The sequence below is a fragment of the Onychomys torridus genome, chromosome 5 (assembly GCF_903995425.1).
Source record: "Onychomys torridus chromosome 5, mOncTor1.1, whole genome shotgun sequence".
In the NCBI taxonomy this organism is placed as follows: domain Eukaryota; kingdom Metazoa; phylum Chordata; class Mammalia; order Rodentia; family Cricetidae; genus Onychomys; species Onychomys torridus.
The window spans coordinates 107,923,666-108,057,585 of NC_050447.1; the positions used below are offsets into that span (position 1 = coordinate 107,923,666).

Consider the following 133,920-nt stretch of genomic DNA (forward strand, 5'->3'; position numbering starts at 1 on the left):
AAATGCAATTAGATCTTTCTATAACTGCTTGTCCTCTAGGATTGTGCAGTATATCTGTAATATGCTTTATATTGTAATATGAAAAAAACATTTTCATTTTACTAAAGACATATCTGGAACAATGTCGGTCTTAATTTGTATGGGAATTCCCATGATGACCATAACTTCTAATAAATGTGTGAATACAGAGTCTGCCTTTTCAGAACAGTTACCCATGAAAATCCTGAACAAGTATCTATGGTATGGTGCACATACTTTAATATTCCAAACTCTGCAAAATGAAACACATCAGTCTTCACATGGAGATACTGCCATTTGGGGCAATGCAGATAAACCCAGGGGGACATTGTGCTCAGAGAAATAAGCCACATACAGAAAGGAAAACATTGCACAATTTCGCTTGCATGTGAAAATTAAAAAAAAAAAAAAAAAAAAAAAAGAGTCAAATTGGTCATGGTGGTGCATGCCTATGATTCTTCCATCATTCCCATAGAAAATGACTGCTTTGTTTGAAAGCTTTTGGCTTAGAATCCACTGATACCTTACTACTTTTTTTGAACTTAAAAAGCAATGGAAATGGACTTTAAAAACAATGAAAAGACAGTTCAGTTCTTAAGAGCATTTGCTGCTAGGCAAAGGACCCAGTTTCAGTTCTCAACACCCACATGGTGGTTTACAATTGTCTGTATCTCTAGTTCTAAAGGATCTGATGCCCTCTTATAGCTTCAGTGGGTACCAGGTATATATGTGCACATACATACATGATAACAACATTCTCATCTACATAAAATAAAAATAAATAAATCTTAAGGGAAAAAATGCCAGCAATGGGGATAAGAGATTAATCAGTGGGTAATGTGGACTGCAGTTTGGAGCTGAGGTAAAAGCCTGACAAGTATAGTAGCCCACCCATAATCACCCAGCTTGCCTTGAGGATCTGCTGTCTGTATGGGTGAAGAGACACCATGACCACAGCAACTCTTATAAAGGAAAACCTTTAATTGGGGTGGTAGCTTACAGTTTCAGAGGTTTGGTCCATCATCATCATGGAAGGGAGCATGGAATCTGTGCCCTCCCAGAACAATGCTGTTTCCTCCATGCCAACAACTCCCAACTAGTTTGAAATGGAGCCTAAACACACAGGGACCAGACAGAAATTCCTTTTGGTTCCCTCCCACCTATGGCTTCTCCCCTTGATCACTCCATTCCTCCTTATTATTTTCACATTTTCTTTTTAGTTTGTCTTTTAAATGTTTTACTTATTGAATTTCACTCTATACCCAAACAAAATGTTCCACACACACTCACATACAATTACTCAGTATCTAGGTCTGTGAAGTTAGTTAGTTAGTTAGTTAGCTAGCTACTTGGTTGGTTGGATAGTTGGTTAGTTACTTGTTACTTGGTTGGTTGGTTGGTTAGTAACTTGGTTGGTTGGTTAGTTAACTAGTTGGTTACTTAGCAATGTCTCATTCCTTTAACAAAACAACTTAAGGCTGGGCGGCAGTGGTGCACACCTTTAATCCCAGCACTCAGGAGGCAGAGGCAAGAAGATCTCTGTGAGTTTGAGGCCAACCTGGTCTACAGAGTAAGCTCTAGGATAACCAAAGCTACACAGAAAAACCCTGGCTTGGGAAAAAACAAAACAAAACAACTTAAGAAGGAAGAGTTTGTTTTGGGTACACAGGTTAAACATCTAATCTATTACTCCATTATGTCTGGGAAGCCATGGCAGCAGACCCTTGAGGCAGCTGGCCACATGTGTGCATCATCCCGAAGCAGAGAAGGTAAAAAAACTTACTTTTTTCTTTTTATTCAATCCAGGATCCCATCCCACTGACCAGTGCTACTCACCATTAAGGTGGGTTTTTCCTGGTTCAGTTAATCTAATCTACACAATCCCTCACAGTCATGCCAAGGTGCTTGTCTCCTAGCTGATCCTAGATCCTGCCAAGTTGATAATATTAACCATCATACACACATCCATATACATTAACATATACATATGCAGATATACATATGTGTTATACTTGTAAAGCAAGCACTTTACCACTGAGCTGCATCCCCAGCTCTCTTTTGATAAAATCAGAAACCATCTCATGAATGAAGCTGCTTTCCTGTCCTTCCCCTAGTAGCATCGTATTATGTTGATGTCACCTTAGCACCTGCTGAATGGACGAATGAAGCTGGCTTCCTTTTTCTGTCCCAAGAGTTTCTATGTTGTTGATTCACTGACATTGAGCTTGTTGCCATAGCTCTAAACTTTTGCCTAAGAGAGCTATCAAGCACATCTGTCAGGCATGCTGCAGCCTTCTTGTACTAGGAGACAACAGCCAGCATCTCAGCATGATGCTGGAGGCCCATTAGAAATTGTGGAATACTACAAGAAGAACACAAATGGAAAACATGGTACAGAACAGGATGCAGAAAGGACAGAGGTTCACAGTGAGAGCTGGAACAAGTGACAGCCATGTCACCCTGATTCAGCTCACCTAGGAGTTTGCATTGGGCAGCTCAAAGATTTGCCACTCTGCACGTGTCTGCAAATTACTGTAATGTACCAAGTACTGTTTTGGAGGTGTTGGGCTTAGGGTTCTCAGATGATCCTAGCTAACAAGATTTAGGCAAGAGGAATTCTGTGAATTTAAGACCAACCTAGTCTACACATGGAATTCCAGGCCAGCCAGAATTACAGAGTGAGACCTTCTCTCCAAACAAACAAACAAAAAACTAATTGTTTAAGAATCCCCAACCTCTGGGTGGTGGTGGTGCACACCTTTAATCCCAGTACTTGGGAGGCAGAGCCAGGTGGATCTCTGTGAGTTTGAGGCCAGCCTGGTCTACAGAGTGAGTTCCAGGACAGGAACCAAAACTACACAGAGAAACCCTGTCTTGAAAAACCAAAAAAAAAAAAAAAAAAAGAATCCCCATCTTGTTCAGATTTTGAACTTATACTGATTTCTATACATTTTCCACTATGCTATATGCCTACAAGTGACACAAAACAGTGTGTGTCATGTACTGTGATTAAGGCACTGGGAGTCTTGTCTGATTCTGATAAATAGGCATAAAGAGCTCAACACTGCCTCTAATGATTCCTTGTGGAGTAGCAAGGCTGTAGAAAATATGCTTATAGAACCAGAAATAGTACCATAGACACAAGGAAAATATTAAGGTCCCAACAAGTAAGAAATTGATTTAGAAAAATTGTTTGGGGGTGAGGAGATGGCTCAGTGGATAAGGTGCTTGCCTTGCAAGCATGAAGGCTGAAGTTTAGATCCCCAGAAGCCACATATGCTGGGTGGCTGAGGGATCCCATCTGTATGTAATCCTAGTGCTCAGAAGGCAGAGACATGGGATAACCAGGACAAACTGGTTAGATAAACTAGCCATGTCTACCACGAGTTCTAAGTTCAATTGAGAAATCCTGTCACAATGAATAAAGTGGAGAGCGATCAAAGAAGACATCCTGTGGTAGTTTGAATGTAATTGGCCCCCATAATCTCATAGAGATATTAGGAGTTATTACTTTGTTGCAGTGGGTATGGCCTTCTTGGAGGAAGTGTGTCACTCCAGGGGTGGGCTTTGAGGTTTCCTAAGCTCAGGATACCACCCATTGTCTCAGTTGACTTCCTGCTGCCTTCTGATAAAGATGTAGCCAGCACCTCATCTGCCTGCATAATATTGCCATGCTCCCTGTCATGATGATAATGGACTGAACTTCTAAAACTATAAATGAGCCACCCCAATTAAGTGTTTTCTTTATAAGAGTTTCTGTGGACATGGTGTCTCTTCACAGCAATAGAAACCCTAATTTAAGACACATCCAATGTCAACCTCAAGGCTTCCATATGCATGCCCACACATATGCACCTGCAGCCTCATACATATGTGCATACACATGCATACAGAAAATTTCCTTTGGAAAAACAAGACTTATTTTGCTAGTGAGATACCATATTTCATGGTGGTACATGTGAACATGCTCGTTCCAGGAAGGCTTCCTCTGAATCTAGCTGAGCTCTTTATACATTAGAAAGAAAATGGACACCTTTGTCAAATTTGCATGAAAATTCTACTGGACTGGTTGCAGTTCTTGAATCAATTTTCACTTAAAAGAAACAAAAGTATCTATTTCCTTTGAATAAAAAAAAACTAGTCATTCAATTTCTAATTTTTAATAATGTGTATTGTGTATGTGCACATAAATGCAGGTGCCAGTGAAGGCCAAAGGTTTTGAATCTCCCTGAAGCTGGTATCACAGGTGGTTGTGAGCTGCCTAAAATGAAAGAGGGAACTGAACTTTTATATGAGCAGTATGTACTCTTAACACTTAGATTAATATACGGCTTTTTATTTTTGATATGGTCTTACCACGTAGCCTTGGCTGGCCTGGAACTTACTATATAGATCCAACCAGATATCTGCCTGCCTCTGTATCCCCAGTGATGGAATGAAAATCATGAGTTATCATGCTAGCTATATGACCTTTTTAAAAATGGAATTATCAGCCAACCATGGTAGCACACACCAGTAACCCCGGCTCTCAAGGGGCAGAGACAGAATGACTAAGATTAAGGCAAGCCATAAGTAAATACAAAAATAGAATAGAGTTTAAAAAGAGATAGAACAGGAGATGTACCTCAGTGGTAAAGAGTTTGCAGGAGGTCACTTCTAAAATTAACTACTAAATATTTTGAGAGGATCAAAAGTGATCTAAAATGTTAATCTTCAATTTGCTGGATTACTGTGTTAGCTTCACCCTCCGAAGGCACACAGTATAGTGATATTTTATTTGTACTTATCCCATGTATATGTGTCATACAATATGCTTATTTAAAAATTGCACTCACAATTTTATAAAATACAAGAGTGACTCTGTTATGTCCATGTCATGAGCCCCCCAGAGACCATCAGGAGTCCAAGTTCATACACAAAAGCAAGGAGTCTTTATTGCAAGCTTGAGCTTGGGCTTCCCATCTGTTCTGAAACAGGGGTTGGATTAGGGAGAGCATTGAGCTTAGTTATGGCAGGGTTTTTAAGGAGTAAAGGATGGGGGTTAGGGGAATTCTAGATTTAGATGGGGGTTGAACTCCTGATTGTGCAGGAGTGAGGTAACAAAAGTCTTGTCAAACAGGGATTGGTACTGGCGTTGCTGTAAGGAAACTAGCAACCTATAAACAAGTGATGTAAGCTATCCTTTGTGTCTTGGAGCACCTAGTACTTGTTTGTCTCAATTCTGATTGGTCTCCCACAGGGTACAGTTTGTAGCTTTTCCTGGTTATTGTAATGGTAAGGCCTATTTCTAGCATTGCTAGTTTGCAGCCTGTCATGGCTACATAAATGTTAAGTTAGGCCTCTTCAGCTCTTCAAATTCAATGTTCCTCATCCTTTGGTCCTGAAGTTAAGCAACAAGGACAGCAGCCCAGAGTCTGGAGCTTGCCTGGTGCGATGATGCATGATGTCGACATCACAGCCCACTCTAAGCAGTGCAAGAGCCTCTCTCTGAACCAATCACTGACATTGATGCACCCCAGCAGCCTCCCCTCTCAGCATTTCCTTGTTTTTCTGTACTCTGTATGTTTTGTTGGGTTAAGCCCCAAATAAATGGTCTTTCCTTTGGAGGGGGATGCTATAAGAGAACAAAAAACAAAAAAGGATGAGAAGAAGAATTAGGGATACAATAAATAGAAGGGCTTTAGAGGCAACTGCTCTATATTTTATTCAGTGGACCACATCAAGGGGTAGAGATGTTGGTCATGAGATACATTTTAGTTGCATAACAGCTTAGAAAGTCTTCATTATTTACGGCCTCTGGCAAGAGATTATTAAACTCCAGTGGACATGGTGTATGCCTTTAATCCCATCAATTGGAAACAGAAGCAGGCTGATTTTTATGAGTTCCAGGCCAGTATGGTATATCCAGAAAGTTCCAGGCCAGCCAAGGGTACATAGCAAGAATTTGTCTCAAAAAAAAAAAAAAAAAAAAAAAAAAAAAAAAAATTAAAGGAAAAAGAAAAGAAAAGAAAAAGCAGAGGAAGGAGGGTTATTAAACATTGATAAGAATTAGGTCATATTGTATAGCAGTAGTTTTCCCTAATGTATCAAGAGTTTAAGGTTGAGACTGTCTGTATCTATGAAATTCATCCTGTTCATTAGCTTGTAAAATACTCACTGGTCTCTCTATTAAATTTTTTTTTTCCTTACTGAGTTTGTTGAAGTGAAATTCATACCCAATTAAAATGATGCTATTATACCTTTGAAAGGAAGCTAATTAAAGATCTTCTGTTCCTGGAAGTACAAACGTTACAGATGAATAGCGATGCTACTTTGTCAACATTGTAGAATTATAAATACACATAATCTATACATAACTTTTCTTCTCAATATCTTTCCTTTTTAATAGCCCAAGGACACAATATCACATTTTCTAAGGGAATAAATAATAGACCATATACAGAGCAGAAAATCCACATGGATTTTTATTCTTGTGGGCATTGTGATAAGCTAGCCTTAACTACCATGCAAAGATAAGAAATCATCCCCTCACAAACACACAATTTTAAATTTCATTGGAGACCTTAAATTAAATTTACAGTATTAAAATTGTTGACAGTGTTCACACTTGAGTCTAATGTCCCCATAGATTCATATGTTTGAATACTTGGTCCCCAGCTGTTGGGGCTCTTTGAGGGAAAGGAGCTTTACAGGAGAAAGTAGGCCAGTGGAGATGGGCCTGGAGGTTTACAGCTTGCTCCTGCTTTCTGTATGGTCTCTATTTTCTAATCTGCAAAGACATGAGGAGTGGGGAATCATAGCCACACCCTCTCACAGTCATGGAAATGATTGTTCCCATGCCTTCCCTCAAAATATGAACCAAGGCTGGGTATGAAGACACTGGCCTCTAATCCCAGCATTCAGGAGGCTGAGGCAGGTAGCTAGATCTCTATGAGTTTAAATTGAGCATGTTCTACACAGTGCATTGTAGGCAACCAGAGTTAAAAGGATGCAATTTTTCTCACTTATCTTTGCTTTAAGGTATATATATATATATATGTATATGTGTGTGTGTGTGTGTGTGTGTGTATATGTGTGTGTGTGTATTCCATATATATAGACTAAATATGTACATAAGACACACATATATAAATCTATATATCTATATTTATATGTAAACATATTATATATAACATATATCTCCCTACAGTTTAATATACTTATAATTTAATTTGATTTGTATATAATTTTAATATATAATGTATGTTATTTAATTTTTATATATACATGTGTAGAAGATATCTATTTTTTCTAAAATTTAATTTTAAAACTATTTCCTTGGTCACTCCTTTCCATGCAAATATTTGTTATCTCTTACCCCTAACCTATATTAAAATTAATCCATGAGTATAAACTCAAGAATATCTATACAAATGCTCTGTAATGCTCATGGAAGAAATGTATGAATTTGACTGTGTACACTATTCAACAAGACTTGGTAGACCAGCAGTAAACAACATTCAGAAGAAATGGTGAGTTTCACTGCTGTATTGGAATAAAAATGTACATGTTTACTTTAACAGTCTGACATGAAACTTTATATTTAAAATACTGAACCCTATTTTTAAATTCAGTATAGTTTTTCTGAACACACAATTAATTCTCTTGTGTTTGTTGCTTGGAGCTATAATTTAGTTCAGGTCCCCCAAACAATCTCTCCCTTCATATACCGTACCTCTAAATCTATCCTACACAAGTTCGGGCTATTTATATAACATAGACCATTCCCTGTTTAATTTGCCAATCTAAGCCTTGCTTCATTTAAAAGAAGCATTGGAGGGAATAAACTCGTGGAAATGGAACTTGCCCCAAAATTTTATGTGTGGGCAGATAGAAAGACATCTGTGTAGCCGTGATCCGGTAACTGGGGCATTCCACTTGCTTTTGTTTTTTCAAGGGTGAAAGAAGAGATGAGTGTAACCATGGAAATGTTCCCTCCAAAAACACAGATCTTAAACAAACCTCCAAAGCCTAGAAAACACAGGAAACCAGGAGCTCCTGCCTGCATACAGAGAACTCAGCATCATCGTGACAGGCAATAGCTGGCAGGGATTCCTTTCCAAAACAGAAAGAAACGTTTCTTTAAGCACAGTCTTTTGCTTTCAGTGTGGGCAAGATGCTTTTCTTCTATTAAATTAAATGTTTGTTAACAGCTGTGGAAATGAAACAAATGCCTACATTTTCCTTTTAAAATCATTATTATCATCATTATTATTGGGATGAGGGTGTGCTCATGCCATGGTACATGTGCAGAGGTCAGAGGTTAACTCTCAGGAGTTTTTTCTCCCCTTCTACTCTGGGATCTGGGGACCAAACTCAAGCCAGTAGGCTGCTGAGGCAAGCACCTTTTTAACCTGATGAGCCATCTTCTTGGCCCTCAAATTTTCATAAGGAGGATTATTCAGTGTGTAGATCTAGTCCCTGTCTGTTGGATACATTTAAATCCTAAATTAAGGCTAGATATGTCTTATGGTTGAAACAGGGGTAGTCCTACAATGGACATAGCTCTTTCTTGGTATAAATATAACTGAAAACAATTAAGATTTGGATAAATTCACAAAAACATAAAGCCTCTTTTGTCAGAGAAGCTAAAGTTATGAGCTCACAATGTTGAAATTAATAAAACAAATATTTATCCTATGCCTGTCATGCTAAGTACTGTCAGATGCTAGGAAAGCACCTGCCAATAAAAATAGACAAGATCCCCAATGTTTTAGCAGTTACATCTAATGTAGTGGTCAATGATTAAAATAAAAGAAAGAATTATACAGGGAAAGTGCATAATGACAGAAGTATGAAACTGTAATCGTAAAACCCATTCTTTTGTACAAATCTGTAAGAACTTAATGAAGCAATTATATACTGTGTAGTCTTAAGGGGTGAAAAGGAAATGAAACAGGACAACAGGATGTTTATCAGTTACGAGTTGGGAGTGACTTCAGACTGGATTGTAACACAAATTGCTAAACAGTCTTACTAATTTAAAAAAAAAAGAAAGAAGAAAAAATGGAGCCAGATATTGGGGTGAAAGCTGAAAGATCAGAGAAACAGAACAAGCCACAGCCAATCTCACCTCACCAACTCCTCAGCTGATCTTGTTTCCTCAGACTGAAAGCCTCTGAGTCCTCACCCGGGAGATAATCTCAGCTGAACTGCTTAAAAGCCTGTAAACCTGATCCTCACATCTCATATACCTTTCTGTTTCCTGCTCTCACTTCCTGGGATTAAAGGCATGTGTCCTTCCCAAGCAAAGACGTGAGATCTCAAGTGTTGGGATTAAAGGTGTGTGCCACAATGCCTGGCTCTGTTCCTGGTGTGTCCTTGAACTCAGAGATCCAGACAGATCTCTGCCTCCCAAGTGATAGGATTAAAGGTGTGTGCCACCACTCCCTGGCTTCTATGTCTAATCTAGTGGCTGGCTCTGTCCTCTGATCCCCAAATAAGTTTTTATTGGGGTGCACAAATAAAATATCATCACACTGGATGGTCCCTGAAAATGGGTCCTTGAGCTAAGCTTGAGTGCCAGAGGGGTAAACCATGTTGAAATAGAGGGCTCTGGGCAGAAGAACAGAAAACACAATAGGTTTTGGAATAGGAATAAGTTCCATGACTTTCTGGGAAAGATGGCACACAAAGCAGACCCCAAAGAAGGAAACAGTTCTATAAGCTATGAGGAACACAAAAGGAGAAAAAAATCACTTTCATTAGCATTTTATGATTTCCCATCTGTGATGGAGATGGTTGAACCAATTAATTTTCTAACTTACACTTATAAAACAGATGTCTTAGAATAGAAATAAATAGGGTTGGAGAGATTGCTCAGGGGTTAATAGTGTTTACTGTTCTTGTAGAGGCTTGGGTTCAGTTTGAAGCACCCAAATCAGGCACTCACAAGTGCCTATAACTCTAGCTCCAGGGAATTTGATGCCTCATCTGGCCTCCATGGGCTCCTGCTCACTTATGGTGCACATAAACTCATGCAGGCACACACACATACACATAAAAATAATAAGCTTTTAATAAAAAAGAATATGAAGATGGCCATCACAGCTGGGCGTAATGGTGCACCCCTATAATCCCAGTAATCCAGAGGCAAAGGATCATGAGTTCAAGACCAACCTGAACCACAAAGTGAGACCCTTCTGATGTATCACAGCATGGAAAGTAATCTGGTGAAAAGTTATCTTTGTATCTTACATCCATAACCAGGTTGAAATGGATTTGAACCAATGAACATCTCTAGTATGCTCAGTTATGTTCAGTGTACTGTGAAAAAGATAGTTAAGACCTTTTGAGTTGAACATAAGCACCAGTCTACATAAAGATTTGAAGTATTTTGTACAGGTACATGAGAGCCTGGAAATTTAAAAATCTTTATTTGTCAGATATTTTTGAACAAATGTTAGAACAAAAAGCAACTGTGAATTATTAATCAGGAAACTTCTTTAAATTTGGAATCACAATGCATATGAGTATGATCACAAAATGTAAATGAATTCTAGCTCCCCCATTTTATAATTAAGAAAGGCAGAAGTTATGGTGGTTTTAAGAACTATTTCAGTGATTGTAGACAAGATGCAGAGAGCATACACTAAATGCAAAAGGAATGGAAACAGAAGACTTCCAGGTCAAGCACCAGTGGATCATGGCAGACACAGAAGCTGCTGTTCTGGTTTGAATGTGACCCTCTCCAAAGCATATGTTGAAAGCTTACTCCCCGAGAAACAGAGTTGGAAGTTGGAACTAAAGGCGAAGTACTTTGGTCATGGTGGCTCTGCCCTTGTGAATGGATTAATGTTGGTTGAAACAGTGCTCCTGGCTGCCAGTTCAATCTCCTCCTGACTTCTTCTACCTTCTTGTTTTCTTTTTGTATTCATGGGCGAAACACAACAAGGAGGCTGTGGTCAAGTGTAGTCCCTTATCCTTGGACTTCCCAGTCTCTACACTGAACCTGTGTTCACTAGAAATTATCCAGTTGTGGTATTCTGTGATCACAGCACCAAAAAGACATACCCAGAAACACTGGTTTCAACCTGACTTGCTCAGGCCAACCCACACCTGTAACTGAGCAAGGGGTGAACTGAGCATGAAGGCAGGACCAGTTGAGCTGGCTAAAGGACAATAGTACCAAGCAATATAAACTCTAGAGAGACACTGTTGGGCCAGCATCATAGCTCCTCTTCTTGAACTCTACTTCTTCAACCTTCCTTTTAAAGTGTTGATCCCTAAAATCAGTATTATCTACCAAACTTAGTGTCTGCTTTGGAAACCCTGACTTGTATCAGTGATTCGTCTTATACTGCTAAATGAGAAATATACATCCTAGCTGGGAGTGGTGATGCACACCTTTAATCCCAGGACTCTGGAGACAAAAGCAGGTGGGTCTTTGTGAATTTGATTGAGGCTAGCCTCGACTACATAGTAAGTTCTAGGCCAGCCAGAGCTAGTGAGCTAAATCTCTCTCTCTCTCTCTCTCTCTCTCTCTCTCTCTCTCTCTCTCTCTCTCACTCACACACACACACACACACACACACTCACAAAAAAGAAATGTAAATTCTAAAGTAGTCATGATAAATTGTCTTCATAGAAAGGATATCAACAAGAACATAGCAAAAAGTGCTATATACTCAACACTAAATGTTAACTGTGGTTATCACTGCAAGAGCGGAGTCTTAAGGGAGCTTCTGTTGTCACCTTGTACTTTAGAAAAGGTCACCAAGTATAGGAGGTGACATGTAGGCATAGACAATCCTAGTCTAGATTTCTAGGGATAGACGCTAGCTCGATGAATTTATAGCACTGATAACCAGAACAACAACAACGTTGATCATTGTGTTAGTCAAACTTTGTTGCTGGAACAAAAACCTGACAGAAAGTTCTTAAAAGAGAAAGGATTTATTTTGGTTCCTAGGTTTCAGAAGGTATGGTCTGTGGTTATCTGGCTTCTTTGCAGAATATCACAGCAGTGTAAATGAGTGGAGAGGCTGCTTATATACTGGCAGCTGAAAACTGTACACTACCCTGGCTTTGAACCTATTACTGGATTAAACATTGCTCAGATCAGAGCCCTCATGATCTAGTGACCCTTGGAGATCCTCTTTTAGACACACTCAGAAGATGAGCTTCAATGCTTTCTTAGGTGTCTCAAAATCCATTCAAATTGACAATCAAGATTAACCATTGTTATTGTTGTTATTATTATTACCGCTCCTCCCCCTCCCCCGTCCCCTTGAGACAGCAGCCCACCAAGCCTGGAACTCACTATGTATCCCAGACTAGCTTCGAGCTCACAGCAATCTTCCTGCTTCAGTCCCCAAAGTGCTGGGGTTACTTTCGAGTTACAACACCCTTTTAATCATCATCATTATTAAAATTAAAACTTTGCTGTTTGTCAAAATACATTTACATGATTTTTTTAACGTTCCAAATAAAAACATATTTAGAATCCACAAGACTGATAATTAATATCAACATTCAAAGAATTCCAAATTAATAAAGAACAGACGAAAAAGAACAATAGGCAAAGAACAGAAATGGTCATTATAAGATGAGAATAAGCCTTGCTGGTGGCAAAAAAAGTGACATTGAAGACAGAAATAAGGTGATTTTTAACCTTCTTTCAAATGAGAGTATCAGATGGTACAGAAGATGTTGATTGTAGAATCTCTTATCCTTTCCAGGAGAGTCTAAAATGGTACCAACACTTCTGGAAAATATTTAGTACTATTTATACATACATATGAGCTAAACATACATGGACATTCTCTTCTGGCTTCAAGGCCAAAAGAAATTATCACCTAAGAATGCAGAAAGCTATAATAACCTAGAAATAATTTAAATGTCTTTTAGTAGAAGAATTGACAATAAATCCTGGCATATTCACACAATGGCATGGTGTGAATCACACAATCTTGAAAGATTATATATAGAATGATTTTTTTTAAAGAACAAAAGATTTAAACTAATAATATTTTAGGAAATAAAGATTAAAGTAAGTCCTGTAAATCAAAGGCATAAAGGATGTGGTAAGCACAGAACACTGAAGAGTGGTTGGCACTGTTGAATGGTACAGCAGTTTCACAGATAGTCAACGAGTGTTAAAGGGGAAGATAAGCAAAGGCCTTCATGGATTGTTAATGTGAGTGTGTGACAAAGGCCTGTGTGGACTGTTAATGTGAGTGTGTGACAAAGACCTGTGTGGACTGTTAATGTGAGTGTGTGACAAAGACCTGTGTGGACTGTTAATGTGAGTGTGTGACAAAGACCTGTGTGGACTGTTAATGTGAATGTGTGACAAAGGCCTGTGTGGACTGTTAATGTGAATGTGTGACAAAGACCTGTGTGGATTGTTAATGTGAGTGTATCAACAAAGGCCTGTATGGATCCTTAACAAGAAACTGTCCTGAACCTGAGATTATGAATATCTACTTCTGTGTACAACTTGAGATATGATTTTTTTAAAGGTGTAAACCAAAACTAATAACAATCTCAGATTAAAGCTTTCTTAAAATACAGGTTTATTATAGGAAAAGATAGAAAAATAAATCTGGCTACATTAAGCATCTTCTTTGCAAATTGGAGAAGATGAGATACCAATTAATTCCCATTATTGATTAAAAAAAAGTAAATGGCTGGTAAAAATATAAGCACAACAGACTGAAGAAGAGAATTGAGTCAATACAATTGTACAGGCAAAGGAAACAAAAGAAAGCTTAACAAAGGCATTGTAGCAACTGTCAGGAGAAATACAATTACCACAATCAATATGCGATAATTAAAAGAAGGTGAAACAAAGCTGGACATAGTGGTGGATGCTTTTAATGCCAGCATTTGGGAGGCAGAGGCAAAAGGATCTCTGTGAGTTCAAGGCCAGCCAGAGCTACATAGTGAGATCTTGTCTTGAAAAAACAAACAAAAAACAAAACAAAAGACAGTGAAACAAACTTTCAATATTATTATTTTTTACTTATTCATTTAGAAAGTTTTAAAATGTACCCAAATTAAGACATGCTATTTGAGATAATAACATTAATATAGTACTCACATGCATTTATTTTATGAGCTTTAGGAAGTATATGAACAAATTGGTCAGTATAGAAATGTATGTAACTTAGTAAAAAATGCAAGTTGCCACAGAGTAATGGCCTATTCTTTTCTTTATCAAATTCCTAGCAGAGACTTCCTAAGGTAAAAAGCATCTATTCAAGATTGACAGGTTCAGAGCGCACATGTCATCTCTCCACATTACAAAGCCCTTAAATCATTCTTCCAGAAATCAAACACTGACTACTGACTCAGAACCAAACATTTAATCAACAGTTTATCTCTGATATCTCAGTCCTCAGCAAATAATAAAAGTTACATTAGACCGTATAAGACAACCCAGGGATGAAGGAAAAGGGTAATTGTGTACCATGTTGCCACCTTCTCTTTGAATATTTCCATTCTTACAAGATATGCCAATGACTGCTGAGATTTCGTGATAAGAACAAAATCACACTGGTTCTTTACTGCCCTCTGATGGAAGACACACAGCAGTTTCAACCAGTAATTGTAGGCTCCTTTGCTGTAGCTGACATACTCTAGTTGTTCTCAGCTTACGTGTAGATGATGCTTTAGAACAATGCACTTAAGACATAAGAGGGTTACAATGAGTGTTTGTAGAACTGAGCTGCAAACTTTATTGACATTTAATATTTACTTAAATGAGTAACTACTCTATAAAATAATCATTGCAGGGCTGGTAAAATGGGTCAGCAGTTAAAAGCACTTGCTTCTCTTGCAGAGGACCCAGGTTGGGTTCCTAGCACCCATGTGGCAGCCCACGACCATTTCCAGGGGATCTAACACCCTCCTACATTCTCAACCAGCATTCCATGAGCATAACACAGACATACATGCAAGCAAATACTCATACATATAAAGTAGAAATAAATATTAAAAAATCTTTGTAGCATATAAAATCTTACATACCACACTTACTTGATATATTAAATTACATCATGCAGCCAGTTTATACACAGGAAAACAGAAGTTGATGATATTATCTAAAACTTCAATGTAATCTTTTGTTTTAAGCACCATGGCCTTTTTGAAAGCTGAAATCTAACAAATAGTGAAAATGAATGGTTGAGGGCTTTCCAATTGTCTTCTGTTTGGTTAGTCTGTTGGCTGTGCCAGTAATCTCTCTTAGGGAAGACCAAGTAACCTGAACTTTGAACTAAGCAGGCCTAACAAGTTTTAAAAAAAATCTATGAAGAATCTACATAGCAGGTAGTTATCACAAATGAAAAAAATAAATAAATAAAAAAGAAAGCAAAAACTTGCTGGGATAATCATCAAAAATATTTCTTGGATCCTGCCTCTGTTGCCACAACCCATGCTGACAAGTTTGTGCCAGCTTCTTCAAGGGCTCTGCTTACTACTTATATCTCCTTCCTACTTTTTTTCTTTTAATTAATTTTTTTATCCTTTTGAAGTTTCATATGTGTATATAATGAAATTTAGTCCTCCATGTTTTCAATGACATCATATAACCAAGGTTCTTATCTTCTTATATTTCTCACCAAATGTACTTTATAGATACCTATTGCTGTGTTCAATATTGTCAGGACCTAGGTACAGAATGATGGCAGATGTATGGTCTAATTGCAAAATCATCTGTAGTCTAATAAAACAGAAACAAACATACAAGTGAATACTGTTAGTTATTTAGTGGCGCTCTTACCCCGCAAGGAACACGTCCTGAACACGACAAATCCACAGAAGAGCTGCTTATTAATATAGGATAGGAAGAGACGTGACAGGCCTGTGAAGAGAAGAAGAGGAGAGAAGAGAGAGAAGAAAGAGAAGAGGAGAGAGAGAAGAGAGGAGAGAGGAGAAGAGAAGAGAGACCTGTACAAAATGGTGCCAGCTTTTTAAAGAGTGAGCTGCGCATGCGTACAGGACCGCATGTGGCTACTCCATGCATGCACGTAGATTCATGGCCGCATGCGCTTTACGCGACCACGTAAAGCCACGGAGTCCTAGTCATGCGAGATGTTCTGACCTGGAAATGACTATTTTGAACTGGAAATAAGTAGGCGGTCCGCCGGGAAAGCCCAACTGTGTGGACATGTTGTGATTTCCTACCAAATACAATGATGCTAAAGTGTCACCCTGAACCATGTGCAAAAGGCTTGTTTGCTAGCTGAGAATTTGGGGGAAGTGACTGGATCCTGAGGGCTCTCAACTCCATCAAATGATTAACCTATTGATGGGTTCACAATTAGATGGGCTGGTTTGGAGGCAATAGAAACTTAAGAGGGGGGGCCCAGGTGAGGGAAGGAGACTTGGGGACTAATCTTGTTCTTACTCATTTCTTGTCTGTCTCCCCCAACTCCCTTTCTCTCCTGCTTCTGACTACAGGGGGATAAACAGCTTTGTTCTAGCACGCTTCCTCCACCCTAATGTCTGCCTCACCATACACCCAGGAACAAGGAGCCAAAGACTGTGTCCTGAAATCCTTGAGACTGAGTCCAAATCAGTCTTTCCTACTGAATCAGTTTCTTTGTTTCTGTGGCAAAATATCTAACAACAGCAACTTAAGGAAGGCAGGCAGGCAGGGTTGATTGTGGGGAAGGGACAGCAGCAGGAGTCTGAGGCAGCCAGGAACCAGAGAGAAATGTCTGTATTCAGTTTGTTTCTTCATTTGTAGTCAGCCCAGGACCCCAGCTCATGGACAGGTGCCACTTACATTTAGGGTGGGTTTTCCTACCTTAATTAAACTTTACAATTTCTTATAGACATGTCTTGAGACCTGTTTCTATAGTGATTATAAATATTGTCCATTTGCCAATCAAAATACACACTTCCTTTAACTGGCTACCCTGGCTACAGGCCAGTGTTTTGTTCGGAAAATAATAGATTGTTTTAAGGAAAGTATAGTATATATATATATATATATATCAGGACCAGAGGAAGGCTACCATGGAACTCAAGTTTAAGACAGTGTCTGAAGAATGAGTTGTAGTAGTTGTGGTGATGAGAAATTAGTGCAAGGGAAGTAATAAAAACCGAGGGTTCCAGGGAAGAAAAGCACAGCATGTTTTAGGATTACCATGAGCACATGCTTGTACTTCACTGAATTCTGGGGCTAACTAAACCATCAAGGCCCTGACAAGGTATGTTAAAAAGTTTGACTTTATTTGAGTGTTATTGCTCTGGGTACATGGTTTGACTAGAGGATGACATGATCACATTGTGCTATGACAGTTGTGGTGATATTTTATTTGTGCTGAAATGTGTGATATTTTATTTGTGCTTTAATAAATAAAGCTTGCCTGGAGATCAGAGGAAAAACCAAGCCATTATAAGTAAACACAAAAGTCATGCAATGTAGCACACACCTTTAATCCTCACTTAGCAGGCAGGGATCTGTCCGGATCTCTGTGAGTTCAAGGCCACACTGGAAACAGCCAGGTGTGGTGGTACACCCTTAAATTCCAACACTAGTTAACCATGGAGGTCTGGAGGTCTGTACAGATAGGAAGTGACAGAGCTGGGCAGGAAGAGAAAGTGATGTAGCTGGACAGACAGAGCAAAGCATATGGCAGAACAGCAAGGCATATAGGCATGAGTAGACAGGAAGTTGCTCACATTTGGAAGCTTCAGAGTTGGTGAGGTGAGGTTAGCTCATGGCTGTTCCTATTCCTCTGATCTCTCTCAGGCTTAACCCCTATATCTGGCCCTGTGTTTTCTTATTTAATAAGACCATTTAGAAATTTGTCTACAGACAGTATACTCTGATTTCTAGGTGGAAAATAGTTTGGAGCAAAGCAAAGACAGAAGTAGAAAAGTCACAGAAGAGATAACTGCAGGAGTAGTATTCAGGTTGTCTGGAGGAGCAGAACAGATAATATGAATATATATGTATAATAATACATATATACATGTAAAGGAAATTTATTAGAGTGGCTTACACGTTATTGCCCAGCTAGTCTAACAATGGCTGCCTATCAAAGGAAAGTCTAAGAACCCAGTAGATGTTCAGTCCACAAGGCTGGATGTCCCTGCAGGTCTTCAGTATATGCCAGAATACTGAAGTAGTAGGCTCTACTGTCAGTGAAGGAATGGACTTGCCAGCAAGAGCAAAAGCAAGCAGGCAAAGAGCAAGTGCTTCCTTCTTTCAAGAGGCTGGTCAGGTAATGTCTCAATGCTAACACCTTCCTTCTTCCACATCCATCATAGGTTGTCACCAGAAGGGTGGATCTTCCCACCTCAAAAGATCTGGGATTTAGGGTAGGTCTTCTCACTTCAAATTATTCAATTGAGAAGAATCTCACAGGTGTACCCAGCCACTTGGGTTTTAGTTCATTCCAAATGTAGTAGAGTTGACAACCAAGAACAGCCACCACACCATCACAAACACTGTCCTGCAGGCATAGCACAGCCAGTAGCATCTTAACAGAGCTGTGACTACATGTATGAGGTTCTCAACAAACTTGGGCCTGTTAACTTTCTCTCACAGGGAGAATCATTGGACCTTCCACTGAGATCCCAGCCCCTCCTTCCCCAATTTCCCCCAGTTCTGCACAAAATTCAATCCAGAATTCCATGTTCTTGGAAGTGCTGGAGGACATAGAGGGTAGAAGGTAAATAATGAGGAAAGGACTCCAACTCTGCAGCTCTCCGGGAGACTGTCACCCACGCCCACATGGGGCTTTTCAGTGGTGCAGCACTTTGGGGGTCATCCACACTCCCTCACCTATGCACCAATTAATAAATCCAATAAACTTCATTGGTTTATGAGCTAGACTTGAGCGGAATCATTTCTTTGGTTGGTTGTTGGTGCTCTTTGTGGGGCAAACAGACACATTCATGTCTTAGGAAAAGTTACAAGACCAAGGCTTAGATTGAGACTGTGCTACTAAACTTTGGGGAGGTAGATGAGTTCACTGTTTTAGTGGTGAAATGAATAGTGCTTGCTGATGCTTGCTGATAATCCTGATGAACTTGATGATGACTTATTTAAACAGTCCATGAATGAAGCTGGAATGTACTAAGATAAGGAAAACAGGAGACAATTTACTAGAGAGAGGGAATAAGAATAAAGTTTTAGCCAAGTTCTGTGCAATCTTCCTTCCTTTCCCCTTCATTTATTTGATTTTTGAGACAGGGTTTCATGTAGCCCATGTTGGCCCCTAATTCACTTTGTAGCCAGGTGTTATCTTGAACTTCTGATTTTCCTGCCTCCTCCTACCAAGTGCTGGGATTAGTATGCGCCACTGCGCCAAGTTTCAGTGTAAGGTCTCTATAAGACAGTCAATAAATATATCAAGAATTCAGCACAGGCTGGGTGGTGGTGGCACATGCCTTTAGTCCCAGTACAGGCAGATCTCTGGGAGTTCAAGGCCAGCATGGTCTATAGAGTGAGTTCTAGGACAGGTTCTAAAGCTACACAGAGAAACTCTGTCTCGAAAAGACCAAAAACAAAACAACAACAAAGAACTCAGTGAATAATTGACAAAAATGGTGGAAGGCATGAGACTCTTTAAAAGAATGTGCAGAGTAAGTAAGCAGCTTGTGACTTAAGTGGCGTTTACAAGAGGAAGGGTCATTGAGGCCTAGGTCAGAGGGAAGCCGAAAGCACATCATGCTAGGTGCACACGCCTTCCCTTTTGTCATTATCCCGTAAACAATCAAGTTCTCTCTGGGCAGTGATTTCAGCAACAACTTCATGCTTTACTGCACATAGCTGTGGCCACTTAGCCAGTATGGCTTACTGGCCACCCAGATGCATGTATACCTGAGACTGCAATGCATTCTTTTATCCTTTAATCGTTTTCAAGGCATCTCCATATTCACATGGTTAATCCCATTCATCAAGCAGGTGTGCCACTCCATACCTCATAGAAGACAGCCCTCCATTCTCTATATGGACACCTCATTCTCAGCTCATCCATGGTTGTGTGTCCTATCACCCATTATAGGGGCACACAAACACTACCATAACAAAGGAGGCATACAATCCCAAGCCACAAAGGAAAAGATAGCCACACGGGGAATGTTCCCTGTAACACAAATCTTAGAAGGTCTTATTGATAAAAAACCCAGAGCCAGAGCTTGGGGTGAAAGCTGGAAAGATCAGAGAAGCAGAACAAGCCACATCCAACCTCATCTCGCCAATTCCTCAGCCAATCCTGTTTCCATGCATCCTCACTCAGACTGAAAGCCTCTGAGTCCTCACCCCTGAGGGTCTCAGTTGAACTGCTGCTTAGTTCCTGTCTCCTCAGGCCTTATATATTGTTCTCCACCTAGCCATGTTACTTCCAGGGATTAAAGGCCTGTGTTTGCTTTCCAAGCAAAGGCATGAGATCTCAAGTGCTAGGATTAAAGACGTGTGCCACCACTGCCTGACTCTGTTCCCAGTGTGGCCTTGAACTGAGAGATCCAGATGGATCTCTGCCTCCTAAATGATAGGATTAAGGGTGTGTGCTACCACTGTCTGGTCTCTATGTCTAATCTAGTGGTTGACTCTGTCCTCTGATCCCCAGACAAGTTTATTAGGGTACACAATATATCACCACAGTTCCCATGGGTACTCCACCCTCACACAGATCAGGCACTTGAGCATGTCTCAGGACCTATTGAATAATCATTTAATCATTCCTTTCCAAGTCACCTTTGGCTGTCAGTACTTATTAAGAATCTAGTTGTGTTGTGTGACTTTTCCCAAGGAGATATGAACAAATGTCTACTGGTCCCAGATAGGGAGCCAGTGACAGAGCAAAGAAACAATTCCATCACAACCCAACTCGGCAAACTAATCAGTTGACCTACGCCCCAGGCAGGCCAACAGGCTGGAGAATCTCCTTAGCAGTTAATACTGCTTGTTATGCCTTGGGTGGGCATGAACCTTAGGAGTCTTGTGAGGCGTTCACTTCCTGAATGTTAAGAAGACTTCCAAGTATTTCAATTTGGAACTTTCTGAGTCAGTCTCTCTCTCCTCTCTCTCTCTCTCTCTCTCTCTCTCTCTCTCTCTCTCTCTGTGTGTGTGTGTGTGTGTGTCTGTCTGTGTGTGTGTCTGTCTGTGTGTCTGTCTGTGTCTCTCTCTCTGTCTCTCTCTCTCTCTCTCTCTCTGAAACAAAAGTCTCACCATGCATCCTTGGCTGACCTGGAATTCATAAAGACCCTCCTGCCTCTGCCTCCTGAATATTGACATTAAGGGTCGTACCCCACACCAGGGACTTCCTTAGTCTTAAGGAACCTCCAACCAGGATGAAATCACTACACAGCAGAGCAAAGCTTTAGAAATGACCTCAGGTAGCAAATTGAATTCCACAAGAAAAAAAAAAAAAAAACAAAAACAGAATCTCGGAGGATAAAGTTAATGTAACAAAAGCCACAACTTCACATCGGACTTCTTCAGTTCTTCCATGTCTTTAAAAGACAAAAAAGCAGTAATTATAAAAAATATATTGGTGAGTTTAGTGTTTCTACCACACAAAATAAGGAAACAATAAACTATATTAGAGTAGGATTTCCATAGCACTGGAACTAAATTAGTGACTCCCGCTCTGGTGAGGGAAGATGTGCATGGGAAGCCCCAGAATGACTAAGCAGGAAGTCAGCTTTTAAAGAGTGAAGAAATATCACTAAAGAAATTGTAATGCTATGGCATGGTCATTGGATGCAAAAGAAAGTCATAAAAGCAGGCTAGAAGAACAAATAAAGTTAGAAAACAAAACATGGCAGATAAATCTAACTGCATAATAACCATGTTAAATATGATGGGATTAACCAATCAAGATGCACAGACTGTCACACTAGATTTTATTTCTTCTTAAAGAAACAAGATCCAATAAAATGTCTCTAGAGGAGACATTCCTTAGACTCACTGGCACTGCTTATATAAACATCAACCAGGATAAAGGCAACATCAGGCAAAAGAAACTTCAAAGTAAAATTGTTACTAGTGAAATGCAGAGTTTTAGTTTCATTCTGTGGCTATGATGAAAATACTCTGGCCAAAAGTAATCTAGGGGAAGAAAGGATTTACTTGGGTGATACTTCCAGGTCACAATCAATCATTAAGGGAAGTCAGGGCAAGAACTCAAGCATGAACTCAAAGACAGACCTGCCTCTAACCAGGAAACTCATTCTACATCGGAAGCCATGGAGGAATACTTCTTGGTGGCATGATCATTGGCTCATGCTTAGCTAGCTTTCCTGGAGTCCAGGGCTGCTTGCCCAGGGAATGGTGCTGCCAGCAGTGGGTTGGCCCTCCTACCTGAATTAACAACCATGGCATGCCCACAAGTCAATCTAATCTGAGGAATGGTGTGATTGAGACTCCTTTCTCTGATATCTCTAGGCTATATCAAGTTGACAGTTATAGCTAACTAGGACACACAGGTACATTTTTATAATGATAACAGGATTGAATTGTTATGCAGAGATAAGGCTGGCAAGTATCTCCACATTAAAAACAGAATCAAATACTGCATGTATGGTAAAATAAATGAAACGGAAAAGGCACCTCAACAACAGCTGAAGTCTTTGAAACCTGACTTTCTTTTTTGTTGGCTTGAGACCAGGTCTTCTGTAGCTGACCCCAAGCTCACCAAGAAGCAGGAGATGGCCTGGACACATGCCTCCATTGCTCAAGCACTGGGATCATCGGTGTGAACTACTCTATCTGGTTCTAAGATTCAATTGTCTTTCTTTCTTGCATGTCTTCCTTATTTTATTTTACTATGTGTGTGTCCCCATGCATGCTAAGCAAATGTTCTACCACTGAGTTATAGTATAGCTAATTGTCAATTAGACATTTAGCTTGAGATTAAACATAATTACTTATTTCATTTCTTATAATAATTTTATGCAATGAGAACTTTTCTTATGTTATTGATTTGTAAGATCAGTAAAGTAAAAACAACAACAACAACAACAACAACAAATAAACCTTAAAAGTCACACACAGTTACATGGTAAATGATGAAACTGAAGTCTGTCTTGGATGCCATGTTCTAAACACTGTTCTAGCTATTGCCTCATTAGTTATATAGACAGCACAGAGCTGGTATAAGCTAGACACCTTGTAACAAGGACAAAAATGCTTACTGAAACTAAAATTAAGGGGGCTGGAGAGATGGCTCAGAGGTTAAGAGCACTGACTGATTGATCTTCCAGGTCCTGAGTTCAATTCCCAGCAACCACATGATGGCTCACAACCATCTGTAATGAGATCTGGTGCCCTCTTCTGACCTGCAATCATACAGGCTGTATACATAGTAAATAAATCTTTAAAAAAGAAAGAAAGGAAGGAAGGAAGGAAGGAAGGAAGGAAGGAAGGAAGGAAGGAAGGAAGGAAGGAAGGAAGGAAGGAAGGAAGGAAGAAAGAAAGAAAGAAAGAAAGAAAGAAAGAAAGAAAGAAAGAAAGAAAGAAAGTGGGTTGGGGATTTAGCTTAGTGGTAGAGCGCTTGCCTAGCAAGCGTAAGGCCCTGAGTTCGATCCTCAGCTATAAAAAGAAAAAAAGAAACTAAAATTAAGTAAACATTACTGTTACATGAGAAAGCAAAACATCACAATGCATATATGTTCTATTCTGAGGATACAAAAAGACTAGTACTAAATTTTCACCCTCTCCATGCATCTAGAATCTGCTCTTCTTTTCTTATATTGCTGTTAACTGCTAAGAGCACCTGAAGCACTATCCTAATTAGTCTGAACAATAAAGCCTGGAGTCAGATATTGAGGGTGAAAGCTGAAAGACCAGAGAAGCAGAGCAGCATCCACAGTCACTTCTTACCTCTACAAAATCTCAGACTGAATGGGGGCATCCTGTCTCTACAAATCCTTAGACGAACGGGGGATGAGATCCTGTCTCCAGATGCCACCCTCCCTAGTGCTGGGTGGCATGCACCACCATCTGGCTCTGTTTCTCTTTTAGACTGATTCAATCTCGAGTAGAGCAAGGTGGCCTTGAACTCCTAATCTTCCTGCTTCCTCCTCCCAAGTGCTGGGATTAAAGGTTTGTGCCACCAATGTCTGGCCTCTTTGGTTAACCAGTAGTTAGCTAGCTCTGCCCTCCGATCTCCAGGCAAGCTTTATTTGTCAGAACACTAACAAAATATCACATAACAGGCAACTACCCAAGCTAACACATTTTTTTTAGACGCAGTACTGAGATAGAACACAGGGCCTTGTACAAGCTACCCATGTGCTTTACCACTGAAGTAGCAATCCTCAAGCAAAACACTTCAAAGTGGCTCTCTTTTTTCTACATCCAATACATTAGTAAATCCTGTAACCTGTCTCTTTAAATTGTATCTCCATCCAACCATATTACCATTCTTCCTCCAATCTAAGCTACCACCATCTCATTGAGATTACTAGAATTAGGTTACTTCTTCATTGAGATGACCCAGATCCCTTGCAATCTACTTCCACAAAGCAGCCAAGTAATCTTCTAAAAAAAATTGAATCATGTCACCCTGTGTTACTCTATGCAGTAAAATTGTAATGAAGTCCAAATTCTACCAGCTCTTTATAGCTTTATCTCCACACCTTTAACACCCTCCATCTCTCTCATTCTCTTTTTTTGAGACGGGTCTCTCTACATAGTCCTGAAATTATGTAAACCAGGGTGGCCTCAAACTCATAGATACCTGCCTACCTCTGCCTCCTGAGTGCTGGGATTAAAGGCTTGTGTCATCATGCCCTACCTTCTGCCAAAACTTCATCTTTACTATCCTTAGCAAATAATTACACCAAATTTATAATATAATTCTATTTTGAAAAACATAATACACATATGCATAAATCTGAGAAAGGACATTCCCAAACATGATCGATCATGGGTAAAAGATTACAATTAATTTTTTCTTAATGTAAAAAAAAAAATTCTAATTCCAACAATTGTGACACCAAAACAAGAAAAGCCATCAAATACCTTACATCTAGTGTGGTCATAGAGTAACAGGCCCCCAGACCTTAGCACACTGATGTCATGTTGGAGGAACCATTTTGACCTTAGAACCTAGCATGCAGGTCTCAACACCTGCCAAAATGGGAACATCAACCTTATCCATGCAAGAGCTGGTCCCTGGTTCCTGGACCCAGGAAAATCCCTAAACGTCCTTACCTTGCTTTTCAGCTTCTGTAGTTTTCCTCCCTTACTGTTCTTGCTAATCAAAGTGTGTCAAGAAGGATGTGGTTTTTGTACATAAAGGACAAAAAAAGATAAAGCTCGGGGCTGCATGATCTGGGTAAATTCCCTGTGTAGTTACTAGCAGGCAATATAATATAGATTTTCTATGTTTTCTTTAGTGGAGGTACCATGCAATGATAGTACTTATACACAGAATATAAAAATAAATCATAAATCACCAAAATAAATCACACAAGAAATACTTTTCTATATTAGTAATTACTATTCATTCATATAGACATTTTGGTCATTATTTCATTTTTCATTTTTATACAATGAGAACTATTATTCCCCTATTATTGATAGGTAAAACTAGAAAAATAAGAATATGAGTTAGTCTTAGTTGCACGGTAAATGATGAAGCCCTTTGCTGGCATAAATCCTATGTTCTTTTAAAAACATTTTTATTACATCTTATTTTGCATGAATAGAGGGCAGAAGACAATTCACAAGGGCGTCTGGGTATTGAACCTAGCTCCTCAGGGCTATTAGCAGGCATCTGAGCCACCTCACCAGCCAGCGCTCTTGTTTTTTTCTAAACACTGTTCTAGCTGTTTCTCTTCATAGTTATAATAGTGCAAAGTTGATACAATCTAGACACCTAGTAACAAGGACAACAATGTAGTTAGAAGATGTGTGTCAAACCAGAATGACATAAGAACTGAGAACTGTTACATGAGAGCAAACTATGACATTGTGTACACAAGAGTGAGAGAATTTAATATTTCACACAAGGAAAGGCTAAAAATAAAGCAACATGTTCTTGTTGGTTCAATGTAAGTAACGGAGGGTAATTTTTTTCTTTACGTTTGCCCCGTTTTCATAAATGCTTCAAAACAACAACAAAAAAAGCTAAATTAAGACAAGCATGATGCCTCGTGACCTCAAAACTCCAAATTCCAAGTCTAAACTCAAGTGCTGTCCAAATGGCGTTCTACACTCTTCAAAGACACCTGGAAACTACAAGAGTCAAACGATTTTACGATGCCGGTAATTTGTTGGTAGTCTGTCACAATGAGCCTATTAAGAGCTTACTGGGATTGATGACTACCGTGTCTTTTAGAAGGTACGAATTTAATAGCTTTCCACGAAAATAAACGTAACTCAAAAACATTTTCCAATTATGTCAGGAATGTGTATCTCGTCTAGAATAATACTTGAAGCAAGCACAGATGGTAGGAAAGGATGAAGCGTTCACAAAGACGCGCTTGCCTCCAAAGCCTCAACTTTTTGTATTGTCTGCCCGCGGCGTGCCAAGTGCTGTTGTCTCCACTGTGTCACCGAACAGGACGGACCTCTACTGGAGGGAACTTGGGTCCGCAGGGAAGCGCAGGGCGCAGACGCAATCTCCGCCAGCAGCTCCACTGACGTTGCGGACAGAGGAGAGGTCCTGGCTGGGGACGGGAGGCGGAGACACGCTGGGCAGGAGCCCGGAACTGGCAAGGCCTCGCTAGACCAGCCTGCCACAGTAGGATGGCAGCAGCTACCGCCGCCCGCTTTAAACACGCCCACGCTTTTCCCAGGACGCAAGCACGCATGCGTCTTTCTTGCAGCCAAAGACTTCCGGGAAGCTGAGTCCGCCTCGCAGTGTTCACTTCCGCCCCGGTCCTCGGAAACTGTGGCTACGGATCAGGGCGTTCCGGTACCAGGGCTCCCGAGGTGGAAAAAGTAAAAAAAAAGAAGGAATTGTTCGGCTGGTCTGTCACTTTGTAAACGTTTCCTGGATGATTAAGCTAAGGTTTGGATTACCTTTACTAACTGTTAACAGTAACAATTTGGGATGTTTTAAACTTCTCTATTTCTCTCTCAACTGATAATAGCATGGAAATGAACTTAGTGGGAAAAAACTTCAAAGGAAAATTTTGCCAAAAATTCCTTAGATTTGTTTATTTTGCTCTTTTAAGAATGGTTTATGTAAATCTGAAATTGGTCACAGTTCGGTATCAGACAGCGTATATTGTTTATTTCCTACTTATCACTTCCAAAAACAAAGCTTAATTCCCATATAAAGCATACCACAAGAAACAGGAGGTCAAAGGGGGACATGGGAGATATTCTGACGGTTTAAAAGCTTTCAGCATATCAATCAGCAGCAATAAGAGACACCAAGATATTTCCACCCACTTCTTGGCCTCACGGAGAATCAGCTCCCAGAAATGCACTCTCAGTTCCAGCATCCTAACCCTTTGCTCCTTACTCCACCAAGTTTCTACACGTAAACGCTTAGCTTCCATACGGACTGTCACTCAAGTTAGAAAGGCCTTGATCTCCGCTTGCTCCGCCCCCTAGCTCCGGAAATTACATCAAGGCACTCGACGTCCCGCCCCCGGACGTAGGGCTTTTCTATCCGGATTCTTAGCGCGGACTCGGAGTGCCGCTTTTCTCTACGTGCTTTGCACATGCGCGACTGCTTTTCCCTTCTTCCTCCGCTTCCACTGGCGTCCACGGTTCACGGAGCCGCCGCCAGAGCGGCGGAGAAGTCGGGAAGTGCAAGATGGCCGCTGCGGAGGCCCCGTCGTTGCGGGAGCAGCCGGAGTAAGTGGACTGTGCGGGGGGTCGGAGCTGGGCCCGCGGGCCGCCGGACGGGAGGCGGCGGTGACCTGCGCGACGGGCGGGAAAGTTCAGGCCTAACGGCGACAGCCAAACTTTGCCTTTCCGCGCGCCATGGGTGGTGCGATGGGAGGCGTGGGAGCGGCCCCGGCTTTGCTGCCCGTGGGGCCGCGGCTGTTGGGGCGCCCGCAGCGCGGCCTGCTGCGCGTCGTTGCCCCGGGAGGCGGCGGCACGAGCGGCCTCTACAGGTCCAGTTCGCGTGGCGGCTGCGGCTGCCCTGAGGTCGCGCCTTCCTGCGCCTCCCCTGGGGACGGTGGAGCTCTCTGGTCTCAACCTCCGCGTGGGGGATCCGAGGGGCAGTGGCGGCATGAAGCCAAGCCCCGCTTTCCTAACGCATACATTATCCCTGAGGTCCTGCTCATGGTAAGAGCAGAGAGGTGGAGGTGCTAGGGTCATACTTTTCGACTGTCCCGGAAATTGTGCTAGCAAAGTCTTTCGCCTTCTACTCCAACCACAACCCAGTATTTCTCTGTCCGTTGGTAGATTATTTCCAACTTTCAAACTTGAGGCAAAGTAAGATAGCCTATCTGGTTTTTGATGCCTGACAGTTTTGCCCCAGTTTATAGTCCTTTGGGAAGACATATGGGAGAAGTATTGGGAATTGTTGCTACTTCTAAACCATACTAGTCTGTTTATAATTAAGCTAATATAGTTGTTGAGACCAAGTGAATAGTCAAAGGCTAACCGTTGCTTAAATAAGAGCAGTGGTTTTTTTTTTCTCTCTCATGTTTGTGCTAGGGAAGCTTAACTTGAAAGAGAATGGCATTGAAGAGCGTGCACCACCACCACCCCTTTATATTTGCATTATCTAGTGTTCTCAGCCTCTTTAGGAAAGCGTTTGATACCGTCTCCAGCAACTTGTGATAGAGGACAGCTTTGCTACCAGATAACTTGATTTATTTGCTGAAGAAGTCCTGAGTTCCCCTTTCATTTGCTTTACTCAACTTGACAGAGAATTCAGCGGGTTTTTTGTTGAGTATGTTTTGTTGTGACAACTTGGCTTAGCAGAGAACAGATAGGGTTTTAACTAGACATAGCTTATTGTTTCTCAGTTCATGGTGTGGCAGTTACAGGATGTCAGTTCAGTACAATGGATGTCTTCGGCTGTACAGCTGAGTGTTCTAGCAATTTGTTCTGAGTATTATGTCCATTTATTTAATTTGAGGGGAGTGTTCATTTTGAGGATGATTCAGCCCTATTACATTTGCATGTGTGAATAATAATATAGTTGTAAACATGCAGTTGTTTAGGCTCTGACAATTGCACATAACACTAATGGTAGTCTTCAATTTACCCTCCCTTGCCCCAAAGAAATTGTGTAAATGGAATTTTGTTTTGGTTTGGTTTGGTTTTTGTTTCTTGAGACAGGGTTTCTCTGTGTAGCTTTGTGCCTTTCCTGGAACTTACTCTGTAGCCCAGGCAGGCCTCTAACTCACAAAGATCCGCCTGCCTCTGCCTCCCAAGTGCTGGGATTAAAGACGTGCGCCACCATCGCCCGGCTGTAAATGGAATATTTTTTCTGTGTCCTTTTTTTCGCTAATTTGAAAGTAATTAATGAAGAAAGTGACAATTTGATATGAAAGTAGGCACTATGTGTATTGTGACCATAGTGCTCAAACAGTGTCTAAATGGCTTGTAGTTACAGGGAAGCTATTCTAATAGAAAATTAAGAAAGAATACATATATTACATAGTTTAAAAATTCCTCAAAGGCTCAGAGGGCTTTTGTTGTAATGGCCTGCACATTTGTCAGCTTCTTCAGTTCAGCTTTAAAAAAATATTTGCAGTCATTAGCGACCAGGTACTATTCAAATCATTCAAGTGGCAGCTCATTAATTCTTTTAACAGTTCTACTGAGGTAAATACTGTTATTGCTGGTATTTTATGGATGATGAAACTAACACAGAAATAAAGTAGTTTGCTCAAGGTCACACTGTGATAGGCACATTTAAATTTATGCTGTCTGGTTTTAAAGACCCTCTTCAGACTGCTGTACTGTGACTCCCTTTTCAGGTGCCCTTAAGGTTTGAAATAATATTTTTTGCTAGTGTCCTGGAAAGATCCATGTAGTGGGTGAAGAGGGATTAAGGCTCAAATTTAGAGCCCTTTTGCAAATGTTAATAAGCTATTACTTTACCCCTGAGTCACATTCTCAGCCTGAGATTATTGAGAAGGGTCTGGTACTAGGAGTGAACTAGGAACCTCACGTATGCTAGCCTAAATAAGCACTACCACACAGATGCACCTCACTCCCATGAGGGTTGGCCATGTCCTTCAGGCCATTCCCCGAAGCATGCCCTACCATTCCCAGCCAAGATATGCGTTTGATGTGATGTTTCTGATTCATTAAAATTTAATTTCTAGCCGGGGGGGGGGGGGGATGGCGCACGCCTTTAATCCCAGCACTCGGGAGGCAGAGGCAGGCGGATCTCTGAGTTCGAGGCCAGCCTGGTCTGCAAAGTGAGTTCCAAGAAAGGCACAAAGCTACCCAGAGAAACCAACCCTGTCTCGAAAACAAAGTGTTTCAGTTTGTAAGAAATTCATTTAACTACTTCCTTTGCATTCATTTGCTCAACATTAATATGTTTTTTAGGAATTGTCTTTTTAAAAATCAGTTGTCTAGCTTGCTAATGGATACGTTGAATCCTTCCAAAATAAGACTATCCTAGCTGGCAGTGGTGATGCATGCATTTAAACCCAGCACTCCATCGGCAAAGGAATATCTGTGATAACTAGACATGGTGCTGTATATCTTTAATCTCTACATTCCAAGCCAGGTAGGGCTATATAGTGAGACCCTGTCTGACTTTGACCTGCTTACGATGGTGTATGCTTCTAATCCCATACTTGGAAGGCTGATGCAGGAGGAACAAAAGTCCCAAAGCAGCCTGGATTGCAGTGTGATACTCCACCTTATCCTACCCCTGTTTTCTGGGAGAAGTTTGTGAAAGAGAAAGTTAAAGTAACACTAATGCTTGGTAATTAATGACTTCCTATTATTTTGAAGTTGTTCTATATCCGTATTTATTGTGCTAGGTCCTCCCAAGACCTAGGTTGCTTGCAGAGTAAAACCTAACAAATGAGCAAACTGCTGGCCTCCCTGTGTTGTTTCTACTGTATATTCAGCTTGGATCCTGGATAATGTGAATAAATGTTAACCAATACTTGGTAAAATTATCGGTAAATACTTGTTTTATGACAGGTTTATGCACATTCATTTGTTACATTGTAAAATACAAACGTAAAGAATAGATTTATATATAGTCTCTGTTCTCTATGTAAACTGTCCAAGAAACCATCAGTTTTCTTAACCAGCAGCCTTAAGAGAAAGCTGTTGATAATAAACCTGTTTTGCCACTTTGTTTATATACCCATTTCTTGTGGGACTTGTGTAGTACCAAGGTTTGACACATGCTAGGCACTATCCCACTGAAGTGCCCTTGGAACCCTAAACTATAACGCTTGTTTTCTGAAGTTTGTTTTGAAAGATGAACCAAAAAAGATGGAAGTCTGCTGTATGGGTATATAGGATTTGTTGACAGTTTGTCCTAAGATAACATTTTTTATCAGGAAATTATAATTTGTAAAATTGTTTTTTTAAGAGCTAGATAATGTCACTATTTCTAATAGGACTTATTTCATACCTAAAGTTAAAGGCTATACTTAACATCTATTTCCACCATTAAAAAAAAAAAGCATGTTTTTGGGGGGAGGGGGAGGAAATGAGTATATTTGAATCACTTAGGGTATTGCATATTAATATCAAGGAGTATTATGTGTGCACAGAAGTCTTCTGGGGAGCACTCTGTGCTAAGGAAGCAAAAGCAGGGCTCTTATGTAATTACTGTGAGCACATTCCATGTGAATTTAATTGTCACAACAAACCTATGATTTGTCCGTATTACTGATTATCCAGTTTTTTGTTTGTTTGTTTGTTTTTAATGCTAAGGATCGAACCCAGGGCCTTACTCTTGGGCAAGCGCTCTACCACTGAGCTAACCCTTCCAGTTTTTGTAGCTGCAGAAAATGGCAGTAGAGGGCTACAATAGTTGTGGTATGTTGGGCAGCACTTTGAGTCAGCACTTTCTAGAACCATCCCCTTTTAATGGTATTCCTTCAGTAACTTAATCACCACCCAGTCATCTCCACAGGGTGTGTTTGAATAGGTATATTTGTCTAATGTGTATACAGTAATACCTTGGGGGGGGGCAGTTCATGCTAAACACTTACAAATAAGCATTTAATGCTTTTAGGTAGGTGCAGTTTTCCCCACCTGAGCTCACAGACACATTTAAACATACCAACACCAGAGGCAGGTGGATCTCTGAATTTGAGGCCAACCTGATCTACAAAGCAAGTTTCAGGACAGCCAGAGCTACACAGAGAAACTCCATTTCAGGGTGGGGGGACAGGGGTCCTTGCCAAATCCTTACTACTAGTACAGTAGTGGAACCAAGTTTAAACTGTAGCAGCCCACCTTGGGGGCAGCTTACTTTCATTTTCAGTGCATTTTTATGTAGTGTGACTTAGGGTTACTTTTATGACTAAAATTCTTTACTATGGATACTTACATTTTATGCACATTTTAAATGAATGTTTTATCTCTAAAAAGATTGGTGTAATTTTTCTTGAACTTTTCCCCCTATCAGTTAAAATTCAAGGAAAAAAATTGCAATTCAGGGAACCATACTAAAACATCTACTAACAAGAAATTGGCCCACACTAAAACCTGACTCCTCATAGAACAGAGTCCTCTGCATGTCTCTTCAGTACTTTTTCAGAAATTGTAGTTGGTAGATCTCAGGGTTCCTTTTGTTTAATACCATGTAATGGCTATGTGTTTTTCACGCCTTCATTGTTGTCAGCTGATAACTTCTCAGAAATACTCTGTATTCCTCTCCCTTACCAACTTATTAAAAACTGAGGCCTGCCAGAAAACAAAACTGTATACCCCACCTCCTGCTACAATCCCCATAAATGATAGTGCTTTAACCTTGCAGTTCTTGTGCCTTTGGGTTCTCAGTGTCCCTTTAGTTCTGTCTGCCACGCCTAGAATCACACTTTGTCATCTGCAGGTGTTAGACTGCTGTCTTCCACAGAGTTGGTGCACTGACCACAGCCACCTGAGTGTGGTTTTCTCTACCTGACTGACTTGTGCTGCCTGCTTCTCTGCTCCAAGTGCTCCAAGTGCTGGTTCTCCACATTCTTTGCTCACTCTAGAGTACTGTACTGCACCTTTAGTTTTCAGTGTGCTCACTTAACAAATGAGTTGGATCCCCCCACCCCCATACACACACAGACACAGACACACACACACACACACACACACACACACGCACACACGCACACACACACCTCCCTACCCCATGTGATCTACAAAACACTCTTCTTGTCTATTCTCAAAAAAATGGGTTTAGGTGATCCTTCTGTGCTCCAGCACCCCCTTGTTTGTCTTCTGCTAGTGTTTTGCTGTTGGTACTTCTCTCATGTTTTGTGGTTGTTTGTGTGGTGTTCTTTCTCACTGGACTATACTTTCCTTGAGGGAGGCAAATATGTCCTTGCACATTTTTATTTTCTGGTCACCTTGCTGAAAATCTGCATATAGTAGTAGGTCATTTAAAATGTTCAGAGACTGATGAATAGATTCATGATTCTTCCTTTTCAAGAAACAAACTTACTGAAAAGCACCAGGAATATATCATTTGAAGGCAAATGAGCTGAATCTTCCAAATTAGTGTGGTGGACTGAACCCAAGACTCTTAAATTTGCTCTTGAGCCCATCTTGTAGAAAGCAGTGAGGTGCCTTTAAAGGGAGAAGTTACATACTTACTGATGGTCAGAGCTCTGATGTTTGGTAGGATTGGTACATTCAATATGTTATTTTATTTAGAAGGGTTTGAATTTACATGTAAGTCCAGGAGCATCTACAATGCTGTTGAGGCTATATTTAATCTGGAATTACTGAACACTTGATAAGTGGAGTCATAAACTCTTTGAGTAAAACTCATGTGTTTAAAATAGAATATCCCTTAGTTCATTCTTTTTTGCATTCCCCCCCCCCCATGAATATCAACGTAATTTGGGATAATAGTTTCTATTTGAAATTCACAGAGAGTGAATAATTTGCTGAACAAATACTTGATCAAATCCTGAAAAGTTTCTGGTATTAGACTACTGTTGACCTCCAGAATGTCTTTCCCTGTGGTTGTTGTAGCTTGGCAGCTACAAACAAGGAGTCCTCACTCCTGACCAGTTCTCTGAAGTCTTAGTTAGCTCATGGGGGTTTGTTTATATTGTTACTGTCATCTTGAGAAACTTCCAATACACATTGACTGCTTATTTGGAGCTAGTCAATATTAGCCCCTGAGATTTTTTTTTCAAGAGGTGATTAGGTGCGATGTGTTCACAAGTAAGCTGCTAGGCTTATTGTGTAGAGACACCAAGTTTTCTAAGGTTGATCAAGTTGAAGAGATTAGCTTTCCAGTATGTCAATATCTGTGCTTTATGAAAAGAGAAAGTGAGCCTTTTAAGTATTTGTGAGGGTGCTGGTTTCAAATCAAATTACTGGAGTTTCTGTGTAACTAAAATTACCGGGAATTTTATTGTTGCTGGTTTGGATTTCGTTTCAGTTAAATGATTTTTTTTAAAACATACCTTGTACTACTTATAGTTTTTAATTCAACTGTTAAAAACAGATTGTTGTGTCTCTGCCACCTCAGCCTTTGAAATAATATATCTGAAACTTACAACATTGTAGTAGCTAATGTGTTACAGTGAGATTTATTATATCATTTACTATTGTTATAACTGAACACTGGGTAAATATTGCCATTGTAAAATGTGTTTCATATGTTTATAGAATGGATGATGCTGATAATTCTGAGAAGAGTGTAAATGAAGAAAATGGAGAAGTGTCAGAAGACCAATCTCAAAATAAACATAGTCGTCACAAAAAAAAGAAGCATAAACACAGAAGTAAACATAAGAAACATAAACATTCCTCAGAAGAAGATAGGGATAAAAAACACAAACATAAGCATAAGCATAAGAAACACAAAAGAAAAGAAATTATAGATGCCTCTGACAAAGAAGGCCTCTCCCCTGCAAAAAGAACTAAACTTGATGATTTAGCTTTGCTGGAAGACTTGGAAAAACAGAGAGCCTTGATTAAAGCTGAGCTTGATAATGAGTTAATGGAGGGAAAGGTCCAGTCTGGAATGGGGCTCATTTTGCAAGGCTATGAGTCTGGCTCTGAAGAAGAAGGGGAGATTCATGAAAAGGCAAGAAATGGAAATAGATCCAGTACCAGGTCTTCCAGTACACGGGGGAAACTTGAAATTACGGACAACAAAAATAGTGCAAAAAAACGAAGTAAGAGCAGATCCAAAGAACGGACTAGACACAGGTCAGACAAAAGGAAAAGCAAGGGAGCTGTTGACATGGCGAGAGAGAAAGCAAACAGGAGCAAGTCCAAGGAGAGGAGGAAATCCATAAGTCCATCCAAAAGAAGCAAGTCTCAAGACCAAGCAAGAAAATCAAAGTCCCCTACCCTTAGACGGCGGTCTCAAGAAAAAATTGGGAAGGCCAGAACTCCTACTGATGAGAAGATTAAGATTGAAGATAAAGGTAAAATAAAGGATAGGAAGAAATCACCGATTGTAAATGAAAGAAGTCGAGATCGAGCTAAAAAATCCAGGTCCCCAGTTGATTTAAGAGATAAATCCAAAGACAGAAGGTCAAGGTCCAAAGAGCGAAAGTCAAAACGGTCTGAAATTGACAAAGACAAGAAGCCAATTAAATCTCCTTCAAAAGATGCCTCTTCTGGGAAGGAAAATAGGTCACCTAGTAGAAGACCTGGCCGGAGTCCTAAAAGAAGAAGTTTGTCTCCAAAACAGCGAGACAAGTCAAGAAGAAGTAGATCCCCACTTGTCAACGACAGAAGATCTAAGCAGAGCAAATCACCTTCTCGAACTCTGTCTCCAGGTAGAAGGGCCAAGAGCCGATCCTTAGAAAGAAAACGAAGAGAGCCAGAGAGGAGACGACTTTCTTCTCCAAGGTAACTTGTTCATGAAACATTCAAGCTTATTTTTTTCTTTTTGGTGTTTTGAGACAGAGTTTCTCTGTGTAGTTTTTTTGGTTCCTGTCCTGCATCTTGCTCTGTAGACCAGGCTGGCCTGGAACTCACAGAGATCCGCCTGGCTCTGCCTCCCAAGTGCTGGGATTAAAGGCATGCACCACCACTGCCCAGCCACATTCAAGCTCTTTACTGGTTTATATTTTAAAAGAAAAATTGAGTGTGGAGATAATTTTAAATGAGATAGTGTTGAGTTTCATAACAGTAGTGTAATTTAGTATATTAATTATATTAATATTTAAGTGTTTTGATAGTAATTTGTTTATTTTATGAATAGCTTGACGATTTCTTTTAAATTCTTGACTTAATTTAGCTTCTCATTTACCATTTAAATCCAGGCAATTTACTAAATCTTCGTGGGATTATCTTAGCTCAGTGAGGGTGGGAGACCTTCATAAACCCCCTTTTTAGGGGGTGGGGTTGAGACATGGTCTCATGATGTAGCTGTGACAGGCCTCAAACTTAGTGCTTTCACTTCAGCCTCCTAACTGCTAGGTTTACAGGTTAAACTAATGCTGGCCCTAAGTACAGTATACAGTCAAAGAAATGATTTATTAGGATCATAGAACTAAATTTGGGGGGAAAGGGGAGAGGCTTTTTAGAAACCAGCTTATTGTGTATATAGGAATTGTGCTTTTGAAATGATCTGATCATTTTTACTTCCTAAAAAGATGGTGGCTTATAAAGATGGTATGAATTCTTAGCTATTTGCTCATTCCTATTAATACTAATATGTTCATGATCTTGAAGTTTAAATCATCACATCACATTCTGGGAACTTCGAAGAGTTATTTTCAAAGTGCCATCCTAAGAGTTCTTTACTCTTCTAAGTAGCCTTATATTAAAATCCCCCCTTTCCCTCAGCATTCTGCTTTGAGGCTATTTTATTGACCCTCTTTATCTGAAGTGTTTTAGTCAGCCCAGTTTGCTTTTAGTTCAATAGGAAAGTTGGAAAGTTCTATAGAAGACCAAACTTGCATATTTGAAACACCCCTCCCTTTTTAATCGAAAAAAGATATAGACTGAGGAAAAGGCCAAATAATGCAGAAGCCTGTAAGTTCTTGGCCTCCCTATCCCTCTCCAGCCTCTCCCAATAAGTTTATATCCTGCTAGTCTACTTCGTATGCACATTATTGTTGAATATAAGCATTTTCTTATAAATGGAGTCTTGCAATTTATCTCAAAGTACAGATGGTATACTATATTGGGAAAAATACTTTGGTGACAGTATATAGGTTTATTTATTTTTTTTATATTTTATAACAGCAGTAAGTTATAGTGTAGGTGTTCTGTATTTTGCTGATGAACATTAGACGGGTTTATTTTTCACTATCCTGTCTGTTAGTTATATCTGAAGCTTCTTTGTAGAATACACAAGTGAATTTGCCCAGTCTCCTTACATGTACAAGAAAATTCAAGTTAACTCTGACCTCATACATGCGCCAAGGCAGGAATGCACACATACTTGTAATAAACAAATAAGATTTCTTAACCATAGAAATACCAATATATAGACACTTGAAAATGAGGAAATAGGATATTATGACCTATTTAGGTAAATTTCCTTTGAGTTGTACATCCAAAATTTGAGTTTCTTTTTAACATGAATAGCCTTTAAATTCATACATTCTGAGGTCATGGGAAATACTTTTATTGTATGCCTTCTGTAACACCATAATACCAGTGGAGTCATCTGACTTTAAATGGTAATTCAAAATAAATTAATCATAGTTAGTTACTCATTAAATTTGTGAATCTTATGCTCTTTACATGTCAAAAGGATTCTTTTAATTTGTTCTCTTAACTTCCATTTGTTTCCCTTAAGAACACGACCTCGAGATGATATCCTCAGTAGATGCGAACGATCAAAAGATGCCAGCCCCATTAATAGGTGGTCTCCAACCCGAAGAAGAAGTAGGTCTCCCATTAGAAGACGATCACGTTCCCCATTGAGACGCAGCAGGTCTCCAAGAAGAAGAAGCAGGTCTCCTCGGAGAAGGTGAATATAAGGGATAGATGTTATTGTCTGGGTTCATTAACCTTTGCCTCCTCTTGAAACCAGTTCTACATTGGCAGGTTTTCCCACAGACCATTTTTCTCTGAAACATTTAGTTTGTGATCCCATTCCCTCCTTTTGCTGTCATGTGGCACTGCACACAGTTCTTCAGTGTGGTTTCCTTTGATGTTTATACAAGCCATTGGTCGTCAGGTACTCGGTTAAGGGCCTAGGGAGATGGTTCACCTGCTTTTCCAGAAGACCCAAATTTGGGTCCCAATATTCTTGTCGTGTGACCACAACCACTTATAACTCCAGCTCCAAGGGATCCAATGTCCACTTTCTTGGACACTTGAATACACATGGTATTCATGAACAAAGGCACACATGATAAAAGTAATCCTTGAAATGGATAATTCTTAGATTTTTTTTTTCCCCAGAGCTGAGGACCGAACCCAGGGCCTTGGGGCAAGCGCTCTACCACTGAACTAAATCCCCAACCCCAGAATTTGTTTTTTAATTAGCAAGACTTTTAAAAAAAACAAGGTTATATAAATAACTTGGTTAGGATTTTATGATTAAAACATTTCAACTCACTATTAGAAAGCATTTTACATAAAGTGTATTATTTAAAGGTCAATCAAAAAGGTTTAAAATCCATGCTTGTATAAACCTGAACTTATGCATAATGAACATTCTTTGGTCAACCTTTGACCATCATTTGAATATAATTTAGGAAGACAGCATACTGAAGGCTTACATTAAGACCACTTTTACATGTTTCTGATGATTTACTTTTTAAAACTATCTTCCTAGAAATGGAAATAGTCAAGTGCTTCTGCTCACTGTAAGGTTTCTGTGCTGCCAGTGTGTGTAATCGTTGTGATCTCCTTCCTGAGCAGACTGGGGCAGTGGGGTTCCTGCTGCCATCCATCCTCTTGGTGGCCCTCCTGTCTTCTCAGTCCTGGGTCCATTCTCTGTCATAGTGTCATCTTCTCGTGTGTGCAGGTGTCCTAGATGGCCAGAGGGCACTGGATCTCTTGGAACTGGAGTTACAGGCAGTTGAGTTACAGCAAGTTGATCTTCCTGATGTGGATGCGAGAACTGAACCTGGGTCCTCTGTAAGAGCAGTAAGCTGGACTGGAGAGGTGGTTCAGTGGTTAAGATCCCTGGCTACCTTTGTAGAAGACCTGGATTTGGTTCCTAGCACCCACATGGTGGATCATAATCCTCCCTTCTTCTCCCTTTTCACTATAAATAGCTTACTTAATATTTTAAAACTTAAAAAAGCCAGGCGGCAGGTGGCACACGCCTTTAATCCCAGCACTCGGGAAGCAAAGCCAGGTGGGTCTACAGAGCAAGATCCAGGACAGGCACCAAAACTGCACAGAGAAACCTTGTCTCGAAAAACAAAAACAAAAACCCCTCATTTTTACTTTATTAGTACATGTATGGCTGGAAAGTGGCTCAGTGGATAGGAACACTCCACACACATAAAAACCCAAGTTCACATCCCCAGCACTCAGGTAAAAAGCTAAGCATGGCAGTATGTGCCTGTGACTCTGGCATTTAGGAGACAGACAGGTGGATCCTGAACTGAGAGCTGACCACTGTAGCTAAAAAGTATCCAGGTCATTATGAGACCTTGTCTCAAGACAGTAAAATGGAGGACAATAGAGAAAGACATCCCGCTTCTCTGGTCTCTGCATTCTTATACACGGATGTGTGTACTCACCCTCACATATATGTCTACTTTTAAGATAATATATGCATATATCCAGTACATACCAGTAGCCTGTGAGTCACAACTGTGGTGCTGTGAGAATGTTGAGGTAGTGTAGTTCAGGGGTAGAGTGCTTGATTAGCACACACACTCCCCAGAACAGCCAAGAAACAAGAAACATGAGTATTTGTTTCTGTTGAGCTTAACTCCATATTCATGAGGAAAAAAAATGAATCTGACAAGTATTATTAACTATGTTTTAGTTGTTAAAATCTTTAAGTGAGGGGCCAGATGGATTCCTCAAGAGCATTTGGTGCTCTAGCAGAGGACCTGGGTTTGGTTCCCACCAACCACTTGGTGGCTCACTGTTGTTTGTAACTCCAGTTCCAGGAGATTGGATTCCCTTTTCAGGCCTCGGTGGGTATCATTTGTACAGTACATACATAAATACATACATTCATTTTGGCCCACACAAACACAAACATTTAATGACTCCGGGTCTTGCTAGTGCTAGTCCTCACGGCCTCCTCCCCAGGGCTGGGGTTCTATGATGTGCCACCATGCCTGTGCACCTTTCCTTAAAAGACTAGTTCTTGGAGACATTTGGGTTCACAGAAAAATTGAGTATAGAGTTCAAAGTCTCCCTTTTTTCTTCCCTACACATGCATGTCCTTTGCTTACTCTAGTTGATACTGTAGCAAATATTTATCTGTCCTCTTTTTCCCTTCAAATAGAGATAGGAGTCGAAGGAGCAGGTCACGCTTGAGAAGAAGGTCTCGATCACGGGGTGGTCATAGGAGAAGGAGCAGAAGCAAAGTCAAAGAAGATAAATTTAAAGGAAGTCTCTCTGAAGGAATGAAAGTTGAGCAAGAGTCATCATCTGATGATAAGTAAGAATGCTGCTGTGCCCATTTCATGTTTCTAGTTGAGGACTGAGATCTTTTAATTTGATAGGAACGAACCCCTAATTTCATGCAGAATTTAAAAGTTATAACCGTTTGTGATTATTGGGTAGGCTTATGGCATAGGTAACATTTTTCTGATTTTAGGGGTTCTGCTTTGTCTAAATTGAGTTGAATATTGGGTCATCATTGTACTGAATTTTCCTTTTGTTTTTGTTAGAACAGACCAGTTTAGGGGAAGATGTTTCTGTAGCAGGAATCTTAAAAGTTCTTATTAATAAAATCAAACCTGAAGCCAGTTATTGGGGTGAATGTTGAAAGATCAGAGAAGCGGTGGACATTGAGCCTTGTCCTTCTGAAAGAGTTTGTGTAGCCCTGGATATCCTGAAATTCACTTTGTAGACCAGGATGGCCTCAAACTCAGATCTGTCTGCCTCTTCGGGGATTAAGGGTGTGTACTGCCATCAACTGGCAGGTGTATACTTTCTTGTTTTTCATGTTGGCTTTTGCTTGGTTTGCAGGTGGCACCACAGCCTGCTTGCATTTTTTATAGGAAATAGACCAGAAACTTCCGTGAGCTTTCTGTGATAATAGCTTACTTCTTCTAGCTTTTCTGTAGAGATGAGAAAGCTCAGGTCAGAGCAGAAAAAGAACTCTTCTCTAAGTTTATGTAGATCTCTCTTTGTTTCTAGTTTTGGTGCCATGAACAAGGTGAGGAGGGTAAAGCCATTAGGCTTCCATCAGGCAGCTGAAACTCAGATCAGCAGGGTTGGTTTAGATAGTGGCTCCAACTTTAATTTTAAAATGTGCAAGGTAACAGTTTGGGAATCTGCAAAAATGTGTGAAAACATTTTTTTAAAGCCTTGAAGATTTTGATGTAGAGGAAGAAGATGAAGAGGCTCTAATAGAACAGAGGAGGATACAGAGGCAGGCGATTGTGCAGGTACGTGATGTTCCATCTCATGCGGTACTCAGAAGCAGAAAGGGTTGTAAGTTGAACCAAGAAGGGGAATAATGACAGTAACCAGGTCACTAGAAGAGCTCACACATTTGTGACACTTGCATTTCTTTAGTTATTAAAGCTGACATATGTTGGTCTTTGTTTTCATTGCATTGTAATGTAAACTTTTTGTGTAAAACATGAGAATGTGAAGTGTTCTTTTTTTCAACAAACATGAACATTCTTACAGTCTAGGATAAATTGTAAGTTCATTTAGTAAAGTCTGTGATGTTATACAAAAAACACGTTAGTATCTAAAAAGATAATGGCAGGGTTTATAAATTGCAATATTGCTTTAATTTTATTTTTTTTTGTGTGTGTGTGTGCATGCATGCATGCGAGCATGCATGTACATGCATCATGGCATGAGTATGGTGAGATGGATAATTTGGAAGGAGTTGGTTCTCTCTCTCCATGTGTGGGTTCTGGAGATTGAACTTGGATTGCCAGGCTTGGTAGCAGTTAACTTTTGCCTACCGAGCCTTAATTGCCAGCCTGTAATTGGGGTTAAATGAAAATCATGTGAGAAAGGTGCTCTACACAGATCTCAACAGTAATGAAGTAATAAAATTTGCTGCTTTAAAAGACAAACCACATGTCCTTGGCTGTCCTGAGTCAGAAGCCTGGTACAGTCACTGGGGCCATTGGGACAATAGTCCTCATAAAGTGCCTTCTCAAATGACAAAGACAAGAACAGCCATGGCATCTCACTTATCCACACATAGCAAACGGTAAGGCAGGAAACCAAGGCAAGAATCAACTGCAGAGGAAGCAGGACAGACCTGAAAGGTTTTTAGTGGTACTCTGGTAAAGTCTTGATTAAGCCAATACCCCTGAAAATTGGTTGAATCTGTTTTATTCTTGGCCAAGTTCATGACCCCTTATCTGCCACCCTTGCCAGATGGGCTTCAAAACTTAGGCACTTTTGAATGTTAAAACAGTAATATGGTGTGTATCTGTGTACATCTACTTAGAGTCATCTGAGGGATCTAAAACAGATCCTGTAATCAGCTCATTAATATTTCTAAAATGAGATACATGAGTGGTCATACCAGATGATAAAGAACAATGATAAATAGAATTCCATATGGTCAAGTCAGGTTTTACCACCTGATGACTGTACGCCAAACACAGAAATACTATTCAGATTTTTTTGGGTGGGGTTGGTTTTTCGAGACAGAGTTTCTATGTGTAGTTTTGGTTCCTGTCCTGGATCTCGCTCTGTAGCCCAGGCTAGCCTCGAACTCACAGAGATCTGCCTGGCTTTGCCTCTGAGCACTGGGATTAAAGGTGTGTGCCACCACCACCTGGCTACTTTTCAGAGTTTGTGATGTCTGAAATTTTGTAAGGATTATTATGCACCTGATGCAAGCCAGGCATGGATGTCTTTGTTTTTACATTTGCATGACTCCCATTGTTTTAATGCTCTTTGAAATTAATATATTTAGATAATTGGTTTTCTGAAGCTGATGTATCTATTGTAATTACAGAAATATAAATATCTTGCTGAAGATAGCAATATATCTGTGCCATCTGAGCCAAGCAGCCCCCAGAGCAGCACGAGGTCACGATCACCTTCTCCAGATGACATCTTGGAGCGGGTAGCTGCTGATGTAAAAGAATATGAGCGGGAGAATGTTGACACATTTGAGGCTTCAGTAAAAGCCAAGCATAATCTGATGACGGTTGAACAGAATAATGGTGAGTTAGAGTGTCTTAATGATGCTTTTCCCTGTAGTTTTAGCTGTGTAACTTTATAATGATTAGATTTGAGGGAAAATAAAAGGGAGTAGGAATATTATGCTCAAATAATGATCTACAGTGTGCTTTTTAGCTTATTTTTTGTATATATGTGTCTGTGTATGGTAGGGGTTGCATGTGCAGGCCAGGGGACAACCCCAGATTTTATTTCTCAGGTCCTATTCACCTTTTCTTGTCTTGGAACTTGCTAAGTAGGCCAGGCTGACTGGCCATGGAGTCCACCTGTCTTTGTCTCCCCAGCATGAGGGTCACAAATACATGCAGCTGTGATGCCCTGCTTTTTTTTTTAGACAGGTTCTGGCAAGGCAAGGAAGGACTCTACTGATTCTCATTTCTTGTCAAAGATGTCTGTATTTTTATTCGGTCATCTGACAGATGTATGTGAATTAAGTCCAGTTGTGGCGATCCACTAGATACTAATTTAACAATACTGTACATCAGGTTGTTTTCGGTGCTGAGCTACGGAGTTTTGGAATAGTTTTCTAGAGAGCCAATGTGCAAGAAGTAAAAGAAGTTTTATTACTACTACTGATTTTTCTGTTGACTTAGGTTTTAGTTTCTGTTTTTATTTCTCAAGTATTACTCTAAGAAGTATGATTCTTGGATCAAGAGTGGATTAGTTATGTGTGCTCTTGTCAGATTCTCTCCTTGCAAGTTGTGTGATCTTGCCATCCCATAAACCACATCTGGGTACTTAGTTAGCCAAAGTCTTATTGGTATAGGTATTAATCTTCTTTTGGACTTTTAGCCACTGTCCTTAATAAGCACTTGTACTTAATGGTAGTTTTCATTTTCATTTCCCTTACTGTGAGTTAGGTGTGTGTTCAGTTGTTGAAAACCATTGTATTTACTTCCTCTGTAGTCTTCTAAATGGGTTTAGGTATCTTAGGGGCGAATTATAAACAGGTGGATGCTGATCTATTGCTGTCCAGAGGAGGAGATTAACCCTTTGAGGTATTTAAATAAGATTTTAAGGATAACTTTATTTTAATCCAGGATTATCATGTAGTAGCTTTTAACTTATTTATTTAAACTGGCAGTGGCAAAAGTTGATGTTCGTCTTTCTGGGGTGTACTTATAGTGGATTTTTATATCAAGCATAATGAGCTGCTTCTCAATTGAATTATTGGTTGAAAGCCAGTGTGAAAGATAGAAAAAAAGTTTGATAATATTGCTGATTTTTCTGTTAACTTCTATTTTAATTTCTGTTTTTATTTCTCAAGTATTAATACATATTTCATTTAAGGGTCATCTCAGAAGAAGCTTTTGGCGCCTGATATGTTTACAGAATCTGATGATATGTTTGCTGCTTATTTTGATGTGAGTAATTTTAAATCAGTGACTTAACTATTTAGTGCATATGAGCAGTTACAGAGAGAAATGAGGTCCATGTTAACATAAGAAAACATCTGAACAGCCTGTGTGCATAGCATCTCAAAACTGAAATATACTAGCTTTGTTCCTCCCTAGAAGAGGATGAATTAAGATGAAGTGAACATTTTCCCCATTGAAGTATCAGCAGCCATCAATGACGAGAAAAGATTGATTTGGGCTCCAATCTATAATCAGTTGGCCTTGCTGCTTTGGGTCCATGAATAGGCAGCATCTGTGGCAGGAGCAGGTGGCAGTAAAATTGCTCATCTAATGGTCAAGAAGGGGAAGAAAATGAGAAGGATTTTTGGGTCTCAGAGTCTTCTTTGAACTTCTACTAAGTGCCAGCTCTTACAAGATTCCAGTAGTGTCTGTCAGAGAAACAAAAGACTTGGGAGTGTTGGTTGGGGGTGTTTAATAACCAAACAATAACATCATTGCGGGACCTTCTGGGTATCATGGGGAGTAATATGGATAGGGTTCTTCACAAATACTAGATAGATGTTGTTGTTTTTAATATTCCACACAGGCTCAACCTAGTAACAACCAGTGAATATTATACTACATTTCATGCCTATGTGGTAAGGGTGTACAAATGTGGACTTACACAAGGAGGCAGAGAAAGAAAGGATGAAAATCGGTAGCCTATGTTGGACACTCTGATAGTTAACAGAGTTTATTGTGTAGGGATTTCTCCAGTCTGTATTACCAGCTACAGAAAACCAGATCTGATTTTTAATTTTTATTTTCATTTTTAGTGCCCTAATTATACCCAAAAGCTTTTGGGAATCTTGAATGTTTTTTCTGTTATTAAGATTATAAGATATTTTGGTAATTATGATTCCTTGAATTTATATAAGCAATAGTAACCATCAACGGATTAATGAAATGTTAGTTTTGCCATTTTTTGTTATTAAGGAGGTTTGCAGTCACCCAGCAACCACTCATGTTGCCTCCCTCATTTCAGAGTGCTCGTCTCCGGGCTGCTGGCATTGGGAAAGATTTCAAAGAGAATCCCAACCTCAGAGATAATTGGACAGATGCAGAAGGCTATTATCGTAAGTTTGCATTTCTCATCAACTTTAAAATTCATTGTGCAATTCCATAAAAGCACACTACTCAGTGTAATCACACATTGGTGAACACTGAGTAGAAAAGTGTGGCACAACCAGTCACAGCACATGAACTTTAGTTATATTCTACTCAGCAGCCTAGAAACTACATATTAATTAAATAAAGCAAGGCTAAATGTGTGTAGATATTTTCAGCCATGAGTGAATTCTCTAGAGAGGGTCTATCACTATAAGTCAAGAGAGCAACATACAGAGGAACTCAGGTGCCAGCCCCACAGTATTTGTCATGTAGTACTATAGCTGATGACACTTCAGTGAGCACACTTACAAGTTGCCAGCAGTTGATAAGACCACAAGAACTCTTAGAGTTGTCTGAAATAGGCATGCAGCTTTGTAGATGAACAGTATTATTAAATAGAAACACAGAGCCAAATACAGAGTTAATAGCCCAAGAGGTCTGAGCAATAGATAAGAGCTAAAAACCTTATCCTTCATTGCCTCTGCTGTCCTCCTCCTCCGCAAGAGACCTACTTCCTGTGTCTTTTTTTATTGACTTTCTGTTCTGCCTTCTCATTGGTTATAAACCCACCCACATGACCTCGTTACTGCCTAGCTATACAGACCTTCTTTGATTGGTATTAAGATTAAAGGCGTGTGTCGCCATGCTGGCTGTATCCTTGAACACACAGATCCCCCTAGCTCTACCTCCCCAAGTGCTGGGATTAAAGGCGTGTGCCACCACCGCCCAGCTTCTGCTATGGCTTGCTATTAGCTCTAACCCCCAGCGAACTTTATTTATTAATATACAAATAAAATCACATTGCAGTACAAATAAAATATCACCATACAGCTTATTTCACATTCTAAAAAAATGACCAACTGAGGCAGTGACTGGTTTTCCATTGTGTACTAGAAACAGTGGAGATTTGATCTATTTTTTAAACATCTTCAATGTGTTGACAACTTTTTGATTTTGTTTTTATAATCAGACTTTTAATTTTTAAATTTGGTTTTAGGAGTGAACATCGGGGAAGTCCTAGATAAGCGTTATAATGTGTATGGCTACACTGGGCAGGGTGTGTTCAGCAATGTTGTACGTGCCAGGGATAATGCTAGAGCCAATCAGGAAGTGGCTGTAAAGATCATCAGAAACAATGAACTCATGTAAGTAACTGAACCAATGGTTGAGGGTTTAGCTCAGTGGTAAGAGTGCTTGCCTAGCAAGCGCAAGGCCCTGGGTTTGATCCTCAGCTCCAAAAAAAAGGTAACTGAACCAAAAACAACACCCAAACATGAACCTTAGTTAAATGAATTTTTTACAAGAGATTTTTGACTGTAGGCTTTAAATTTACAATTATGTGTTATACGTGGGAAGTTCTAGAACCATAGATTATTATGTTGGACTCTTTTCGGTACCAGTATGTCCTCAGATCTCCTTCTGCATCACCCAGTGCCATTGTGTGCTGTGACAGCCTTAATCTAGAAGAAAGAAATGAAAGTATATTGATTGTTACTGAGCATACCGCAGCCAGCAAATCAAAACTGATTCATTCGCTGCTGAGAGGAGTTATTTGTGTCTTTCATCTCTTGACTTTTTTCATAAGCATAATTAATTGCCATAGCCATATATTTAAATCTGTATCACATACTGAACTGGCAGTAGAGCCAGCTTTTCACTGGCCTTCAAATGTTAGAAGTTTTAGCAATTTTTATTTAAGTCTTTGATTGTCCTAAGTTTAGAAATAAAGATACGTTTGGATGGGAAGGTCTGACCTTCTGTACTGTAGACACTTTTAAGATGTACCTTATGACAGTTTATAGTCAAGTGTTCATTAGCAAAGTTATACTTAGGAAGAAATTTTTTAAATTTTTATTTTATGTACATTGGTGTTTTGCCTGCATTTATGTCTTTATGAGAATGTCAAATCACTTTGAGTTGGATTACAGACAGTTGTGAGCTGCCATGTGGGTTCTGGGAATTGAACCCAGGTCCTCTGGAAGAACAGCCAGTGCTCTTAACCACTGAGCCATCTCTCCAGCCCCAAAATTTGAAAAAGTTTAATAAGTTAAAAATGACACTTATGTACTTACGTGTGTTACCAATGGCATATCAGGTTGTGTCTAACAGATGTTACTCCTAAATTCTTATTGTGACCTAATTTTCTTTTTCATTTCAGGCAAAAGACTGGTTTAAAAGAACTAGAGTTCTTGAAAAAACTTAATGATGCTGATCCTGATGACAAGTTTCATTGCCTGCGCCTCTTCAGACACTTTTACCATAAGCAGCACCTCTGTCTTGTATTTGAGCCTCTCAGGTAAAGGGTCGGAACTTGAGTAGGCAATTGATTGAGCGTGTAGTTTATCTACCTACCAGGTTCATTCAGGGTAAATGCAGGGGAGATTTGGGAACTGCTTAAGGTTTTTCTGCTGGTTCTTTGTGTTAACTTTATTTTCCTGAGAATAATCAATGTATAAAACATGAGCTGACTTTGTATGTGTGGCAGACAGTAAGTAAGCTCAGGTGCCCTGCAGGTCAGCAGTCTGATGGACAGAAGTAGGAGTGGGGGGAGAGACACCAGTTTTCCCTTTAGCAGTATGGCTTCCTAGTTGTGTTTGCAAGGGGGGACCTTTCTCCAGTAAAGTAGGAGTTACTGTGTAGTAGCTCTTCCTTTGTTTATTTTGAAAATCTAGCTTTATTGGGAAGCTGTATTATGGATATATGTTATTCTCTCAGCATTGGGGATAAGGATTCTCTAAAATTATATAAATTGTATTTTGTACTTGATTTTTACTTTGTGCTTAAAAATATTTTTGCCTTTTGTATTTGATATTTGACCCCATTTTTGTTTTGTTTTCTCTCAAAGTATGAATTTGCGAGAGGTATTAAAAAAATATGGTAAGGATGTTGGTCTTCATATTAAAGCTGTAAGATCCTATAGTCAGCAGTTGTTCCTGGCATTGAAACTCCTTAAAAGATGCAATATCCTGCATGCAGATATCAAACCAGACAATATTCTGGTAAGTCAAGCAACTAGGTCACCCTGTGTGTATGTCCACATCTCTTCTTACTAACATAATAGGATTATTGTTAGGCTGCAAAATAACATTTAAAAGTATAATTATTATTAGTAACCTGTTATGATGGACTTTGCCAAATTTTATCTTCCTTTGAAATTGAGCCATGAGTTTCATAAGAACTGTGAGGAAAGAGGAAATGAATTGTTGTCCCTTTTTAAAGAATTGATTGATGGATTTTATAGTATGCAATGATTCCAAGAATGATGGTAGGGCTAGAGAGATGGCTCAGCGGTTAAGAGCACTGACTACTCTTCCAGAGGTCCTGAATTCAATTCCCAGCAACCACATGGTGGCTCACAATGAGATCTGTTGCCATCTTCTGGACTGCAGGGACACATGCAAGCAGAATATTGTATACGCAATAAATAAGTCTTAAAAAAAAAAAAAAATGATGGTAATAATTTCTTTGGATAGCTAAAGAAGGTTGTGCAATGTTGCTCTGTTGAAGTGTGCTCTGATCTTGTGAACACTAAAGAAATTGCTCTCTACTGAGCAGCTATTTGGAATTCAATTTAAAAGGTGCCTGTTTGGTTTTGTTTTTGAGATACAATCTTATTTTTTAACAACTTCAAACTTACTATTTTTTTTCCCTAGCTTCCCGAATTTCATGCTGAGATTTCAGGCACATCCTGCCACACTTAGTTCCTATCATTTATTTATTTATTTATTTATTTATTTATTTATTTATTTATTTATTAATTATTGGCATTGAAGCTGGCTTCTGGGAACCCAATATCTGACTAGGTATCAATGGAAAAGCCTTCCTTTGAAGTTGTGACATCTCTTTATTAGTGATTTCTGCTGTAGTGCAATCGGATTTCACAGTGTCTGTGATGGTTTTGAAATTTGGAGACAGATCATCATGGAGATAGCATTAATGCACAAACATATGTCTCCCTTTGTTGGCCCCTTTCTTCACCTTCCTGTAGTGGTCATAGTTTGAAGCATATTCACAACTTGGTGGATTGCTTCATCACCTGCCAGTGATGGATTCTGCAGCACATGTTTTCTTTTTTAATTTTTTCTTTTGTTCTTTATATGTGTAGGTGTTTTGTCTGCCTGTGTATGTGCATACACACACACACATGTGCATACACACACACACAGAGTACAGTACCCACAGAGGGCAGAAGAAGGTGTCAGATTCCCTGGGACTGACATTATATATAGACAGTTGTGGGCCACCATGTGGGTTCTAGGAATCAAACGCCACCCCCACCCCTGGCTCCTTGAAGTGCAAGGCAGTGCTCTTAACAATTGGATTATCTCTCTAGTTTTATCACCCCCGGTTATTGTTTTGGTTTTTTTATTGCATGATTTTTTTCAATCACTTCTAGAATAATACCTCAGAGGAAAAGCCACATATGTAAGGTTTTCTTTACTGGGATCATTTTTGAGCTGTGACAAACTAAATTCTTTTTCTTTTCTTTTCCTTTTCTTTTTCTTTTTTTAAAAAGATTTATTTATTTATTATGTATACAGTGTTCTGTTTGCATGTATCCCTGCAGGCCAGAAGAGGGCACCAGATCTCATTACAGATGGTTGTGAGCCACCATATGGGTGCTGGGAATTGAACTCAGGACCTCTGGAAGAACAGCCAGTGTTAACCTCTGAGCCATCTCTCCAGCCCCAAACTAAATTCTTAAAGAGATTGTGACTGGGCAAGGGGATATTACAGCTCAGAGGTAGAGTGCTTGCCTAGCAATGCATGAGACCCTGGCTTCAATCTCCAGTACCATACCTCAAAATTGTGATCTATAAAATTTAATGACTCCCGGAGCTCTTTTTAGTTCACAATTTTGAGTGAACTAAATGTATGTGGTGCATGAATGTGTACATCTGTGCATAAGGGTGCCTGTGCCCATGTGTAAACACATAAAGGCCAGAGGTCAACATAGAATGTCTTTTCTCTGTTGTTCTCCACTTTATTTTTTCAAGGCAGAGTCTCTCACTGAATCTGGAGCTTACCCATTAGCTAGGTTAGTCAGCCAGTGAGCCCATAAGAGTGTCCTATGTCCACCATCCTAGTGCTGACAATACAGGTGCCCACTACCACTCCCATCTTCTTGTGTGTGTGGTTGGGTGGGATCTGAACTCTGGCCCTCTTGTAAAGCCAGCATTTTACCCACTGAGGCACACACATACCATCTATCTTAAAATAATTCCTTCCAATCTGTTACATTACTAATGATGCATATTCTACCTTGATAATTAGTTTGTGTTTTATATATCATATTGTGTGTCTAATATAACTTAGGGGTGGGATTGCTGAGGAATTGGTGGAATGGTTGGTATATTGAAAGTGGATTATAAAATTCAGTAGGCAACTTTATACTTACTTTTTTACTTCAGATTGGTCTTTAAAAAAATTACATATCAAATAAACACCTGTAATTTTGATGACAATTATACAGCATATACCTCTGTATTACTGAGGCAGTTAAAGATGTTGGGCAGTGCCCAAGCTTTTTGGTTTTTAGCACCTCTTTTTTCCTTTTAATGTTAGTTTAGATTTTCACATGAAATTTGGGAACTAAATATCCCTTCTTGAAAAGGAAAAAAAATAATCTCAGAGAACACCTAGAACTGATTTCATTCCTGGCAATCCAGTGCTTTTAGGTTCAGTTTGATTGATGCTTATAAGGACTGGAAGTTGTATAGCAAACTAAAGGGGGCCGTGCTGAGGGTGTGGTACAGTACTGTATGTTTAGCATACATGAGGGCCCTGTATTATACCCAACTCCAGCTAAAAACCCCACCGTGTGAGTGAGTGGAGATGGCCCTGCTACCATTGAATGCATTGTAGACAGCTCAAAAGTTCCCCTGGTACATGGTTCCATGTGTTTTACGTCTTTTTCAGTAGCTGGATTGTTTTATTTTTTGTTTTTTTATAAAAAAAAAGGTGTTAACCATCTTAAGATAACTTTCTGCTGGTCTCTAAAGTAAGGAAAATTGGTGTTCATGTTGTGTTGTAGTTTAAAATAATTTGTGTTTGGCTGAGCTTGGTGGATCACACCTTCATTCTCGGCACTTGGAGGCAGAAGCAGGCAGACTTTGGGAGTTTCAGGCCAGCCTGGTCTATATAAGTTGAGTTCCAGGCCAGCCTGAGCTACATAGAGAGACTTTTGTCTTGGGCTGTGGGGAAGAAGCTATTCTAGCTCACTTCTGCGGGTCCCAGTGACAGTCCAGTCTGTTGCACTAATTATACTTTGTGATGATAACTCCCCCAGAGAGTACTAGAGCTCATTAAGCTATTAATTGTCATGGGGATGGGAATAGTAGGCCAAGTTCAAGTCTCAACTCAGAATTTGTATGTGTCTCTTTTGAAGGGGGGAAGGGACTCTGGAGTATGAATTATCTTCACTTGTTAATCCTGAACATGCTTCTGATCATGAGTGGCAACAGTCATGGGAGCAGCTCCAGCCTGTCTCAGCAGATGTCACTGTTACTGTGTATGTGGAAGTATTTACCAAGGAAACAAGAACACATGTCCAATACATTTCATGTTTATCAGTTTTGTCAGATACGTTTAATATTTCTTTATACTTTATACCTAAGGGATTTGGTATTTTTCATACTTAAAGTGATTACAGAGTTTAAGATGATGTAAACCAGGTAACCAGATGAAGAATCATTTTAGTATTTAGTTTCATTGCCATTGTAATTTTCTGGCAACTAGTAGTCTTTTTTTTTGTTTTTGTTTTTGTTTTTTTTGTACTAATAAACATTCTCCTGCTCTTTTAGAGAGTAACTTGAGTTTAGGTATTCAAGGGAAGCTTAGAAATGCTTTGCCTATGAAATGAATTTTTTTTTTTTTAATATCATCACCCAACTCTATGTTAAATATCGTTAAGTAAAGTTAAATGTACCTGGTGTTCCCCCATGTTTCCTTACTGGACAGAAAATGTCTTACTGGTTGTAATAAAGTATTTTAAGAGTACTTTTTCATAATTAGGAACTTGCATAATACAGAAGGAATTTTTAAATGAGTGATGCTTGTTCTCAGTATTGGGATTGATATAAATTTAAAAAGACAATTTTAATTTGCCTAATTATTCCTGGCATGAATTGAATTTCCTTGAAAATGTTTTGCAGGTTAATGAATCCAAAACAATTTTAAAGCTTTGCGATTTTGGATCGGCTTCACATGTTGCAGATAATGACATAACACCTTACCTTGTCAGTAGATTTTACCGTGCTCCGGAGATCAGTAAGTTTCTCAGAATGTTCTTGTGCCTGGGCCACCCTCTGTGGTGGAAGCAGCGTGTGTCATGTCTAAGCACTGTTTTCATCACACTTCAGCAGCTGCACGAGTTCATTCATGAGGAAGGGAACCATAGCAAGTTCATCCTCCTCAGGTGGAATGAAGGTAGTTGTGACAGGAGTCTTGATCATGTCGAGCAAGAGTAGCAAAACAGTTGTGGAAAACCTCGACTTTAGAAGACTGCTCTTGATTGATCAAGGTCTGATTATCACGTTTATGGATTGTGTGGGACCTTTGGTTTTCTCTTCCTCTTGCCTGGGTTGAGGTTGACTAGCACCTCCAGCAAAGGTGAAAGGTCAAAGAGAAGGAAGGCATCCAGTTCCTCTCCTGCCCCTGTTTTTAAACTTGTTGGCATTTTTTGTTTTGCTCTTTTTGTTTCTTGTTTTGTTTTTTTGAAGTATCTCTCTTAAGAATAAGTGGGAAAGAACATGAAACTAAACTGAGACATTATGGATGTGGTTAGTCCAAGCTACGGTGTAGTGCCCCATTACTGAAAGTAAAAGTTAAGGAGTCATTCATTTTTATTCTCATGTGTTAAAACCTCCATTTTGTTTTCAGTTATAGGTAAAAGCTATGACTATGGTATCGATATGTGGTCTGTAGGTTGCACCTTATATGAACTCTATACTGGAAAAATCTTATTTCCTGGCAAAACTAATAACCATATGTTGAAGCTCGCAATGGACCTCAAAGGAAAGATGCCAAATAAAGTAGGTTAAGTTCCTTCCTATAGACTTAAGAGACTCCTAACATTTGTCACCTAGACAGCAGCTTGTAAAGTAAAGCTCTCAGAGGCGTGGGTGGGTGGCTTTTGTGACACCTTAGCTCCTTTCTTGTTTGGGGCTTCCAGTTAATGGTTCTCATCAGCCAAGAGCTATCAAAGGGAGCTCCCTTTTCACTATAGGAGGAGGACACCCTTGCTGATGAGAAAGAATTGCAGCTGTGAGACAGTGAATGAAAGAGAGAATGGAAAGAGCGGCACATGAGTTAGTTAGCATGGAAGAGAATGTGCAGGTCAGAAGAGAAGGTAGCTAAGCATGGCAGACTTCCTAGAGCTCTTGGTTCTGGGTGCAAGGGCTCAGCAAGAGTTTTAGATAGTGTGGTTGTGGGAATGCTCACATAGAGATGGTAGTGTGCTAGGCTGCTTTGTAGTGGTTTGAAAGCCTTTCTCCCCCTGTTTTGTAGATGATTCGGAAAGGTGTATTCAAAGACCAACATTTTGACCAAAATCTGAACTTCATGTACATAGAGGTTGACAAAGTAACAGAGAGGGTAAGTCTGGCTTAAGTGTGCTATAGTAGTAGTTGCTATTTTGTCTTTTCATTGTGGGGATCAGATGGGGTTTCACATTTATTAGGTAAGTGCTCTACAACTGCACTAAATCCCCGATGCTGTGTGCTTTATTATCCATGGATTGAGTTCTGTGTGGTGCATGGAGTTGTGATTATGTTTAAAATGACAACAAAATATGCCATTCCTTTTTGCTATTCCTGAATAAAGCACATCAGGCTATGAAAACAGTGAAGGGACTTAAAACATTTCTCTAAGGTGATAGTAGTCCTTATTGAGGCCCTTGTCGCCTCTCACTTAGATCCCTTGATCTGGCTTCCATGTGTCTTCTAGGTTGCTGTTGGAGGACGCTTTCTGTATTTTGAGTTTTGCAGTTACAAGCTGAGTTCTCCATGAACTCTGCCTTCTTTGGCATTTTTCTTCTCCCTGCAGTCCGCTCTTGGCCAGAAGCACACTGGTTTAGGCAAACGTTGGTGCCTCTGCTCACAGACTTCCATGAACTGAATTATTTCCTGAGTTACTTCCTCTCCTAAACACACTTATCCAGTATTACTGAAATAAATTTTCCATATCAGCCTTTCTAAAAATCTATAGGATGAAGTAATAATTAGCTGATTTTTGATCTGTAATACTGAGCCCTTGCTTTGTCAGAGCACTGAGTAACATGTCCTGCTATTGACCTGGTTCAGACTGTCTCTTGCCATTGAAAATAAGACCAGAGGGAGCACAGTTCAGGCAGCAGATGCTCACTGTGTTTCCATGGCTAATTGGGGGTCTTTTCCATTAAAGTTTCTTGATTGATCCTTGAAAAGCTGTGTAGGATAAAACTACAGAAAAACTATGATTGATCATCATAAGTATTTTTGTTTATATATTAATATTTTGATAGACAAAGTCTGATTTACATTTACATACATATAACCTATTTAGAGCTATGCATTGTAAAAATTATTTTTAGGAGAAAGTTACTGTCATGAGCACCATTAATCCAACTAAGGACCTGTTGGCTGACTTGATTGGGTGCCAGCGACTTCCTGAAGATCAACGTAAAAAAGTACACCAGCTAAAGGACTTGTTGGACCAGATCCTAATGTTGGACCCCGCTAAGCGAATTAGCATCAACCAGGCCCTGCAGCATGCATTCATCCAGGAAAAAATTTAAATGAGATGAAGAACTCCAAGGGTTTGAGTAATTAAATACAAAGACTGAAGAAATTTCACAGCAGTTTATTATTAATGTATATAAACTTATAAATATTTCTGCAGCAAATTTGAGGAAGCATGATATATTTGAATTAACACCAAGGGTGATATTTCTTTTAGAAATGTTAGTTAATCTGTTTTGTGTCTTATGTGAAATTTCACTGTAGAAATGTTTTAATTGCCAAGACTGCACAAAATTACAGTGCTAATGTATATGGTTGCAGTTCACATAAAAGACAAAAGCATCTGTTATGAGTAGCAGTGCTGGGTGGTTGATTTGTTTTTAGCAGACTTGGCTTCATTTTGGTCTTCAGATACAATGGCCAGCATAAATGCTGTTTATATTCACGTTTTCCTAGGTGTGTGTGTGCAGGCCACAGCAGCATGCCCTTGGTGTAGTCAGTGCCGAAGGGAGTCTGTTCCTTCTTGAGCCTGCCTGCAGGGATGTCTCCTCTTTTAAAGCAGGTTGTGTACAACATTCAGTACACTGAAGGTAAGCTAAACCATCAACATCACCAGTGTTTTAAGATGTTATTTTATTGGAATAATTGAAAGTGAGGGATAGCTTTGTGGCAGAATTTCCTGCATGTGTGATAACTGATCTTGTTTTATTTTTTGGCATCGCAACTGTGGCATAGTTACAGTTTCTGTTCTGTTCATCACATTTAAAATTTGGAGCGTATGCGCTTGATGGATAGAGCGCCTTCAGTGTACTGTTTCTTATTAACTTTACTTTTTTTTTTTTAAATCAACTTGCTATAGACTTTATATACATTTTGTTAAATACAGTTCTTAGTGACATAGAAACTGCATAGTTTTCATTTAAATGATTAAAATGTTGAGGCCTCCTGAAAGTCCTCATATTTAAAAGATAGACAACATAATGAGATTTTTAACTATTTGTATGTCATTTTGAAAGTGTACTGCTTTATGGTAAAAGTGTTTTTCATTTGTTCATTGTTTGCATTATTTGTGATCATGTTGTCTTTCAATACAGGCATAAACCTTCCACTCTTGAACAAAGCAGCTGCTTTTTAAAAGCGGTAATTGCTTCTTTACCTTTTATTTCTTTTGTAAATGAAGCTTTTCTTTAAAATGTGACTTTAAAGTGTTGTCTATTGCATAAACAGTTGACACTCACTTAATGTAAAGTGAACATTGTTCTACTGCATGGGAAGTGGACCATGCAGAATTCTGTATGTTCTCAGTATGCATCACTAGATAATAAAGTCTTTTGTGAACAAGGCATTTGTAGCCATTTTTAAAAGATTTTGTCTTCAGTGCTGGTAAGTCAGGTAAACTGTAAATAGTTTTTTTAAAAAAGTTTTTGTTTTTCTCCTGAAGGTGTTATCTCTAAAGATATAACTCAGTCTAGCCTGATTTTTAAATTTTTCTTAATAATTAGGGTCTTAATTACTTCATCCAGTTAAAAAGTCCTGCAAATTTTGTCAGCTTTCAGTGTAGTGAGGTTATTCCTATAGGTTATGGGGTATAACTCAGGATTTAACTAATGTTTCTGCTATTTTCTCACTTTTCCTTTTGATGGTGCGGAAAGAGAAAAGGAAAACGGGGCACAGGCCATTCGACGCCTTCTCCAAGGGGTCTGATTTGCTGAGACACCAGCTGCACCTTCTTAACAAGGTTATTTCTGACAGCATGTGTAGATAAACATTTAGCAACAATTTAAAACAAAATCATGTAAATCAGCTTGGTTTTGTAACACAAAGGAATTTATTGTTTAATATGGTAGAAGAGAATTTTCAAAATCCTATGTAATCTTTTCTGTTTGGGAGTGGGTAAACTTACTGCTTGTCTCCCTGAGGATTATGGAGAATAATAAAATTTTGGGGTTTAAATAATATTTTTACATTGTAAATGGGATTTTTTTATTCACCCAGGCACCTAATTACAACAAGCATGCACATTTTGGTGCATTCAAGAATGGAATATCAGAGTAGCAGCATTCTCCTGGTGGGTTATGCTCCATTTAAAGACATGAAATGAACTACACAGCCAGGAAGGTGGTAGATGAGATAATAAGCCACCTATGAACCTACACCGTCTCTTCATGGTTAGCCTTACTAAAAATACATACAAGGTGATTTCCATCTGCAGGTAGAGTGAGGCCTTTTAAATGAGGCGTCACGGTGCAGCGTCCACCTTGACGATCTGAGCAGTGACTTTCCCACCATGACTTACTTTATTTTGGTGCTGGTATGCTGCATATTCAAGTCTTTTGTAGGTGTTTTCACTCAGTAGTTAATGCTTTGCTTCTGGTGCTTTTCATGGCATCGTTGTACAGTTACTTAAAAAGTTAATTTCCACTAGAAACAATTCATCTTATGCCTTCAAAGCTATTGCCTGCTCTTTAAAAAAAACAAAGTTGCTTGTTACTTGTTCTTTGTGTTTTAGGTGCAGCTCAGTGGAAGATGACGACAGCCGGAAGACATGAGCCAAGGTTTCTGTCTCATCAAAGATCTTTTCAGTTCTCATTTAGTGTGTGTTTACGTTTAGTTTCAGCATTATATATACTCTGCTCTCATTGCTGTGGCACTTAGAGTAGCAGTGCTGTTGTGCTCATCTGTAAAGTGCTTGTTTTATCACACATGTGCTGCAGCTACTCCCGTCCTCGAAACAAGTCAGGGCTAGTCATAGAAAATGCCCACTTTTCATGGTTGTCAGGATCAGGTCCCAAAGGTCACTAAGAAAACAAAAGCTGCCAAGTTAGTGTACATTTGAAAGTAATCTTCAAGTTGGGTTTGGTGGCCACACCTGTAATCTCAGCACTGGGGAGGTGGAGCGAGAAAGATTTGGAATTCAAGGCCTACGTGGCCTATATGAGTGCCCCCCCCCCCACTTTAATTCTTTAACTTAAGCTGGTACCTAAATTGTATGAATAGTCTAAGATTTTAATATGCTGTTTGACTCCATTACTAGCTGTTCTTTCTCTTAGTTCTTCTGACCAGCTTTTTAATAGCAGAGACTTAAAATAGTAATAGCAGGCGTGGGGGAGGTGAGAAAGGGGTGCTGTTCCCAAAGGAACTCTCTACTGGATTAGGTTCACACTTCCTTCTACTTGAGCTGGTAACTTTGCTGAGGTGGAAGTTTGGAGTTGTTTAGGACCTCTCTTAGGTTGAGGTCATTTGGCGAATGATCCTATTTAACAAATCTGTGTTCATGTTTCTGAATAGCTGAATAGTTTTCACATAAATGTCTTGAACTTTAGGCTTTCATACTTTATGGAAAACATGACAAGTGATTATCAGACTTGAGGTTCATAAAACTATTTTGTCTTTTAGAAAAAAATTTAAAGCCAAGTTTTGTTTTGTTTTTTAGCAAGTAAAGAATACCAAGATACATGGATATTCATGTAATCATTATATACATGGGCAGTTAATCCAAAGATCTTCTAACATTAAAACCTTTATTCTGGGCAGTGTATGCACACACCTTGAAGAGTGTCCAGAAAACTCTTATGTGATCATCTAATGTTAGAGGAGGGAAAGACAGTCAGGAAGCATCCATTATAGATGTTAGGCCTCTTGCTAGACTTTGTTCTCAGGGACCATCAGAAACTCCCTCGAGTTCGGCAGTTCTGAACAGGAGCAGCAATATAAACAGCAGCCTCCCAGTATTTGTATTTACACTGAAGTCCTGATTAACAGCACTGTTTCATCATTCCCAGTGGCTACTTTCTCAGCTATTTTGTTTAAAATAATAATGTGATTTATATGTTGCCATTGCAGTTACCACCTTTTTTCCTAATGAAACTAAATACTCAGGACATTTTTGGAATAGAAAATATATACTTTATTGTGTAGCAGATTTAGTGAAATGTAGTGTTCTCATTTTGGCCCTAGGTTTGCATTTCTTCTAGCCTACTCTACCTGCATAGGTAGAAATAGACTCTGAAATGAAACAAAAGAATTACATGTATTAAATTTTGGTTAAGCATTTAGGGGATGAGATTATATAGTAAGATGTGATTATGTAGTAGATTTCCTTTCTTATGACACCATTAGCAGTTTGACTCTTAATGTTTTTTTAGTATTGTTCTGTGGCCATAATATATTCAACATGAATTTATTCTCCTACATGCAATTTTCTTATACAGATGTTCACTGCAAATTCATTTGTAATTTTTACATGTCAGTGATGTATGCAAAGTTGAGTATAAAATGTGTTTTGTTCTTGTTTTGTTTTGTTGGTTACATTGAAATACCACTGTGGCATCCTTACTTTCTCTTCTTCTGTATATAGGGTAAGGGACTGTTCTGAAGAACGATTCCATTTAGTGATCAAGATACAGAAGCTGCTCTCAGAAAATGCTTGATGTGTATCCTAATTGTTCGTGAATACCATTTGAGTTATAACTTGCGTTGTAGCAGCAAGTGGTCCCCAACAACTTAATAGGAAGCTTAATAAAGTGTGCCTCTTGCTACCATATTGTCTACTGGCATTTTCTTTATAAACACCATTCCTGTTTCACTAGTGGTAGATGTGTTTTCAAAAGAACCTGCTCCATTGTGACTAGGGACTTGTTCATTAAAGTTAAATGGGAATCTTTACCTAACAAACTCTCAGAAGAGTGGCTTAGTCAGTAAAGTGTTTGCCTTGTGAGCATGAGGACCCACATACCCAGCACCCACATAAAAGCTGGGCGCTCTGCTTTTCGCCTGTAACCCAATGGTAAGAGCAGAAATGGGATACTCTGGACTTGCTAGCCAGACTGTCTTATAGAGTCAGACACTGCCTCAGAAATAGTGACATAGACACCCAGCATCAGATTTTGACCTTCACATTTATGCACACACATGAACCATATACACAAAGTTCTTAGGAAACTTAAATGTACCCTGAGAGTCATAATGATGGGAAAATATGGAGGGGAGTGTGTGGTGGTATTGTGTTCCCCGAAATAAACTTATCTGGGGTCAGAGAACAGGACAGCCACAATATTAAACATGAGGATAGGCAGTGGTAGCACACGCCTTTAATCCCAGCACTCGGGAAGCAGAGGCAGGCGCATCTTTGAGTTCCAGGCCACACTGGGAACAGCCAGGCATGGTGACTCACACCTTTAATCCCAGAAAGCGAGCCTTTAATCCCAGGGAGTGATGGCAGAAAGTAGGAAGATAAATAAGGCGTGAAGACCAGAAACTAGAAGCATTTGGCTGGTTAAGCATTTCATTGGTTAAGCTTTAGGCTTTGGAGCAACACAGTTCAGCTGAGAATTATTCCTAATGAGGATTCAGAAGCAAGACTTGTTAAGATTCATGATACAGGAATGTCCAACTTAAAACCTGTAAGCTTAGAAAATAGGCTGATTTTACTCACAAACGTGAAAATGTGTTCAGAGTATTAGGTACAGAATACCAGGGAATATGCATGTTCCTTCTCTGGTTTTCTCTTAATGAGTTTCATTCCTTGGTTCATTGTAGTGTGAAAGCTAGACCTATTGGACCTTCTTACCCCTCAATTCTGCTCACTCATTTAAGGAAATGTTTATAGCTTTTGAAAACAAGGGATATGCAACAAGTATGAGTCTGTAGCACAAGCAAAACAGGATTGGAGTCGTGGGAGAGGAAGTGTGTTGATCTTAGCTGGGTGAACAAGCTAAGTGGCAGGTAGAGCTAGCCTGGTTGGGTCTCATTAATCTAATCCTTGTGATGTTTACTATCTCATTTGCAGGTAGGTCCCAAAAGTGAAGAAGAGAGATAAAGGAATAAGATAGTAAATAAAACAGGCTTGTTGATTCCTAAAGATCTTATACAGACTATATTGTGAGCCTAAAAGTGAGGGAATGAAGGCCAGGTAACTGAAGGTAAAACAATGAATAAAAGCACTAATTATTAAAGGTTCAGGAGTGTTAAGAGTCAAGATAGATGGGAATCAGGAAATGAGTGGAAAATGTCTTATTTTTTCATTCTATGAAGGACTGTTATTAAGCATCTTTGGATAATTGTATTGTTGCGGAAAATTCTTTGACATTAACCTAAAAACTAGGCTTGTTTTCTGTGACCTGTGGCCTGTATTTTAAAAAAAGCTATTTGAACCTTACTCCTTGACTAATGGTAAATAGTAAATAAACAAATAGTAAATAAAAACAAGCAACAGCTAACTTTCTTCAGCATAAGTTTGAATCACCCATCCTAGTTCCAGGATTCCTTGGAATCATTTAAGAATTCATTTAGTAAGATGATACAAAAAATAATAGCTGTATTTACATGTAGCAATGTGTAGGAGATGAGGTATATCTTTTACTTCATTTCGTACCTTTGGTGGTATCTGAAGTACTAATTATGTGTTACTTTCCAATGTTTAGAAAAGCTAATTGGGGCCGGGTGGTGATGGCACACACCTTTAATCCCAGCACTGGGAGGCAGAGCCAGGCGGATCTCTGTGTGTTCAAGGAAACCCTATATAAAGCCTGCCTCCTGCTTAGTTCTGGGCTGCTTCTCTCTGGAGCATAGCAGCCATCCTGTGGTTTTTCCCAAAAAAAAATTTGCGTGGGGTTTGGTGTGTGGTGTGACTTTGTGGTATTCCCTGGCTTCTGTGCCAGGATACCTTTCCCTTCAGGGCTGTAACACATTAGTGCTATGACTAAGGCGTTCCTGGTGCCTGTGCTCCCCCTGGTGGTCTCAGCCGCACTGAGACAGCACTCCAGATTCCAATATTACTCTGACCTTTACACATACATCAAGCCAGTGGGGAAATGGAAAGAGATTCCCCATCCACAGGTCAAACTTTCTCTTTTCTCCACTGCGAGCCCTGTTTGTTTTTGTTTTAAATGTTTAAATTTAAATTTTAAATGTTATGTCTTATAACTTACCATTGATGGATCTGCAAGTTTGTTGCAAAGAGAAAGCCATGAGCCTGACTGATCAGGAGGAGGAGAAAGCAAAGGAGTAGGCCAGCTGCAGCTTGGACACACCCAGTACATATTCCTTACTCCTAGCTGGCTAGTGCATCTCAGCTCCCACCTGCAGTGTCCCGCCCTCTAGTCAGGGGTCAGAAAGTTTTATCTCAAATCTCAGTTTACTGGATTCAGTTTTACAGGGATTTGGGTGTCTTTTAGTTATGAGTGGCATTAGACTGTTTTATGCTGTCCCATTTCAGTTAAAAGCCGGCTCTGGAGTTGGGGTATGGCTTCTCTCCTCTAGACCCAAGCATGCTTGTTAAAAGGTTCCCTCCAAAATCTCTGTCCCATGTCAAGCGAACCACCTGACTATGTGACAGAGAAAGGAGAGCAAACAAAATAAAGGGACAGCCCGGTGCCACTTAGATCTTTGGCAACAGTTAACTCTGCAGCTCTCATACCATTGAGCCTGTATGATAATGAGTATTCAGAGACGGGTAATTGGGGGGGGGGGTGCTCACCAACCTAAGACAGAGCACCTGTGTGGCCTGGACAGGTGTCTCCATGACAGGTAAGGTGACCTGCTGATGTCCCACTCAACCTAAGTCAGAAGCTCATTTTTTTTTTAGTAAAAGGGGCACACCTGTAGGTCCCTGGCCCCTGTTTTGGGTAACTGTGGCCTTGCTTGCCGACCTTGACCTTGATATGCTCCCTATACTAATTCCCAATGAGAATCTACCCTCCTGAATGCTCAAGGGAAGCTCCTTGTCTGTATCCAGCATATTGGGCATCAACAGCTTAGATGCAAGATTGTAAAACATCAGTGGGGGGGGGGGGGGACTGGGGGGTAGCTCAATGGTAGAGCACTTGCATAGCAAGCGAAAGGCTCAGGGTTCGATCCTCAGTTCAAAAAAAAACAAAAAACAAAAACATCAGAAGCGAACTTCTGCCCTCCGGGGTTCTCCCATTGTGCTGCAAGCCTGTATTTAAGACCTCCTCCCTCCTACAATAAACGACGTTCAGCATTCATAAAAAAGAAGAGGGGATCAAGATCATGATGGGGAAAGCCACAGAGACAGCTGACCGGTGCTAGCTGGAGCTCACTGGCTCTGGACTGACAGCTCGGGAACCTTCATGGGACTGAACTAGGCCCACTGAATGTGGGTGACAGTTGTATGGCTTGATCTGTTAGTGGGGCCAGGACTTATCCCAGGTGCATGAACTGACTTTTTGGAACCTATTCCCTGTGGTGGGATACCTTGCTCAGCCTTGATACAATGGGGAGGGGCTAGGCTCTTCTTCAACTTGGTGTGGCAGACTTTGTTGACTACCATGGGAGGCAATACCCACTCTGAGAAGTGGATGGGGACAGAGTGGGAGGGAGGTGAGGAGGCAAGAGAAGGGGAGGGAGGGGGAACTGGAGTTGATACATAAAATGAAAAAAATTTTAATAAATATATTTAAATTTAAAAAAAGGGGGGACAGGCTACCCCCAGTGAGGACTGCTGCTACTCATCTTATACTCTTGGTTCTGGTTTAACTCTTAATTTCTGCTAACATACAAATCTTATCTCAAGATTTGTAAGACTCTTGTGTAAACTTTCTGTACCTCAAGATTTGCAAGCATACTGGGTATAATTAAAAATCTGTAAAGTCTTTAACAAGGATTAACTTAAAATTCATAACACCAGGGTTGATACTTAAAAATCTATACACAGGCTGGGCAGCAGTTTCACACGCCTTTAATCCCAGCACTCGGGAGGCAGAGCCAGGTGGATCTCTGTGAGTTCAAGGCCAGCCTGGTCTACAGAGTGAGATCCAGGACAGACACCAAAACTACATAGAGAAACTCTGTCTTCAAAAAACAAACAAACAAAATCTATACGTAGGTAACCTTAAAGGACACATGTGGCTTGTGCCACCTTAGCTGCTGTACCCCATCGGGATGGGGGTCTCACATCCCTCTCTTTGGTATCACAGTCTGCTTTAATTCCTCAGGAACAGGCTTTGTGGGCACACTGGATTCTGCAGATTGCAGTAATACCTTAACCATTAGTCTACCACACAGCCTCTATGCCCAAACAGTTACAATGCTTCAAGTTTACCACTGCCTACCCTGTGGATGGTCTGGGACATGTGCCCTGGTGTTCCTTTTTCCAAAACTAGGGATGGTACCCAGTGAAGAACCCTTGCTGATTCCATCACAGGGTTATAGTGGCACAGAATGACAAATGAGAGGTTCAAGTCCTACCCTTTCTAGCAGTCCTGGGTGTCACCACTGGAACAGCAGGACTGACTCCTTCCCTAGCTATTTACCTCCGGTTTCCTCTAAGTTCATCCAGGATCTCCAATGGGTGGCTCAGACTGTCCTTACCCTCCAGAGCCAAATAGATTCACTGGCCGAACTACAAAATTGGCAAGAATTAGATATACTAATAACATAGAAAGGTGGTCTTTGTCTTTTCCTCAGGGAGGAATGTTGCTTTCATGTCAATCAGTCAGGTATAGTAAAAGACAACATCTGACAACTCCAGACAGATCTCCAGACAAATCTCTGGCCAGTGGATCATTGACAGTCCAATATGTAATTGGATGCTTCCTTTTTTTTTTTTTTAAGATTTTTTATTTATTATGTATACAATGTTCTGTCTGCACCTATGTCTGCAGGCCAGAAGAGGGCACCAGATCTCAATACAGATGGTTGTGAGCCACCATGTGGTTGCTGGGAATTGAACTCAGGACCTCTGGAAGAGCAGTCAGTGCTCTTAATGTCTGAGCCATCTCTCCAATCCCAAAGCTTCCCTTCTTAACCCCGCTGCTACTCCTTTTCTTAATCCTACCGGTCACACCCTGCCTTACAAACTTCTCTAGATTTCTTCAACAACAGATCCAAAAGATTTCTAACCAGACTTTTAATCAGTTGCTATTATAGGTTACTGGACCTTAACTATGGAGCCAGAGGCCTGCAACTCCCTGATATTACCCATGGTGAAGATCAAGCTGCCCAAGGTCTTTAATGTCCCCATTCAGCAGGAAGTAGTCTAATGATGATGTCACACCCTTTTCCAACTCCTGATTGTTTAGTGAAAGTAAATAAAAATGGGGGGGGGGGGGGGGGGGGGCCTGGCCACTCAAGTGGCCTACATTCCTCACCCCTGAGGACCTCCAACCTCCAGCCCACAGAACACGCTAAGCACCATAATGGCTGGACCCAGCCCCTTGAGATGCAGGTGGCAAAGCTCCACCTTACAGAGTAAAAAGCCCAAGATCAGGCTACAAAATCCCAATCCCTGAGCTTGGCCCAAGATCAGGCATTAAAATCCCACCAATCCTAGGCCACCCTAGAAAGTTCTGCCCCCGAGAAACCCTATATAAAGCCTGCCTCCTGCTCAGTTCTGGGGTGCTTCTCTCGCAGAGGCACCCACCCTGCTGCGTTTTTCCCAATAAATCTCCAATGTGAGGTTTGTTGTGCCGTGTGACTTTGTGGTATTCCTTGGCTCCCAACTGCAGGATACCGTCCCCTTCAGATCTGTAACATTTACAGGAAGAACTAAGAAAAATCACTTTTGGGAACTGCAACTCTTACCTGACTATATATTAGAATAAGATAGTCGTAACTGCAACAGAATAAGTTAACTACCATTTATTGATAATGGAATCATTGGAAAACAATCACAAAAAAAAACGATCTTCTGAATAATTTGCTTTACTAAGTGAGATATTTCGTTGAAATACAACATACAAAAGATTGTCAATATGTCAGTGAGGAAGCCCTTGACTATATAGATATAGCAGTGACGTCATGAGCTCTACCCCACATCATATCAAGGAGTTATGCTTTTATGGGTGAGGTGGTTTTTATTTCTAATACCTGTTTCTCAATGATGAACCATATTTTTGCTGGGTTTCATGGAATAGATTTACTCACATTGAGACATATGGAAGCTATTTTTGGTCAGTGGGTGAGCACTTACCCTTGGCTATAAGTGAAGGCGATAAGCAGTTTTGCTTCTGAATGTAGAAAGGTCTGTTCAGTAGTATGCTTTTTCGGTGAAGTTTCCTTTTGGTCTTTGGCACCTTAATTTCTTCCTTTGGATTTTCAGGAAAAGACAGGGGTATGGGAGACACTGGCACCGGGGACCTTGGTGGGAGACATTTTGTTGAGACTACCTTAGCCAGTGGTTGAGCTGCTTGGGTGGTAGTGGGCTTGGGTGGGAGTTCCTGACAAGGATTTGAAATGGAGCTCTTGGAATTCTTCAAGTCCTCGTGAGCAGCAACACACTGTTTTGCAGCGGATGAACATCTTAGCAACGGCCTAGAGTTCAACTTACATTTGCCAGCACTGTTCCAGTTCCATTTGGAAACATTTGGTTCTGACTTGCCAGAACCAGAATTGTTTTTTCTCTTGTCTCGACTTTTATCCACACTAGAGGTCTGTAGAATCAGTGTGTCTGGAAACTTTGGTGACCTGCCTTTCAGTGCAATGGCTTTAGAGGAAGCGGGTCGTTCTGCCATTGAAAACATGGAGCTGTAGAAAGTGCTTTGTAGCCTCGGCTTCTCTTTTTGGATGGTCATATGTTGTAATCTTTCCAGTTCCAATAAACGAATTATTAACCGCTCAATGGAGCTTTCTGGAGGGTCTACGACTGCCTTCCAGTTTTCACACTTTGAGAAGGCAAATTTGTGTAAGTCCAGAGTGTTGAAAGGAGCAGGGAGAAAGTCAGCATATGCAGACATTCCGTTTGCTTCCTCTGGGAAAGATCTCTCCACGTGTTCTATTGTTTCTGGCTTTAAGTTCAGGTCCATCTTTTTAAAATAGCTGAGCAAAGAGTCATTCATTTTCTCATTTTCTGATAAGTCACTTTCATCTGTGACATTTTCTTCCACACTGCTGTTTCTGTATTTGAAATTCCAATTTGAAATGGATAAAGAGTCACCATTGTTGTTTTCCACAGTTGAGCATGAGTTAAGACGAAACTCATTTCTATCCTTAAGAAAGTCTCCGTCGGCATAGCAGAGCCCTGATGTCATTGACTGGCCAGGGTAAGGACTGACTTGCTTGCTGGCTGTCAAACCTGGAATACTTGTTAATGAGTGGTTTAGGGTGAAGAGCCTGGGACTGTTGGATGCACTGAAGCCAGTTTCCACTGAAGAGTTTTTAAATTCCCTTAAAAAGAAACTTCATTAACTAGAGGCTTGTTGACTAGAATTAAAATGCTATTAAATGATGAAGTTGGAGAGATGACTGGGCCATTAAGAGCACTTGCCCTTGTAGAGGGCCTCATCCACACAGTGGCTCCAAATTATTGATAATACTAGTTCCAGTGGATCCAATGCCCTCTTCATGGACACTAGGCATTCATATGGCACACATACATACATGCAGGCAAAATACTCATAGATGTTTTTAAAAAAATCCCTAAAAATAATATTAGTAACCTTTATCAAAGACAGGTTAATGCGTAGTTCCCAACAGCATTCATGTATGTAGCTACCTCTAAAATGTTAGTTTCCAAGTATACTTGAATTAGCTGCAACTACATAAATGTCTTAAGGTATACATTAAAAAAATTGGTGGGCTACTCTTTGTGCAAGCACAATTAAGCCCACAATTAAACGGGGGTGGGTGGAGCAAAACCACAGAACATTGAGTTTTTAGTTAGGTTTGGTTTTTTTGTTTGTATGTTTGCTTATTTTAAAGACAGCTGGAGAGCAGGGAGCAGCAACACCCACCTGCAGACCTAGCTACTTGGAAAATTAAGGCATTCAGACAGCTTGAGCCTAAGTGAGTCTAGCCTGGACAGCAGTGACAGACAGACAGACAGACAGACAGACACACACACACACACACACACACACACACACACACACACACACACACACACGGGGTGGAAGGATAATAAGAAATACTAACATTGAAAGATTTCATGCACCTTCTTGACAGGTAGTCTCAAAGGCTTCTTAGTTCTTTTAGGTTCAACATTTAATACAAATATCAACCTAAGTCTTTGAAAAATACTTTCATTTGTAGAAAAAGTGATTAAAATGGTCACTTAGCTAAATATTGGAAATGCTACCTTGCCTTTGAAACACCACAGGAAATTTGAAATCTATGATTATTAACTGAGAGGAAGGGGCTCAAATAGTACAGTAGGAGAGAGGAACACCAGAGGGGAAGCCTTTGGCACCAGGGAGAGAGCAGCATGGGAGGGCATCTTCTCAGAGCGCATCTCAGCCAGGGCTGCTCTGAGAAGCAGGATTTTCTTAAGGCTGAGCTAAAAACACTTCCACAAACTGAAGGTAAGCTATTGTTACTTCACCACTTTCTTTACTTATTGATAATAGACTGAGGATAAAACTAGTAAACTACTTCATTGATACCAAGCTCCTAACAATCTAATAAACACATCCCTCACCACATTTTTAATTTCCGCGATAGTAGCTAACTCACACATCTGTGAGTGGTGGTACTTCATGCTGTGTCTTAACCACTGCACCATGCTGCCACACTTGGTGCTTGCTCTGATAAAATGCAGTGCCCTTCATTTGACCTCTAGCCTGAAATCCTTGTTCCCAGCAGAGTTCTTTCTAGTAAAAGCAGGCTTTCCTATCTCCTTCAGCTCCGCCATTCCATTAGGACTAGTCCCTCCAATTCCCTGTGTCGTGGCTTGTCCCTTCAAGCTTTGACATAAGGCAAGCTCTACCTGGGGTTCATGCAGGAAGTATTCTGACCAGGGGATGGTGCTCACTCCCTGGTGAGGCACTCTATTGTTACCCTTGTAGTAAAGAGGAGTAGAACTCAAGATAGCCATTCACTAGGAATACTCCATGTGTAACGTGACAGAAACCAGTGCCCAGTGAAAGGTCTCAATCACATGTTACTAGTCTGAAGAAGCATTCTGGATGCTAACACACAATAAAATGAACCCAAAGACAAGAATTCAAACCCAGCAAAGGTCTGGTAGAATATGCTGTCATGACTGTGAGCTCGAATTAAGCTATGTCCACACCCTGATCTACCACCATTAAGAAACTTTGGCAAGTTCCTTAACTGTCACCCTCCTGCAGTGTCCTGTAAAAGAGGACTGCAGGCTGCAGGCTACCCTTGGTGAGTTAGATGAGTTTATATGTGTGGAGTTAAGTAATTCCTAGAACGAGGACCATACTTTGTGCCACAGCTCCTTCCCTCCAATAAGAAGCCCAGATCCATCCATCCAAGCCTCACTGTAAGGGTCCATTCAGTACACATACACTGGCAGTCTTGTACTGTCTGTAACCACTTGCTATATTAGAGTGAATTTCTATAATTTCCTATTATTTGCACAGGATATCTTTCTTTCTGGAAGTATTTGATCTTTGTCTCTCAAGTAGTTAATGGGTATTTTTAAATTTATTTCAGTGAAATATTAAAAATCTATTTCCTGCTAGGTTTGGTGGCACACGCCTTTAATCCCAGTACTTGGGGTTAATCCTCTGAGAGTTCCAGGACAGCCAGGCCTACACAGACCCTATCTCAAAACAAAAAAATAAAACAAAGCAAAAAACAAAAACAAAAACAAAAAAACCATGGAGATATTTTTCTTACCTGCTGTCCAAGGTACTTCCTTTATTGACAGGAGGATTCCATAGCTGAAATACCCCTTGGTTACTGTTCTGCTAATACAAAAAGTACACATAGTGTTTCAAAGCTTTGAGAATTTCAACAGCAGTAACTGAAGAGAGGGAGGAAGAGATCGCACCTGTACTCTACTGTGAGCATGCTCCGATACGGTCAGCTGCAACACCAGCTGTTCTGCGGGAGTTTCCAGATGGTTCTACAAGGCAGCAGGAGACTTGAATACAACACAGCCCTGTTTACTATTCACGTTCTAAGTCCAATGTACTCCCAACTTTCTGTTATTTTTGGCACTGTTAATTAATGAGACTTAGATACCACAAATATTACTTTTACAAGTAAATGTTTCACACGTTGATATAAAGGGTACATGGAAAGATTATTTTCACCACAAAAGAGGATACTGACCATTTCAAATGCTTCAGGACATTTTAAGAGCACACATTACTTCCTTTTGATAATGACTAGAAAACTGTATTTATTGCTGCCGAGTTCGATTTACAACATTGTTATACTAAAAAAAGTTAATGTAAAAAATCTTAGTTTTCTTTCTTTGGTGATACTGGGGATCGAAAAGGGCGCTGCACATACATGCTAAGCAAGCACTCTCCCACTAAGCTGTACCTTCAGCTACATTTTCATTTCACTAAGTTGCCCAAGCAAATCCTGAACTAACTGTACCATAGACATCCGTCTACACCTTCACCTCCCAAGTACCTGGGATTACAGGCCTGTATTACCAGACCATCCAAAATAGTAGTTTAATGACCAATGTATAACTCTGTAAAATGGCAATGGTCTTGACTTGTTTAAAGAACTCTCTGGAAATAAAATTTCAAGTTTAGCATTAAGAAAGAGAAAAATTTGAAAGAGCATGCAAATAATTTTTAAGTAGAATGTTTTATGAGTTACTTTAAGCCAAACATCCTTACCTTGTTAGTTTTGCCTGAAAGAATATATATGAAAAATGTCAATTAATAGTTCTATAAAATAGGTTAAAATCTTAAATCCTTTAATCTGTGCAATTCTCGTGGTATAATATACACATGCAGGGCTTCTCACTACCTGCCGGACCATCCTTTCCAGGCGGAAGGTTTTCATTGTCAGCAAGGGGTTCTTCTGAATCCAAGTTCCATGGAGAGAGATTCTAAAATATTCATTTTAAAGGATAAAGTTTGTATTGGTGTTTAAAAGCCCGGGTATACCACTTTACTTCTTCTCTGGGTAAAGGCTGACAGGGGTGGTCAGCAAGCACATCTCTGAGGAGTGTGTGGCCTCCTCTTACTGAACCATTGCCAGCTTGTTTGTCGGGAAATGGAAAGGCATCTACAATATATGGTTTTGTTAAAAAGAGTGGTACGTGGGTTTTCAATACTGATTTTTAAAATACAATGAACCATCCTCGTCAATGTGTCACTGGTATGTGATGGCTCATCAGTCAAGCATTGTGTACTGAGTGCCAGATCTGACAGCCCACAGCTTCTTCCATCAACCACAGAAAAGCTCCAATCCTGTGTTGTACTCAATACTAACCATCTCACTACTTATTTTGGATTTCAGGCATTAGGAAACACATAGAAAATATTACAAAGAAAGCTAAAAATAAGTGGAAACTACCAGTATCTATTATTGGGCAGATATTCTGGGAGAAAGCTGGGGTGAGTGTAGAAGATGATTCCAATACTTCCTTCTGGAAAAGAGTGGCGAGGTGCTTTAGCTGAGAAAAGCTTTTGTTGGTGAATCTCTAAGCAAATGGTATGTTAGTCGTTACTAGGTAGCATCTTTGTACAGTGGAAGAAGAAACTCCCTCACTACAGTGTGAAGATTTAATTTACCCCCAGAGAGGTTTCTCCTGATAGGGTGGGTACTTGGGTGTGTAAAGGAGGCTGCAGGTTATTCATCTTTAAGGATTTTGAAAACAAAATTAATACTTTTCTCCTGTCTTGAGTAATCTAAATAAGGCCGGTCTCCATGAGAATCACCAGAACAGGGAGCTTTCAAAAAAGCAATCGAGGGTTGAGGGTGGAACTCGGTTTCAGAGCACTTGAGTAACATGCTTAAGGTTTGTATTTGGTCTTAAGCACTTTGAAAAACCAAAACCAAAGCCAAAAACAAACAAACAAACAAAAAAAAACCACTACAAATTCTAATTCAGGAAGATACGGGTAAGGGACCTGTAAGGTGACTCAGGGTTAAGAGCACTCGCTGCCCTTCCAGAGGATCTGGGTTTAACTCCTAACTCACAATAGTCTGTAACTCTAGTCCTGGGGATCTGACACCTTCTTCTGACCTCCATAGGCACTGGATGCCTGTGAACAGACATACACGCAGGCAAAACACATATATCCATAAAAATAAAAAATATCATTTCCCTTTAAAAAGATGAAGGTGAGAACCAGCTATTGGCATTTTGAAAAGAGCACAGTGGATGCTCAAGATTCTTTGGGCTATATATTCCTGGGACAGTGGTGTCTGGAATGCCACATGTGAGGAAACCATATCCTTACGTTGAAATGGGAAAGAGATATTGAGACAACTGAGCTGTTTATGTATGAAACCAACATGCCAAATGGTAAGAGAAGACTGGACTGCCAATTTCTCTAGGGTTGGGGCTTGGCTCTCTTTTTGGTATCCCAAACACCTTTACTGATGTGTAACAAAAATACGTGGGATAAAATAGGGTGAGCATTGCCTAATTGAGAACAAGTCCCATCCTTAACAAGACTATTTCTATTTGTTTAAATAGGGTTTTTGTTTGGTTGGTTGCTTTTTCATTTGATGATCAAAATTTGATAAGGGGAAAGCTCAGCAGAAACTGCTCACAGAGCAAAAGCAGAATTATCGCCACAGTAGGACTCTGGAGCCCTGCGCCTGCCACCCAAAGTCTCAAATTCCAGAGCACTGCCGTACCTCCTGAGAGACGCTTGACACAAGAAGGTTGGTGCCACAGTCCGCATCGCCTTCCCTTCCCATTTTGTTGGAGTTGGTCTTCTGTCCCCTTGAAGTCCTAGACGTTGTAGAACAGGCAGACTTAGGGGAAGGTTTTTCGCCTATATACAAAGAAGCCTGTTTTGTTAAGAAAAATGCTTAGACGGGCTGGACGTGTAGCTCAATGTCAAAGACCTTGGGTTCTAATCTCAGCAGCAACACCACCCTATCACCCACAAAAAGTTTAGAAAGCAGAGAGGGGGCCGTGTAACATTAGAAACAGTGGCAAGCCGGACCAGGCAGACAAAATAAATGGCAACATCTAGGTGACCGGATATTAGGAAATAAGAGTCAAAGGTTAGATATCAGATAAGAAAATGTAGGACAATTTAGCGAAAAAACAAATACAGTGAGTTATCTCAAATTTAAAAAGATTCCAAGCCTGCTTTTAGTCATTCAAAACAAAATGTGCCACGCCTGAAAGCAAACTAATCTTTCCACATAGGCCTGGCAAGAATCCCATGCATATTTCACTAAAAGGCTCAGAGGGCCAGGAGTTTCCCAATACCAAACTATTTGGTGTCTAAAATGCCCCAGTAGTATTTAAGGTAAGCATATTAGATAGAGAGCTATACGTTAATGCAGTCGCTATAGATTAAGGTCTGGATAATCAGAAAAGTTACAAACCACTGTAGTAGCCAGTAGATCTGCTAACGGTTTAATAAAGTGTTGTCTCCGGGGAATATTTATAGTTCGGGTAGCTTATAGACCAACAAACTACCGGATCCACTGCACTATACATGCGGGACTCTGGGCGGAAAAATGCAGAAAGCAGTAGGCTCCTAAGAAGCAGGGGCGCCATCGGGATCACTCAGATGTGTGTCCCCCAGTAGGGCACCACACCCGGGCTAAGAGCTGGAGGAGACCTTCTACGACCTCCGGTTCAGAGTGTGCAGCCTTAGTTTCCCTCCGCGGGGCTTCGTGGCCCTGGACGCCCGGGAGTCCTTCAGGGTGGTTTGAGCTCTTACTTGTTCACCTCGAAGACCCACGTGTCCTGGCCGGCGTTGTCTTCCTCGCCTCCAGCCCCGGGCGCAGGCTCCTCCTTGTGCTGCGCGAACAGCTCGGCAGGTGCCGGCTGCGCCTCGGCCTTCCTGCGGCGGGAGGACAGGGAGAGCGGCGGCTGCGAGCCGCGGGCGCCCCCGGCGGGGTCGCACCCGGGCCAGGCCAGGCCGGGCCGGGCCGCGGGAGGACGCGTCGCCTGGCAACTACCTCGGAGCTCCACGTTCCACTCAGGCCCGAACCTTTTGGGGTCACAGGGACGCCGCCAGCCTGCGGTGGCGCTGCCCCAAGCCCCATCAGCCCTGCCAATGGTGCAGCCAACCTGACATCCTCAGTGCCCCACCCCTGTGGGGCACCTGTTTCTTCCCCAAGAGCCTCCCGGGCTTTGCTAGTCAGTCCTTCTTAGCCCTCTGGGAAACTTCTGGGGTCTTTTAGATCACTCCTGGTCCTTCTCAGGCCTCCTTAAAATTTCTGGGACCCTTTATAAAGGACCTCCCTGGGCCTTCCTCTGTTGCTTTCCTAGGTTCTGGGCTTCCTAGCGACCTGTGAGCCTTCTTGGCCCTGGTGAGGCTCCACAGGCCTTCTCCGGGTGAGGTTGAGGACTCTTGCAGTGGCCAGTAGGCCTGTGGTACCCAGGTCCGGGCCCACAGACCTCCATTCCAACATCTGTTCAAATAATATCCCAAGCCCACCTCTTTTTTTTTTCCTGTCTAGGATACGTTGATATTGTAAGACCAGTTTTGTAACCCCAAATGAGCATCTCTTGCCACCTCTACAAATTAAGTGGAAAAGAGAAAAATAATATATATATTATATATATACTATCATTGAACTTATATACATATAAATGCCTTTTCCCAGAATAGTTGGGTATAAGGAAAAATTTTAAGAGCCACTCTATGTAAGTAAATGACTACTAAAAATGTCAGTATAAGACAGGTTGTGGTGGCACACGCCTTTAATCCCAGCACTTGAGAGCTATGAGTTTGAGGCCAGCCTGGTCTAGATACAGGCCAGGCACCAAAACTACACAGAGAAACTCTGTATCAAAAACAAAACAAAAAACAAGCAAACAAAAAGTCAGTATAACAAACTAATGACATTTGAGGGGGTTTGTTTGATTTTGTTTTGAGACAGGGTTTCTCTCTGTAACCCTGGCTAATCTGGAACCCGCTGTATAGACCAGGCTGGCCAAATTCAGAGATCTCTGCCTCTGGAGCTGTCAAGTGCTGGAATTAAGGAGATGTGTCACCGTGTCCAGCTTTGAGGAGAGATTTTTTTAAATTGCTTGTTGATAATACGTTGTCTGAACACCAGGCTGTAGACTCATTTCCAAAAGGCTCAATAAGTGTTGAAATGCACTGGCTCTTTAATGTCTGAAGGAATGGGAGTCCTGCCCTTTTATATTCTAGAAAACACATCCACATGCATATCACAAACACTGGACGTGATTTCAAGAGTTTCAAAGATCTTTGATTGACTCCCCAACGTCACCCAATAGATGTCTGTCTTCTTCCTCTGCATTTAGTCTGTGCCCTCCAACAAAGGTTTAAAGAAGCCCTTCATGTCTACCTTACTCTATTTTATAACCCTGTATGTCTACTCCTTGTACAACTCACAGTCTTGTTTATGAGCCCTGTTTACTTGTTATCCTTAAAAATCACCTGTTTATCCATAGTACTGAGGGAAGGGCCTTGTCTGCTCCATCCATTATGCTACCCACCTTACTTAAAACTGGATGGAACCCATAGTGAGGGCACACTCAGTCATTGAAAAGAAAGACTCTGGAGGCCTCATTCCTGGCAGGCTTCTTGGAGGCCTAGGTTCTTCCCTCCATTGGGCTGTGTTCTCTCTAGTAGCTCTGACATATAGCTCTGTCAGATGCTCTCCCAAAGCCTGAAGAAGGAAATCTTAATTCTTCAGTCCAGCTTGAAGAGATTGCTTTCACCTTTCCTCTCTAACTTCTTATACATGCCAATCACGTTAGATAATTCCACACTTTTGCCAAACTCTCCCTTTTACCGGTTCTTCTGTTTTGTTTTTAACCTGCAGGATTAAACTGGAGTCAAATCATTCCAGCTCACTTCTCATCCTTCCTGACTGCTGAGGAAGAATGAACTGCTGTCCACTCACTCCAAGACTGCTAGTTTGGGTTATTTTATAGTGACTTGGGAAATGTGAAAGACTGTAGTTAAGTATACAAAAACAGTGGTACTTTCTCCAGTCCCTTGGTTCTGCTTTGGCTCTAGTCCACTGGTAAGTAAGACAGCAGGCTATTCTCTTAGTAGGTTAGAACTAACATTAGTGTCAGCCATTGGCCAAAGAGAATGCTCCTGCCTTCAAGGCCATGCCAGCATTCAGTGCTTAGGAGTAGTCTCAAGATGGCCTTACTTTAAATCTGTTCCTCTTTAGCTAATACAGAGGGAAACTTTTTTTTTTTTTTTTTCAAAACAGAACTAGAATAAGGTGAATGTTCTCTGTCTGGTAGCATTTACCTTTTTTTTTTTTCTACAAACTACAGCAGAGAAGTTTTGTTATTAATTTACTTATGTGTCTGAGAAGGTCAAAGGACTGTCAGATCCCCTGTAGTTGGAGTTACAGGTTGTTGTGAGCTTTTTGATGTGGGCACTGGGGCTAGATCTGAGGTCCTCTTTAAGAACAATGCATGCTCTTAGCCACTGAGCCAGAAGGCTTGGATCAGAAGAAATGAGAACAAACCCTGGGCAAGGAACTTAAGAGGGTTCAGTGAGCCCACCTTCGCTTCTCCTCTTGTGGCAGAGAGGACAATGATGACAAAAAGATACTATTGTCAAAAGCACCTCAACTTACGTGTCTCTTTATTGCCCTGGTTTATGCAAAGAAATGCCAAGAACGTCATTTCTTAGTTATTCTTCAGGAAAAAGATTTCCATTTCTGCCTGTCTCTCAATGCCTTTCATATTTCAATACTCACCTTTGAGGTATGCATGACTTCAGAATCTCCTTCAGTAGAATTATGTAAACATTTTCACCAAGTTGATCAATATTTTCTAATTAACAATATGCATTTTTGTGGGACTTAAATAAGATACTTCATCAGGGGTTAGAGAGATGGCTCAGCAGTTAAGAGTACTGGCTGCTTTTCCAGAGGACCCAGGTTTGATTCCCAGCACCCTCGTGGCAGCTCACAACTGTCGGTAACTACAGTCCCAGGGGATTTGGCTCCAGGCATGCATGCACAGACATACATGGAGGCAAAACACCCGTACACAAAAATATGAATAAATATTTAAAAATATATTCGATCAGTGGGAAACATCTCAAATCACTCACTGGTAGACAGATGATACTTAGCATATGCTTTAGATTAATAACTTGATTTTATCCCTCCCCCCATCTATGCCTTTCATTAGTAGCTGATTCTCTTCTTCCCAATTTAGGGTTTTTTTTTTTAATGATCATTAATAATGAGTATCCTAGCTTTCTTGTATTTGAATATTTCCTTTTAAAGAAACATGAGTAAAATGTTTTTACTTTGAAGGATTTCTTTTTTCATTTTCTACTTTAAAGTTTTATTTTAAAACTCAATCTTTGCCTGGAGTAGTCATGCATGCCTTTAATCCCAGCACTAGGGAGGCAGAGGCAGGTGGATATCTGTGTTGTTGGAGGTCAGCCTGGTCTACAGAGTGAGTTCCAAGACAGCCAGAGCCACATAGTGAGACCCTGTCTGGAAAAACAAAACAAAACAAAACAAACAAACAAACAACAATATTAACCTTTAATGTGTGCCTCCTTAACAATACTATCTTATTTGGGAAACTACCATTTTATTCCAAAAAATACAAGGAATTTTGTTTCAAATGTACTTATTCCTACCGTAGATGGCAGTGATGTATTTAAAAACATTTCCCCAAACAAGAGAAGCACACACATTGGTGAATCCTACATCCTGTGCTGATGTTACAGCTCATGCTTTGAAAACATTCTCAGTTATGTGTTTCCTATTTAATTTTGCTCTTACCGCTGGACCTGGCCCCTGAGTTTGTGGTTCCTCCTTCTGGTTCTCTGGATGCTGGTACAGAGCTGTTTTCCTGGCCATCTGGGATGAATTTACTTTGAGTTTGGGTCTACTTTGCAATATGAACTTACTTTCTGGCGCTAGGACATTCTGAGCTGGGATCCTCTTTCTGGGAGTTGGGGCTCTCCCATCTCAGCTGCTGCGAGCCAAACACTCTCTTTAGGAGACTTCCTTTGAGAAACTTGGAGATGATCTTCTCTCTCTGAACGTTGCTGAACACTCTGCCTTCTGGGAGCCAGCTGGCCTTGTCAAATGCACAGCTGTGGCTTGCTGGCAGTGGAAGGTGCTCCGGAGACACAGGAGCCCTCTTTGAAACAAGGACAAAAGAGAAAGGGAATTGCCTGTTACCTAAGAGCTAGCTGTTAAGTGGAGAAAAAGAACCCTGGGTGCTGCCCTGCCCTGTGCTGCTCTGCGCTGCGGGATCAATTTAGTTAATAAGGCTGGTGGCAGGACCTAAGCAGCCACTTGGCTGGCATAGCAACTCACCCTCTCCTGCAGCAAGGCAAGGAGGGTACTGGGCACAGTAGAATTCTCTCATCAAATGCATGGTTTGAGAAGGTATTGGTCATTGGAGAAAAAGATTGGAAATAAGATTAAAAACACAAGCACTTGTCACATCTAGACTCAGAATTGCAGGCTGGGCCTTACCTAGGAGCTTGGAGCAAGACCATCAGGTGTAGTCAGCAGTGTATGACCAGTTTTCCTGCCTCACTGAGCTCCCAGCCCCAAGTTCTTTCCACCACAGTATGCTTGGGAACAAAGCAAATGACAACAGCTCCCACAAGTCCTTCCTATTGTAAAAACATCAAAACCGGGCCCCAAAAGAAAATGACAGTAGATCGTTTGTTTCACAATAAAGCAGACAGAATAGTATTCTAATGTGTATATGGACAGTTCTTTTTCTTTTTGACAGGTTGTAGACCAGGTTGGCCTTGAACTCACAAAGGTCTGCCTCTGCCTCTGCTTTCTGCATGCAGGCATTAAAGGCCTCCAGGCTCAGCCTACGTACACCTTATCCACTTATCTGCTGATGGACAGCTAGCTAGGTTTAGTTCCCATACACTGGCTCCTGTTATGGTGCTTTGAAGAACACAGTATGCAGGTGTCTCTTCGACATAAGAATCTGATTTCCTTTGGATGGCCTAGAAGTGGAATGGCTAGCTTTACACAAGTTCTGTTTTTAAAGTTTTGGATGAACCCAGTACTGCTTTCTCGATGACTATTGTTCTAATTTCCATTTTCACTAACAAAGAAAGGGGGTTTTAAATGTTCCCTTGCCAGCATTTTATATTGTCTTCTGTTTTTAGAATTTTGTTTTATTTTAAAATTTGTATTATTTTGTATGGATGAGTGTTTTGCCTGCATGTATGTCTATTCACCTCATGTACCTGGAGCCTACAGAAGCTCGAAGAGGGTGTTGGAACTCCTGGAACAGGAATTACAAATGGTTGTAAGCTGCCATGTGAGTGCTGAGAACCAAACCTGGGTCCTCTGCAAGAGCCGCAAATGATGTGCTCTTGACCTACTTTTCAGCTTTCCAGCTCCTGTGTTCTCTTCTTGGTAATAGTCAATTTTTTTTCAAGGACAACTTTTAACAATCATGACCTGCTTCTGGTTTCAGCAAATGTTTGTAGCTTTAGTTAACTATGAACATTCCATCCAGTGCTACTTACAGTAACAATTCAGAGCATATTGTCAGTCAGGCAGAATTGTGCACACCTTTAATCCTAGTACTCATGAGGAAGAGGCAAGCAGATCTCTGCAAGTTTGAGGCCATCCTTCTGGTCTACATATGGAGTTCCTGGCCAGCCAAGGCTACATAATAAAACCCTGACTAAAAAAAAAACCAAAAAACCAAATAAACAAAGTGTTGTTAGTCACTAAAGGCAGGCAACCTTTAAGAATGAATTCCTATATTAATACAACTCCAATATGCTGTTTCCTTTATTTTCAGGCCAAACTTTATGAAGCAAGCTGAACATGCCCAGATGCATTCCTGTTCACTCTTTTAACCTTTCAAGCATGTGTTCTACAACCTTGAGCTGAACAAATGTACCTGTCATCTTTCCTTCCTAAATTATAACCTTAAACAGAGCATGCTCAAGACTGTGCCCATTCTTAAAGTGTTTTCCTATATGAATATGTATCTGTTTTTCCAGTGAAATCCATGTGTTCTGTTTTGCTTTTGAGGAACACAGCTTTGGAAATAAGGGAACCCTGGTGTCCTGACTGGCTGGTGGATTTAAAATCAAGAGGGCAACTTTAACCATGCTGCTTATTTGCATTTTGTAGCAAACTGAGGAGTGGTTCTTGGTTGCTTCTCAATTGCTCCAGCTGGTCTATGAAGTTTGGGGCTTTATTGTTATTGGGTACTTGTGGTATCCTCTGCTCCTTGATCTACAGTGGAGAAAACTAGTACTAAAGAGATTTTATTTGTTTCCTTTGGCAATCTGGAAAAAAAAAAAGAGTAAAAAGCAGACAGTCCCCTTACCTGTATTAATCTGGACATCTCCTTAGTTTACGACCATAGAGCTCTTCCTTGTGTCTACAGGGGCAGTGCTGATGTAACCACTCTCTTTGGGACCTCCTAGGTCTATGGAGTCTTAATTATGCACACACCAGGTACAAGGCCTCTAGAATGGTAAGACAGCAGGGGCTATGTGCACACCAATTGGTTTCCTTTTAGGAAAAACTCGCTTTTTCTCCTCAGAACTCATCCATATCCAGACAGGAAACTGGAATTTCTGTGGAAAATCTCTGAATTATTTGACAGGATACCTTCCATGGGCGGCTTTTCTCTGCTTTGAAGATGCAGAACAAGCTCTGAGGGTTCCAGGCCAATAACCTGGGCCATTATGACACTCAGAATGCCAAGCAGGGGCCAGAAAGTGAGTTCCACCATCTCCTCCTGGAGATGGCAGCAAACTGAGGCAGGTACAGTCACGCGACACACCGGCACATTTCATATGCTCTATTTGGTTTTCTCTGAAACTTAACAAGCCATCATGGGAACAGCCAACAACAGTCCATCAGCCACAAACCTCTTCGAGGAAATGAAAAATTACACCCAGCCTGATGTCCTGTGTCACACGTTTGACCTCCTCTCCAACCTTCACAAGTTGCTCCCAAATCATCTGGTAGAAGTGCTTCATTCCTACAGAAGTGAAGACGACAAAATTAAATGTAAGTGGGTGGAGGGCGGTTGAGAATGTTTATATTTTCATGCTGGTGTGAGCCTCTTCTTTCAGCTGTGGGCATTAACTTCGTCACATTGTCTGTGACGTCAGTTCATGAGACCCATGCCACTTCGTGGCTCCATAAGTCTGTGTTCTCAGAATGAACTGTGAATTTGCCCATGGGTAGAGGTTGTTATCTATCTCTTCTTTGAGTAGTCTTTCATGAGCTAAGGTAAGTTATCACTCATCACTAGGCATAACACACCCCTGGGAAGATGGAAATGAACCATGTACAAATGTACACAAGTTACAAATTAAGATGTAATCTTTGATTTTGAGATCAGTGGGAGAACTTTCGAGGTGGGGGTCAGATTAGAAACTTCATTCCTTTTGTTTGACTCTCTATTTCTCCCTTCTCCGTTTGCTAGGAAGAACTTGATTATTTCCTCTGAAAGTAATTTTTAAATATTTTTTTTAGTCTTTAGTATTACTATTTTGAGATGGAGTCTTGATAGGTTGCCCAAACTGGTCTGAAATTTCTGGGCTCAAGCCATCTTCTTGCTTCAGTCTCCTAGGTAGCTGAGACCATAGGCATTCCTTATAGTGTGTAGTCTCTAGTTTTTGCAGTTTGGAACGGTCTAATGGTCCTAAAATCGGATCAGGATGGAGGAGAATTTGATTTGTGAACTTAATCGATCCCAACCTTGAATTATTTGTGATTAACTGCAAAATACTGGTAGATGGCAGCCACCTGTACCCATAAACTTAGAAGACAAAATTGCAACTTCCACACCAATTAAAACAAAGGTGGCGCCTGTTACAAAGACTTTTAAACTGTTGGGACAAAGTTGGTCACATTCACGTTAATCTCCACTTCCTAATGAGAGTGTTATGAACAAACCCATACATCCAGGTTACATTATGTAGTACCTTGTGAGCACACACAGAACTTAAGCAGCTTCGTACAAAACTGCACAGACCAGCAGTCACTTTGTCACTCTGCCCCTGCCTTAGCTCTTCCTTTTGATCCATACTATTGACTTTTGTTGCTAACTTTAGGTGAATTATAAGCAAATTGCTTAGCTTTGGGGAGTTGTATTGTGAATGAAATATCAGTTCTAAGGTCAGCACTCTAAAGTCGTTCTCTGCATGTTGAAATTCTTCCCGCCCCACTCTGCTCTGGTGTGTTGAGACTGAGAAGCCAGGGGAAGGCATGGTGGTGTTCTGAGTTTCTATCTCTTTCTATCTCAGCTCTTCCCTCGGGTAAAGAGGAACTGCTAATGCCAAGGGCAGGCATATGTAAGAGGTTCTGGATTTTTCTGTATATTATAGTCTGTGGATTTAAAGTCCTCCATAGGTTGATGATTTGAATGCTTTGTCCCAGATGGTGGTACCTTTTTGAGTGACTCCAGAGACTTAGCAAGTGCAATCAAATTGGAAGAAGTAGGTAACTTGGGGGCACATTATTACTGGCAACTTTTTGTTGTGCTTTTTGGTTCCTGGTTAGCTATGAAGAGGACAGCTCTCTTATGTCACTTGTTCCTACAGTCATGATATTCTGCCCAAGGTTGTGGGATCAAGTGATCATGTTGAACCCTCTAAACCATGTGCCAAAATAACCCTTCCTTCTTCAGTTGTGTCTGCCAGTTCTGATAACAGGCTGTGAACCTCTGGAATCGCCTCATCCTCATTCTAGCATCCTAATTGCTGTTGACCACTCAGAGAGTTCTAGCAGTCAGAGACAAAGGTCCAAATCCTAAGTCTCAGTTGTTCGATCTCCAAATGCAGAATAGTTCTTAGGCAAAATATCAGAAAGATGGCACTCCAAATTAAGAGCAAGACAGTAATCTCTACTTATTTCATTTCTTCTGACAAGTTTCAAAATGCATAATAAAAATAATAATTGTATTATAGCTTACTATTAGTTTATAAACTTTACATGAGGAACCAATAATATTTACAGTGGTCTTAGCACACTTAATGCATGCATTTATAGCCAGTGCATCTCTTAGACTAAGATTTAAGAAATATTGCTAAGAGAAAGGGACAGCAGGGCTGAGAAGGAATTACTAGATTGCACAAATGTGGTGGGTATTGTGCTCCCTACAATATTGTGTACCCTAATAAATTTATCTGGGGTCAGAGAACAGACAGCCACTAGAACAGAGCCAGAAATGGTGGCTAGAAAATGGGTCAGAGCAACCTATAGCAGAAGTTGGGTGGTGGTGGTACACACCTTTAATCCCAGCACTTGGGAGGCAGAGTGAGGTGGATCTCTGAGTTCAAGGCCACTTTAGAAACAGCTAAACATAGTGACCCACACCTTTAATCCCAGAAACCCAACCTTTAATCTCAGGGAGTGGGGGCAGAAAGAGAAAGGTATTATAAGGCGTGAGGACCAGGAACTAGAGGAGTAAAGCATGTAGTTAGTTAAGCATTTGGTTGGTTAAGCGTTCAGGCTTTGGAGCAACACAGTTCAGCTGAGATTCATGTGGAGGAGGACTGAGAAGCTTCCAGCCTGAGGAAACAGGATCACCTGAGGAACTAGCAAGGTGAGATAGCCGTGACTTGTTCTGCTTCTCTGATCTTCTAGCAATCACCCCAATAACTGGCCTCAGGTTTGATTTCATTAATAAGACCTTTTAAGATTCCTGTTACACACAAACACAGTTGTTGGGGGTATACCTAACACACATGAAGGGTTCCATCCTCAGCACCAGGTACATGCACAAAGATTTTTGAAAGAATCTTGCTATGCAGAGGTTGGAAATGAACACTGAATTATGTTAATACTTATTCTACCATCAGGTGAGAATTCCGAATTCTCGGGTTTGGAAAAGATTTTAGCAAGACATCAGTTGCCGAAAGAGGTTAGTCTGACTCCAAAGCCCAGCAAAATGCCCTCATGGAAAAGAAAAACTATCAACAATATAAGCGGCAACTGGAGGAAATGTCACATGTGGAAGAAAAACACATACGAGCCACCCATGTGCACAATCATTGTTAGGTAGGTTCTTGGACTTTTCGTCTCATGCTCATGTTAAAGAAACACAGAATGGCCGGGAGGTGGTAGTGCATTCCTTTAATCCCAGCACTCAGGAGGCAGAGCCAGGCGGATCCCTGTGAGTTCGAGGCCAGCCTGGTCTACCAAGTGAGTTTCAGGAAAGGCGCAAAACTACACAGAGAAACCCTGTCTTGAAAAACAAAAAAAACAATAAAACAAACAAACAAAAAAGAAACACAGAATGGTCACAAACAGAAACTCTTCACCCACCCCGCCCCTGTAAAAAACGATGATTTAATGTGGTCTTTGTGAACCGTGGAGGACATGGAAATAGGCTTTGCCTTGTATAAATAAGCCTTTACTTCACACACCCCAAGTTACTGAAGAACCCTTCAGTGCAAGAAAATTTATGGAGATGGGAAGGGCGGTATGTCACTGTACCTACCACCTTCTAGTCTAGTGAGCAGAGATCTGCAGCGCTGGAAGAGGATTGTTGGAGAAGGAACCATCCACTAAGTAACCATCATTAGCATGAGCAAGGTCTTTGGCTTTATCCCTAGTCTGCCAGATTTTTACACTGAGAAAGGAAGAGCCCCTGCAAGGATGGACAAAATAGATTCAAGCACTCTCTGGTCTTCATGGAAAGAGGGAGCCGCTGGAGACCTGCTGGAGAGCTTTTGTAGTGAACCAGTGAGGAATAGCTGGCTTCAGGCTAGGTGAAAAGGGGATGAGGTGCTCCAAGCCTCCTTAAGCTTTGGTTACTCAGCAAACTACCTTGTTTTGTACATTTCCCTGTTCATGACAGATGGCATGTTTCCATTTGCTGCTTTTCTGCCACTGACTACACTATACAAGATGACACCCATGCTTTGTACATTGTAGATGTTCAAAGAGTGTTAGCGGGTTGACAGGATAAAAGCAGAACCCTTTCTGATCTTAAGATGATAACATACAGAGGTCTAGCTCATGAAGTTGCCTGTACTAGAAACTTCCTCTGGGCTCATCATCCTAGTTAACAATCCCCTTGTCTACCTATCCCCCAGTGTCTCCATTGTCAGACCTTGCCAGTTGGATTTAAAAACCCATAGCTTGTGAAATTGTGTCTCCTAGTAATATCAGAAGCTATGCCCATAAAGTCTCAACAACATGGCTGCCCAAATGTGAGCTGAACAAGGATGACCTAAATGGACATTCCAAAGTGGACAGAGAAAAGCATACAAGGCCTCAACCCTGTACAAAGAACTAAAGGCAGCTGAGGGAAGCTGGGAGTGGGAGAGGTGGCCTTCTCCAAGGAAGAAGAGCATACCAATTGGTTATCCAATGCCAAATGGTCAGTCCTGAAAACATACATACAAGTAATATTATACAGATGGAACAGGTTACATTGAGGAGTATATATGTACATACGTACACATATATGTATGCAGTAACAATTAGTGAAAAAAGAGGTCATGAGTTTAAAGGAGAGTGGAAAGAGGTAGATAGGAGGGTTTAGAGGAAGGAAAAGCAAGAGAGAAATAATGTAATTAATCAACTTATAATCTCAAAACAAACAAACAAACAAACCAAGCCCCATAGCTAAAGAAAGCAAACTTATGTTATAAGGGGGCAGTAGTCATTAGATTCATGGTATTTTCAGAATAATGCAGTGACACTGAGTTTTTAAAGGGCGAAAGTTATTTTAAGATATTCAAATTAAGATTATATGACCATGTTTGAAGGCCTATTTTTTAAGTCAAATTTCAACATCATAGAAAGCTGTTTGGGGTATGATGCCTTCAAATGGAGTGACCTGTCTTCTTTAACATCCTAGCATGGTCTATGAAAATACAGCTTGAATATCAGCACCCAAGGGTGGACACCTATCTTCACACATTTCCTTCTACAAACACACATCTGCTCTCCATAATAGTGTGAGCTGTTTTGTTCATTTGTGGGTTGTGTTTGTTTGTTTAGGGTCTCTGAGAAGCAAGGGCTCATACAGAAGTAGGAGCACAAAAGATCAGCTGGTGATAGGGTACATCGAAGGGGGCACGAGGGCAGCATCGGGAGAAGTAGAAAAAGAACCTGGCTGGGAGGCAAATAACTTACAAGGGATCTAAGAAAGCCTTCCAAGCGATGGGGGCTGCTTCACAAGGATTCAAATCCTGAATCATTTTCTGGCTGCCGTGACTCTGGATGCCAGAGGGAATCTGCTGTATTGCCTGTGATTCTTGCTCTATCTTCTAGTAACATGACCATCTAGACACTCGACAACTCTATCATTCTTACTCTCTTTTGACTTAATTGGTACCCCTGAGAGCACATGTTCTTGAAGGCAAGCCTAGATGTCCCTGAAGAATATTATCAAGAAGAACGACATCCTTGTCTAAATGTTGCCTGTAGAACTGCCGACTCTTCTGCCCTTGCTCATCTGTAAAATGAGATTGGTAAGATCTCATGTGGTGGCCCTATGCTGGGAAAAAAATGGCAGGTATAACTTGCAATGAGAATGTGCACTTTAATGTATGTAAATTTTAGACTGAGCCAAATGGGAACCTTGAGCTTAACACCGGCAAATGTGTTTAGTGTTTAGAACCTGTATGTCACTTGAACCGAGGGCAAGGCCTTTCCCTAACAAGGACTTAATCCATTTTCTATTGCTATTGCAGAGTACTTGAGATTGGATAACTTATAAAGAAAAGAACTCCATTTAGGCTCATAGTTCTCATAGATGATAGAAAGTCCGAGATAAGACCCTTACTTCCGGTAAGGGCCCAGCACTGCTTTACAGTATGGAAGACATTGGAAGGGCAAGTAGGGACATATGGAAGAGAGGGAGAGAGCAAGCAGGGTGGGTATCCTTTCTTCGAAACAACCTCTTATTTGTGTGTGTGTTCCTGTGTGTGTAAACCAGAAGCCAATGTTACTCACTCTCTGGCTTATCTTTGAGATAGAGTCTCTCACAAACTTGTAACCCACTACATTAGCTAGGTGGGCTGGCCAGTGAGTCCAGGGACCTGCCTGTCTACACCTCCCCAGCAGTGGGGTTATAGGTGTTTACCACACTCAGCTTTTATGTAGGTGCTAGGGATTGAACTTGGGTCTCCATGCTTGCACAGCAAAGGCTTTATTGGTGGGAACATTTTCCCGACCTGTAATGAAACTAATTTCGTCCTGTTAGAATGGGAGTTAACATAATCCCATCAAATTGGCATTAATCCCTCTTATTGAAGCCCCCACCACCATGGCATGGAGAATCAAGGTTCTAATTTATGAATTTCTGGGGAACACAGTCAAGCCATAGCACATAGCGATGGTAGTCACAGGGTCGGATACTACATCACATTGGCTTTTGACAAAAATTTTTCCATTCTGTTCCGTAAATAAGTCAGTAGTTCCCAAAGCCATACCATGTTGAAAACCAGATTTTCCAAGCATCTAGAGTCACAGATGGTGGTGTATTATCCCTGTTGGAGAACTTGGCAGGAAGCCAGACCCCACTTTTTATAATATTGTAAATCCTTTCTGGAAATTGCATGCAAATTATAATTGTAAACTGCATTCATTGGCTCAATACGTCATATTCATGTGCTCTGGGGCTCATTTTTCTTTTTCTGTTGGAAAGTGTGGCAAAGCGATCTTGAACAGAAGATGGCTGAATGATCCACACAGGGACTTTAGTTTAGATTCTGAAGTATTTTTTATTATTATTATTAAAACAACACAGTAGTAAGCAGAGACAGGATCCTGGTAGCAATCAGTAGGCTTGAATCTGCTCCCCCTCTGCTGTAGACATTTGTAGTTAAACTTTCATACCCGGAAAGGCCGTGGGCATCCATCCACATCTGTCATATTTGCTGTGTTGTACTGTAAGGACATCATTGTTTGCCACCCCAACCTATGCTCTCTATCTGTCTGCTGGGTAGGCATTCAAGAAAAGTATTTATGTTTTTACTACAAATGGACTCAAGACAACTAAGAAAATGAAAGTGATGAAGTGTAGTCAAATGAAAAGCTCCCATGTCTCTTTGCTTCTCCTTTTTAGTAGTCCCTCCAAATGAGGCAGGACCCGTAGGCCTCTCAGAGCAGTGAAAGTTCTAGGCAGAACCCTGGGTCCAGGAGAGTGTCTTCCAACAATTCTGCTGATATAGTAAAGCCAGGATTAGGGTCAAACCTGAACGGGTTGCATTTACCATCTACTTGATTCATCAATGTTGATTCATCAAGGTCCCTGAGTTCATCTACACAAAGAGACCTCACTTTCAGGCTACCTGCTGGTTATCAGTTATTTGAGATACAGTCTTACTATGCTGCCCAGGCTAGCCTCAAACTCCTGGCCTCAACAATCCTCCTTTCTCAGCATCCCAAGGGAGACCATAGGATACTGTAGCCAGGTTACAGGATGATTAAATATACACATCAGCTTGGCGGGTCTATGGTACCAGTCATTTGAACACCTGTCCATGTGTTGCTATGACAATATTTCTCAGATGAGATTTACATTTCAATCAGTAGTCTCTGAGTAAAATAGATAGATGGCCTTCCATAGTGTGATAGGTCTATCATTCAGTCAGTTTAAAACATGAATAGAAAAGACTAAGATTCCATAAACGATGAGGAGTTCTAGCCTCAAGTTAACCTTTGGTTTCTTGACTGAAAGGCAAACTCCCACTGGATTTTCTAGCATGTTCAATAACACCACATGTCAGTCCCAATAATCTCACAAACCAATTTTATTCTCATTTATGGTCATTTGGTGCTAAACCCTCTGGATACATTCTGATAAATGCAGTGGGTCGCAGGTAATCAATCTCATTATTGTGCAAACACCACAGTTATACAAAGTAGATGGTGTGTCAACCTCTAGATGTGGCCACTTGATGCAATCCAAGAGGTGGTAGCAAATGAATCACAGTCAGCATACAAGTGCCTACTACACACTCATGTTTATCATAGAATGATTCATAGTGGCCAGGGGCCCACCCATGGATGAAAGTGTGAAAGTGTGTTGAATATATACAATAAACTTTTACTCAGTTGTAAAGGTTGAAATTATGTTGATTGTAGTTACGTGAATGGAACTGGGGATCATCATATTAAGCAATATAAGCCAGATGCCAAAACACATGAATTTTATGGTGTTCTGTTGCTGTGATAAAACATTCTGACAACAAGCAACTTGGGAAGGGAAGGGTTTATTTGACTTCTACTTCCAGGTCATTATCAATTACTGAGTGACGTCAGGCAGGAATTCAAGGCAGAAATTGTAGATGAACGGTCTTATTAAATAAGAAACACAGAGCCAAATACAGAATTAAAAGCCAAGAGGTCAGAGCAGTAGCTTAAAACCTCCTTACCCTTCCTGCCGCTGCTGTCCTTTCTTCAGCAAGAGCTCTACTTCCTGTGTGTCTGTCTTTTTTTATAGACTTTCTGTTATGCCTTCTCATTGGTTGTAAACCCAACCATATGACCTCCTCTTCACTGCCTGTCTGTACAGACCTCCAGGTTGGTATTGAGATTAAAGGCATGTGTCTCCATGCTGGCTGTATCCTTGAACACACAGAGACCTGCCTGTCATGTGATTTGAATTAAAGGTGTATGCCACCACCACCTGGCTTCTGCTATGGCTTGCCATTGGCTCTGACCCCCAGGCTACTTTATTAACATACAAATAAAATCACATTTCAGTGCAAATAAAATATCACCATAAGAAATCTAGAGACAAAAAATTAAAGAGATACGCAGCTTGCTGTCTTGATCTCTAGTTTGCTCCCTCTCAGGCTCATATTTAGGGACCATTCCTATAAAGACCAGGTCTATCTGCCTCAGGAATGATGCTGCCCACAGTGGCCTGTACTCTCCTACATCAATAATAAGACATCGACCCATAGACATGCCAACAGGCCAGTCTGACCTAGGTGACTGAGGTTCTCTCTTCCCAGGTAATTCTAAGTTATGTCAAGTTGAGTTGACAATAAAACTAACCAGCACACATATTTTCTTTTATATGTGAAATAGGCCAGTAAGAGGCACAAAAGTAAAAGGGGGACTATAACAATTATAAAAGAATCTAAGGCAGGGGATAAAAAAAGATTTAAAGGAGGTGAATATTGCCAGGTGTGATGGTGCACATCTTTATTCCCATTACTTGGGAGACAGAGGCAGGTGAATCTCTGAGTTTGAGAACAGCTTGGTCTACATAGCAAGTTCCAGGGAAGTCAGGGTTATGTAAGTGAGAGCCTGTCTCAAAAGACAAAAAGAAAGTGAACATGATCAAAGTGATTATATGCTCATATGAAAATACCACAAAGTAGTTACTACACTTAGTATGCAATTAATTAAGCACCCTACCCAGAAAGACGTGGTAAACACAATATTACGAGGCTGCTACTGGTATTACATAGCAGCAGATCTACAATAATGCTTTTTGGTAAGTAGAAGTACACTCTAGCATAATGATAAAAGTATAGTATTGTAAATACATAAACTGACAACATATCATTGTGAGATTTTATGTTCTTCACATAATTTTATGTGCTATGTATCACTGGTTGCAGAGTAGGTTTGTTGACATCTTAATACAAACTCATGGTGCTTTTCATTACAACTTTAGAATGGTTAAAAAAAAATCTCCACTAGTTTGGCTATTTGTCCCTGTGCTTTTCCCAATCATGGTCTCAATAATTCTTGCTCATACAATCCCTCCTCTTTCTCCTGGATTGGACTCCTGGAGCTCCACCTGGGGCCTAGCTGTGGATCTCTGCATCTGCTTCCATCAGTCATTGGATGAGAATTCTACCACAACAGTTAGGGTGTTTGGCCATCCGATCACCAGAATAGGTCAGTTCAGGCTTTCTTTTGACCATTGCCAGTATTCTTCTGGATAAGTGAGACAGTTGATTAGCTTGAACTGTTTGGGAGGCCTCCAGGCAGTGGGACCGGGATCTGTCCTTAGTGCATGAGCTGGCTGTTTGAAACATGGGGCCTATGCAGGGACACTTTGCTCAGCCTGGGTAAAGGGAGGACGGGACTGGACCTGCCTGGACTGAATCTACCAGGCTGAGCTGAATCCCTAGGGGAGTCCTTGCTCTGGAGGAGATGGGAATGGAGGATGGGCTAAGGAGAGGGCGGGGGGAGGGGCGGGAGGAGGGAGGACAGGGGAATTTGTGGCTGATATGTAAAATTAAATAATTATAAAATTAAAAATAAATAAATTGCCGGGCGGTGGTGGCTCGGGAGGCAGAGCCAGGAGGATCTCTGTGAGTTCGAGGCCAGCCTGGGCTACCAAGTGAGTTCCAGGAAAGGTGCAAAGCTACACAGAGAAATCATGTCTCAAAAAACAAAAAACAAACAAACAAAAAAAGTAAATAAATAAATGAATAAATAAATAAATAATATCACTAGGAACTTTTCAGTTCCATAGTGATCTTAGCATCACTGTTCCTGCAGTCCATCATGGACTGTTACTAATTGATGACTATGTGTATCCATGTACAGGTGCTAGATACAGATATAGATGGATGCCATTCTCTATTTCTATAGGAAACCCTATCTTAGTCTATAAACTCAGCATTTGTATAATTTGTATAATTACAACTGTGCTTAAGTGGAGTTAATTTTATAATCTAAGAAGAATGGTCACACCATGGAAATAAACAGATTAAGCAGAATTGTCTAATGAGTGGGAACTGAGCATTGCTTAAATAAAGAAGGCAAGAATTTGTTACCATGCTGACTTTGTCTCACTGTAATAGTTCCCAGGTATGATGCTGGGATGAGGCGTAGCTAAAGCCCTGATAGACTGTTACGCGAGTTGGGGTCTGGGTCACATGTTTCTAAGTTCTTGGCCTCTTATTCAAGAAATTGAAATAAAGGCTCACATAGATTTTATTCAGAGAAAAGCTATAGAATTGGTCAGAACACATTGCAAAAGAGCAGCACACACACACACACACACGAAGAGCAACAGGCCACAAGTGAAGAGTCAAGAGGAGGTCGGAAGAGACAGTTAGGTGCAACATGGCTAAGTAGCAGGTGTTGGGTCAAACTTCAGGAGCCTGATGCCAGATAGTTTATTTTAGGCATATTTAAGCATAGCACAATATGGAAAAAACATTTTCCAGAGATAATTAATGCAATCCTATGTGCACAACAAAGCTTAAGACATGACTACATAGAAACTCTTTGTAAAGTACAAGTGACATTTTCCATAAAGGTAAGTTCTATAAATTGACTGAGATAATCAGGCTCAAGATAAAGGTCTAGGGAGGATCTGGTGTGGCCTAGGCCACAGGATGTCACAAGGGTCACCAGGCATTAGATATGTCAACCCCAGCCTCTGGGCAGAAAACAGATCATACACCTCTCCCTTTGAAAAGACAACCCTGTGTGTTTAACATTCCTGGTTCCTGTAGTAATTTTCTAGGGTTGAGATCTCCTGAGCTCTCCCATTCCATGTTAGCATGTCTGTGGTGGTGTCCTTGTTCAGATGTTTAGGCAGACACTTTGGTGAAACTTCATGGGTGTATGTATCTTTTTAAGGAGAGACAACCTCATAGCAAATTCCCTGATTCTCTGGTTCTTAAAATCATTCTGTCCCCTTGAAGTGACCTTGAGCCTTAGGTACAGGAGTTGTGTTGTAAATCTATCCATTGAGACTGTGTTCCACAGCACTGCATTTTTTACCAGTTGTGATTTTCTGTAATGGTCTCCATCAGAAATATTTTAAAAAGCAAAATACTCCATGCCAATTTTGTGGGCTTCAAATAGCTCATCAAAGGCCTTGCCAATTTAGAAAGTTAGGCAGCTTACAGGTGCCTCACAAAATGCCACACTAAAGAATGAGGATTGTAAAGTCAATGAGGAACATTGCTTTTCCGGTGAAATGACCCACTGTCCCCTTGTTGTCCCTTCTTATGTAGGTATGTGTTGGAGAAGTGACAATGAATATTCTTATTTGTTTTCCTCAATTCCCCCCCTTGCCAGGTGGGCAAAAAAGAACTTGCAACCCTCCGAGGACCTCAAGTCAGTGATGCAAAGACTGTCCGCACTAGGCCCAATTATCTCAGTCACTCCTTGTGGACGACAAAGTGCTGTTGTCGTGTACAAAGATACGACCTCGGCTTGCAAGGCTGTGAGTGCTTTTCAGAAAATGTCTGCAGGCACAATGTTCCAGTGCTCATGGCAGCATCGATTCATGTCAAAAAAGGTAAGACTTTCTACTGCAGAAAACCTGACTTAATTTTAAAATAATTTTAAAGGTTTTTGAAATTATAATTATGTAATTTCCCTCCCTGTCCTCCATCCAATCCCTGCCTTGCACTGCTCCTCATCTCTCTCAAATTTGTGACTTCTTTCTTTACTTGTTCTCTCTCTCTCTCTCACACACACACACACACACACACACACACACACACTCTTGTTGTGTGTGTGTGTGTGTGTGTGTGTGTGTGTGTGTGTGTGTGTGTGTATGTATGTATAAATACCACCTGCTCAGTCTGTATTATGTTACCCGTATATGTATGATATCAGGGCTGACCACTTGATAATGGATAGCCAGTTGGAAAGGGAAGACCATTTCTTCTCCCACTCTCAACACTCCCCAGCTGCCTACAGTCCTGTCCAGGGATGAGGCTCCATAAGCTTTTCCCCTTCTATCTTAGCATGTCCATTGGTGTTCATGACTTGTTTAGCTATCCCTGCTGGTGAGACTTCCTGGGTATAGCCCCTCTGACATTTCTAGGAGGCATAATCTCACAACAAGCTTCCTTTTCTTCTGCTTTTTACAGTCTTTCCATCCCCTCTTCTGCAACTTCCCCTGAGCTTTAAGTACAGGAATTGTTTTGTGGATGCTCATGTCAGCAATGGGGAGTATTACCTACTGAGTACCACATGACCTCTTGTTCTCTGTGGTTTTCTGTGATGGTGTCTGTTGCAAAGACAACTTTCTTTGATGAGGGGTAAGAGCTCCACGTATCTATGAGTGTAAGGGTAAAGATTTAGAATGTTCTCAGGACTTATATTGGTTAGTAAGCTGGCAGTGTAGGTTCACCTTCAATGTCTATGACTGCACTAGCCCTGGGTAGATGGCTAGATTTCCAGTACCAGGCATGGCTTTTCTCCTATTGGGTGGATCCTAAGTCCAATCAGAGAGCTGTTAATTACTGCCAGGTATCTCTACAACTACTGTACTCTTAGCGGTATCATGCCATGCCAGTTATTATTATGGTTCACAGGATCACAGCTGGGTAGGAATACTGCTTGCTCACCTCTCTTGGAGGCTTTCATGGCACCTTTTGGTACCATGATAGCTGGTCCTCAGGGAGGCAGCCTTTAGGTCATGTGCAGCTTGCATCCTCTGTGCCCTGTGTCTGAAGTGCATGGTGTCTTCAGCAATAGGGACTCCCCCTCCACTCTGGGAAACTACCGAGGGCAAGTGCAATAGTGTGTAATGTTCTGTGAGTCTCTTGGACATCTCAAAAGGAGGTTCCTCATGCTTACTTTTGGGGGTTTTGTTAAATAGTTTATGGCTCTTTGGTGGAACATGCATTGCCAGCTCAAATGGGAAATTTTCATTTAAACTATGTATCTATACCTAGACTTACATGCATTATAGGTATTTTTTAGGTAGCCACATAATAGTATAATTCCTTATGACTTTTTCAGATATCCTTTGTTATTTTACTCTCCTCTCTCCTTCTTTGGTATTTATCTTCTTCCCCCTCCCTAAAGACTCCTGCCTTTTCATTCCCTCATTCAAATTACTTGTACCCTAATATGTTCCTATTGTTCCCCCAGTGGTCCCCTTTTACTTTCCTGGTTTCTATGGTTACTCTAGGTTATATACTCACAGCTGAAGACTTGGAGCTAGGAACTACAGATTAGAGAGAACATATGATGTTTGTCTCTCTAGGTCTGTTTTTACCTCACTAAATGACCTTTTCTAGTTCCATTAATTTGCCTAAAAAGTTCATGATTTTATTTTTTCTTTATGCTTGAATAGTATTCCATAGTATGTGTGTACCACATTTTCATTATCCACCGCTAGTTAAAAGACGTTTAGATTGTTTTGTGACTTCAATGAGAATGGCTCCCAAGGGCTCATATATTTGAATAACTGGTTCACATTTGATAGAACTGTTTTGGAAGATTAGGAAGTGTGGCCTTGTTGGAGGATGGGCTTTGAGATTTCAAATGCCCAAGACAGGTCCATTCTCTCTCTTCCCGCTACCTCTCCAACTTGCAGATCAAGATATAACCTCTTAGAAACATCTACAGTGTAATGCCAGCCTGTCTGTTGTCATGCGACCCACCATGATGATCATTGACCCACCCTCTGAAACTGTAAGCAAGCCCCCAATTAAACTCTTTTATAAGTTACCCTAGTCGTGGTGTCTCTTCCTAGTAATTGAAAAGTAACTAAGACAAATTGTTCCCACTTCCTAGACATCGTGAACAGAGCAGCAATAAACATGGCTGAGTATCTGTGGAGTAGGATGTTGAGTCCTTTGAGCATACACCGAGGAGTGGTAAAGCTGAGTCATACGGTAGATTTATTTTTAGCCTTTTGAGGGGTCTCCACACTGATTTCCAGACTGTTTGAACTAGATTTATGAGGTCTCATTTGTCAATTGTTGACCTCAACTCCCAGGCAAATGGGGTCCTATTTAAAAGTCCTTTCCTACACTTACATCATGTATGGCATGGCTTATGTTTTCTTCTAGCAGTTTCAGTGTTTCAGGTCCCACATTTAGGTCTTTGGTCCATTTGGAGTTAGCTTTTGTGCAAAGTGATGGGTACAGGTATGATTTCATTCTTCTACAAGTGGACATTCAGTTTTTCCAGCACCATTTGTTGTAGATCTGGTCTTTTCTCCAGCATATATTGTTGGCCCCTTTGTCAAAGAATAGATGGCTAACATTATCTATCCTCATGTTTAGATCCTTGACTTTGTTCTATTCGTATACATGTTCTTTTTGTGTTCATATTGCTTTTATTCCTTTGGCTTTGTGATCTATTTTGAGGTCTGAAATAGTAATTCCTATAGCATTTCTCTTTTTGCTCAGGCTCATTTTGGCTATATTGAGTTGTGGCTTCATATGAATTTTAGAATAGTTTTTTTTTTTTCTAATTCTATGAATAACTAATGGGAATTTTGACTGGGATAGCAATGAATCTATAAATGGATTTTGGTAGAACAGTCTATTTTTTTTTTTTAAGATAGCTTCTGTTTGTTTGTTTGGTTGGTTGGTTGGTTGTTTGGTTGGTTGGTTTTTTGAGACAGGGTTTCTCTGTGTAGCATTGTGCCTTTCCTGGAACTCGCTCTGGAGATCAGGCTGGCCTCGAACTCACAGAGATCTGCTTGGCGCTGTCTCCCAAGTGCTGGGATTAAAGGTGTGCACCACCACCACCCATCTGGTAGAACAGTCATTTTAAAAATATTAATTCTACCAATTCATGATCATAGACTACCTTTCCATTTTCTAGTGTTTTTCTCTTTTTCTTTGTTCAGACATTGACAGTTTCCCATTGTAGAGGTCTATGACCTCCTTTGTTAGGTTTATTCCTGGATATCCTCCAGAAACTCTTAAGGCTTGTTTTATGGAAGTGTTTATCTGTCATGACTGGGGCATTCCCATAACTGCTGTGTTAGCACAGAAAAAGACACAGTGAAAAGTGTATAGTTCAAAGAGCAAAAGCACACCCTTCCCCTGAGAGGCCTAACTGCTGCGGTGGTCTTCACAGCTTTGCTTTTCTGGACATGAAGTTCATGAGTGCATTTGAGGATTCTTCTGATGTTAGCCTTTCCAGGATCACAGCAGTCTCTTCAGCATTAACAGCATGGAGCTTTTGTTTCTCATGTTTCCTCATTAGCTCTCTGGCAACTTTCATTGCCTGATGAAACGAAACCAAGAATAAAAATTATTCAAACAGGGATAATGTTATACTATTCTTGTCTGTCTGTTTCTTTGAGTCAGGGTCTCACTATATGGCTCAGCTGGTCTGGGACACACTACATAGACCAGGCTGGCCCCAAACTCATAGAGATCTACCTTCCTCTGCTTCTTGAGTGCTGGGATAAAAGGAGTATACCACTATTCCTGGCTATTTCTATTTTTAAAATTGTTTATTTGTGCGTATGTGTAGTTTGTCTGCTTGTGTGGCTATGTACCATGTGCATGCAGTACCTACAGTGGCCAGAGGAAGGTGCTGGATCCCCTGGGGACTGTGAGCCACGATGTGGATGTGAGAAATTAAACCTGGGTTTGTTGGAATAGCAGCAAATGCTCTTGGCTGCTGAGCCATGTCTGCAGCCCTCAAGATATACTCTACTATTGACTTCCTCTCCTTTAATGAACTGCTCCTGTTAAATCTCTCTAAGACGTGTATAATAGGACACACTGTTCCCCAACCCTGAATGTGCAGGGATCAATATAGTGAGTGTGAGGCAGGTCTGTTCCTGTACAGCCCTAGATGGATACAAAGCTTCTGGTTCCAGGATCACACACTCACCAGCAAGGATAAAGGAGCAATTGGCCACCACATACACAAACGGAAATGCTGTAGAGTGAGGATCCTAAATATAGCCAACCTCCTCACCTCCCACCTGAATGAACACCAAAGTCAAAGAGCTGGGTGTCTACTGGCATCTTCCTGCAGTCACCCCATGAAGGATCACCTATTTACCCTGTAGCACAGAAATGCAATGTCTATCTGCTAAGTTATTTCTAAAAAAAAATTACTATTCCCAACATTATAGAAACTTTTAATACAAAATCCAGAGGTGCTCAAAGCAACTGAACACATGTCTTGTCTTTTTAGGATGTGTCCTCCTAAGACACATTTCCCCCTTGGGAAATGATTTCCATGTCCCCACAAGTGAAAAGCAAATACTAACGTTTGGTGGGAGCTTCGCATATGCTTTCAGCCTGGTCCAGACTTCGCTCTCAAAGGTGCTTTCAGGAAAAACTTCAGTGACCAGGCCTTGAGCCCAAGCTTCTCTTGCTGTGAGCTTCTTCCCAAAGAGAAGCATCTCAGCTGCCTGCAATGCAAAGCAAGATGTGACCCTAGCTTAATAAAGCAAGGCTTCAGTTGACTTCAAAACAGTCAGCCTCAGGGAGACACAGATGCACTCATGGCTCTTAAGGTTGCCTGTCTTTTACAGAACAGGGAAGCTGATGGCCTTGCTGGGCAAGGGTTTTCAAACAGCTGAGGCCATAACCTGTTCTGTCTCTTGAGGGGCTGGAAGGCCAGCTGCTATTGTGAGGGTCTGCCTTGGAAAGGCAAGAATGGGAATCTCAGGACAGAAATGACTTGAACCCCTGGTAGCTGTGGTTTCCTGTTTGTATGCGAATGATAACAAGGTGGGGATGGCACCGAAAAACTATGGCCATAGGGCCAACCTTTTGAAACATTCAAAATTTCCTTGTCTGTCTGGTCATCCTAGTGCCAAGCTTTGAGTGTCTTCCTTTTCTGCAGATACTCAGGTTACTTTCATGTGTCGGAAGGGATGCAGGAGGGACTTATATTGCATTTCTATAAAAACTGAGGGTAATGAGCAAATGTTTGCTCTACCCTTGCAATTTCTCTTTTAGAAAAGTAAATACATTCCAAACAATCACAGTCTGAAGAGTGGGTTCTGCTCAACTTTTCAGAGCTTAACTGATTAATAAGTTGGTCTCTGTGACGACAGCACGATAAGGTTAAGAAAGTGCATGTTGGTGCTGGAGACATGGCTCAGCCATTAACAGCAGTGGCTGCTCTTGAAAAGGATTCAGGTTAGACTCCCAGAACCCATATGGTGGCTCACACCTTATCAAATTCTAGTTCCTGGAGATCCAATATTGTCTTCTAGTCTCTGTGGGCCATGCATGAAGCAGTGCACAGACATATACATAGGCAAAGCACTCATATACATAAAATTAAAAATAAATCTTAAAATGTAATGTATGGATATTCATTATACATGTGTGCACATGGGGGGGGGCATTTGCAACAAAAAAATCTAATAGTCAGCAAGCAGTATGCCCCCCCCACACACACACACACTTGGAGAGGGCAACCAAGCCTGCTAAGCCCTCCCGCAGTCCTCTCACTCCAGTCTTGTCTCAGTGTCTTGGAGCCACTCCTTGAAGGACAGACAACTGGATCTGCACAAATACAGAGCTAAACCTGAGCAGCCCACGGGCCACCTTGGGAGTCTCAGCACACGGCAGAACAATTGGTAAAAGACAGCTCTGACTGGGAGTCACAGGGACTAGCGACTTCATGGGGCTGCTAAGAGCTGGCAACTTCTGGCACTTCACATGGCCCCAAAGAGAGGATGTCACCATGTCATCTCAGAGGATGTTGCTCATCCACACAGCTGGGGGCTCTGAGCTGATCACATCTGTAAAGGCTTCCTAGTCTTGGGCCTTCACGGAATGTCACACAGCTGTGGAGGACAAGGTCTTGTGCTGCCACCAGTGCTCCAGCTCTAGGCCACCAGCTGTCAGACACTGTCCCTGCATTAGGAATTGCAGAGAAAATATTCCAACCCTTGCCTTGCATCAGCTCTCCCTTAGTTGGGTTCCTCCATGTTGCAGAGCAAATAGTCATCCTGCAAGCTTTGCCCAAGGGAAAGAAGACAGAGTACAGGACGGTCTTGGCAACAAAGACAATACACTACACTTTAAAGTTTTTCTAAGTTACCTTTGCTGAGCCCATTATCTTTGGAAAAGTGTAGGAGGAGCATGCTTCTGGGCTCTGGCCGAGGTGGGTGAATGGAGTAAGAAATGTTGCCTGGTTGGGATGGGGGAAGAAAAGAAAAGCATTTTTGAGTTACTATTTTAACTTTATAATTCATTCTCTCTCTCTCTCTCTCTCTCTCTCTCTCTCTCTCTCTCTCTCTCTCTCCCCCCACCCTGTGTGTGTGTGTGTGTGTGTGTGTGTGTGTGTGTGTGTGTGTGTGTGTGTGTGAAGGCCAGAGAACAGTTTGTTGGAGTTGGTTCTCTCCTTCAACCAGGTTTTAAACTTAGGCCATCATACTCGGTGACAAATGCCTTTGCTTGGTAAGCTGTCTTGCCTGCTCCTCAGAGCTCTCTCTCTCTTTCTAATGCTCTCTCATGGTTTGAAGAGCCATTATGTTTCATTTCTTGTGTGTTATTTATTTCTCCTCTCTGCCAATTTTTACACTAGATTCTTGATTGATTGCTTTATAAGCATGTTCATTTTTTTCCTTACTTAAGAAAAAAATTTTGTGAGACAGGGTCTTACTCTATAACTCAGATAAGCTGGCCTTGAGCTCATGATATCTTCCTGCCTCAGCTTTCCAAGTGCTGGGATTATAGTTATAAACCAACACACCCATCTATTTACATATACTTTGATGAATAATATTTATAAAGAGGATCACTGATATAAGTAGACAAATGCTTAATTCCCAATAGTAAGACATAGTAGTTATTTTGAAGCATATTTGTGAGAATATATGATATATGTCGCATATAAATAAAAACATAATACTCTCATTAATGTCACATTTTTTTTTAACCTCAGAGACCTTGGACAAGAAAACGTCCTTTAAGAATATAATCAGTCAACATAGCTTCAAGAACATAATCAGAAAAGCAGCCACAATTAAGGAACCATAAACAGGTACATACAAACTTGGCAAGGAGCAATTATTATATTGCTCATTTCCAGAGATGGAATAGTGGATGCAATTAAGGGCTGAGGGTCTAGCAATGGAGTGTTTAAAGGCTTTGGGACAGTCCTTTACCCTCCCTATGACAGCTTCCTCTATCTGTAAACCTGGTATGACCTCATAGGGCTGCTGTGTGTATTGTGTGAAATGTGTATATGTATAATATGTGTTAACAGAGTACCTAGCACACTGTTATCATGGAAACATTTATTTGAACAAATTTAAAATTCACATGGAAATGGCGCGTTTGCTGCCAGAGATGCTACTAGCATTTTTAGTCACTAGTATTTAAGACCGTACCCATCACAGACAACAGCAGAGTGATGGGCGTTTTAACACGGTTGAATGTGAGCTCCTTGTTCAATACAGTATTTGTTTATGAAATCAATACAAACCCAGGGAATCTCTTCAGTGGCTCACCAGGAAACTTTGGCACCTCCTAAGGAGAAGATACCAGAATAATCTGCTACTGGTCTATAATTCTGAGGTAACCCCTAAGATAACTATCATCACATCTGTGTTTATAAAACAAACAAACTCAGAAACAGCAGTTAGGGACTGGCGAGATTTGCTAAGTTACAGAAACCAAATGCTGGCACTGGTTTCCATCTGAGTGATTTTTTCCCCAAATAATAAATTTTACAATATGTATTTAAGGCTAGACATGTTACTATGAAATACATATAGTCAAACACCCGCTTTAACTTAATTCACATAGTCCCACCCCAGCCAGGGGCAGCTATAATACATCTACTCATTTGGCAAACTTTCTGGATTTAGCCCATTATTATTGACTGTAATCCACATACTGTACATAAGATCCTTTAGCCCTATGTATCTGCTACATAACCCTTCAGTCATATCACCCCCACCCAACAAAATGGGTTCCTTCCTTGTTCTTTCTCCTCCTCCTTTCCTCCCTCCCTCCTTATGTTTGCTGGGGAGCCAATGCAGAGCCTTGCTCACATTAGGTAATAAATGTTCCATTACTGATCACAACCTTACTCTCAATTTTTGTTTTGTTTTGTTTTGTTTTGTTTTGTTTTGTTTTGTTTGTTTGGTTTTCCGAGACAGGGTTTCTCTGTCACCTTTCCTGGAACTCACTCTGTAGCCCAGGTTGGCCTCAGAATCACAGAGATCTGTCTGCTTCTACTTCCCAAGTGCTGGGATTAAAGGCGTGTGCCACCACTGCCAGGCTTAAAGATTTATTTATTTATTATGTATACAGTGTTCTGCCTGCATGTATCCCTCCAGGTCAGAAGAGGGCACCAGATATCATTACAGATGGTCGTGAGCCACCATGTGGTGGCTGGGAATTGAAATCAGGACCTCTGGAAGAGCAGCCAGTGCTCTTATCCTCTGAGCCATCTCTCCAGCTCCATATTCTCAATTTTTTAAACTTAAATATTCTTCTTTGTATTTTGCATCTGATCAAGTTATTTAATTTTTGGCCACCACAGAGAGACATTGCAGTAAGAATGAAAATTAGAAGTATTAAGTACAGTGGTGAACACAAGTCTGAACTGTATTGCGGACTCAGGACTGCTTGAGGCTTTAGTTTTCTAGTATGCAATGGAGGGAGGGTAGTGAATGATCACAGTCCCTTCTTATTTCTGAAGCCTAAATACTAGTCTTCCTGAACTAAGGAAAGAGGATTAAGCAACCTCCACAAAGGTTACCACCTCTCCTTCAAGTTTTCAATCAGGTCCTGAGCATTTGGAGATAATATTGAAAATAAAAATTGAATAAATATTGAACTCTGGTTAAAATACAGCAGAGTTGGGGAAATGTTTACAATAATACATGTGTTTAAGAAAATCAATGACCAATCAAGGAAAAACAATCTGTCAAGTGAGACTAAGTCTTTATGATCTAAATTACTGCATCCTACCACTCACTGTCTTGGCTTGCTTTCTATTGCTGTGATAAAACACTGACCAGAAACCACATGGAGAGAAGGGATTGCTTGGCTTACAGGTTACAGTCCATTCTTGAGGGAAGCCAAGGCAGGAACCACAGGGGAACAGTGCTTACTGGCTGGCTCACTATGACTTGCTCGGCCTGCGCTCTAATACAACCCAGAGCCACATTTGATGGGTGGCACCATCTATAGCGGTCTGAGACCTCCCACTTCAATCACTAATCAAGAAAATCCCTGTAGACAAGCCCACAGAACAATCCAGTGGAGGTAATTCCCCAGCTGAGTTCCCCTCTTTCCATGTGGCTCCAGTTTGTGTCAAGTTGATAAAAACTAACCAGCACAACCATTAACTCATTAGCCCATCATATGTTTAGTTCTAGTCACTAGTAAAGGAGAATCACAGCAGCTCACTGACTAGCTGAGAATAGACTTACCTTCTCAGATGCATAGACAGCATCAAATAGTCCCAGAAGAGTGACGGCAATTCCTATAGCTGGGCCATTTACTACTGCAACCAGAGGCTTGGGAAAGTCTATAAATCTGCTTACAAATTCCCTACAGAAATGGAAATAGGAAAGCATTACATATTTCAAAGTAGTACCACCTGACCATAGAAAGGATTATACAAATTAAAGCTGACACCACCCTAAAGGGTCACCTTCCCAGACTAAACCAAGATCCTTATATATGGGGCCTAATGGAAGGGCAGACCAGGACTCCTACAAGCTGAGCCTGATTCACACTCTTTTCTGAGCAGTGACTAGAGGAGTGTGGGCCAGCTGTGACCTGAGAGACCATGGTGGGGAACTATGTGCATGACTGCATATTACAGCACAGGGGGACAGAGAGACTCAGCAGAACTGGAATAGGAAGCCTAAGCCTCAAACCTCCTTCAACACCTTTCAAGACTACTTCCCGTGTTCAGCCAGCATTCACAAGCACTGTCTATTCACCCCACTGCACGAGAACTCAGACTCCCTCTGCCTCTGTCTCACCTTACACTTTCCAGTCAACCTCATGTAGAGGGCAGGAGGAAGAGGGGATCTGACGGGGAATCACAAGTAAATCCATCAGCACAGACAAGTGGGCATTTTACTGATGTGTTAAGAATGGACCCTCTTGTGAGGATGAGAAAATGTCTCATCACTTAAAACACCTGCCAATCAAGTATGAGAACTGGAGTGAGTTTGGTATCTCCAGAATCCACACAAATGCTGGATGGGTGTGGAGGCCTGCTTGTAATTCTGGCCCGAGAAGGTGGAGGTGGGAACCTAGAACAAGCTTGCTAGCAAAACTAGCCATGTGAGTGAGCTCTGTATTTTGAGAGAATGTGTCTAAATAAATAGGAAAAGCAATCAAAGATGATTCTGATTCTGATGTCTACCGAGGACTCAATATCCATATGCATATACATACCCACAAACACCTGGGCCCACACACATGCAAAACATATATACTAACAAGCACACCATGAACACATACAAGAAAGTGGGAAAAAAAAGAATGAATCCCTTGGGATTAGGCACATGTTACTCTTACCTCAGTGCCATTGCACTTTTTCTGGCTACCTCCTGTATTTCACCGGTGGCATTAATCAAGTTATTTAGATCATTCCCACTGCAGTAGTAGTCACCAGTTCCTGTGAACAGTCAATCAACAGAGCCATGGTTCCCCCATGTATCTACTCATTCTAGAGCTGTTGTGTATCTGCTCAGCCAGGGACTAGTAGAACACTAGGGAGCCTCATTTACACACTAGGGACTAGCAAGACCATAATTAAATGCAGACGGTGTGACTACAACATGACAGACGGACTGACTAAGGAACAGGGTTGGTCTATTGGGGTATTTAGGGTGGAGCTCACTCAGGAAGGGACAGCTGGACTGAGATCTGAAGAGCAGGCAAGACTAGCAGAGATGCAACAGGACAAATGAGGTTCTGTTTCTGAGGTCTCCAGGGTCTATACAACTGTAAGACTGAAAGAGGAGCCCCCAGGGCTGAAGTAGAGAAAAAACAGGGTACAGGGGGAGCTGGTATAGTCAAGATGAGAAGCCAGCCTGTATGGGACTGTCTGGATTGCAATAAGAGCCATTGCTCTATGTTAAGAGCCACTGAAGGTATGTGTTTATTAAAATATAGTTAGTTTGCCTACAATGAAATGGTTACTTCTTAATGAGTTTTGTTTTGAGACAGGATCTCAAGTAGCCCAGATTGGCCTCAAACTCCCCATGTAGCTGAGGATGACCCTGAGCTGCTGATTTCCTGCCCCTACCCATTGATTGTCAGTATTGAAGTCCTGTGTCACAATGCCCATGCTGGGGATCAAACCCAGGGCTTCCTGCATGATAGGCAAGCACTCTATCTCAGGCTACTTTCCTAGCATCCTTAAATAGTTTTGGTAACTGTAAATACAGGAGTGATCCCAGGCCAAAAGAAGACACAGTGTTTCCTGCTTATGCTCAGGGGATGTGTTCCAAGATGGTCCAAAAATCCCTGAAACATGGGGATGGTACCAGGCTCTACAATATGTATTGTGTTTTCTCCTTTCCAATTGATCCTCCATACCCTCAGGTTTTACATATATGGATTCAACCAACAGAAAATATTTGAGGACAAAAAAAAAATCATCTGTACTGAATATTTACAGGCTTTTTCTCTGACTGTTCATTCCTAAATAATGTAATCAACATTGACATAGCATCATTCTGTGTTAGGCTATAATAAGACACCCAGAGGGGATTCATGACCCTTGGGATGTGTGGGCCTTCTATGCAAATAAGATATGGTTTTACATAGAGAACATGAGTGTGAAAAGCTCTATATTGATGGGAGTCATAGAACTAATTCCCAGAAGATGCTGAGGGTGATTGTATGTACATATCTGTGACTAAGTTCAATATATACATTAGGTAAGGTATTTACAGTAACAAACTTTAATAACAACATTATACTATATAAGAGTTATTTAAAATATACTGTTATTTTCCTAGAAACTTCAACTTATTTCTAGACCAAGGGTGGTGGCATGTAACTGAAAGTTTGGGGGGCAAAACCACAGGAAGGAGCATTCAGTTAAGAGGGGTTATGGTACTGACACCTCAGAATGTTCCAGATGCTCTTTCTACCCTCCATCCCAGCTGGCCTAACAAAGTTACCCTCAGACCCCATCAACAGAGTAGGACTTCTGCCCAACATTGTAGAACTCACGAGTTGTACCAAACATCATCTACTCTTATTTTATTGGTTTTGTTGAATCTTGTTTTAAAGACTCCTCTACATGTTTGTGTGTATCAGACTTTTATTTCTTTTCATTGTTGAGCTGAATTCTGTGGATAGACAGAAGCTTTCTATTCATCTATTTTTGGACTGCTGAGTTGTTTTCTGCCCTGACTCTTGTGACAGACACATAAACTTTATTGTACCAGTCACGTTGGGGCATATGATTGATCATGAATCATTATCAAAGAATATTTGTCTTATGTCCATGATATTATGGTATATTTATAAATTAATCCACTGCATACTGGAAAAGAGCTTCAAGCATTATCACTCAATCCCCTATATATGAAGAGATTCTCTAAACAGAAATTATGTCTGAGAAAGTCTTACCTGTGAAAACAGTCATGGCTGAGTTATCAGTGCTGGCATTTTTAAGTGCAAGCATAATCTCTTCATACATCTATATGAATGAAAATGCAGATTAAAAACCAATGAAAATGAGATCCACCATCCAGGGGACTGGGCCCCTGTATCAGTTTGAAGGACTTCTCTCAACACAGTGCTAAGCATTCTATAAAGATTATATTTTGATACCAAAAAAGAGGCTGCCTGAGAGGATTTCTGCTCCTCTGACAACCGCTGGATGCACGTGATGTACAGGTGCTGTGGCAGATGTACCAAACAGCCACTTTGTCCAAAAGTGAAAAAGAGAGAGGCAGTTCTGGAGCCATGCAGCTGGACAGTTACTGTGTCCAGCAGGGATGGGGTTGGGGAAGGGAAGAGGCAGCACACAGCTTGCAGGAACTGTTGAGGTTGCTGCAGCAGGCGAGAGGGAAGGTGGCTGAGAAAACTGTCCCTGAAACAGCATCTCAGCTGGGGCCAAGGAAGGAGAAGTGTCCTGGGCAGTCTGGGAAGTGATAACTAACGCAGAGGCTGCATTTCTGAAACTCTGTGCTGAGATTCAAGGGAACTGGCCCTGAACAGTTCTGAAAATCTTGCTATAGTTTTAGTGTGTTTTCAACATTGGTATAGATTTTACTTTAATAAGATTCAATGTGGGAAAGAGTTATGAGGAGGGTGGGTATTTCTAAAGACACTGGAAAAATAGAAGCATGTACTTAACATGTGAATAATGATGTGACTGTTTCCCTCAAGGCAGGGGACAGGAAATAATTCCTGAGAATTACAGCAAGGGAGACATGGCAACCAAAGTGACTAGCTAGAGCAGGGCCAGGAAAGAGATGGGTCAACTTAGATTCTCCTGCTTATCAGCTATAAGAACTTACCAAGTTACTTCTCAACTTTCTGTACTCTTGTGTGAAATAATGGTGATAAGGTCCTTGCAAACAAATATAAATCTCTGTGCAGGAAGTCCCCCTAAAGGGACCTCCCCAAAGTGTCTTCATTTTGCTGCCTTCTGTGCTTTTCTATGCTTGTGAACCCTAATTTTGTACAAGAAGTGGGGGAAGAAGAGAAAATTTTATACAAAAAGAGGGAGTAGAGAGGGAAGGGAGGGAAGGGGAGGGGAGGAAAGGGGAGGGGAGGGAGGGGAGGTCTTCAGCAGAGCAATAATAGCCCTATTTGAAATAACTGCTTCACAGGGCAATTTGAAATTTCTGCTTGAACTACACTGATAATAAATTAATCACTTAAGCCCCTCCCCCTGATTACAGGGATTTATCAGATGCTTGGAGGTGAACTGGGGGTCAAGGCTGCCATCTGCAGTGTGGAACAGCATGTTCATTTGGAGCCTTAAGGACCTTGTGAAGTTGTTCGTGTGCTTTCCAATAGATAAGGCATGTAATTCTGGGAATTTTCTGCATGTTTTCCCAGAGACCCTTCTGTGTAGGCAGGGTAGTTATAGCTATACACTACAATATGCAAGAATCAGGACTTCCTACACAGAGATTTATATCTGTTTGCAAGGACCTTATCACCATTATTTTACAAAAGAGTACAGAAAGTTGAGAAGTAACTTGGTAAGTTCTTATAGCTGATAAGCAGAAGAATCTAAGTTGACCCATCTCTTTCCTGGCCCTGCTCTAGCTAGTCACCTTGGTTGCCATGTCTCCCTTGCTGTAATTCTCAGGAATTATTTCCTGTCCCCTGCCTTGAGGGAAACAGTCACATCATTATTCACATGTTAAGTACATGCTTCTATTTTTCCAGTGTCTTTAGAAATACCCACCCTCCTCATAACTCTTTCCCACATTGAATCTTATTAAAGTAAAATCTATACCAATGTTGAAAACACACTAAAACTATAGCAAGATTTTCAGAAATGTTCAGGGCCAGTTCCCTTGGATCCGAACAGAGTCTCAGAAATCCAGCCTCTGTGTTAGTTATCGCTTCCCAGACTGTACATCACCTATCAATGCTCTTTCCTTTAGACTGATTTAACTGTTTTCTGCTTCCATTCATAGCAAACCTTCATAGTCTTCTGGATATGTAGAATCTACTGGAAACTCTCAAGTTCTAAACAATTTTCAAGTCCACTGAGTTAAGCAAACACTTTAATCCCCTTCCACAAAAATGGAAATAATGCTGAAATTCTACAGTTGCGTAAGTGAAAGAAATAGAAGAAAGAAAAATGTGTCTGTGTCTTGGGCAGCAGCATCACCTGTAAAGTTATGGCATTCTTTTTGGTGGGTCGATTGAACACAATCTTCATGATGCCATCTTCAGAGGTCACCACAATGTCCTTAGACCCCTGGACTTTCTCATTGACTCCATGCTTTCCCTGGCTAGAGGCTTCAGATGAGGGACTCAGACTGGACACCAGATCTACATAGTTCTGCTTGGCAGTTTCCTGTGGATGATAAGACCTTGGGCCTTTAAAATAAGAAACTTGAGAAATGTACTATGCTAATAAACACCACTGTGCAATAAAGAGCAGAGCCTTTGATTCAACAGAGGTACATCACAACTTCAAAGGTTGGTTGTGGGATAGGTGACCCATATGTGTAATTCCAGCCACTGGGAGGCTGAGGCATGATTGTGGTGAGTACAGTGCCAAACTTGGCAACAATAATGAGAAAAAACTTCAAAAAAACTGGATAGCCATTGATAGACATTCACTGAGAAACTAAGCCTACTGTCTTCTTGTCAGTAACAATAAGTGAGTTTACCTTCCATCTATCCCGCTTGGCATTATTGTCAACATCAAACTGAACTGGTTTAGGCATATTACAGGGTCTTTCTGTGGCCTGTAAAGAGCACAAGGATGATTAATACGCAATATGCAAGAGAAATCTTTTGAGAGGGTGGTTCTAAAATCCTGAGTTCAATAATTTTGAATTGGTTATCACAGTTTTCACAGGAAGTGAAAACATTGAGCCAATTTTCAAAAGTCACAGAGCTTTTGGAAGTCCACACCATATTCTAAAGTCCCATCTATGGGGACAGAATTAGAATGTTAGTGATAAACTTCTGGTAACTACTCAAAGGGCTGTGTAGCTGGTGTAGGCAAGGATGGGGTCTTCAGTTCCTAGTCTCCAGGAAGTTCATCTGAGGGTCATGCCAATAAATAGAAAGCTAATTTTGTTTGAGGGTAGGTGGAATGGGTATGAAATGAATAAAAATACCCTACACAGCTACTTTTCTGAAGTGATTTTTAAGCAATTTAATTTTTTTTTTTTAATTTTGTAATGGAGTGACTTAGGAAAGGACAGAGAGCTTGAAAATCACAGGCAGTGGAGGCTCTGACGCATACACACAAAGTCACCCAATGGAGTCAGCCATCTGGGAAGTTAGAGGGAACCCAGTCCACAGTGTTGTCCTTCTCTTCCAACTGCTCTCCCTTCTGACATTGATTGCAAGGCATGAGAGTGCTGGGGGAGGGTGTTCTGGAGCCCCACTTCAATAACCCATTAGAAAGGTTCATGGCACCCCTGCAAGTTGTGGTATTCATGGTTACAATTGCTCACAGGGAAAGAATACAAAATAAATAAGCCAAGGGCAAAAGCTCAAAGGCCAGTCCAGAGCAGAAGCCAATGTGACACTTCTGTCTAGAAGAGTTAGGAAAGAGAATGCCCCAGACTGATGGGTGCATGATAGTATGCACAGTCTTGCCAGCAAAGCAGCTCTCTACTGCTTCAGTGTCCAGTTTTGGCCAGAACTTTTTTTAAGTTTTTTTTTCATTTTACATACCAACCATAGTTCCCCCTCCCTCCCTCCCTCCACCTCTCCCCCTTCTCCCCCACTCCTAACCCCCATCCACTCCTCAAAGAGGGTAAGGCCTCCCATGGAGAGTCAAGGAAGTCTTTGCCAGGACTCTTAACATACAGGCAAACCTGCCTAACCTTAGGCCACCTGTGATGATATATTGTGTTCCCCAAAATATTGTGCACCCTAATTAAGTTTATCTGAGGATCAGAGGGAAAACCCAGCCACTACAGTAAACACAGAGGTCAAGCAATGTTAGCACATGCCTTTAATCCTATCACTAAGGAGGCAGAGATCCATCTGGATCTCAAGGCCACACTGGGAACAGAGCCAGTCGTGGTGGCACATGCCTTAAATTCCAACACTAGTTAATCATAAGGGTCTGGAGGTCTGTACAGAGAGGAAGTGATGTAGCTTGGCAGAGAGAGGAAATGAGATGGCAGAACAGAAAGGCGTATAGGCATGGATATAAAGGAAGTAGCCCTTTTTGGAGAATGAAGTATCGTGAGGTAAGGTTGTCTGTGGTTTGTCCTATTTCTCTGATCTCTCATTTTTTTTCACCCCAATACATGGCTCTGGGTTTTCATTAATAAGACCATTTAAGATTCATGCTACAGCTACCCTGTACCCGAAACCCACTGCTAGACACTCCAGGCAAACAAAGGTACAGGACAAGCATGATAGGTCACGGGGTTAGGAATAGCTCTCAGCAGCTGAGGGCAAAGGCTTTTTGGAAAACTAAAATTCTTCACTGTGCATACTCATGATAAATCATCTAGTAGAAAATGAAACAATAACAGTAGTTCAAAGCAGTAGCTACACCAAGGACGTCTTTACCACTACAATTTAAAAGCTTTCTCAGTATCATGATAAGAGTTTCCAAACATTCACAAAAGGATGAGTTACAATAGGTGATTAATCTAATTGAATACTTACTAAAATTTATATCATGTACTTTACCTATGTTCTTTTTTTGTGCTAATTACAAGAAATCTAAAAAAACTCCCCCACACCACTCTAATTCTGCCTTGAATATTTACTATGCATTTCTCAAAGCATATTTTATTATGTAACCAATGGCACTATTAACAATAGCCAGGACCTCACTAGATAATAGTTTCTAAAACTCAGTCCAGATTCAAATTTCCCCAGTTTCCCAAAATATCTTTTCTGTAGATTTATTCAAATCAGAGGGAATCAAACAAGGACCAAACTTCTGACTATTACATCTTTTACATCTCTTTATTAGGAGAGATACTCAGGGCTACTCTGTGCCTTAACGGTATTTCAAGGCCTCATCTTAATATTAAAAAGCAAAACAAAACAAGCCTGCATACATGCACCCAAAGCCTGCATACATGCACCCAAAGCCTGCATACATGCACCCAAAGCCTGCATACATGCACCCAAAAGTGGTCAGCCATGCAACCCAAACATTCAAGCTGCATGTTAAAAGGAGCTCAAAACTTTTAAAGCTGTTTTTATTTTTATGTATATGAGTGTTTTGTCTGTATGTGTGCGCACCAGGGGCCTGCCTTGTGCCCACAGAGGTCTGGAACTGGAGTTAGAGATGGTTGTGGAAGGGTATGGGACGTGGGTGCTGAGAGCCAAGCCTGGATCCTCTGAGAGAAGCAGCAAGTGCTCTGAACAGCTGAGCCATCTCTCTAGCCCACTCCAAAGGTCTTTAAGCAACATCAGATCTCAGAGTGAAACTGCTTAGGCAGTGCCTAGAGTTTCAGTTTCACTGCCTCTCCTTCCAGAGTTTCACTTGGTTCACGGCGTTTGCAAAGTCCCACCGACCGGCTCTCATCATTGGTCTGCCAAGGTGCACCTGAGCCACTGGGAACCTAAAGACTTTGAGACTAGACTGCAAACAGTGGTTTCTGTTTGTTCCTAGCCCTTCACTGAAGCAGGATTGCTGATTTGTCCCAAACCCCACAGAGCAAAATGCCATGTTTATCGCTATTTCTCTCTGCTGTCCCAACAAGCTAGCTTCGAATGTTTCCTGAATCAAGTCTGTCTACAGATTTTTTTTTCCCCCTCCGAAAAAGAAAAATCTGACAAGGGCCATTTTCCAAGGAGAAAAGAAAGGAAGACTTCACATGTTCAGGAAAGGCTCTTGTAAGCAACTTCCCACAGACTGGTACAAACTTATTCTGCCTTTTGAGGAGGTCACTCATACCACAGCTCTACTGCAAGCACCAGGTTCCAGGCTTTGCTCCTGATGCGAGGGTTCTTTGGGTTGTTTGTTCCATATGGCTGGCTCTATCCAGCCACTTCTCGCAGCATAGTGAACCGATTGTTTGAAACTCAAGCTGCTGATAACCAGCTGTGAGTGTGAGGCGCTCAGCTAACTAGCACTTTTGAACACAGTGTTCGCCTTAGTCAAGGCGCTGAGCGCCTTGGGAAGTTCCAGGCTGGGCCTGCAGGCATGGGCGCTTCGGGGACCAGAGCTCCCGTCTCATCCACGCTTGCCAGGCGGACTGTGCACGTCCATCCTTACCCCTCTGGATAAGCGAGGTCACTCTTTAGAGCTCTCTTCCCGGAAAACAGCCAAAGGAGTATCCTGCTGTCCTGCAAGCCAGACCAGGTGACAGTGGCGGCTCCGCGGGCGGGCGACAAACCCTGCTGGCAACTTTGGGCCAGAAGCTGAGGCTGCAAGCTTACCTCGGACACCAGCACCGCGCCACTCTCCAGGTCACGGAAGCTAAGGCCAGCACTGAGGGAACACAGACCAGACGCTTAAAGGCTGGAAGAGGTGGGAGGGGCTGGGCAGGGGCGGATTCTGTAGGTGAAACTTGGGGCTCAGGGAACAGAGCAAGGAGGAGCCGGTTGATGAGGTCTCGGCTCAGATGGGGTTGGGGGCGTGGTCTGAGTTGGGTAAGAGCAGGTTTCCGGAATAGGCACTGGCTGAGTATAAAGAGGCAGGGGCTTGGTTCTAGCCAAGGAGGACAGTGTGCTTTGAGCAGGGAAGGGCCTAAGGGTGTAGGGTACAGTGGCAGAGATCTTGGAATTGGGTTCACAGAACAGTGGCCCCAGGGAATTAGATGCAGAAGGTAGGGTGCTGGGCTTTGGCGCAATAGACAGAGAACCTGGTGCTAGGCATAAAGGGGAGGGCGCTGGGTGCAGAGGGTGCTGGGTTTGCTGGCAGGGTTCTAGGGGCAGAGGCCAGCTGGCTTCACTGAACCTAGGGTAATGGTTCAATGAGGGAATGCTACATGGAAGATGAGGACTCTTACGGTTCCTTCTAGATCAGTTCAATGCTGGAGGACAGTTGCCTTGTGAGGGAAAAATACTTCTCTAGGCTGCCAGGCAAACTCAGAGAGTGAGGAATGATTCTGACTTGCCCAAACAACAGTGAAAGCTAGAAATCTGAAAGAAGCCTGAATCCCCGCCCCCTCCCTGCTGGCTCCCCTCTGTGGATCTGTTGTCCTTCCACAGCTGTTTCCTGGCTTTATCTCCCCTCCCCCACCCATTCAGTCCTTCAGGTCTCACTGTCTCTGCATTGCTGTTCCTGGACCAGCACTGACTGGCTTTGCTCTCATTCCCACCTCTCCAGCCTGCTTTCCTCCTGCTTGCTGACTGACCTCCCTACACCTTAAATCTGACTGCTGTGGTTTGAACTGGGCCCCAGAGTTCTTGTTTGGGAAACATCTCTCAGTTCCTGGCATTTGGAGGTAAGACCTTTGAGTAGTGACAAGCAGCATGAGGGCCCTGGCCAGGGGCCAGAACCTTGACAATTAGACTTGCCAGCTTCCAGCCTGCTGAACTGGCTTCTGTTGTCTGTAATTTGTCTAGCTGGTGGCTTTCGGTTGTAGAAACAAAATGGACCAAGACACTGACATGACTCACTACGTTCTCTTGATCCTTCCTCTGTCACTGGAATCTTGGTTGGGTCCCTTTGCCTAATAAGTAAACCAAACCTCCAAACCTCTTAGTGTAACACATAAGACTTTTGAGATCGGCCCATAATGTCTAATCGTTTCTCATGCTTGTCCTTTCCATTTCATTCCTTCACTCACTCACTAATTCATTACGTTAGCTTTTCTGAGATCACTATGCATCCCAGACTGGTCTCAAACATATGTTGATCCTCCTCCCTTTGCCTTGTGACACAAATCTTAACAGGTCTTATTAATAAAAACAAACTCAGGGGGTTGGAGATTTAGCTCAGTGGTAGAGCGCTTGCCTAGCAAGCACAAGGCCCTGGGCTCAGTCCTCAGCTCTGGGAAAAAAAAAAAAAAAAAGAATAAAAACAAACTCAGAGCCAGGTATTAGGGTGAATGCTGAAAGATCAGAGAAGCAGAACAAGCCGCAGCTACCTCACCTTGCCAGTTCCTCAGCTGATCCTGGTTCTTCAAACTGGAAGCCTCTGTGTCCTCATCTAAATGGGTCTCAGCTGAACTGCTGCTCAAAAGCCTAAAAAGCTTAACCAGCTCTAGTTCCTGGTTTTCACACCTCATATGCCTTTCTGCTTTCTGCCATCACTTCCTGGGATTAAAGGCATGAGTCACCTTGCCTGGCTGTGTCCAGCGTGGCTTTGAACTCACAGAGATCTGGATGGCTAGGATTAAAGGTGTGAGTGCCACCATTTTCTGGCCTCTATGCCTGTCTAGTGGCTGTTCTGTTCTCTGACCCCAGATAAATTTATTAGGGTGCACGATATATTGGGAAACACAATACCACCACACTGCCTCTTGAATACTAGGATTATAGGCTTGTACCATGGTGTTCAGCTTTTTGTTTTTTATTTAAAAACTTCCTTTTGAGGCAAAAATCTCACAATAAGAGCTTTTGTTGAGCTTGTGCTGACACTCCTGTCTCAGCCTTGGTAGCCATCCCTGCCTGTTCTTTCCATCTGGAAATGGGGTGCCCAGCCTCTCTGGGTCTCTGCCGCCCATGCTCTCTCAGTCCAGACACTGTTTTGTGTGAGAAATCTGAGCCTCTCATTGGCTCCAGTCTCCTCCTGTGATCCCATCTCTCCAGAGCTGGCTAGTTTATTATTTCAGACTAACAATTTGTTCAGCCCCCACCTGCCCTGTATTAAACGCCATTTCTCATCTCCGTGCACCCTGCTTGACAGGAAACACGGTGGCTGTTTCTTAAACATAAGTCAACTGTTGACAGTCACTGTCTAGCCTGTGTGTTCCACCTGTGATGATAACGTTGGGGTCAATTGCCACCTTTTCAGTGAGCTGTCACATGGCAGTAACTGGAGTGACTCTATGCTTACAGGTATCTCTTGTCAGTGAGTCGCAACTCAAGCAAAGCCCCAGGGAAAGCAGTGCCAAGGAGATGGTGATACTCACCTGTGTAATTGCAGGGGGAGGCACCTGTTATGACTTGGGTAGTCACCAAGGGTGTTTTGCCCCCTTCCTCTCCCTCCTGGTTCCTGCTTCAGTTCCAGGATGCTGCTTGCGATGAATTACACCTGTGTAACTGACAGCACAGACTGGAGCTGTGCTCCTGTCTCTTTCCAACCCCCTTCTTTCATCTTTATGTTGTTGTTGTTTTAAGACAAGGCCTCACGTATCTCAGGCTTAGTTCAAAGTTTTTGCCTAGCTGAGGATGACCTTGAACTTCTGATCGCCCTTCCTCCATCTCCAAGTGCTGGATTATGTGCAATAAGGGGTTCCAATCTAGGGTTTCACACTCCATAGGCAAGCATTCTACAAGCCAAAACACATCCCCAGATACCTTTCCCATTGTTATTTTTATTATTATTAATTTATTTATTTATTTTATTGTGTAGCCTAGGGTGACCTAAAAGTCATCTTTCTGTCTTGAAATCACTAGAGCTGGAATTGGAGGTGTACACCAAGCCAAGCCTGTTGTCCCTCTCCTGTCCCCTTTTCTTCAGCCTTCTCCTCCCCCTCTCCTCTCCTCCCCCCCTCCCCCTCTCCTCTCCTCTCCTCTCCTCCCCCTCTCCTCCCCTCTCCTCTCCTCTCCTCCCCCTCTCCTCTCCTGCCCCTCCCCTCCCCTCTCCTCTCCTCCCCCTCCCCTCTCCTCTCCTCTCCTCTCTCCCCCTCTCCTCCCCCCCTCTCCTCTCCTGCCCCTCCCCTCCCCTCTCCCCTCCCTCCTCTCCCTCCCCTCTCCCCTCTCCTCTCCTCTCCCCTCTCCCCCTCTCCTCTCCTCTCCTCCCCCTCTCCTCCCCTCCCCTCTCCTCTCCTCCCCTCCTCTCTCCTCTCTTCTCCTCTCCTCCCCCCTCTCCTCTCCTCTCCTCCCCTCTCCCCTCCTCACTCTTACCACCTTCCTTCAAGTCAGGCTCCTGCCATGTACCCCAGGTTAGGCTCTTAAGTCAGAATTGTTCAGTCTTTCTGGGATTGCAGGTGTAGTCAATATGCTTTGTTTTTACTTCATCTTTTAACAACCTGCCCCCCTCCACAGGGTGTTCTAAGGAGGGACCTTGGTAATGATCCTTTCCTTTCTCATCTCATATGGATTCAGCTGCAAAAAATGAGTGTGTCTCTAACACTAGTACCCAGAGGTCAAGGACTGATTGATTTTTATGAGGAAGAAAACAGAGACGAGAGTTATTGAAAGGGATACCCACAGCCCTGTTGTGGAAGGATTCTTGACCATTGTCTTACTGTAACCCCTATGTGCCCCATAATCTCCCTTCATGCCCTAAGCCCCTGAAGATAGAGAGCTGAGGCAGGGAAGACTCTGCTGTGTTCCTCAGGGCCTGTCACTGGCAGCAGGAATGAACCTGATGCAGCTAGCTGATGGTCATCATCTACTTGAGAGACTCAGGGGCCTCTACTCAAGAGACAGAGAGTGTCCCCCAGACTCATTGGCAGGATGAGTGAGAAGCAGAAAGACAAGGAGCCTCATCAGGAGAGGGATGTCTGTTCGTGCCCCAGCAGTAACTGTGTGTGACCCGGGGGCTGTGAGGCTAATGAGCTGTGACCGAGTTTATGTCAGGGACAATGTGTGTTGCTGTAATCCTTGTCTTATCTACAGAAGTCTGCCCTTGAAGAGGAGACTGTTTTGAAGGTGCTCTGTGCATGATGGAAGCTTGAGAAGGGCGTGCTAGTAAAGAGAACATGTTGATCTATGGGGTCCTTACTAACACCTAGCTCCCAAGGAGGGTGGACTAAGGCTTAGGTCATCGGCCTGGTTAAACAGTCTTGTTTGAGGTGCCCTGAGCAAGGCCAGCACAGCTCCTTTTCCAGGTGTGGAGCTCATTATGCAGACGCTCCAGGGTGTCAGTCAGTGAGATGGAAAGTAGAACCAGCTGAGTGAGAGGAGGCTTCCAGAGGCTTCCCTTTCTTAATCTTCTGTTTCCTAACTACCTGTCCTGCCTCAGGCCACTAGGAAGAAATCTATTTCCTTCTGATTCTGTCTGTTTCCCTGGTTTTCAGGACAGCAGCCAGCAGCCCAGAATCTGAAATTCTAGTACCACAATTACTAGGCATTCTTTACAGAATCAACTTGCTTTCTCATTGTCTCTACTTTTTTTTTTTTTTTTTTTTCTGGCTAGGCTGTGCATCCAAGTCTCACATCACCATACTAGTTCATTCAAAGATACTAAAAATAATATGCTGAATTTTGCCCACTTCTGGGATCCTCTCTTATTCCAAATGTTTATAGTTTAGAAAAGAAAGACATTTCAGAAAACTACTTTCCTGGAGCAAACAAATAGCCCTCAGGTATTGCTCTCTGGAAAAAAAAAAAAATCACAAGTGGTAGTCATTACTGTGTAAGAAATAGCTATTTTCCCTCTAAACCTCTAATCTTTTTTTTTTTTTTTTTTTTTTGCATTTATCCAAAGTTTAATCCGTAGTCTGCCCCAAAGTGTAATTAAAATGAGAGTAATCACTATACTGTAATCAGCCTAGGAGAGCCACAAGGACAATCATATATATTAAACACAGTGTTATATAATTTACTCTCATTCAAGGGATAAGAAGGATGGTAAGCCGGGTGGTGGTGGCGGCACATGCCTGTAAGCCCAGCACTCTGGAAGCAGAGGCAGGTGGATCTCTGTGAGTTCGAGGCCAGCCTGGTCTCCAAAGCGAGTTCCAGGAAAGGTGCAAAGCTACACAGAGAAACCCTGTCTCGGAAAAAAAAAAACAAACCATAAATAAATAAATAAATAAATAAATAAATAAATAAATAAATAAATAAAGAAGGATGGTAAAAGGCACCATGGGTAGCAAAAGCAGGTGAGATCTCCATGTATAAGCAAGGATGAACTGGCCACCCTCCTTCTGTGCTAAACAGACCTAAACTGAAAATTCACCCACAGGGGGCCCATGCTATCAATACAGCAATCAGGAAGCCATGCACAAGGATTTTGTGTTTGAGGCTAGCTGTATTACATAGTAAGTTCCAGGCTAGCCCGGGCTACATAATAAGATCCTCCCAGCCTCAAAAAAAAAAAAAAAATTTTTTTTTTTTTTGAGACAGGGTTTCTCTGTGTAGCTGTGCACCTTTCCTGGAACTCACTTGGTAGCCCAGGCTGGCCTCAAACTCACGGAGATCCACCTGGCTCTGCCTTCCAGTGCTGGGATTAAAGGCATATGCCACCACCACCCAGCAAAATTTATGTTTCTAGGCCACCAGATGAAGTTTTAAAATTATAAGAAGCATTTTTTTTTTTTTTTTGGTAATTTGGTAAAGGCATGGTAATTCCTTATTACTTGTGAGTTCTGCATTCATGAAATTTTCTACTTTGTGACATTTATTCTAACATATAATTTGCCAAATCCATAGTCACAGGGCTTTAATGGCTATTTAAATAAATGCCCAAGAAAATTTGACTCATGGGAACTGTACATTTACCTTAAAGTCTATGTAAATGTAAAGATAAAGGTACAGGTAAGCAAAGGCTCAAAGGAAACTGCCCTGTATTTCCCCAAGGAACAGTGTTTCAATACAGTTGTAACTCAGGGGATTGGCTCCAGGACCCCTTGCAAAAACTGAAATCCAAAGATACTCAAGCCCTTTATATAGAGTGGCATAGCATTTCCCAAAATGTAGGCATATCTTCCACTATACTTTAAAGCTGCAGATCCACTGTAATAACTAACAATGTAAATGCTATATTAATGCTTCTCATAGCACTGGTTTTCATTTGTATAGTTCATTGTCTTGTGGTTATTATTTATTCATTTTTGAATTTGTTGTTGTTGTTGTTGTTGTTTTCAAAACAAGGCCTCACTGTCCTGGAACTTACTCTGTAGACCAGACTGTCCTTGAACTCACAGAGATCCTCCTGGCTCTGCCTCCCAAGTGCTGGGATTGAAGGCATGCGCCAATGCTACCTGGCCGAATATTTGTATTTGTATAGACATATACATTCCTAAATATAACCAGTTGAGTCTGTATAATGTTATTTGTATATATGTTTTCAGAACTGACTGGCACCGTACAGCCAATTGGTGTGCTTTTTCCTGAGGAGGGCCACTTCTCCCATGCCAGCTTTACATAGTTGCCTGTTCTTTGTGTAGGGTTAAGGCCTCATGGGCTTCTCCCTGTACAGTTTGACATGCCGTCCCTGTTCAGCTTACACTTGGGTGGTCATGTCAGTGACACTTTATAGTTACAGCTTCTCATGTTACTAGGAGACATAATCTCACAGCAAAGTCCCTGATCCTCTGGCTCTTACAATCTTTCTGCCCCCTTTTCCTCAATGTCCCCTAACTTAGGTATGATGGTGTTGTGTGGATGGATCCATTAGGACTGGACTCCACCACTCTGCTTATTGATTGGCTGTGGTTTTCTGTAGTGGTCTCCACCTGTGGCAAAGAGAAGTTTCCTTGATGAGAGGTGTGGACTATACTAGTCCTCAGGGAGGGAACATTCAGGTCAGCTCCAGCTCAGAAGCCTTTGTATGTGTTTCTGAACTGCATGGTGTCTTTAGCAATAGGGACTTACCTTCTACCTCCAGTATGTGTTTCTCAAACACTGTAAAAGAATCAGCTGGTGGCCATTGCTGTGGATATTGATCTGTATAAATAAAATGCTGATTGGCCAGTAGCCAGGCAGGAAGTATAGGCGGCACAAGGAGAGAAGAGAATTCTGGGAAGTGGAAGGCAAAAGCAGAGAGATATGGCCAGCCATTGCCAGGACAAGATGTAAGGTACTAATAAGCCACAAGCCACGTGGAAAAGTATAGATTAATAGAAATGGGCTAAATATAAGAGTAAGAGCTAGACAGTGGTAGGCCTGAGCTAATGGCCAAGCAGTTTAAATAATATGAATGTCTGTGTGTTTATTTTATAAGTGGGTTGTTGGACTAATAGGGCTTGGCAGGGGCTGGAGAGAAGCTCTCCAACTACAGGCCATGTCTGTTTTTAGGTCAGCACCAGGCTGTCTTTGTTGCCAAAATGCTGTAGTATAACTTGAGGTTACATAATGGGCTGACACAGCAATGTTCTTTATACTTGGGATCACTTTGGCTGTTCATGGTCCTGTGTGTTTCCATATAAATCCTGTATTCTTTTTTCTAGTTCTGAGAAGGCAGACATGGGAATTTTGATGGTAACTTCATCATAGGTTACTTTTACTGATGTAGCTATTTTCATGATACTATTTCTGCCAATCCAGGAGCATGGAAGGTCCTTCCATCCTCTAGTATCTTCCTTGGTTTCTCTTCTCAGCATCTTAAAGATGTTGTTGTAGAAGTCTTCCATTCCCTTTGTAAGGTTTATTCCTAGATACTTTCCTGGTTAGCTTTTATTATTAACCTGATACAACCTAAAGCTACCTGGGAAGAAGGAGCCTCAATTGAGAAATGGCCTTGATCAGAATGGCCTGAGTCTATGTAGTCTTTGACAGACTGTCTTGTTTGATGACTGATGTGGGAGGGCTTAGCCCACTGTGGGTGACACTATCCTTAGGCAGGTGAACTTTGGCTATATAAGAAAGCTAGCTCTGAGCGTGAGCCAAAGAGTGAGGCAATATCAGCATTCAGGTGCATGATGGGAACAGCCAACACCCGTTGACATGTCATTCTAATATAAAGGACAGCTAGCAATCACATCAGAGGCCATGAGGATATCACTTGGTTCTGGTGAGGCATCATCATCATCCTGGCCTGGGACCTGCTGGAAAACAGCTCTACCATCATTAGCCTTTAGATGTCTAGCCTGCCTCCAGCACACTGGCGGTAGCTTCTGATTGTTGTCTTCGTTTGGGGCTCCACACCACATACACCACACCAGACAGTATTTCCACTATGTGCAGAATTTGGAGTCAACCTTTCTTTCCTTTCAGCACTTGACAGACTTTTTTTTTGAATTCCTGGTTTGAGTTTGGATGACTCCTCCATGTACTCTACTATCGCCTTTGAGTCGATACTCCCTGGACACATGAATCTTCTTGCTGCAGTCTTTCCTATGGTTTCTTCTTCTAAGATCTCTCTGTTCCAGCCAGAATCTATGTCACCCAGGCTGGTTGGCACCTTGCCATCCCCCTGCATCAGCTTCCCAAGTGCTGAGGTTACAGTTGTGTCCTTACAAAGCTTGAGTACGATTGTTTTTCTTAGTTTTTCATAGGTTGGTTTCAATATGTGTTAAGTATGATTTCCTTTAAGTTTATCTTGCTTGGAGTTTGCTAAACTTACACTTGTGAATTTATATATCTTTCACCAGTTTTGAGACGTGTTTACTCACTCTATCTCTATGTTTTGTCTGTTCAATGTCCCCCTCCTTTTCTCTCTGAGGACAATGATAATGAGATGTCCTCTACTTCCTGTGCCTGTTCACTCATTTTAAAATTATTTTGTTGTTTTTTTTGTTCAGATTAGTTCATCTGTCCTGATCAATTTTCAAGTTTACTGACATCTTTTGTTTTCCCTACTTGCTGTGGTGCCTGCACTGTGCCTATTTACATTTGAGATGTTTCATTTTTAATTCTCAGTTTCCCTTTTGGCTTTTTATTAAGTTTAATTAATTAATTTATTTTCACCCTGACCTCAGTTTCCCCTCCCTCCTTTCCTCCCACTCCCTCCCCCCACTCCCTTCCAAATCCACTCTTCCTCCGTTTCTGTTCAGAAAGGAACAGGCCTCCCATGGGTATCAACAAAGCATGGCATATCAGATTGCAGTAAGACTAAGCACCCCTACTACCTTCTATTAAGACTGGGCAAGGCAACCCAGTATGAGAGTAGGTTCCCAAAAGCCAGCCAAAGCATTAGAGACAGCCCTGCTCCCATTGTTAGGAATACTACAAATAAACCAAGCTACACAACTGCTACATATATGTAGAGGGCTTATGTCAGTCCCATGCAGGCTCCCTAGTTGTTGGTTCAGATTTTGTGAGTTCCTATGATCCAGGTTAGTTGTTTCTGTGGGTTTTCTGGTGATGTCTTTGACCTCTCTGGCTCCTACAACCCTTCTTCCCTCTCTTTAGCAGGATTCCCCAAGCAAAGTCAAATGTTTGCTGTGGGTCTCTGAGGCTGTTTCCATTAGTTATTGGATGAAGGCTCCCTGATGACAGTTGGGGTGGTCATCAATCTATGAGTATAGCCAACTGTCATTAGACATCATTATGTTAACTCTTTTTTTTCTCCATTCGTGCTTGGTTCTATCCTAGGTCTTTGGGCCATCTAGCCTCAGGGTCCTGGCACTTCAGGCAGTGTCAGGGGTGGACTCACTCTCATGGCATGGGTCTCAGGCTGGTCTAGTCATTAGTTAGTCACTCCCACAATCTCTGTACCACCCTTATCCCAGAAAATTCAATAGGCAGGACAAACTGTAGGTCAAGGTTTGTGTGGCTGGGCTGGTGTCTCAATCCCTTCACTGGAAGTCTTGCCTGGTCACAGGAGATGGCCAGTTCAGGCTACATATCTACCACTATTAGTCTTAGCTGGGGTCATCTTTGAAGATTTCTGGGAGTTTCCCTTACACCAAGTTTCTACCTGACCCTGAAATGCCCTGCTTTCCAGTCATCTCTTTCAGTACCCTTGCCCTTCACCCATCTGCCAACCTGATCCCTCATGTTCCCATCCCCATCCTTCCCCAGTCCACCCACAATTTCTTCAATTTTCCCTTCCCAGGGAGATCCATGCATCCCCTCTTGGGCCCTCCTTGCTACCTAGCCTCTGTGGATTGTAGCTTGGTTATCCTTTACAACCAATATCCACTTATAAGAAATACATACCATGTTTATCTTTCTGGGTCTGGGTTAACCTCATTCAGGGTGATTTTTTTCCAGTTTCAGATATTTGCCTTCAAATTTCATGATGTCATTGTTTTTAACAGCTGAGGGGCATCAAGGATGTTTCCAAGTTCTGACTATTACTAATAAAGCTATTATGTAAGTGTCCTTGTGGTGTGATTGAGCATCCTTTGGGTATATGTCCAAGAGTGGTACAGCTAGGTCTTGAGGTAGATTGATTCCCAGTTTCCTGAGAAACTTCCATATTGATTTCCAAAGTGGCACAAGTTTGCATTTCTACCAGCAATGGAGGAGTGCTCCCTTTGCTCTACATCCTCTCCAGCATGAATTGTCATTTGTGGTCTTGATTTTAGCCATTCTGACAGGTGTGAGATGGAAACTCAGAGTTGTTTTGATTCACATTTCTCTGTTGGCTAAGGATGTTGAACATTTTTACAAGTGCTTCTCTGCCATTTGAAAATTCTCTGTATGCTATTGTTCTCTGTTTCTGCTTTATTGATTTCAACCCTCAGTTTGCTTATTTCCTGCCATCTGTTCCTCCTGCATGTGTTTGCTGTTTTTTGTCCTAGAGCTTTCAGGTGTGCTGTTAAATCATTAACATGAGACTTCTCCAAATTCTCTGTACAGGCACTTAGTACTATGAACTTTCCTCTTAGCACTGCTTTCATTGTGTCCCATAAGTTTGGGTATGTTATGCATTCATTTTCATTGAATTCTAAGGAATTTGTAGTTGGAGAGCTTCTCTCCAGCCCTCGCCAAGCCCTGTTAGTCCAACAACCCACTTATAAAATAAACTAACCGACATTCATATTATTTAAACTGCTTGGCCATTAGTTCAAGCCTACCATTGTCTAGCTCTTACTCTTATATTTAGCCCATTTTTATTAATCTATACTTTGCCATATGGCTCGTGGCTTACCAGTACCTTATCTCTTTCTTGTCATGGCAGTGGCTGGCAGTATCTCTCCTACCCCAGCCTTCCATTTCCCAGAATTCTCTTCTTTCTTGTCCCACCTATACTTCCTGCCTGGCCACTGGCCAAACAGCATTTTATTTATACAGAGTAATATCCACAGCACCTTGCCCTTTTCTTTTTTTAAAAAAGTAAGGTTTTAACTTTTACATAGTAAAATTACATATAACTAAACAATTATCAAGCAAGAATTACAGTTACAATATTAAAGAAGATATCCTATCTATCTTATATTTGCAAGTCTAAGGTTTTATATCTAACTTATCTTTTATCATAATTGAGGAAATTGTAACTATCTAGTCTTCAACCACATCAAAGACCTCAGAAGGATATAATATTACATCTGAGAACTGGGAGAAGGATGCAAGCAACTTTCGGGAGTCTTGCAGGGTAGACAGAGACAGCTGGCAGCCTGGACAGTCACCTAATGTTCCTTTGTAAAGTTGGGGCATTTGTCTTTAGCCCATAGGGCTAGAGTCTCTTGGTCACTTTTTTCAGTGTCCTGTAGAATGTCTGGCAGTTTCCTCTGCAAAGCAGGAACCTGAAGGACCATTTTGTCAAGCAAAGTTCAGTGGTCACCTTTTTATGGGTCCTGCATGTCCAGTTGATCAAGCAGTCTAGGTAAGAACAGTTTCTTGCCCAAATGGCTATTTTTGCCAAGGTGAAGATAAACTCCAAATGAAGTGTCTTCAATGCCCATCCTCCTCTCTACAGGAAATTGGTGCTGCCAGGAACAGACATATCTCACTGTCCAGAAAGTCTAAATTTTAAAAATATTTTAAATGCCATATTCTGTAGACCTTTGAAGTGTTTGAAGATTACCTGTCTATCTGAAATATATCTATGTATTCCTAGAAAACTTAACTAACATGGGTACAAGTATGATTATCATAGATGACTAATTATTAATCTTTTTAATTATCCATTACAATTTTAAATGAGCTGTACAAACATAATACCTTAAACAAGAGTAGAAATATACACACAGTATAACAAAATTAACTTTGTTTGTATCAATAGACTAAAATCTATACCAATGTAAAACATTTTAAACAAGTTGTTGCTCTTTAGAAGTAAGTTCCTTAATCTACCCTTTCTTCTTATTATATCTATATCATATCCCCTTTTCTTCTTTAGAAAGAGATCACATTTATAATCAACCTGCTTTAAATAAAAATATTGTTTTGTTTTGTTTTTTTCTGTCGCACACCAGAGAGTTCTTCTGATTTGGGACACAAAAATCTCTTATCCTTTTCTTTTAGCAGTATGTCTGGGTTTAGAGAAGGAGTGAGCTAATTCCATCTCCAAAGCCAGCTTGATAATTTTGGGAAATTGAGCGGTTTTTTTTTTTTTTTAAACTACTTCCTGCTGGAGGGGGCGCTGTGTCTTATGGGGACACAAAGAAAATTTTAGGAATATTGAGTAGTCCATTAGGGTGAACATCTGAGCCTTTTGCCTTGAAACCATTTTGGATGTTGGATCATCTGGGCCATGGTGTCATTGGAGACCTTTCAGGTGGTCTTGGCTGATCAAACCTGACATATCTTAATCTGGAACAAATCCACAGCCTCTGGCTTTCTGTGGAAACAAAAGCAGAGACTCTTTTTCAAAGCAACATATCCTTATATCCAAATTTTGAAGTCAAGTTACCTTTAAAATTTACATATTTGTTTAACTCAACAGCTTTTATGATCAAATCTTTTCCTGCAGTTAAAAATCCCAAAGACCACACAAACCAGATTGTCTGTGTAATATCCATCTTTGTAAGACTGAAACGTCGCTGTGGCTGCTGACTCCACCCACCTCAGCTTCCCAACATGGTGGGTGGTACAGTTCACCGCCAGCTCTGGGTCTGGAGCCATGTGTACCATCAACTATCAAAAGCAGTTCTATAAAAGCAGCGCATAGCCCAGAAACCTTTTTTTTTTTTTTTTTTTTTTTTTAACTAGCAAATGCTAAATCTACCATGCAGCAGAGTAAAGTGCCACTTGTAGACTCCTCATTCCCGCCACATTGCAGGTCAGATGCACATGCCAGGAACCTGCCATAGTAGTTCAAACCAGTAGGTTGCCACTAACTTGAGAGAGACAACTAGGAAGCTGTTTTTAGCTCAGTTTTAGGATCTTTTTGTCAGGTTTTAGATAGAAACTCTTGACCCACATTGGGCGCCATTTTTAGTTGGAAATCTTTTCTCCATGTGCCACCAAGCCCCCAAGGTCCCACAATCCACATATAAAATAATCACTCAGACATTTATATTACTTAAACTGCTTGGCCATTAGTTCAGGCCTACCATTGTCTAGCTCTTACTCTTATATTTAGTCCATTTCTATTAATCTGTACTTTGCCACGTGGCTCGTGGCTTACCATTACCTTATCTCTTTCTTGTCATGGCAGCAGCTGGCAGTCTCTCTCCTACCCCAGCCTTCCACTTCCCAGAATTCTCTTTTCTCTTGTCCCGCCTATACTTCCTGCCTGGCCACTGGCCAAACAGCATTTTATTTATACAGAGCGATATCCACAGCAGTCTTAATTTCTTTATTTCTGTCGTGACCCAGTGATAGGAAATCACAACATGTCCACACGGTTGGGCTTTCCCGACGGACCGCCTAGTTATTTCTGGTTCAAAATAGCCATTTTCAGCTCAGAACATCTTGCGTGGCTAGGACTCCGTGGCTTTACATGGTTGCGTAAAGCGCACGTGGCCATGCAATCTACATGCATGCGTGGAGTAGCCACATGTGGTCCTGTACGCATGCGTGGCTCACTCTTTAAAAAGCCGATGCCATGTTGCACAGGTCTCTCTCTCCTCTTCTCTTCTCTCCTCTCCTCACTCACGTGTGTGCTTCACACAGGCCTGTCACCTCTATCCTCTATCCTCTATTAATAAACAGCTCTTCTGTGGATTTGTCGTGTTCGGGATGTGTTCCTCTTGGGGTAAGAGTGCCACTAAATAACTAACATTGGTGCTGAAACCCGGGAACAGGTGCTTCTGGGCGCTTTGCACCTGGAAACCCGGGAACTGGGTACAGAAACTCTGCGCTGCACAAACTGGGAACTCTGCTCCGTTTGTGACAGATCACTCTCCATTTGCCTGGTCGCACAAATCTACATGCAACACCACTACTGACTGGTGAGTTTTTGGCTAGCGTAAACAGTTTCCTGAATCCGTGAGAATGACCGTTGAGCGTCCAGTGCCTCACTGGTTATTCTTGAAAACAGGGGAACCCCTGGCCACAGCCTTCACTGGCTACAGTCAGGCCCCATTGCAGGCCCAAATTTCCAGCCACCTCCCATGTCTGCATCTTGAGATATTTTTCATGATGGGACCACCACCATCAGGGGTGTCCAAAGGCTGTGTGAAGCCAGCACATTCTTCATGCCCGATGGGGCAGCTGGGCGTTGAGGGCTCCCGGGGAGTCTGCCTCACACAGCGGGGCCCCTGCTTATCGGCTGACAAGCTGATAAGGCGGCTTGTGCCCGAGATCTGCTAGGCCTCCGGGAGGTCTTAGCTCCGGATCACGTTTATTTTTTTAATTTTTTGTTTTTGCCTCTCTGCTGCAGACATGGGAAATAAGGCTTCCAACTCAATCAGTTCTAATTCTCCCTTAGGCTGTCTTCTTGAGGCTTTACTTAAAAGTTCCTAAGCTTATCCATCTCTGTATTGAGAGATGGCCCAAGTATGCTTTAAAAATAGCAAAAAAAATCCCAATCTTTTATGGGAGTTATCTAATTCTGGCCAGCGAACAGGCAAATGGAAAGAGTTGCTCTTTATCTTAGCTTTCTCTCTCTCAATAAAGCTCTAGAAAGGTAACCATGGCTTTCCGCTATTGATACTGCCACGATTTTTCACAGTGAGTCTGCTGTTCTAATGGCTGAAATCTGAGCTATATGTTTGTGACAGACAATCCTGGGGATTGTCCAGGTTGTGCTGGCAATGGCGGGCACATTTTTGCTCCCGATGAGAAGGAGCAAAAATGGCATCTGGGGTCTACCGGGTGGACCAATGGCAGCTCAGTCGCAGCTCTTCCCATCCCTTGACGAAAGGGGCGGGGGGTGGGGGGGTGGGGGGGGGGGGGGATGGGACACTTGAGCTGATCTTAGATCTTACTTCATTCTCAGGACGCCTGAGTTGAAGTCTGATCCCGGTTTGTTTGTTTGTTTCTTCATTTTTTTATTTTCACTCAGCTACAGCCATGGGACAGAGGGCAGATACCATCCACTTACATTGGTGGATGGGGCGGGTACCAGTAAATCTGGCCGCTTAACAGCTTTGCGATACCAGTAAACCTGACCGCATAACAGTGTGGCAGGTTCTTCAGCCAGCGAATGGGAAAATAAGAGTTGCTTCATCTCCAAGCTTTCTGCTAAAGCTCTAAACCCTTTCTTTACTAAGGCATCTGCCATGTGTAACCTTTTCTGTCTGACTTCCGTGCCAGCGGTGGGCGGGCTCAAATGCACAGACTTGGATGGTTTCTAAGACTAGCCCTAACTCACCTTAATCTAAACAATTAAGTTTACAATAATCAGAATGGCTCCTAAGCCAGAAAAATCAGCCTATAGCCTCAGGCAAGTCTTCCAAAGGATCGGTTTACAGTCTGCCTACTGGCAGATCTTCCAAAAGCTGCCCTTAAGCCACCAATCATTAGAGAAAATTCAGGACACAGAGTAAAATCCGTCTCTTGTTCCTGGATAAAGTTAAGTATCTAGAAAGCAAGGATCCTGACCCCATGGGCAAAAGAGTCATCTGTGGCATTTAAGGTGTGCCAGGGAAGGGATAGAAGCCCAAAAACAAAATTACCAAATGCTGGCACTTGCTGATTCCCAAAAGCTGTTGGGTCCCTGCTTTAAATGGAAAAGGCCACAGGCTAGCGAATGCCCTGCCCACCAACAGGCTTGTCCTTGTGCTGCCTAGAAAGACAACCAGTCAGCTGACTGCCCCCAGGTGCCAAGACACATGGGTACATCAAGCTAAGACCTCCAACAAACCTAGGCTTGGATACAGACACAGCAGGGAACCCAGAACTCAGCAGGGAAGTGACCAGTTTCTTTCCTTCTGGACACCAGAGCCATTGACTCAGTCCTGGGAGTTTTAGGATGTCACTCCTTCTTTCTATTGTCGGGAATAGAGGACAGCCTTACTTACCTCACCAGATTTAATTGTACTTTCAGAGTTACTTAATGAGAAAGATTTCCAACTAAGATAAGAGCTCATTGTCTCACTTTAAAGTTACTGCCTGTGTTTCTCATGTGCATACAGTCAGGGCCATGATCTTTGCCTTGTCCCTAATTCAAAAAAATAAGTTCTCTTCTAATCTCAAGCTCCAGAGGACACCAGGATCCACTGCCTTGTCACCAATTCCAGAGGAATAAGGTATCACCCCTTCCTTTCCCAACTAGGGCCACACAGGGCCGGGGAGGCAATAGGGACCATCAAAATATCCAGGCGGTAAGGATATAACAGTCTATCACTATTCAATACTCAGCAACTGATCACCTGTGTAAATGCTAAATTAACAAAACAAACAGGTGCCTTAAATAAACTGCCTTAAATAAGGCTTGTCTCAGGTAAAAATTAAGCAGAGTACTAAAACATCACAGCCACCTTTCTAACATGTTTCCATCCAGACAGGCCAGATCTACCTCAGATAAATGTCAACTCCAAAAACAGAATAATAATGAGTCTTTTCTCTAAGATTTTTATGTCACCAGTGTCTTGTCAGACAGAAGGTTCCCAGCCACACCATGAAGGACAGACAGCTGCAGGAGAAGGCATGACAGAACTTCATCCCAGGACCAGCCACACCATGGAGGATGGACACAGCTGCAGGACTTCATCCCAGGACTTCAGGAGGCAGCTTCCCCATCTCCCCCCAAGAACCAATCAACGTCTACCATTCAGCCTGAAGCAGTCTTGAGAGAAAGGCACCCCATACCAATCTATCCACATGTTTTTCTTTTTTTTTAAGAACATATGAGTCAGGAATGATAGGAAATCACAACATGTCCACACGGTTGGGCTTCCTGGCAGACCGCCTAGTTATTTCTGGTTCAAAATAGCCATTTCCAGGTCAGAACATCACACGTGACTAGGACTCCGTGGCTTTACATGGTTGCATAAAGCACATGCGCTGCCATGTAATCTACGCGCATGTGTGGAGTAGCCACATGTGGTCCTGTATGCATGCGCGGCTAACTCTTTAAAAAGCCGGCGCCATGTTGCACAGGTCTCTCTCCTCTTCTCTTCTCTCCTCTCCTCACTCACGTGTGTGCTTCACACAGGCCTGTCACCTCTATCCTCTATCCTATATTAATAAACAGCTCTTCTGTGGATTTGTCGTGTTTGGGACGTGTTCCTCTTGGGGTAAGAGAGCACTAAATAACTACCACCTAGTTATTCAATTTGTCTATAGATGTCTGTAGTCTATTTGGTGATCTGTAAGCTTCTTGTACCTTTATAAGAATGTCCTTCAGGACTGGAGAGGTGGCTCAGTGGTTAAGGGCACTGACTGCTCTTCCACAGGTCATGAGTTCAATTCCCAGCACCCACATGGCAGCTAACAACTGTAACTACAAGATCTGACACCCTTACACAGACATGCATGCAGAATACCAATGCACATAAAATAAATTATTTAAAAAAAAAAAAAAAAGAATGTCCTTCTTTAGGTTGGGAAATTTTTCTTCTGTGATTTTGTTGAATATATTTTCTGGGCTTTCTTAGTTAGCGTTTTTTATTGCTGTGAAGAGACATCATGACCATGCCAACTCTTATAAGGAAAACATGTAATTGAGGAGGCTCACTTACAGTTTCAGAGGTTCAGTCCATCATCATGGCAGGGAGCATGACAGCATACAGGCAGATGTGTCACTGGAGGAATAGCTGAGAGTACTACATCTTGCAGGCAACAGGACGTCAACTAAAACACTGAGTGGTATCCTGAGCATAGGAAAAGCTCAAAGCCTGCCCCCCATAGTGACACACTTCTTCCAACAGGGCCATACCTATTCCAACAAAGCCACACCTCTGAATAGTGAGTGCCACTACCTATATGATTATGGGGGCCAATTATGTTCAAACTGTCAGATGGGCCTTTGAGCTGGGATTCTTCTCCCTCTAGTCCTATTATTTTTAGGTTTGTTCTTTACAAAGTGTCCCAGATATTTTCTGGATGTCTTATGTTAGGAATTTTTTAGATTCAGCATTATCTTTGACTGATGAATCTAATTTCTTTATTGTATCTTCAATGCCTAAGATTCTCTCTTCCATCACTTATATACTTGTTGGTGATGCTTGCATCTGTAATTCCTATTTACTTACCCAGATTTTCCATTTTCAGAATTCCCTCACTTTGTGTTTTTCTTTATTGCTTCGATTTCTACTTTTGTGTTTTGAACCGTTTCCTTCACTTGTTTGTTTTTTCTTGGCTTTCTTGACATTCTTTAAGGAATTTATTGATTTCTGCCAATTTTTTGTTTGTCTTTTCCCCAATTTCTTTAAGGGATTTTTTACATTTCCTCTATCACCTTTGTCAAGTTATTTTTAAGGTCATTTTCTCATGCTTCAGCTGCATCAGAATGTTCAGGTCTTGCTGTCATAGGATAGCTGGGTTCTGGTGGTGCCATATTTCCCTTTCTGTCATTGAATGTGTTCTTACACTGGTGTTTAAGGCATCTGGGTTTGGGGTGATTATAGGTCTAGGTGTTGATTCCTGTGTTTGTCTTTGTTGAATGGGTGTTTTATTCCTTGGTTTCTGTTTCCTCTCTGATCCTCTGGTCTACGTGGCCAAGGGTTCTAGTGACTGGCAAGTCTTCAGGTCCAGTAGGGTGTCTCTGCTGGGTTTTTTGGAGGGCCTTGGGGCCCTAGATCCAGCCAGGTCTCTGGTAAAACCAAAGTCTTCTAACAAAGTTGTAGACCAGAATGTGTAGCCCAGGAGAAGGGGTGCAGTCTGGGTTTGTTGGGTGGGCTTTAAAGAGTGTTAGTGGGCAGTGGGCAGTGTGGTGTTTTACCCGGAGTCCCTAGGAATAGCTTCTGGTAAAGCTGCTGGGGCTGTGGGCTGGGGTATGGAGCCCAGGGGAAGGGGTGCTGTTGGGGATGTTGGTGGACTTTAATGGGTGTTAATGGGTGGTAGGCAGTGTCTTACCTTGGGTCTTTAGATACAGGCTGGCCTCCAGTAAAATCTAAGACTTCTTCTGAAGTTGTAGGCAGGAATATGTAGCCAAGAGGAAGGGATGCAGTCTGGGGTTGTTGGATGTTTTTTAAATATTGTTAGCAGGCAGTGGGTGGTGTCTTACCCAGGGTCCCCAGGACTAGCTTGGCCTTTGGTAAAACTGCCAGGGCTGTGAGCAAGGGGAAAGGCCATGGGATGTGACCTGGGGATGAGGATCTGGGTAGTGGGGCAGCTTGGCTGGGAGATAGGTCACTTACTTGTTCTTCTGACTGGTGTGGACTTCAACTGGGTCTATGGAGTCTGCCTGAGTTGTGGGGAAGGGGTGGCCATGGAGAAGATGATGAGGTGGTAGGAGGGGCTGGGGTGGTGAGTGCATCTTGGGGGAACAGAATCCAGGGAATGGGAGCAATCCAGCAGGCAGGCAGGTCACTGACCTGCTGCTCATCAACATCCCTTTTCGCTTTTAAGATAACAGTTTCTCAGCTAACTTCATTGATGCTTTTCCAGCTCAGTGTGCCCACTTACATTGTGTACAAGAAAATGAAAATGGCTGTTTTATATTACTGAATCCTACCATGTTTTTTGTTTGGTGTGTGTGTGTGTGTGTGTGTGTGTGTGTGTGTGTGTGTGTGTGCGCGCGCACACACGCTTCCATTGACCTACGGTTGAAAACAACCCGTTAATACACTAACTCCATCTGCCCTGCGTAATTATGAAGTCTTGGTAAGGCATGCCATTAAAATTATGAAGATTATTTTCAGTAATAATTTGGCTTAAAACCTTGAAAGGTATGAAATGTATGCTAAATTTCTCCCCGTAGGACTCTACAGATACTTAGGATTAAAAATAAAGGTATTATTTAAGAGAATAATCAGTAATAAAATATAACATTAACTGGATGGGACTTGTGAATTTATTTATTTATTTATATTTTTATTTAATTTTTGTTGTTGTTGTTGTTGTTGTTTTAAGACAGGGTTTCTCTCTGTAGCTTTGTGCCTTTCCTGGAACTCACTTGGTAGCCCAGGCTGGCCTCGAACTCACAGAGATCCGCCTGGCTCTGCCTCCCGCTGCCGCCGCCACACCCGGCTGACTTGTGGATTTTTTATCAGTGAGTCCACCACTCTAACATGATTGAAGTCATGCTTTATAACTGAAGAAGACACTATTGGAGGAGATTCATAATTCAGCTGGGGACTCAGATTATGTCTCTGGTCTGACACTGTCAATTGCGGAAGTGCCCTGTGCAGGTTTGGGCAGTGCAGAAAAGGGAGTCCCAGTGCAGTCAGGAAAACCTGAGGAGTCAAGTACAAAAGACCAAATCTATG

The 133,920-nt window shown here is 41.5% G+C and overlaps 4 protein-coding genes across 10 annotated transcripts; 2 read left to right on the plus strand and 2 right to left on the minus strand.

The window, feature by feature from the left end:
* Positions 1–27,593: 27,593 nt before the first annotated feature.
* On the plus strand, positions 27,594–60,097 carry Prpf4b (pre-mRNA processing factor 4B). Of its 7 annotated transcripts, XM_036187202.1 has the most exons (20): positions 27,594–27,784; positions 34,718–35,914; positions 37,818–37,991; positions 40,446–40,601; positions 41,475–41,556; positions 43,104–43,314; positions 44,621–44,694; positions 45,713–45,803; positions 46,835–46,982; positions 47,996–48,133; positions 48,683–48,836; positions 52,992–53,106; positions 53,719–53,870; positions 54,346–54,432; positions 55,409–55,688; positions 56,013–56,146; positions 56,651–56,696; positions 57,209–57,294; positions 58,066–58,111; positions 59,914–60,095. In XM_036187202.1, exons 1-15 carry the CDS (start codon positions 27,744–27,746, stop codon positions 55,610–55,612), a joined length of 3,024 nt encoding a protein of 1,007 aa, XP_036043095.1. In that variant the 5' UTR covers positions 27,594–27,743; the 3' UTR covers positions 55,613–55,688; positions 56,013–56,146; positions 56,651–56,696; positions 57,209–57,294; positions 58,066–58,111; positions 59,914–60,095. The 7 variants fall into 7 exon arrangements, with proteins under 7 accessions (XP_036043095.1, XP_036043092.1, XP_036043091.1 ...); XM_036187199.1 differs by having other exon boundaries at positions 55,409–56,146; XM_036187198.1 differs by having other exon boundaries at positions 55,409–56,696; positions 59,914–60,097.
* A 6,130-nt stretch (positions 60,098–66,227) lies between these two features.
* On the minus strand, positions 66,228–74,256 carry Fam217a (family with sequence similarity 217 member A). The gene is made up of 7 exons (XM_036189054.1): positions 74,084–74,256; positions 73,038–73,134; positions 71,193–71,274; positions 71,060–71,073; positions 70,252–70,326; positions 70,098–70,165; positions 66,228–67,679 (listed from the first exon to the last, which is right to left on the minus strand). The coding sequence occupies exons 2-7, from the start codon at positions 73,098–73,100 to the stop codon at positions 66,458–66,460; spliced, it is 1,524 nt and encodes a 507-aa protein (XP_036044947.1). The 5' UTR covers positions 73,101–73,134; positions 74,084–74,256; the 3' UTR covers positions 66,228–66,457.
* A 6,919-nt stretch (positions 74,257–81,175) lies between these two features.
* C5H6orf201 (chromosome 5 C6orf201 homolog) lies at positions 81,176–94,153 on the plus strand. Its single transcript, XM_036188916.1, has 4 exons — positions 81,176–81,353; positions 84,155–84,353; positions 93,318–93,540; positions 94,121–94,153. The coding sequence occupies exons 1-4, from the start codon at positions 81,176–81,178 to the stop codon at positions 94,151–94,153; spliced, it is 633 nt and encodes a 210-aa protein (XP_036044809.1).
* Positions 94,154–96,811: 2,658 nt separating this feature from the next.
* LOC118584382 (enoyl-CoA delta isomerase 2-like) lies at positions 96,812–113,124 on the minus strand. The gene is made up of 9 exons (XM_036188588.1): positions 112,988–113,124; positions 109,285–109,362; positions 108,777–108,965; positions 106,547–106,616; positions 104,477–104,576; positions 103,372–103,492; positions 100,023–100,112; positions 98,230–98,373; positions 96,812–97,226 (listed from the first exon to the last, which is right to left on the minus strand). The coding sequence occupies exons 2-9, from the start codon at positions 109,339–109,341 to the stop codon at positions 97,071–97,073; spliced, it is 927 nt and encodes a 308-aa protein (XP_036044481.1). The 5' UTR covers positions 109,342–109,362; positions 112,988–113,124; the 3' UTR covers positions 96,812–97,070.
* Between the last annotated feature and the right edge of the window lie 20,796 nt (positions 113,125–133,920).

Excerpts from the sequence above, each read along its gene's own strand:
- LOC118584382 (XM_036188588.1), bottom strand. The coding sequence starts at position 109,341 with ATGCCTAAACCAGTTCAGTTTGATGTTGACAATAATGCCAAGCGGGAT. Across the intron at positions 106,617-108,776 it reads AGAATGCCATAACTTTACAG|ATGTATGAAGAGATTATGCT; the intron begins GTGATGCTGCTG and ends TCATTCATATAG. Across the intron at positions 97,227-98,229 it reads ATGCGAAGCTCCCACCAAAC|GCAATGAAAGTTGCCAGAGA; the intron begins GTTAGTATTTGC and ends TCGTTTCATCAG.
- C5H6orf201 (XM_036188916.1), top strand. The coding sequence starts at position 81,176 with ATGGGAACAGCCAACAACAGTCCATCAGCCACAAACCTCTTCGAGGAA. Across the intron at positions 84,354-93,317 it reads ATGTGCACAATCATTGTTAG|GTGGGCAAAAAAGAACTTGC; the intron begins GTAGGTTCTTGG and ends CCCCCTTGCCAG. Across the intron at positions 93,541-94,120 it reads ATCGATTCATGTCAAAAAAG|TCTTTCCATCCCCTCTTCTG; the intron begins GTAAGACTTTCT and ends TGCTTTTTACAG.
- Fam217a (XM_036189054.1), bottom strand. The coding sequence starts at position 73,100 with ATGGGAAGGGAAGGCGATGCGGACTGTGGCACCAACCTTCTTGTGTCA. Across the intron at positions 71,275-73,037 it reads TGTCAAGCGTCTCTCAGGAG|AATCTCTCTCCATGGAACTT; the intron begins GTACGGCAGTGC and ends TGAATATTTTAG. Across the intron at positions 67,680-70,097 it reads GGAAGTACCTTGGACAGCAG|GGAATTTAAAAACTCTTCAG; the intron begins GTAAGAAAAATA and ends TTTCTTTTTAAG.
- Prpf4b (XM_036187200.1), top strand. The coding sequence starts at position 27,744 with ATGGCCGCTGCGGAGGCCCCGTCGTTGCGGGAGCAGCCGGA. Across the intron at positions 44,695-45,712 it reads TGTTTGCTGCTTATTTTGAT|AGTGCTCGTCTCCGGGCTGC; the intron begins GTGAGTAATTTT and ends CCCTCATTTCAG. Across the intron at positions 53,107-53,718 it reads TTACCGTGCTCCGGAGATCA|TTATAGGTAAAAGCTATGAC; the intron begins GTAAGTTTCTCA and ends TTTTGTTTTCAG.